Genomic DNA, 144,179 nt, shown 5'->3' on the forward strand with positions numbered 1-144,179 from the left:
GTCCACAGTAGTTTCTTGGTCATTTGGGTTGCAGGGCAGTCCTCTGAGTTGGCAGAGGTTACCGGGCCCGCAGGATGCGTCGCTGTTGCAGGTTCTTTGAATCAGGAGACAGGCCGGTAGGGCTGGGGCCAAAGCAGTTGTCGTCTTCCTTCTTCTCTGCAAGGTTTTCAGGTCAGCAGTCCTTCTTCTTGTTAGGTCGTCAGGAATCTGTTTTCCTGGGTTCAGGGTCACCCCTAAATACTAAATTTAAGGGTGTGCTTAGGGCTGGAGGACAGTAGCCAATGGCTACTGTCCCTAAGGGTGGCTACGCCCTCCTTGTGCCTCCTCCCTTTGTTGAGGGGGGAACATTCCTAATCCTATTGGGCTAAATCCGCCAAAGCAAGATGGAGCATTTTCTGAGGAAGGGGTCACCTCAGCTCAGGACATCTTAGGGGCTGTCCTGGCTGGGGGGTGACTCCTCCTTGTTTTTCTCACTATCTCCTCCAGACTTGCTGCCAAACGTGGCAGCTGTGTCCGGGGGATGGGCATCTTCACTAGCTGGAGTGCCCTGTGGCGTTGTTGTAACACCAGGCTTGAGCCTTTAAGGCCAGGTGTTACAGTTCCTGCAGGGGGAGGTGTGAGGCACCTCCACCCAGGACAGGCTTTGTTTCTGGTCACAAAGTGCACAAAGGCACTCACCCTATGTGGCCTGAAACTAGTCTGGAAGTGGAAGGCTGGCAGAGACCGGTCAGCCTAGCACTAGCAGTTGGGCTGGCATGCAAGGGGCATCTCTAAGATGCCCTCTGAGTGCATTTCTCAGTAAATCTCACACTGATATCAGTGTGGATTTATTGTGCTGAGAAGTTTGATACCAAACTTCCCAGTACTCACTGTAGTCATTATGGAACTGTGGAGTACGTGGCTGACAAACTCCCAGACCATATACTCTTTATGGCTACCCTGCACTTTTGTAAGTCTAAGAATTGGCTTAGACACTGTAGAGGCATAGTGCTCATGCAGCCATGCCCTCAACTGTGGAATAGTGCACCCTGCTTTAGGGCTGTAAGCCGTGCTAAAGGGGTGACTTACCTATGCCACAGGCAGTGGCTTGTGGGCATGGCTCCCTGAGGGGAGTGCCATGTCGACATAGTCTTTTTCTCCCCACCAGCACACACAAGCTGTGAGGCAATGTGCATGAGCTGAGTAATGGGTCCCTAGGGTGGCATAATACATGCTGCAGCCCTTAGAGACCTTCCCTGGCCACAGGGCACTTGGTACCAGGGTGCCAGGGCTGTGCCAATTGTGGAGACAAAGGTACAGTTTTAGGGAAAGAACACTGGTGCTGGGGCCTGGTTAGCAGGGTCCCAGCACACTTACAATCATAACTAGCATCAACTAGCGGCAAAAGGTTAGGGGTAGCCATGCCAACAGTGGCATTTTCCTACACGTGGGATCTGGAGAATTTTGTAGCAGTGTTCCGTGTGCTGACAGGTGGCATTATGGGGCTCTACACTGATGTCATACCAGCTCGGAAGTGACAGAACAGAGCTGCATATAAGTGCTACCCCTGTGCAGTTTCTTTCTGCTCCTTTTTTTATGGATCTAGATCTCCAATCCCATCTTGTCAGACTTCCTACTATTCCCGAACGCCTCTTGAACAGTGTGAAGCACACCACCCTGGACTCACCCAGATGTTTGGTTTTCAGATGTGTCTAGGTCTTGTGGATTTTTCTACATGGCAGCGTCCCAAAGTCCAAAAAGTGCAGCCCTCACCATTCCAAGTGGGACGATTTTGAGAGTTAGCCAAGCTCTCATGGCCCAAATGTAAAACCAAAACCCCAAATAATCAAATGTCCTCTTGCTTGCCATGGGATAAGATGTTTGCGGGGGAGAGCTGAAAGACTGTTACCCCTTCAGTTGGGGTGGGGGCATAACTATGCCCATACTGGTTGGTAGCCACAACCACACTATTATTTTTTTAATCCCCTTCATCTAGTAGACGTTCTGCCCCCCTCCCTCCATGGTGTGAATCAGGGGTAATTGCCCATTCTGCCCACTGATGGGCAGAACAATTTTGGCCCCATTTATTTGGGGTGGGGGTATGGCCATACCCCCACCCTCTTATTTTGAAAAATAAATCTTCCCCCCTTGAGGGCAGATGGGCCTTCCAAAAATAGGCTGATCTGCCCCCAAGTGGGCAGATAAAGCCAACAGTAATGTGCCCCAATGGGGAACGACACTTGCCCAAGAGGCTGCCCCCGAAACAAAACATACACATACACCAATCCGTGGTGCCTAAGTGGTTCCTGCCTAAGGGGTCGCTCCCCATATATAAAAAAATAAAGTGAACAAAAAAAATATATATCCCTGGTCGAGGAGTTTCACAAAACAAAGAAAAAAAGATCCCTGTTGTCTAGGGGTTTCCGCCCCCCCGAGGCAAATCAGCCTAATTATATTAGGCCAATCTGCCCCCAGGGGTGGGCAGAAACAGACGTAAAATAATGTGCCTCCCTAGGGAGCGGCCATTGCCCAAGGGGCCGCTCCCCTTATCCATAAAGAAACAAAAAAACAAACTCCCTGGTGTCTGGTGGGCATTTCTGCTTCCCAATTGCGATCAGCAGAAATGCAGAGAGAGACATCAAAGGCGTTTCCTTTCCTTTGATGCCTCTCTCGGACCCTCCGCGTGATGGGAGGAGAAATGCTTTTGCATTTCTCCTCCAATCCGCGCTGAAAGCACAGGGGTAGGCCTCTGATGAGGTCAGCGCAGGATTGCGCACTGATGTCATCAGACGCCACGTGGGGGCCAGGGGGCTTTGTGGGGTGGAAGACAAAGCTTTTTCCCTTCCATCGCTGCCCAGGGGAGGGAGGTGCGAGGCCCCCGGGGGGAGCGCTAGTGCTTTCCCTGAGGGCCCCTATCTGGACGTAACGTTCACGACCTAGGCACCCGAGCGGTGCTGCCCAGGACATAACCGTTTGGTCCAGGGCACCCGAGGGGTTAAAGATAGTTGAGCTACAGCACATTCCTTGGGGCTGTTGTGCCCTGCAAATCAATGTTGCTACCAATTCTTCCAATTTATTGTCTTTTTTCAGGGGGCTGACATATAGGGGGTAACTGCCTTCCCAAACATTATGCAGCAGACAGCCCAGTCCTATCGGGTGACAGCAGATAGCGCATTTGTCAGCAGGAGCACCAATCCTCAAATCCCTCTCCGCCTGTTAAAACGGACAACAATCTGCTTTATTTTGTCCTCTGCAGCTCATGCCCAAACGTTGGCAAGCAGAATTAAACACTTCCTCCTAGTTTGGCGAACCACCACACCCAGCAGATGGGTCTTGCAGATTCTTCAGAAGGGCTACTCTGCGCTAGCCTTTTTCTCTTTACCACCTAATATACATTCCAAGGAATTCCAGAGGAACGCCTGTCCATCATTCTGTAGCAGGTACGCCCGTTGGTCTCAAAGGGTGCCATAGAGTCCTGAAAAAGGGAAGGGGCATTCTACCCCTGAACGCCTTACTGCAGATGGACAAATTCAGAAGTCACACTGGCTTAGATACTTTCTGCCATGGACCAGGAAGACAGTGACTCTTAGCTCACAACCTCTGGAAGATTGCAGATCACCTACCAGGTGTGAAAATGAAGAAGCTGATTCTATCAGAACATTCCAGGAAAAATTTAACTAGGTCCTGCATGTGGCAGAGCTGTATCATAATAAAAAATATGCCACAACTTCGACACCAGGTATTACCATCTTAGAGTGAAGGGAAATGCCCTTTTGATCACCTTGCCGGGTAGGTGCCTGTATGCATTTCCATTGCCCCTCACCCATACCTCAGAGTCATTAGATTGTCATCAAATTGACACACTCCAAAGCCTGTCTGATCTTCATAACTCTGTAAAGGCCACAGCGCTGGAGGTTCACCAACCTCTTTCACTTATTAGAACACCCACAAAAGGTTGCCATGGTGGACGCAACTCCCGCATTTTCTAACTTGCCTCCAGAACTCATACAATATGGACATCAGAATCTCCCTCAGGGCTGTATGAGCATCCTGAAGGAAGCCAGCTGTCCATTGAGCAGGGCAGCCTACACTCACATAAAAAGAGCTCTGCTTTCAATGTGTCCTTGTGACTGACTCAGTTGTTTAGCCAGAGATAGGGAAGGGGTTAGGATGTGATGCAAAAGCTACGGAGAACCCTTCAGGGAAAGACATTTCCCCCTGCTCTGATGCATGATCACTGTAGTAACATAAATTACAAGATTTCTGTGGAGTCGGGCCTCTGTGACCAGCGCAACTACAATTTCAGTGGTGCATCTGAACGTTTTATATTTCTTACTTCCAAAGGAGCACTAACAAACGGGTGCGAAAGAGAAGAAAGAGTTGCTCAAGTCCATACCCTTTTACCCATGGTAACTTCAACCTGAGGATTTGGACGTGGATAATCCCTGTTTGGCAAGCTTGATATAAGGTAAATCCATGCTACTAGACATTATGAAGCACACAAGGGAAATTACAGAAACTGTACACCAGAATTCTTCTTTAAAAGATAAGTGGATGGTAGAACTGAGAGCAAAAACTAAGGAGATGGAATATAAGTGTGGGCTGAAGAAACAGAAGTGGCCACACTGGAGATGTCATACGCCAAAGAGACCAACATGCATTATTGCCAGCTATTTGAAAACTGATGTGTCTTCCATAGTATGTGTGGAGCAGGAGGTGGATCGCCTGGAAAATGCTGTCAGTCGCACGGCAGTGGGTTCCACCAGTTCTGGAGAGGAAAGCTGGCCAAACAGTGATGCTTCAGTTGCTGCCAAAAGTGTTAGTGTGAACTCTGTCGTGCCCATAGTCGTACATAAAATATTCTGATTACCTACCGCAGTGTATAAATAAAAGTAAGGGTACTGTGATCCTGAGTGCTAGGGGGCCGGGTCAAAGGCATGACAAAAAGAGCAAATTATCTTGTAACTATTTTTGTTGGCCTTTCACCTGCAGGTAACTTCTTAAAATCATTATTGGGTCCAACTATAAAATTCACTGATATTTTATGTTATTTCTGAAGCTTAGACTGTTGATTCATAAGTACATCCACAAAATGTGAGAAGCTTGAAACCGTGATAAGAGAATGTGCACCCCTATCTTACCTACCTGTGCACACTTGTCTTAGTAGAAAAGGAACCTATGACAAGTGGGTTACACACAGATCTCAGAATTAAGTGCCTTAACCCACTGCTCCAGCTTTCTTAATATGTCACACACTTTTGGGTGAGCTTTCTTAACAAGGATCACTATCTGTAGCCTGCAAGATATACACAAACCTTTGCAAAAATCTCTTAATTGGAGAGCAGAACATGAAAACATTTCCATTGTGCTCAAACCTACTACTAACATTTTTGGATCAGACAGTGCATACCTATTTTGCTCTTGATTTAATGTCTTTCTGCCATATACCTGTGTTTTTTCCCCTTTCATGTACATTTGTGTCTAACAGAGCCCTGACTGGATACGCTGTTTCTTTCCATTACTGATTTCAGTCCCTGAAATTGGGCAATTTGCTTTTTCTAGGTATTTCACCTGTCAATAAGCAATTCTATCAAAATCACCTTCCTTAATAACAAAGAAAGAAAATGATGTTGCTTTAGAGACAGAAGGTTGCATGAATCTACAAGTATCAGCTAAGGTTGTTAGGGTAACATCACCTGTGATATTGGTCTGCTGATTACAAAAGCAGAGTAAATATTTTGCCAGTGTTTCTTTCCACTTTCAACAAGGTATAGTAGAGAATCCGCTCCATTCATAAAAGTTAGGCTCTTTAGAAGCTTGATTATTGCAGCCTTATTACAGGAAGGACATTTATCCTGCTAGAGGGACCCCTAGTAAGGATCTAATGTACTGCATCCTGATTGGATTAAGAAACTCATTTTCCCTGCTAGGCTGCATCACCTTAGCTTGTCACTAGAGTCCCTGGACTCAGAAAGCAATATTTTCAGAGACCTTGAGTAGTTACTGACGCCTGTTCTGAAAATACTTTGTGTGTGGCTCCAGGGGCAGTGTTTCAGTTGGATGATTTGCATCTTTCAATTGCTGACACTACTTAATTATTTTTCTTTCTTCACATTGGTGCATAGTTTTACTTTTATTGAATTACAATTCATTTAGATGTTGCTCCTCTCTTCTTTAGTCCCTATGTCCTGCTCTCACACTTTCTTTCCATTTCACTGCAGGTTTGTTTCTACTTACAATGCCAGGTATTAGCTAAGTATTTTAGGATGACTTCTTCAAAAATATATGCATTTAGATTAGCAGGTTTATTCAGTACGGAAAACAAACAAAAGTCTAAAGACTAGTGAAATTGAATTTGCAAAATGTGTATATATATGTTGAGACCCTCTCTGAGGTATGGCCTGCGCAAAACAAAAACTTGTGGCCATTGTTATAAAAAATAATTCAAGGGCATCAGCTCTGTTCATAATAGTCTGCTGTACTGAGAGTGGATGCGTAGTGGTGGACACTCATGACTTCTTGAGTAATTCCATAAGGCACTACAGTCTGATTACAGGAGGGGCATAAGACGTGGATCTCTGGTGTGTGGGGCAGAGCAACTGAAAGTTCAAATCTTAAGCACAAATGTCAGTGAAAGCTTTCATGTTTCTCAACAAGATTCCCACCACTTTTTTGAAAATTTTGGACATAAGCCAAATATTTGTCAGTTTTGTGTGCAAAGTTTATTCAAAGCAGCCGTCGTCACAAGTTTTGTGTAAATGACTACATCAGTGTTTATGTTTCTTTCTGATATTCCTCTGCCATCTCAGTTATGAAAGTTATGCACATCATGAGCACATCGTAAACTACATGTTGCTTTTTTTCAATTCTTCAAACATTGGATTTCAGAAGTATATGATAATACCTCGAACTCCCGTGCTGTCTTTATTTCACTTGCATTGCCACTTAAGTTGTGACAGGCAGTGGTTGAAAAGTTGAAACAGAGTTTATCTTTGATAAGAATTCTTGTAATACACCATATGGAAGTTTATGGAATCTGAAAGTGTGGGTGGCCCTAGCTGCTCTGGACAATGTCCTTCGTACTTCATTATCTCTTCTCACAATACCCTAGGACACTGCATCGTTTGAAAGAACATCTTTAAAGTGCTGCAGAAAGTGGGACGCTGAGAAGCTGTACTTAGAATGATCTTAAGGCTCTAATCCTCACTGACAGCCAGAGCACTCAGGTTATGTATTTTCTGACTCAAAGAAAATTGAAAAGGATACAGAGCAGGGCTGCCATCTGCCCCGTTTTATTTCTACATTGACCATGGATCCACTGCCCCGAACAGAGTTAGGGGTAACTGCATCTTGGTCATATTCCATGCTATCTTGGTATGTGCACGTTACTTATAGTTGGGAGATGCCTACAAGGGTCTAAGCCAAACCATTAATGTTCTGAAACAATATGGATCTGTATCAGGCTTAATTAGACTGAGTGCGGTGTTTTAGATTCTCTGATTCTCTGCACGAAAGGGCAGCCTGAAAGCCCCTGGCTATGCACTTTACTACTTGACCGCACAATTGCAATGGGTTCTCTGGTTGTTTGCAGATACACTCCACAGAAACAAGGTATATTGCTGGTCGATATTCCTTTAGATATAATAGAACTTGCACCTAAAACCCGAAGATATGTAGCAAGTGTTTCCACAATTTTTAAAAATAATAAAAATTTGTTGACAACCTTACTTGGGAAGAACATCCACTGAGATAGCATACACATTGAATGTCACACTCAGAGCAATATTGACCCAGGTACTGAACTGATGAGATAGAATGCATATGCCATTTGAACGATAGGGTACCACTATAATGTGGGAACCATCATAAACCTTTAAAACCTTTTGCATGAGTATAGGATTCCATCAGGCCAAAACGTATGCAGACTGCTCAGGACCTTGCACTTGTTTCAGTAGAGCTACCCACATTTAGTTAATAAGGGTTGTTATTATAGGAAATGGCAGAAAAGCAGTGACGTTTCTTTATAGAGAACTTATCAATAAGACTAAGGAGGCCTGGGCACTAATTCTTCAACATACACCCAATGTTTCTAGGAATATAAGGTTTAACATGCAAACACCTAAGGAAGCAATCTAAAATCTAATCTGCTACTGCTTCCAGTCCTGGGATGGGCAGCCCTGAGGCATATTTTTATTAAGTGGTCTGGTCATGGCTGCACTTTCTTCAAAGAATACATTGCATAGGTACACAATAACCAGCAACCTATCTGCTGGGCCTAATGCCTTCACCTAAGAAGAAGAAACAGGATAATACATTTCTAGAGAGGGTGCTGGTAATCGCTAAAAGATGCATTGTGCTGAAATGGAAATAATTTAGGTCCTCCCCTTGCTGAACAGAGATACAAGGTGAGGTCCTGCACTCAGAGATTTGTAAGAGGAAGGGTAGTGCAGACACTACCCCTGTATGAGGAGGAATGATACAATCGTTCAAAATTTAAACCTAATGCCCGTAATGTTGCAAGGGGTCTCAGGTGAGATGGTTAACATGTCCTTTCACTACTCAAGATGAAGCCTCCCTCCTGGGGTATTGTTCCTCCAGGCTTTCTTGCATTGCTGTGAACCATAACTTCAAATAGTGACTGCATGATGCACTCAGTATTGTTTATAATACATCTTGATAAACGCTCAGACTAAATTGCTAGGAACATAAGATGCACACCCATGAAAGACGACATTTGATATAACATTCAGAACTACTTCTTGTTTACCTTTTTCTTTTTTTTTATTGTGGTGAAACATCAGGTTACTCATCTGTACTGTTAGTCCAGCAGACCTTTCATTACCAAATTCCCATTTTCCATCTATCTGCTTAGTGCAGACCTGGCTACTTGCTGTGGTAGGTTATAACAAAGGTACAACCTACACACAAGGAGTAGTGCTAGGATATGGAAAAGAATGGGTCATATACTTCCATGTCTACAGAATTTGCTAAGTTCAGTTCCAGTCCTACCCACATGATGGCACTGTTCCAGAATTTGTTAATTGTGGTAGCATAAGCACATTGATGTAAGGCAGATGGGTTTTGTTAGACCTGGCATCCTTGCTTGGTTTCTACTAACTTTTTTGCCCTCTGACCTCCTGTTTTTCTGGCTCATTTTTGCTTTTTAGGATTCTGTGCGCTTTACTGCTGCTGACCAGTGCTAAAGTGCATGTGCTCTGTTCTCTAAACATGGTAAGATTGGCTTATTCACAATTGGCATATTTAATTTACTTGTATGTCTCTAGTAAAGTGTTTCATATGTGCTCAGGTTAAATGCTATTAGTGGACCTGCAGTACTGATTGTGCCAGCCACTACAGCAGCCCTGTAAACACACATGTCTCAGGCCTGCCACTGCAGAGCCTGTGTGTGCCATTTTACACTGCCATTTTGACCTGGCAGGTGTATCCTTTTGGTAGGCCCAAAACTTCCTTTTTATTACAAATGTCACCCTTAACATAGGCCCTGTTTAGCCCCAAGGGCAGGGTGCAGTGTATTTGCAAAGTTGAACATGTACTTTTAAGTTTAACATGTCCAGTCCAGGTAGTGAAAGACTCTTAAATTTGTATTTCACTACTGCACGGTCTATCCCTCCCATAGGTTAACATTGGGACTGTCTTAAAACATCTTTTAAGTGTAATTTCCAATTGGGACAAGATAGAAATATGGAGCTTGGGATACCTGGACTCACAATTTAAAATCACAAGTTGTGGTGAAGTCGGATTTTAAATTGCAAGTCTGATAAAGCCACTTTTAGAAAGTTGGCATGTTCTTACTTTAACCATTCTGTGCCTCTGCCTGTCTCTGAATACACGTCTGGGGTAGATGGCAGCTGAGCTTTGTGCATTCCCTCTAGACATTCACACAAAAGGAGCTGGGGTGTGACATTTGCATCCTGATGACTAAAGGGTTTTCCTGGGCTAGATGGGCAGTGAGGAGCTCGCACACCTGACTGGGGCTGTGCCTTTCCTCACACATAAGGCTGTTTAACCCCCTGTAGAGTGTCTCTAGCCAGGGAATAAAGGGCAAGGGCCTTTTGATCTTCAAAGCCCCCTTTGAAATTCCCCCCACTTCAGAAACACAATTTGGTAAAAGTACTGGACCCTGAACCCCACCAAATCTGTTTACTTGTGGGTCCTGAGAAGACTCTGCCAAGAGCCTGCTGTTGGCCTGCTGTGCTGCCAGGAGAGACTGCTACTTATAACTTGCCCTGTTGTGTTGGCATCTGCCTGCTACCTCTGCAGTGAGGGAGAAATTATAACTACTCTCTATGACCTCACCAAACCCAAGTAACTCTGGGGCTTGTTGGCTTGCCGCCTGTTGTAGAAGTCTCAGGGCCATCTAGGATTTCTGTGTGCTCAAAGGGAGCACTTCCTGCAGTTCCGTATTTGCTGCTGCGTTTGCATTTACATCGTGCATCAAGACGTACTTCCTACAGCCCAGCTGTGTCTTGCCACGAGCCGCGCTCTGCGCTGCTTGAGAGCACCTGCTGTTGCAGAGGGAAAAATACTGCAGAGTCCCAAGCAACTGCAGTGCCCCATTTTAGATCTTCCCACTTGTGCTGGAGAGAAAAACACTGCGGTGTCCCGGTGATGGCAGTGGCCCGTTTTGGGATCTCCCCGCTGGGTACTGGAGAGAAGAACACTGCAGAGTCCCAAGTGACGGCAGTGCACTGTTGTCAGACATTCCAGCTGTTTGCCCAAATGTGAACTAGTGCCTGCCCATGAGAGGATCACAGCGCCGGAGTCCACGACCGAGATCCTTACCAGCGGCCGTCTGTGTAGTTCTCAACAGTAGTCAAGTACTGTGACCGAAGGACCTGCGAGGTCCCAGCAAGTTGCCTTCTTTGGGTGCACCGGTCCCAATGAGGCATCATACTTCTACCGTTAGTCAGGATCACATAGGCCATTGTCGAGCCCCCCAACAGGACAGTATTTACCCGAGCAGAAGTGTCCTGGTGTTTCCCACATTGCACTAAGCTATACAAATTGACCCCTCGAGGACATTACAATTACGTATCTTTTTTTGTTTCTGTTTTGGTCACATTCTTGAACTAGATAAAAAGTATGCATTTTTCTAAAACTTGTGTGGAGTCGTTTTGTGGTGTTTTCACTGCGTGACTGTAATTTCTGCATTGCACAAATACTTTGCACATTGCTTTTTAGGTTAAGCCTGGCTGATCTGTGCCAAGCTACCAGAGGGTGAGCACAGGTTAATTCAGGGTGTGTTTCTGGCTTGACCTGACTAGAGTGGCGGGTTCTGCTTAGTTTAGGTGCATAACCTAGCCAGCCAGAAACCTCATTCCTGACAGGTATCTTTTCTTTTTCAGGAAAAAGCTGGAGTAGAACCAGTACACACCTTTATGAGATGTGCAATCACATAAGGCACTACAATTGCTAGATCTCCTGGTTAAATATACACAATGAGCCTTCTTTACCTAATTAGGTTAGTCTATTCTGAGTTTTTAACCATATTTAGCTACTAATTGGAAAGCAATTAAGCAGGCCTCTTAACAAAAACCACTCTGTTAAATTAAATGAACGTTCATTGACGAGAGCATAGCGTCTGTGTTAGGTTCCCACTTGAACCAATTGTTGGGTCAAAGTGCTTTGATACTGCAATTGGCCTCTTTCCATCACATTGCCATTGCAGTGAGTGGCAGTATCAGTTGCAGTATTTTGGAGTGTTTTTGATAGATTGTTTGCTCACATTCTTCTCATTCTTCTTTCTTAGGGTGTAGATGCTATCCTGCACAGGTAAGGATCGCCTTTTACTTTGAAACTGTTAAAAGATGAAAATGGGTTTACATAGGATTGCACTATTTGCATACAATTCTGCTGTAGTAGCAAGGCTCAAAGGGAAGGTCAAAGAAGTACAATATTTTAAATCCTGCATGAGTAGATTGTGGCAATCCCAATGATGACTGGACAAGTCTGACTGAAACCTCTTAAGCACTTTATAAAGTTGAATAGCTTACTATGCATAATATAGGCATGATGCCTCACATCTGCAAATTGGAAGCATAGAATCTGAGATTTAAGTTGATGCAGGCAGTACCTTTGTGAATACACTGTGAGGTTGCACTTTATATGATGAACAAGTGAAATTTGTTAAGTGTATTCTTTCCTGCAAACTGTGGTAGGACAACCAAAGGACAATTGCATGAGCTGCAAAGATTTCACCAGTGCAATTTGTGTATCTTATGACTAGCAGAAAATCTAGGTGGGCCAGGTCTGTCCAACATCTTTTTTAAGTTTAACTGTTTTCAGTACGAACAACTTATACAAGCACAAAAGGAACACATTTCCAACAAAAACACATCACTCTTGGGAGAATGAGCACAATCAAAGACACTTGGTATTATATTTTGTAGAAACCACAGGGTGTACACACTCAGAAACTACCAAAGGGCCTCAAGAACCAGCCCCATGTCCCTAGCGGTGTGCTGAGAGGAGTGGGGGTAAGCACGAGTAGTACATGGGATATTCCAATAAAGATTAGTCCCTCAAATGATTACATAGAAAAGCAGTGTAAGCACCTCATGTGCCTTCAGAAGGAGGACAACAACCAAACAGGCTCACAGAAGAAGAATGCAAGTTCCATAGAGGACAGGGCTGGCTTTAGGGCAGTGCGAGCGGTGCGGCCGCACCGGCAGCTGACCTCAGGGGGACGCTGTGTTTATCAATGACTTTTGAAACGTGCGATTTAAAAGCACCTGCTGAAAAGTTCCTTGAGTTGTCAGCCGTCAGGAAGCAATTAAAATGTCAAGATACCTCTTGTGATGTATGTTCCTGCTAGGGAGAGACATATGAGTTTTGTCTAGTGGCAGCTTTGACTCGCTATAAAGTAGCTTAGAGGGTTTATATGCCTGCTGCAAAGAACATAACTATATTTTATGTAGATAGCTGGGTGGACAAGTAAAGCCAGCCTTTACAAGCACTTTAACACAAAGTAATGTACGTCAAAGGGGGCTATGGAGAGTGAATCCGAAGAGGTGGTCATGTGGTGCGGGGAGGCCAAAAAAGTCTGTCGCACAGGGCGCCAGCAGCACTAAAGCTAGCCGTGATAGAGGACATTTCGTTCAATGGTTTTGCAAGATGGTTGACATTCCCGAAGAAGAGCTTTCATTCTCTGTTTACTCTGTGATTAAATTGCAGCATTAGGCACATGTCCTCACAGTTTGTCACTATACATTGTTATTTATAATGCGCATAAAGGCTTATTGCCACTAAAATCGGTCATCAGTAAACAAAATGATGGAGAGGTTACAAATTGCATAGCCAGTAAACTGTTTCCTAAAAATGGGAAGTGTATGTTGAGAGCATAAACGTATCAGAAACGTATTTCAAATTTTGGCTGCTGCAATGAAGAAAGTTCTTCCTTGGTACGAATGCTTGCAGTGCTGAATATAAACTACAACAAAATAGACCTAGAGTAAAGTTGAGATCAAAGTATCGACAACTTAAAAACTGTAAACCCTATACTTTTAATCAAAATAACATAAATACTGTACCAAAATATTGAAAGTTTTCATACCTAAAACCAGAAATACTAAACATAGATGACAATAAAATTAACTTTTAAAACTAGCAGTAGGTTTCACAAAAATATTGACAACCACGATATAGTGCAAAAATATTGATAATATGATGTAAAAGTATTACATTTAGTTAATTTAAATGCATGTTTATCATTTTAATAAATTGTAATCAGTTTTTTAAATGTATTTCCCTTAATTAAAATTATTTTTGTAATTACTTAATAGAACATGTAGATTATATTTTACAAATATTCATAAATTAATTTATGTACATTACATATTTAATTAAAAAATCTGATTTATTTTAAAACTAATTTTGTAAGTGATTATCTAAAAATTTAATTAAAACATCTTCGCTAACAAATAGATAATAGTTATTTTTCAATAAAAGTATTTTTTAGAAACCAACAAAAATGTAGAACAATATATTGTAATTTCTAAAATCATAAATGTATATACTTATTTAAAAAAAATACAAAACAATATCGAATAAATGATAATTTTCTAAAATTACTAAAAAAATATAAAAAATAAACTTTAACGAACAACATATACAAAAGGATCTCATTCCAAGGAGGTGTCAAGCCAAATAATATTAGAGAAGGTACAATAAGGGGGGCAGATTTACTATTCTAACTTTAAACTAGCGAAAATATGGGAAAGGGCATATGTTCAGGGGAATCAGTTTTACCACTTGGCCCCAGTTTAACTGATATCGGTGAAATCTCTCTCTCTATACTGACTTCACTCAGCAGGTCCAGTAGAGGAGGCGAGTTTATCCCGGCGAAGTGCCAACTACGGGACGTACAATTGGACTAATGTATGCTTTATATTACCAAGTTTTGGATTATGGTGGATGGCAAGCCTATGCTATTCACGGACCATAAACTGTTATCACAGTTTCTGAAACGGAGACTGGCCTTTTGGTGGTTGGGGGGTGGGCTGGATGGGGGGTGGGGGGCAGCAGGGCAGCAGGACATAACTGCTTCATCTCCCTAAAGATGAGGAAAAAACCGTCAGCAGGAGAACATTATTGTTTTTAATATCTGCATGACCAATCAAGCTACAGATCCTGGCGATGAGAGGCCTGCATAGGTGATGAACCAGAGTCAAGAAAACTAGATGTGTTAATTGTTTTTCTTCGTGGCTAATGAGGTTACTCAGACAAGTTAAAACTGCACTGTTGAAATGTATTTGGGTGATACAGGAGATTCTGCATGTGCTTGAGTGTTCAGCCACCGATATGCAATGTCTATTTTTCGACACTGTCTTGCTGGGGAGGCTGTGGTGGCGAATCATTGTTCCTGGGTGCATGAAACTTAATTCGAGTGGGTGAGGGGGCAATTTGCACATGTAAATAGGCCTTTTATTTTGGAAAGGGTGGCCGGACAGATCTGGGAAATGGCGACGGCCGGGCAAAATCCACCCCTCGTATATTCCACTTATTGTAGGAAAGTACCATCTTGCCTGGCATGTTACCCCCATTTTTCACTGTATATATGTTGTTTTAGTTGTATGTGTCACTGGGACCCTGTCAGCCAGGGCCCCAGTGCTCATAAGTGTGCCCTGTATGTGTTACCTGTGTAGTGACTAACTGTCTCACTGAGGCTCTGCTAACCAGAACCTCAGTGGTTATGCTCTCTCATTTCTTTCCAAATTGTCACTAACAGGCTAGTGACCAATTTTACCAATTTACATTGGCTTACTGGAACACCCTTATAATTCCCTAGTATATGGTACTGAGGTACCCAGGGTATTGGGGTTCCAGGAGATCCCTATGGGCTGCAGCATTTCTTTTGCCACCCATAGGGAGCTCTGACAATTCTTACACAGGCCTGCCACTGCAGCCTGAGTGAAAAAACGTCCACGTTATTTCACAGCCATTTTACACTGCACTTAAGTAACTTATAAGTCACCTATATATCTAACCTTTACCTGGTAAAGGTTAAGTGCAAAGTTACTTAGTGTGAGGGCACCCTGGCACTAGCCAAGGTGCCCCCACATTGTTCAGGGCCAATTCCCCGGACTTTGTGAGTGCGGGGACACCATTACACGCGTGCACTACATATAGGTCACTACCTATATGTAGCTTCACAATGGTAACTCCGAATATGGCCATGTAACATGTCTATGATCATGGAATTGCCCCCTCTATGCCATCCTGGCATAGTTGGCACAATCCCATGATCCCAGTGGTCTGTAGCACAGACCCTGGTACTGCCAAACTGCCTTTCCTGGGGTTTCACTGCAGCTGCTGCTGCTGCCAACCCCTCAGACAGGTTTCTGCCCTCCTTGGGTCAAGCCAGGCTTGTCCCAGGATGGCAGAACAAAAGACTTCCTCTGAGAGAGGGTGTTACACCCTCTCCCTTTGGAAAATGGTGTGAAGGCAGGGGAGGAGTAGCCTCCCCCAGCCTCTGGAAATGCTTTCATGGGCACTTTTGGTGCCCATTTCTGCATAAGCCAGTCTACACCGGTTCAGGGACCCCTTAGCCCTGCTTTGTCGCGAAACTGGACAAAGGAAAGGGGAGTGACCACTCCCCTGACCTGCACCTCCCCTGGGAGGTGTCCAGAGCTCCTCCAGTGTGCTCCAGACCTCTGCCATCTTGGAAACAGAGGTGCTGCTGGCACACTGGACTGCTCTGAGTGGCCAGTGCCACCAGGTGACGTCAGAGACTCCTTCTGATAGGCTCCTTCAGGTGTTGCTAGCCTATCCTCTCTCCTAGGTAGCCAAACCCTCTTTTCTGGCTATTTAGGGTCTCTGTCTCTGGGGAAACTTTAGATAACGAATGCAAGAGCTCATCCGAGTTCCTCTGCATCTCTCTCTTCACCTTCTGCCAAAGAATCGACTGCTGACCGCGCTGGAAGCCTGCAAACCTGCAACATAGTAGCTAAGACGACTACTGCAACTCTAACGCTGATCCTGCCGCTTTCTCGACTGTTTTCCTGGTGGTGCATGCTGTGGGGGTAGTCTGCCTCCTCTCTGCACTAGAAGTTCCGAAGAAATCTCCTGTGGGTCGACGGAATCGTCCCCCTGCAACCGCAGGCACCAAAGAACTGCATCACCGGTCCCTTGGGTCTCCTCTCAGCACGACGAGCGAGGTCCCTCGAATCCAGCAACTGTGTCCAAGTGACCCCCACAGTCCAGTGACTCTTCAGTCCAAGTTTGGTGGAGGTAAGTCCTTGCCTCCCCACGCCAGACTGCATTGCTGGGAACCGCGACTTTTGCAGCTACTCCGGCCCCTGTGCACTTCCGGCGGAAATCTTCTGTGCACAGCCAAGCCTGGGTCCACGGCACTCTAACCTGCATTGCACAACTTTCTAAGTTGGTCTCCGGCGACGTGGGACTCCTTTGTGTAACTTCGGGTGAGCACCGTTTCACGCATCCTCGTAGTGCCTGTTTCTGGCACTTCTCCGGGTGCTACCTGCTGCTGAGAGGGCTCCTTGTCTTGCTCGACGTCCCCTCTGTCTCCTGGCGCAATTTGCGACATCCTGGTCCCTCCTGGGCCACAGCAGCGTCCAAAAACACTAACCGCACGATTTGCAGCTAGCAAGGCTTGTTGGCGGTCTTTCGGCGGGAAAACACTTCTGTACGACTCTCCACGGCGTGAGGGATCCGTCCTCCTAAGGGGAAGCCTCTAGCCCTTGTCGTTCCTGCAGAAACCTTAGCTTCTCCTGTCCAGTAGAAGCTTCTTTGCACCCACAGCTGGCATTTCCTGGGCATCTGCCCATCTCCGACTTGCTTGTGACTTTTGGACTTGGTCCCCTTGTTCCACAGGTACCCTCGACTGGAAATCCATCGTTGTTGCATTGCTGGTTTGTGTCTTTCCTGCAGTATTCCCCTATCACGACTTCTTTGTCCTTTGGGGAACTTTAGTGCACTTTGCACTCACTTTTCAGGGTCTTGGGGTGGGCTATTTTTCTAACCCTCACTATTTTCTAATAGTCCCAGCGACCCTCTACAAGGTCACATAGGTTTGGGGTCCATTCGTGGTTCGCATTCCACTTTTGGAGTATATGGCTTGTGTTGCCCCTATCCCTATGTGTCCCCATTGCATCCTATTGTAATTATACGTTGTTTGCACTGTTTTCTAAGACTATACTGCATATTTTTGGCATTGTATATATATATCTTGTGTATATTCCCTATCCTCTCACTGAGGGTACACTCTGAGATACTTTGGCATATTGTCATAAAAATAAAGTACCTTTATTTTTAGTATAACTGTGTATTGTGTTTTCTTATGATATTGTGCATATGACACAAAGTGGTACTGTAGGAGCTTCACTCGTCTCCTAGTTCAGCCTAAGCTGCTCTGCTAAGCTACCATTATCTATCAGCCTATGCTGCTAGACACCCTATACACTAATAAGAGATAACTAGGCCTGGTGCAAGGTGCAAGTACCCCTTGGTACTCACTACAAGCCAGTCCAGACTCCTACACTTATTCCGAGGGTTGATCTCATAAAAAGAATGATGGGAGGGAGGGGAGAGTATATGCATATAAAGACGGGCCGTTGAGCATTCGCCTGTTGTGGGTGGGGGAGGTGGCATACTCAGCAAGTTTCCAGCTGGGTTTGTTTGGTTACTGCAGCAGCGGTTGACACACTGTAAGAACAAAATGGTTGCAGACAATTGTGCACTTTACAACACATAATCGGCTATACACCTGAGACCACTGGCCCTTACTCTGAAGTTATTGACATGAAACGTTATAGGATTGAATGATTACAGGAAAGTGCGGAAGGTAGTAGCCTACCTTCAGCGCCATGGCGTCGACTTGGTTATACTTCAAGAAACACGTCTGGCCCCAGACAGCTCTGTTCTTACCTCAAAGAGATTGCAGGGTCAGTTTGTGGCAGCTGGGTTAACCTCTCATGCAAGGGAATCATGATTTAGGCAGCTAAATATTCAGGCGTATACCTACAAGAACCCACAAAAGACCCAAACGGTATATATATCGTAGCCTGCCGTAGATCTCTCTTTTCTGCTAGTGGGGCTTTATGGCCCCAGATATGATGACCCCCAGTTCCACCTTGACTTAGCCACGAGAGTGTCAGTGTGGAGGAACCTGCCTCAGATTTGGGAAGTGAACTTCAGTTGCACATTAGATCCAGTGATTAATCGATCAGGGGGCTCACACAGAAGGCCAGCTGCGGTGGCAAGGACGTTGATTGCTATTGCAGCAAACACTGATTTGGTGGACATTTGGAGACACTAAAACACTGATGGGGGGTACACTCACTATTCGACAGTGTACGATCTGCATACATGCACTGACTACTGGATGGTGTCCAGGAGCTTTGTCCCTAGGACTCATACGCAAGAACCCTGGCCCAGTACTTACTCTGATCACTCGCCGGTATCCCTGACCATAGAGGTTGGGCCTCGACGCATCGCCCTGTTCATGCGGTGGTTTCCACCATTCTCTGTTAAATGCGGCGTTCCGCGATGACCTGGCCAGGGCCATCAAAGAATTCTTCCATCTGAATATTGGTTTGGTCTCTAGCTTTAGCATGGTGTGGGAAACGTTCAAAGTTTATATCTGCAGGATAACAATTGCTAAGCAGGCGGGGGTCCTAAAATACCTGTGTGATTGTCTGGCTCTGTTAGAAAAGGAGATAGCGCAGCTGGAGAGGGAACACTTAATAATGCCAGACAAGCAGCTGTCGGGCCGCATTCATGAGAGGATAACGTAATTTCACGAAACAGCGCATAATGAGATCCAACACATGGGGAAGTATGCGGCGGGCCGTGTGTACGGGGAGGGGGAACGCCCTGGTGCAACACTGGCAGGCACGATGCGTCCCAATAGGGAGAGGGATGCAATACTAGCGGTACAGGACGAAAATGGTCGTCTTATCAACAACCCGGTAGAGGTTGTAAACTGCTTCCGCAATTATTACACAGCACTCTATGCAACTAAGATTACCCCAGATATAGATGCAATATCTGACTACTTGACACATATTGCCCATGCCCTGGTTGACGAATATCTAATGGCACCGCTGCAACCAGCGGAGGTACGCAGGAACCTCAAAAATATGGCCGAAGGAAATGCCCTGGGCCTGGATGGGCTCACATTGACTTTCTATAAAACCTATCAAGATTTGCTAATCTCACACCTGATGGCACTATAGGAGGTAATGGCAGGAGCCAAGGAGATGCCACTCTCTATGAGAGAAACACTAATTATGACATTGATTAAACCAGGTAAATACCCATTACAGTGCTCCTCTTATATCTTATATCTTATCAACATGGATACTAAAATTTATGCTAAAATCCTCGCTGATAGATTAGCCGCTGCTGCCTAGCGTAGTAAAGCTGGAGCAATTGGGATTTGTCCTGGGTCACAGCCTAAAGCCGAACCTTAGAATGGTGTTTGGTGCCATACAACACATAGATACAGGGGTGCGCGCTGTTGCAGTTTTTCTTGATGCCGTTCATGTTGGCAGTACTATGCCGCATGGGGCTGGGCAAAGTTTTTCTACAATTAGTGCAAACTCTTTACACAGCACCCTCAGCGAGAGTTAGAATTAATGGAACCATCTCTGAATTGATATCTATCACTAGAGGCACTAGACAGGGGTGTCCACTATCGCCCTTGATATATGCGATGGTCGTAGAGCCGCTGGTGTGTGCCCTGCGTGAATATCACAGGGGCATCCATTCCTCAGGATATAAATTAATAGTCTCTGCATATGCAGATGATTCTTTATTGTATATTCGCAACCCCATCTTGCGCCTGCGCTCCGGGAGATCACGAGATTTGGTGCTCCCTCCGGCTTGCAGATTAATTGGGATAAATCTATGGTGTTCCCCCCTAACACCGATCATGACTCCATTAGAAATGTATTTCCCTCCCAAATGGGAAACAGGCTCAGTTGGCTACCTAGAGATCCAAATTCACAAAGACCCTAAGATAGTGATGTCAGATAATTTTGGTAAAGCCATACAAAAATTGACAGAAAATGTGAAGGTTGCCAGTGTCTCTAACATGACGTATAGCTCTCATGAAAATGGTGATACTCCCGCGGTTTCTATTCCTTTCTCAGAATATTCCTACCTTGCTGTCAAAATCAATCTTCTCCACTTTGTCTCTTCTAATCAAGCTTGAATGGCCGGGAAAACAACCCAGAGTACAGTGGCAGGTTCTAACACTGCCCTACGATATGGGTGGAGTCAACACCCCCAACTTATAGACATATTATGGAGTGATACACTCCATGTTTGCACACTGCTGGGTGCACGGTCCCCCTGACTTGCTTAACCTGTGTATAGAGGGGGATATGTTGGCTCCGCACCCCCTGCCATATCAGTTATTTGAGCCTCCTGCCTGTCGTCACGGGGCTTTCGATTCTCTAAATACGACTACCCATGCATGCATGGACAGCCTTGTGATCAAGCAGGCAATCTGTCAGATATATGGTTCCTGTTGGGGCGGGATAAGAATGCAGTTGCTACACTTCGAAAACTGGACATCAAGACAATGGGAGACCTTCTTTCGCGAAGGTGCAATGCGCACCTGGTAATCAATCATTGAACCCCAATCATGCAATATCAGTATTACAGGGCCCGTCACGCTATGCGTTCCCCACTGGGGGACAACCTCTTAGAACTGCCTGATATGCAGGTTCTCTCTATGGTTATTGAGGATGCTTAGCCTTGAAAACTGGTGACCAGACTTTACACCCATGCTCAGGAGACAGTTGGGAAAGGGCTGATGAAAGCCAGGCCCCACAGATCTCTCTATGATAGCCGTCACCGTCATCCCGCCTCGTAGAGCTGCCAAATATGGAACAGCCTGGCCGAAGCGCCCTCTGAGACCCCGCGCTCTAGCTCCTGGTGGGCTCAGGTCCATTCAGTCACCACCGACGCGATGGTGCCCCGACATCAGGGCTGCTGCGGTCGTAGGATGTCCTAAGATGCTCTGCTTTGCCGATTTATAAATCCCTGGTATGCAGAAATGCTCGAGGGTGCACAATGTGAGGGTCTTAATTTATTGGGGCATCAGGATTGTTAGCGGATCTTTGGTGGCCAGCGGAGCTCTGTCAGTATACGACCATCTTGCTGCCGGGCAAGATCCTCCTCCTCCGTACACAAAAATATTCAGATAATTATTCAAAGTAATAGTTGTACAAAATACATTTAAAAATGTAACTATTACAATTATTTACAAAATATGAAATATTTTTATAAAACATATTTAAACAAAAACATAAGTATCAATATTTAATATAATGTATTATGTATAATAATATTGTAAAAACACTGCCCACTCTATTCCCCAATAACATCAACAATCTTGTTGAAAAAAATCCCAAAACTAAGAAATTAATACAATAATTATACATATTAATAAAACATTAATTATATTAATCAATTAAGCATACATAAAATATCAAACAGAGATATATTTTTAAAGCACTAAACAACCATTCCTCCAAAAAACAGCCCCAAAAAATAAACAGTAAGTTAACATATTTATAATATATTTTACAATATTCCTAGCAATCTAACTTGAATACAAAATAAGTAAATTCTATTAAAAAAATGATAATAAATATCACCATATTTAAGGGCCTCATAACAACATTGACGTTTGGAAAGACCCGACCGCCAAAGCCGCGGGGAGGAGGCTGCCATCATACTGGCAGCATCCCCCCAGTCGTATTACGATGTTTGCATCAGGCTGACTGACGGAAACATTGTATTACAACATTTCCGCAGGTCTGACCGGCAGAAACAGTGCCACTGCATTGGCCTCCGCTCCCTTAAGGGAGCGGTGGCCAATGCCGTGACACAACAGCACCCTCTTGTAATTACCACCGATCTACTCCCCTGGGGAAGGAGGGGGGGGGAGGTCCACTAGACACCAGAGATTGTTTTTTTTTTCATAAAAGAGGGGTGGGGACTGCCCATAATGGGCATGGCCATGCCCTCACTCAAAATAAATGGGGCTCCAGTCTTGCTGCCCCCCCCGAGGGACAAAAAGCCTACTAGGTACAAGTTTTTTTTTGTTTAAAAAAAAAAGAAAAGTCTAGGAGTGGGGCTGCCCAGATTGGGCCTGGCTATACCATCACCCCGCACAAATGAGCTCAGTTTTTCTGCCCGCACCAGGGGCAGGTGAGGCACTTATCCCCGATCTGCCCTCACGGCTGCAGAAAGCCCCCTTTTTTTCATAAACGAGGAGTGGGGCTGCCAGGCCCCCACCCAGAATAAATGGGGCTCAAGTGTTTTTGCTCCCCTGGGGGGTGGATAGGGACAATAGCCCCCGATCTGCCTCCCAGAGGGGCAGAAAGCCTACTCAGCACAAGGGTTTAAAAAAAAAAGAAAAGTCTAGGGGTGGGGCTGCCCAGATTGGGTTTGGCAGGGCCCTCACTCCCCAAAAATGGGCAGTCTTTCTGTCTTCTGAAATTCACAAAATTCCTACCACCCAGCATTGCCACACCTCTGCAGATAAAAATTCTGCCCCACTTATGCGACTGGGTCTAGTGCCAGCGACAGCAATGGATCCCATCAAGGTCAATAGGAGACTCCATGCAAATTCAGAGATGTACAAATTACCACTTCTGCTAAACTCTATATCTTGTGCCCATTTAGGAAATACATAAGTTTCCTTGATACCCATTTTTCACTCTGCCTATTTTGCTATAAGAATTGGTCTGTACTTGGTACTCCAAAAACCATTGTACGGTGCAGCTCAGTTGCTGGCTTTGGGTACTTTGGGTTTCTGGAGAACCTACAAACCCAACGCAACCAGAAGGGCTTACCGGATGTAATGGTATATTGCAGTGGTTCCCAACCTTTTGATTTCTGTGGACCCCCACTTTAACATTAATGGAACCCAGGAACCCCCAATGAATCATCATTAGAATCCGGGGACCCCCGCCTGAGTCATTACTGGAAGCTGGGGACCTAATTTGTCAATATTTGTTAATATTTTTTAATTTTCTAGGCTCTCGCGGACCCCCTGAGAAAGCTTCGCGGACCCCCAGGGGTCCCCGGACCACAGGTTGGGAACCACTGGTATATTGCTTTTGTCAATCGGCCATTGTGACAAAACTTTACAGGTGAAAGTGTTGTCACAAATGCCCATGTTTTACTACTCCTTTTGAATATTTCTTTATTTCAACAGTTATTTTCCTTGGAAAGTCCTTGAGGGATCTACAAATATGACCCATTGCTGAATTCTCAATTTTGCCTACTTTTCAGAAATATATGGCTTTTCTGAATCGCCCCTGGTATTCCCACTGTTTTCCACCACAAACTGGAAGTAGGTTGAAAGCACAAAAAATAGGGCAAATAGGCTACCTCTTAGAAAATTGCTAAAAACTGTGGTACACATTTTAGATATTTGATTTAGCTCTGCATGTTCCTGAAAGCTGGGCCGATGGTGACTTTAGTACAGCAAACCGTTTATGGATGCTATTTTTAGGGAAAAAACACACTTTTATTTGGAGCACTTTTTGCCTTTTTTTTTTTTTTTAACTCAACATTTTGCTATATTTGGCCTATTGTCTCAGTCCCCTCAAGGAGGATCCACAAACCCTTTGCGCCTTTAGAATCCCCAGTATTTTGGAGAAAAAGGACACAAATTTATGGAGGCCTAAGCGCAAACTACCCCAAATAGCTTTGGCTCAGCACTGGGTGGGGGCGAGGTTAACTGTCGGCCAGAGATCGCTTCAGAGCGTTTCCTCCAACAATAAAGAAACTGAGGCCAGTGGAAACACTCCATTGTCACAGCTATGTTTGTTTATACCCCACACTGTGCTGAAAGGCCACGTGATATACTGTGATGAGAGGCATGGCTTGATTGGTGCCAAGGGTCAATACCTCTGTGCCAGTCACTATCCACTGCATTGGCCGGTGGGCTGTAAATTAAGACCACTTTGCATATGAGACAGCAGATTGACAGACAGTACAGTGCGCACTGTAAAAATGAATTGCTGTGAGTAGGAACCAACATTACTGGACTGATCTTTGGTGTCCAACTGAATTGGCTCTAACCCCTTCCTCAGTAGAAGTGGTCAGAAATCTCTGTGTAAACTTTGACGCACAACTCTTGTTTAAACACCAACTTTTAGCAGTAACCTCACCCTGATTCGAAAATTCGATGCACAATCTTGTTCTTGCCTCTATTTTCAAACAAAACTGTGATCCATGCTCTTAGACCCAGGCTGTATTACTCAAGCTCAGTCTGCCTAGGCTTGATAGATAAGTTAATTAAGAAACTCCAGTTGGTCCACAATTCGTAGGCCTGGCTGCTTCTTAATTTCCTGAGACATTGTTCTATATCTTTCATTTAAGGGAACCTCCATTGGCTGCCTATACGCGACAGAATCCAATTTAAAACCCTGATGCGTATTTACAGAGCTGCCCACAATTCTGGCCCTCACAGTTTACGGAAACTGTTTTCTTTTTACTCTCCTGCCAGTTATCTGAGATCATCTAACTCCTTTAACATACTTCCTCCCAAATGTTGCTAATTGAGGAGAGGTGGAAACTCCGCTGCAGTTGCTGGAACCAAGCTGTGGAATAAACTTCTGCGAGAACTCGCTGGAATACCTGATCATTTGCGATTCCTAAAAACTCTAAAGCCTGGTTCTTTAATCAAAGTTAGAAAGGGCCTAAAATTATTCTTGTGTTGTCTGTTACTAGTGTCTTCCTTTCCATTCTCCTGTTCTCCTGATTTGTGCTGGCCATTTAGAACCTGGGGTCTTACCACTTATCCTATTGCTTCCGAAATTTCCGTCAATGTGATCTCTTGCTCCAGAATCTCTCTGCTGTCCGCATTGAGGCAGGGCATTCTCAACTCCACCAGTAAGTCCCTAATATCCTCCTTGCTGCTAGATGTCCTATTTCTCCATAGTGAACTGAAGCATTATCCAAACGTGTGCTGTGGTTTGGTTGTTCCTTCCTCCTGAATGTGTCCCCCCACGCCTCTGCCTGCACCATTCCTCTTACTCAACCAGGTCAAGAGGTGATCTGCATTATCCCCAACTTCATATATTACATTTTGTTGCAAGAAAATGTTGTTTCGAAGTGCCACTTCGTCTGTCAAACGTGTTAGTTTCCCTGCATGGTTCCCAGACGTCTGGCCTGTGACCCAGGTTCAGTATGTGAGTTCCTGTGTCAGTATTTCCCTCTCAGAAGTTGTACTGTGCCGTGTGACCAGCACTCTTAAACCAGACAGGGCGCTCTGGTCACCTGGGCACCTTCTGGCATCTCATGCCAGCAGTGTCACTAATTGTATTCATAGCTACGTTAAATTGCCTCTGATATTATTTTTAAATTTACAAGATTTATTTAGTAATAACATAGTAATACAAAACTCCAGAAGACATCTACAAGAGCATGCACATAAAACTGAATTAACAACTTTAGATGTAATGCACTAATAAATCATTGTGAATAAATATAGGAACTTGGAAAATAATGAATTGAAAGAATCCAAAAACTGAAGTTATTTATAAATGTAAAGGCTTTTTAACTGTTTGTAGAAAGCCCCCAACAATAATGAGCAGAAATTGAACACACAATGCAACGCTATGTACATTGATTTTACTGCGCTTTTGAACATTAAAGTACTACTTGTATATTTTATATGACAGTCATAACACTACTTGGACCTTGTAATTATTGCACACCCACCATTCATGTGTTACGTGTGTGTGTCTGAATCTGTAAACCCACTTTACTTTCCAAAAGCAGCAATGGCCTACATGAGGGAACTGGCTTTAGCAGCTTTGCAGTAATTTCTCGTTCCTAAAGATCACAGGGCACCAGGGAATACCTCTTACAAGGTTTGCCTAGTTGCCCCCAGCCCCTAGGTGAAGGAGAGATGACCTAACAAGTATTTGCAGTAATGTTGCATGCCTGTCCACCCCTGTCACATTCCCACATTTTGCTTCACTCCACCCTGCTTCCACGCTGCTATGGAGAAGGGTCCTGAACACCTTTGCACTGAATACAAACAGATTTAAGAAGCCCAGAGTGCAATTTCAGCCAGTACTTGGTTGCTAAAGACCTCATGCCTCCTAGATTTCCTTCAGTTCAATTACTTGGTGGTTGGTAATTGATGTAGGCTCAAGTTTTGATGGCAGCTGAAGAGCACATTGAAGCATTCAGGCTGTCTGAAGATCAGAGGAAGAATACTGAAACTAAGTACAATAATGCATTAACCTCCAAGAGTTTTAGAAGGGGAGTGGACATTAACATTTCTTCCCTTGGAAGCACGAAGTGCATTTGACGTTTTTTCTCTCTTTCTTGGTGTTTATTATTCAGATGCCACTTTGCTTTCTTTTTTAGGTGTGAAAACTTCAAATATGAGAAGCCAGACGTAATTTCCCCCGATATCAAAAAGTATATCTCTCATTTCCCCACTCGGGCTCCGGTTGTTCAGGAGTTGTTGGATGACTCGCCCAGCATAAGTAAGTACCAATAAGTAAGTCCTTCCCTCTATCTTGTCAGTAGGCCCAAGAAAAGTATTAAATCTAACAGGAACTTTTGATTTGATGTATAACTCCTGGGAGTCAAACAAGAGATGAGGTTATGAAGTTAATAGGTGGGGAAAACAGGAAACTTCTCCAAAGGGAGGGCATTGATGGGTGCAGTACAGTTCTGCAAAGGCCAGTGTCACTGCATGGTGCATAATAAACCCCTAAGCCATACTCTTTGTGCTTTGGGTTTTTCATTGAAATTGTAGAGAAGCCAGACGTAATTTCCCCCGATATCAAAAAGTATATCTCTCATTTCCCCAATCGGGCTCCGGTTGTTCAGGAGTTGTTGGATGACTCGCCCAGCATAAGTAAGTACCAATAAGTAAGTCCTTCCCTCTATCTTGTCAGTAGGCCCAAGAAAAGTATTAAATCTAACAGGAACTTTTGATTTGATGTATAACTCCTGGGAGTCAAACAAGAGATGAGGTTATGAAGTTAATAGGTGAGGAAAACAGGAAACTTCTCCAAAGGGAGGGCATTGATGGGTGCAGTACAGTTCTGCAAAGGCCAGTGTCACTGCATGGTGCATAATAAACCCCTAAGCCATACTCTTTGTGCTTTGGGTTTTTCATTGAAATTGTAGAATGTTCCACTCAACTCCAAGTAGTGGGTTTCATCTTCTTCTAGGCAGGGCCCAACACAGGGCCTTCTCTTTTGGATCTGGGCTTCTTCTCAGTCTTGGAAGTAACAGCATCTTGAAGTTGAGGGGCTGATGCAAGAGGAAGACCCTGTAGGAAAGTACCATCTTGCCTGGCATGTTACCCCCATTTTTCACTGTATATATGTTGTTTTAGTTGTATGTGTCACTGGGACCCTGGTAACCCAGGGCCCCAGTGCTCATAAGTGTGCCTGAATGTGTTACCTGTGTAGTGACTAACTGTCTCACTGAGGCTCTGCTAACCAGAACCTCAGTGGTTATGCTCTCTCATTTCTTTCCAAATTGTCACTGACAGGCTAGTGACCATTTTTACCAATTTACATTGGCTTACTGGAACACCCTTATAATTCCCTAGTATATGGTACTGAGGTACCCAGGGTATTGGGGTTCCAGGAGATCCCTATGGGCTGCAGCATTTCTTTTGCCACCCATAGGGAGCTCTGACAATTCTTACACAGGCCTGCCACTGCAGCCTGAGTGAAATAACGTCCACGTTATTTCACAGCCATTTTACACTGCACTTAAGTAACTTATAAGTCACCTATATGTCTAACCTTTACCTGGTAAAGGTTAGGTGCAAAGTTACTTAGTGTGAGGGCACCCTGGCACTAGCCAAGGTGCCCCCACATTGTTCAGAGCCAATTCCCTGAACTTTGTGAGTGCGGGGACACCATTACACGTGCACTACATATAGGTCACTACCTATATGTAGCTTCACCATGGTAACTCCGAATATGGCCATGTAACATGTCTATGATCATGGAATTGCCCCCTCTATGCCATCCTGGCATAGTTGGCACACTCCCATGATCCCAGTGGTCTGTAGCACAGACCCTGGTACTGCCAGACTGCCCTTCCTGGGGTTTCACTGCAGCTGCTGCTGCTGCCAACCCCTCAGACAGGCAGCTGCCCTCCTGGGGTCCAGCCAGGCCTGGCCCAGGATGGCAGAACAAAGAACTTCCTCTGAGAGAGGGTGTGACACCCTCTCCCTTTGGAAAATGGTGTGAAGGCAGGGGAGGAGTAGCCTCCCCCAGCCTCTGGAAATGCTTTGTTGGGCACAGAGGTGCCCAATTCTGCATAAGCCAGTCTACACCGGTTCAGGGACCCCTTAGCCCCTGCTCTGGCGCGAAAATGGACAAAGGAAAGGGGAGTGACCACTCCCCTGACCTGCACCTCCCCTGGGAGGTGTCCAGAGCTCCTCCAGTGTGCTCCAGACCTCTGCCATCTTGGAAACAGAGGTGCTGCTGGCACACTGGACTGCTCTGAGTGGCCAGTGCCACCAGGTGACGTCAGAGACTCCTGCTGATAGGCTCCTTCAGGTGTTAGTAGCCTATCCTCTCTCCTAGGTAGCCAAACCCTCTTTTCTGGCTATTTAGGGTCTCTGTCTCTGGGGAAATTTTAGATAACGAATGCATGAGCTCAGCCGAGTTCCTCTGCATCTCCCTCTTCACCTTCTGATAAGGAAACGACCGCTGACCGCGCTGGAAGCCTGCAAACCTGCAACATAGTAGCAAAGACGACTACTGCAACTCTGTAACGCTGATCCTGCCGCCTTCTCGACTGTTTTCCTGCTTGTGCATGCTGTGGGGGTAGCCTGCCTCCTCTCTGCACCAGAAGCTCCGAAGAAATCTCCCGTGGGTCGACGGAATCTTCCCCCTGCAACCGCAGGCACCAAAAAGCTGCATTACCGGTCCCTTGGGTCTCCTCTCAGCACGACGAGCGAGGTCCCTCGAATCCAGCGACGCTGTCCAAGTGACCCCCACAGTCCAGTGACTCTTCAGCCCAAGTTTGGTGGAGGTAAGTCCTTGCCTCACCTCGCTGGGCTGCATTGCTGGGAACCGCGACTTTGCAGCTACTCCGGCCCCTGTGCACTTCCGGCGGAAATCCTTTGTGCACAGCCAAGCCTGGGTCCATGGCACTCTAACCTGCATTGCACGACTTTCTAAGTTGGTCTCCGGCGACGTGGGACTCCTTTGTGCAACTTCGGCGAGCACCGTTTCACGCATCCTCGTAGTGCCTGTTTCTGGCACTTCTCCGGGTGCTACCTGCTTCAGTGAGGGCTCTTTGTCTTGCTCGACGTCCCCTCTCTCTTCAGGTCCAATTTGCGACCTCCTGGTCCCTCCTGGGCCCCAGCAGCGTCCAAAAACGCCAAACGCACGATTTGCGTGTAGCAAGGCTTGTTGGCGTCCTTCCGGCGGGAAAACACTTCTGCACGACTCTCCAAGGCGAGAGGGATCCGTCCACCAAAGGGGAAGTCTCTAGCCCTTTTCGTTCCTGCAGAAACCTCAGCTTCTTCTGTCCAGTCGAAGCTTCTTTGCACCCCCAGCTGGCATTTCCTGGGCATCTGCCCATCTCCGACTTGCTTGTGACTTTTGGACTTGGTCCCCTTGTTCCACAGGTACCCTAGATTGGAAATCCACAGTTGTTGCATTGCTGGTTTGTGTCTTTCCTGCATTATTCCTCTAACACGACTATTTTGTCCTTAGGGGAACTTTAGTGCCCTTTGCACTCACTTTTCAGGGTCTTGGGGAGGGTTATTTTTCTAACTCTCACTATTTTCTAATAGTCCCAGCGACCCTCTACAAGGTCACATAGGTTTGGGGTCCATTCGTGGTTCGCATTCCACTTTTGGAGTATATGGTTTGTGTTGCCCCTATCCCTATGTTTCCCCATTGCATCCTATTGTAACTATACATTGTTTGCACTGTTTTCTAAGACTATACTGCATATTTTTGCTATTGTGTATATATATCTTGTGTATATTTCCTATCCTCTCACTGAGGGTACACTGTAAGATACTTTGGCATATTGTCATAAAAATAAAGTACCTTTATTTTTAGTATAACTGTGTATTGTGTTTTCTTATGATATTGTGCATATGACACTAAGTGGTACTGTGGTAGCTTCACACGTCTCCTAGTTCAGCCTAAGCTGCTCTGCTAAGCTACCATTATCTATCAGCCTAAGCTGCTAGACACCCTATACACTAATAAGGGATAACTGGGCCTGGTGCAAGGGGCAAGTACCCCTTGGTACTCACTACAAGCCAGTCCAGCCTCCTACATTGGTTGTGCAGTGGTGGGATAAGTGCTTGAGACTACTTACCACTCTTGTCATTGTACTTTTCATAAGAGAAAAATATACAAAACAAGGTCAGTGTATATACACATAGCCAAAAAGTTTTGCATTTTCTCTTTTCACTCTTTTCTAAGTGCTGAAAAGTACTCCTAAACTTTCAAAAAGTTCTTAAAAGTTTAATAAGTTTTTTTCTGTCTTTCCAAAAAGTTCTGAAAACTTTTGTCTCTTTCTCTATCACTTTAACTCTCTCTAAAAAATGTCTGGCACAGGCCAAAGTGTTGATCTGTCCAAACTTGCATATGACAACCTTAGCTGGAAAAGAGCAAGGAGTCTCTGTATAGAGAGAGGTTTGAGTGTAGGGAAGAATCCTGCCTTGGAACTGTTAATTAACATGCTTAGAGAACAGGATAAGGCCAGAGGTGGCCCATCTGTTGAAAAAGTACCTAATAGTTCCCAATCTGATTCAGGGACTCCCCCAGGAAAAGATTCAGGAAAGAAACTTCCTAGCCTGCCCATTACTAGACAATCTAGCATAGATGGTAATGATGATGAGCCACACCAAAGAAATAGTGTTATCTCACATCATAGCAAAAGCATTTATTCTCACCATACTGGTAGTAATGTTTCTGTAAACCAAGCTGTTAAGTTGCCTTCTGTAAGGGACAGGTCTCCTTCTGTTCATTCCCATCATAGCTCTGTTTCTAGAAATGTCCCTCCCACCAACCCTGATGACAGAATGTTAGAGAGGGAACTCAATAAGTTGAGGGTGGAACAAACCAGACTGAAGCTTAAAAAGCAACAGCTGGATTTGGATAGACAGTCTTTTGAATTAGAGAAGGAAAGACAGAAGTTGGGTTTAGATACCCATGGTGGCAGCAGCAGTATTCCCCATAGTCATCCTGCAAAAGAGCATGATTCCAGGAATCTGCACAAGATAGTTCCCCCTTATAAGGAGGGGGATGACATTAACAAGTGGTTTGCTGCACTTGAGAGGGCCTGTGTTGTACAGGATGTCCCTCAAAGGCAGTGGGCTGCTATCCTATGGCTATCATTTAGTGGAAAAGGTAGGGATAGGCTCCTTACTGTGAAAGAAAATGATGCCAATAATTTCCAAGTTCTTAAGAATGCACTCCTGGATGGTTATGGCTTAACCACTGAACAGTACTTGGTGGACTCTGATCTGACCTCTCCCCAAGAATTGGGAAAGAAGGCAGACAAATGGGTCAGAACAAGAGTGAACAGAAAAGTTCATACATGGGGTGACAAAGATGGCAACAAAAAGAAGGATGGTAAGTCTTCTGACAAGGGTGGGGACAAATCTAAAAATGAGTCTTCATCAGGCCCACAAAAACACTCTGGTGGGGGTGGTGGGTCAAAATCCTCCTTTAATCAGAACAAGGAAAAGAAACCATGGTGCTATTTATGTAAAATAAAAGGCCATTGGACAACAGATCCCAGTTGTCCAAAGAAAGGCACCACAGCTCCTACCACTACAACCCCTACTGCTACACCTAGTGTCCCTACTAATAGCAGTGGTGGTGGGAGCAAACCTACTAATAGCCAATCCAAGGGAGTAGCTGGGCTCACTTTTGGTAATTTAGTTGGGGTTGGTCTGATTAGGGAGACCACAGAGGCTACTTTAGTCTCTGAAGGGGCTATTGATTTAGCCACTTTGGTTGCTTGCCCCCATAACTTGGAGAAGTACAAGCAACTAACCCTAATAAATGGTGTTGAGGTCCAGGTCTACAGGGACACAGGTGCCAGTGTCACAATGGTGATTGAGAAACTGGTGCACCCTGAACAACACATACTTGGACACCAGTACCAAGTAACCGATGCTCACAACATAACACAAAGCCACCCCATGGCTGTTGTAAATCTCAACTGGGGGGGGGTAACTGGTCCAAAGAAAGTTGTGGTAGCTTCAGATTTACCTGTAGACTGTCTATTAGGGAATGATTTGGAGACATCAGCTTGGTCAGATGTGGAGTTGGAGGCCCATGCAGCAATGCTGGGCATTCCAGGGCATATTTTTGCTTTGACAAGGGCTCAGGCCAAAAAGCAAAAAGGACAGGGAAGCTTGGATCCTGGAACAATGGACCAAGTGCTCCCTAAAGCTAGGGCTAGTAGAAGCAAACCACTTCCTACTATCCCTCCCTCTACAGTGGATTCAACTTCTGAGGAAGAAGAATTCCCTCCCTGTGCAGAACCTACACCAGAGGAGCTGGAAGCAGATACTGCTGAGCTTTTGGGTGAAGGGGGGCCTGCCAGAGAGGAGCTGAGTGTGGCACAGCAAACCTGTTCCACATTAGAGGGTCTCAGACAGCAAGCTGTCAAACAGGCTAATGGGGATGTCAGTGACTCTCACAGAGTTTACTGGGAGGACAACCTCTTGTACACTGAGCATAGGGATCCTTAACCTGGAGCTGCCAGGAGATTAGTGATTCCTCAGGAGTACAGAAAGTTCCTCCTAACACTGGCACATGACATTCCCCTAGCTGGGCACCTGGGTCAAATGAAAACTTGGGACAGATTGGTTCCATTGTTTCATTGGCCTAGGATGTCTGAGGACACAAAGGAATTTTGTAAGTCCTGTGAAACCTGTCAAGCCAGTGGCAAGACAGGTGGCACACCAAAGGCACCCCTTATTCCACTGCCTGTGGTTGGGGTTCCCTTTGAAAGGGTAGGGGTTGACATAGTTGGCCCCCTTGACCCTCCTACTGCTTCAGGCAATAGGTTTATCTTAGTGGTAGTGGACCATGCCACAAGATATCCTGAAGCTATTCCTTTAAGGACCACTACAGCACCTGCAGTGGCAAAGGCCCTCCTGGGAATATTTTCCAGGGTGGGCTTCCCAAAGGAAGTAGTATCAGACAGAGGAAGCAATTTCATGTCTGCATACTTAAAGGCCATGTGGAAGGAGTGTGGTGTAACGTACAAGTTCACAACACCCTATCATCCACAAACAAATGGACTGGTGGAGAGATTTAATAAAACTCTCAAAGGCATGATTATGGGACTCCCTGAAAAACTCCGCAGGAGATGGGATATCCTTCTACCATGCCTCCTTTTTGCCTACAGGGAGGTACCCCAGAAAGGAGTGGGCTTCAGCCCCTTTGAACTTCTTTTTGGACACCCTGTTAGGGGTCCACTCACACTTGTAAAGGAGGGTTGGGAACAACCTTTAAAAGCTCCTAAGCAGGATATTGTGGATTATGTACTTGGCCTCAGATCAAGGATGGCTGAGTACATGAAAAAGGCCAGTAAAAACCTTCAGGCCAGCCAAGAGCTCCAGAAGCAATGGCATGATCAGAAGGCTGTTTTGGTTCAGTACCAACCAGGGCAGAAAGTGTGGGTCTTGGAGCCTGTGGCCCCAAGAGCACTCCAAGATAAATGGAGTGGACCCCACACAATTGTTGAAAAGAAGGGTGAAGTCACCTACTTGGTTGACTTAGGCACTGCCAGGAGTCCCCTTAGGGTGCTCCATGTCAACCGCCTGAAACCCTACTATGACAGGGCTGATCTCACCCTGCTCATGGCAACAGATGAGGGACAGGAAGAAGACAGTGATCCTCTACCTGATCTCTTCTCTTCCACAGATCAAGATGCTCTTGTGGAAGGTGTAGTTTTGGCTGATTGTCTTAGTGCTGAGCAGAAAGACAATTGCATAAATCTCCTAGGACAATTTTCAGAACTCTTCTCTACTGTGCCAGGCACCACTTCTTGGTGTGAGCACACTATAGATACTGGAGACAGTTTACCTGTCAAAAGTAAGATCTATAGGCAGCCTGACCATGTCAGGGACTGCATAAAGCAAGAAGTTCAGAAAATGTTGGAACTAGGAGTGGTTGAGCACTCTGACAGTCCATGGGCTTCTCCTGTGGTACTGGTACCAAAACCCAATTCTAAAGATGGAAAGAAAGAAATGCGGTTTTGTGTAGACTATAGAGGTCTCAACTTGGTAACCAAAACTGATGCTCACCCTATACCCAGGGCAGATGAGCTCATAGATACACTGGCATCTGCCAAGTATCTAAGCACTTTTGATTTGACTGCAGGGTATTGGCAGATCAAATTGTCAGAAGATGCTAAACCTAAGACTGCATTTTCTACCATTGGAGGACATTACCAGTTTACTGTAATGCCTTTTGGTTTGAAAAATGCACCTGCCACTTTTCAGAGGTTGGTGAACACAGTCCTGCAAGGGCTGGAAGCTTTCAGTGCAGCATATTTGGACGATATAGCTGTCTTTAGCTCCAGCTGGGATGATCACCTGGTCCACCTATGGAAAGTTTTGGAGGCCCTGCAAAAGGCAGGCCTCACTATCAAGGCTTCAAAGTGCCAGATAGGGCAGGGTAAGGTGGTTTATCTGGGACACCTTGTTGGTGGGGAACAGATTGCACCACTTCAGGGGAAAATCCAAACTATTATTGATTGGGTTCCCCCTACCACTCAGACTCAGGTGAGAGCCTTCCTAGGCCTCACTGGGTATTATAGGAGGTTCATTAAGAACTATGGCTCCATTGCAGCCCCTCTTAATGACCTCACATCCAAGAAAATGCCTAAAAAGGTATTATGGACAGCAAGCTGTCAGAAAGCTTTTGAGGAGCTGAAGCAGGCCATGTGCTCTGCACCTGTCCTGAAAAGCCCTTGTTACTCTAAAAAATTCTATGTCCAAACTGATGCATCTGAATTAGGAGTAGGGGCAGTCCTATCACAACTTAATTCTGAGGGCCAGGATCAATCTGTTGCTTTTATTAGTAGAAGGTTGACCCCTAGAGAAAAGCGTTGGTCTGCCATTGAGAGGGAGGCCTTTGCTGTGGTCTGGGCTCTGAAGAAGTTGAGGCCATACCTGTTTGGCACTCACTTCATTGTTCAGACAGACCACAAACCTCTACTTTGGCTAAAACAAATGAAAGGTGAAAATCCTAAATTGTTGAGGTGGTCCATATCCCTACAGGGAATGGACTATACAGTGGAACATAGACCTGGGAGTAGCCACTCCAATGCAGATGGACTCTCCAGATATTTCCACTTAGACAATGAAGACTCATCAGGTCATGGCTAGTCTTATTGTCCTTCGTTTGGGGGGGGGGTTGTGTAGGAAAGTACCATCTTGCCTGGCATGTTACCCCCATTTTTCACTGTATATATGTTGTTTTAGTTGTATGTGTCACTGGGACCCTGGTAACCCAGGGCCCCAGTGCTCATAAGTGTGCCTGAATGTGTTACCTGTGTAGTGACTAACTGTCTCACTGAGGCTCTGCTAACCAGAACCTCAGTGGTTATGCTCTCTCATTTCTTTCCAAATTGTCACTGACAGGCTAGTGACCATTTTTACCAATTTACATTGGCTTACTGGAACACCCTTATAATTCCCTAGTATATGGTACTGAGGTACCCAGGGTATTGGGGTTCCAGGAGATCTCTATGGGCTGCAGCATTTCTTTTGCCACCCATAGGGAGCTCTGACAATTCTTACACAGGCCTGCCACTGCAGCCTGAGTGAAATAACGTCCACGTTATTTCACAGCCATTTTACACTGCACTTAAGTAACTTATAAGTCACCTATATGTCTAACCTTTACCTGGTAAAGGTTAGGTGCAAAGTTACTTAGTGTGAGGGCACCCTGGCACTAGCCAAGGTGCCCCCACATTGTTCAGAGCCAATTCCCTGAACTTTGTGAGTGCGGGGACACCATTACACGCGTGCACTACATATAGGTCACTACCTATATGTAGCTTCACCATGGTAACTCCGAATATGGCCATGTAACATGTCTATGATCATGGAATTGCCCCCTCTATGCCATCCTGGCATAGTTGGCACACTCCCATGATCCCAGTGGTCTGTAGCACAGACCCTGGTACTGCCAAACTGCCCTTCCTGGGGTTTCACTGCAGCTGCTGCTGCTGCCAACCCCTCAGACAGGCAGCTGCCCTCCTGGGGTCCAGCCAGGCCTGGCCCAGGATGGCAGAACAAAGAACTTCCTCTGAGAGAGGGTGTGACACCCTCTCCCTTTGGAAAATGGTGTGAAGGCAGGGGAGGAGTAGCCTCCCCCAGCCTCTGGAAATGCTTTGTTGGGCACAGAGGTGCCCAATTCTGCATAAGCCAGTCTACACCGGTTCAGGGACCCCTTAGCCCCTGCTCTGGCGCGAAACTGGACAAAGGAAAGGGGAGTGACCACTCCCCTGACCTGCACCTCCCCTGGGAGGTGTCCAGAGCTCCTCCAGTGTGCTCCAGACCTCTGCCATCTTGGAAACAGAGGTGCTGCTGGCACACTGGACTGCTCTGAGTGGCCAGTGCCACCAGGTGACGTCAGAGACTCCTGCTGATAGGCTCCTTCAGGTGTTAGTAGCCTATCCTCTCTCCTAGGTAGCCAAACCCTCTTTTCTGGCTATTTAGGGTCTCTGTCTCTGGGGAAATTTTAGATAACGAATGCATGAGCTCAGCCGAGTTCCTCTGCATCTCCCTCTTCACCTTCTGATAAGGAAACGACCGCTGACCGCGCTGGAAGCCTGCAAACCTGCAACATAGTAGCAAAGACGACTACTGCAACTCTGTAACGCTGATCCTGCCGCCTTCTCGACTGTTTTCCTGCTTGTGCATGCTGTGGGGGTAGCCTGCCTCCTCTCTGCACCAGAAGCTCCGAAGAAATCTCCCGTGGGTCGACGGAATCTTCCCCCTGCAACCGCAGGCACCAAAAAGCTGCATTACCGGTCCCTTGGGTCTCCTCTCAGCACGACGAGCGAGGTCCCTCGAATCCAGCGACGCTGTCCAAGTGACCCCCACAGTCCAGTGACTCTTCAGCCCAAGTTTGGTGGAGGTAAGTCCTTGCCTCACCTCGCTGGGCTGCATTGCTGGGAACCGCGACTTTGCAGCTACTCCGGCCCCTGTGCACTTCCGGCGGAAATCCTTTGTGCACAGCCAAGCCTGGGTCCACGGCACTCTAACCTGCATTGCACGACTTTCTAAGTTGGTCTCCGGCGACGTGGGACTCCTTTGTGCAACTTCGGCGAGCACCGTTTCACGCATCCTCGTAGTGCCTGTTTCTGGCACTTCTCCGGGTGCTACCTGCTTCAGTGAGGGCTCTTTGTCTTGCTCGACGTCCCCTCTCTCTTCAGGTCCAATTTGCGACCTCCTGGTCCCTCCTGGGCCCCAGCAGCGTCCAAAAACGCCAAACGCACGATTTGCGTGTAGCAAGGCTTGTTGGCGTCCTTCCGGCGGGAAAACACTTCTGCACGACTCTCCAAGGCGAGAGGGATCCATCCACCAAAGGGGAAGTCTCTAGCCCTTTTCGTTCCTGCAGAAACCTCAGCTTCTTCTGTCCAGTCGAAGCTTCTTTGCACCCGCAGCTGGCATTTCCTGGGCATCTGCCCATCTCCGACTTGCTTGTGACTTTTGGACTTGGTCCCCTTGTTCCACAGGTACCCTAGATTGGAAATCCACAGTTGTTGCATTGCTGGTTTGTGTCTTTCCTGCATTATTCCTCTAACACGACTATTTTGTCCTTAGGGGAACTTTAGTGCCCTTTGCACTCACTTTTCAGGGTCTTGGGGAGGGTTATTTTTCTAACTCTCACTATTTTCTAATAGTCCCAGCGACCCTCTACAAGGTCACATAGGTTTGGGGTCCATTCGTGGTTCGCATTCCACTTTTGGAGTATATGGTTTGTGTTGCCCCTATCCCTATGTTTCCCCATTGCATCCTATTGTAACTATACATTGTTTGCACTGTTTTCTAAGACTATACTGCATATTTTTGCTATTGTGTATATATATCTTGTGTATATTTCCTATCCTCTCACTGAGGGTACACTGTAAGATACTTTGGCATATTGTCATAAAAATAAAGTACCTTTATTTTTAGTATAACTGTGTATTGTGTTTTCTTATGATATTGTGCATATGACACTAAGTGGTACTGTGGTAGCTTCACACGTCTCCTAGTTCAGCCTAAGCTGCTCTGCTAAGCTACCATTATCTATCAGCCTAAGCTGCTAGATACCCTATACACTAATAAGGGATAACTGGGCCTGGTGCAAGGTGCAAGTACCCCTTGGTACTCACTACAAGCCAGTCCAGCCTCCTACAGACCCCCAGACTGAACAAGACATTAAGGGGGTCATGGTGGCGGTCGGACAGCCGCAGTCATGGTGATCCGACCACCCACATTATGACCGTGGAGGAGCCGCCATGGTCCAACCGCCAGACTGCCGCCAGCCTGCAGCCTGGCGGCCCCAGCAGTTGTACTCCACCAGGGCACCGCTGCAAACAGTGCTGCCCTGGGGGTTACGAGTCCCGATCTGCCAGCCTGTCCATGGTGGTACGCCCAACCATGGAAAGGTTGGCAGAATGAGGGACAAGGGGTCCCTGCTCTGCCCATGCAATGGGCATGGGCAGTGCAGGGGCCCCCATGCACAGCCCCATCGCGCATTCCACTGCCCGAATAACAAGAGAGATTTCGGGAGAGATTTCTAAAGCCTGTATCTGATGAGCAGCATTAGGTTTTGTCAGCACCTCTCACCGACTGGCACATGATGTAGTTTTGTAGGACTTTCTCTTAGGCTCAGTTACTGAGATAGTTTAAGTATTAATTATTGTAATTCATAAAACCAAACCCCTAAATAACGTCATCATGTAAAAGAGCTACGCCAACAGGTCTCATGCTTGTATAATGCATGTAGGTACACCCAGTGCAGATGCATAATAAATAACTAGGGTAGCACATAATGACATGCGGTAACTCTTAGTAACATAACATTTATATGTATTCAGTTACACACATGCCATCACATATATTGGCACCCATTTACTTAGAAGTACCACACAGGTCACATGCAAACAGACATCACAAGTACAATAACAATACAGAGGCACTCTTTAATGGGTGACTAATTCATCAGTGTGATTGATGGCAGTTGTTTAATGGATGCATGAGTTAGTAGATACATGGACAACAAGCTGAATTGATATTTCGTTGTGGTAGGGCAATTTCTGTATGGGAGAAAGGATCGGTGAATGAGTATTGGTTGATGGAGGATGACTCTGGGTATTTAGACTGATTTGGAAATTAATGCATAGGCGTGCATGACTTAATAGACAATTCATCTCTGCACGTATGAATGCACATATTCATCCTCTACCCGTCACCCATTTATCAGCCATGAATCCATGCACTATTGTATCTGTTTACACATATCTGCATTTAGTCACTCATCAGTTCATCCAGTCATGTGCTCACTCAGTCATTTGTTTGCCCATTTACTCATTCACACAATCACCTGTTCATCCACGTACACAAACACGCCAATAAGTGAAGAAGCACTTTCAGGTATAAAAGGAACCCATGCCTCTTGACTTTGTCACTGCTATTTTTTTTCTGTTCGTTGTAGAGACTTATTGAGGTCACCAGGGTGATTTCTTTCAAATATGTAGAAGATGTTTTGTAATATTTTGTATATATTGTTATGGGGTAACAAAGTTATTAACCAATTATAATCTTTTCTTTGGAAACCGTGTTGCAGCCTTAACTACCAGGATGTGAATGCCCAGTGTGTATGTTTCATGTAGTGGACATACCTTTTAACCTATGGTTCTATTGCCAGATGTGTTTTAGCTTAATGTCATAATTCAACAGACTCTTCATGTTTTTTTTAATAAGTCTCTTAAGTGCATGCTTGTCACTGCTCACTGACATTTCTGCAGGGTATGCATCCAGTGCCAGTAGCGATGAAAGTGTTGTCCCAGATCTTGCACTGAAGCTGCCGGAGGAGACGGACAGTAAGTGGCATTAGTTTGTCTCAGTATGTACTCTGCTGTCCAGTATGTTCCCCATACTTCTGACCAATAGGTAGGTCATTTGACATAAGGTATATCAGTATTACATGGTTTGGTCAAAATATGGCACTGTGTTGAGCATTGTAGACTTCTCTACTAGACTTCTCTACCGCTCTGCACACATCTGTATCAAGACCACCTTATCACTAGCAGACCTGCTTGCACTTGTTACGTGCCAATTTGGCACATGTGGCCATCATGCATGTCTTTGAGAGCATCATTGTCATGGTGTGTGGCAATGGTGATGGGATGAATTTGTTTGTGCTTAATTTTTCAGATGCCACACATGGAGAGGATCTATCTGGAGACGAGGGCCAGCACAACATGCCCATTTGGTCACATGGGGACATGTGGGGAAACGAGAGTGCGGTATATTTTGAGAATACGCCTGTAGCATTCGAAACGTCAGCTCCTGTGGATAGAGGTGTGCCACACAGTCATGAATCCAGAGCTGTGAGTGGTAAGTCATGGCTTCAGCGTTCTTGTCCATCCCCACTCCTGCAAGTCCAACAGCTCTGTATCAAAGTGTATGAGACCTAAATGGGTTCTCATGTCCCTGTTGACAGATTAGGAGTGCACAAGAATTGAGGAGAAGTTGTAGCTTGGCTTTGAGAGGTGAAGGAGGGGTTGAAGTTGTAGAAGGTGATATGGAGACCATGTTCCACTTCTATTCAAATCAAATCAGGGTTTATAAAGCGCAGCTACTCACCTGTAAGGGTCTCAAGACTCTAAGGGGGTTTGTCCTCTGAGTTTCAGTCGAAGAGCCAGGTTTTAAGGTCCTTCCTGAATTGGGGTAGCGATGGTGACTGCCTCAGGTGCATGGGCAGGGTGTTCCAGCTCTTTGCGGCAAGATAGGCGAAGGATCTCCCACCAGCCGAAGTCTTCCCAATGCGGGGTACGGTGGTTAGTGCTTGTTGAGTGGTGAGGTCTGGTGGGGAGAAGAAAGTGATGCGGTGGTTGAGGTAGGTGGGTCCTAAGTCGTGGAGGGCCGTGTATGCGTGGACAAGGAAGTTATTCTGATTAAACACAACTGGATGCCTCCACTACAGTCATGAACCTGTGTTTTAACATCTGGCAGCTGGCATGAGCCGCTAAGCGCTGTTGCAGACACTTATGTTGTCAAAGATGTTGAACAGCCTATTGTAGCTGAATATAGATACAACATTCAAGGAAGAAATGCCAAACAGCCAGGAGCCGAGGACCTTCTATTACCAAATAGTAACAGGGGCAGCAAGAGTCACCAGTCTGTTCTAAAGCTGTACTTTGGGGCAAACAGCAGGCAAAGTGGTATTGAAAGGTCACTCCAATATGATAACAACAGTATACCCAGATTACAAGATACCAATCTCCACGCTTCAATTTGAAGTCTTAAAAGACAAGGACTCTGGTACTTTACTAAGCTTTGGCTGTTCCTCAACACTAATGGCAGCTGTGGTCGCTTTCAGGATGACTCCATCTCCTTAGAGCTCCACTATGGCTACTTCCTTAACATGGAAGGTGTACTCCATGGTGACACCAGACATAGCTGTATCTTGTGATGATTCAGCCTTCAAACCCAAGACTCTGTTTAGCAAGGCATTTCTGCAAAACCTGTTTAGGCAAGGTTTGATTCCCCACATGCCCTTATGTGGCCAGCTTCTGATCTATCACCACACGTTCTTCTGTGACTGCTGAGAGGTACTAGCCCACCTGTGTACAGAAATGAGTGTCATGGGACAATCTGAACGGGTGTGCAGCAACGTCTCTCTCCAACCACAGCCCTGCAGACACCTATCATTCACTGCCTTCCCCTTCTAAAACAGCCTGGTTCTGATGTAGTGTGTGCGATGAAGTACCAACCTAAGCCCTGCTTTGATGGCAACCTCTTTTGGGTGGCAACATGCCTCTCCCCAGTCTTCAACTTCCCAAACCCCCAGTGACCTTCCCCTTTTACCACACAGTGTGTCGAGGGTCGACTGGCAGTTGTTTAACAATGTGTTGTATATTTGTGAAATTACATGTTTATGTAAAGAAGCTGCTAGTAGTAATCCCCTGTACCCTTAAGGGTGTGTTGAACTTGCATCTAACGAAATAGGTGATTGGCTGCCAGTTGGTACCGTTCTTGCATTTTTGTAAAGGAAATGGCACACTTATTTACCGTTAAATGGGCCTTTTGTAATAGTGTTACGTCTGAGCCGTGTCTAAATAGTTTACTCCCAAATCCATTCACCTTTCAGGAGAAGAGCGTGATTCCCTGCCTCCGGGTGTCAGGTTTCATTCCCATATGTGTGCTTAAAGGTAAATGTGTAGCTACTTTATGGGGCATGCTGACTTCTTTAAATCCTGAAAGTGACATCCAGTTCCCAACTCGTTTCTCAGCTGCAGTCGTTGTGGCCCTTGATCCTTATGCCAGTTGCCATCAGCCTTCCCTTCCCTTCTCTTTGAGTTTTTTCTGGGCTTCCATGATGACTCTCATTGATCCACTGCAGCCGGGGATGTCCGAGGGCTCCCCTGTCTCGGTTTCTTTGCAGGACGCAGCCCTCCAACAGTCCCAGGCCTCCTCTGGAGAAGAACAGAACCAGGATTTCCCATCATCTAGGATTCACGGTTTCACCGGAAATTCTATTGAGTATTCCAGATTGCATTTCCTGAGTTATTGTTTGACGTTATCAAATGATCGCCTTTTAGCCTGAACCCCTTGTGTGAAATGCGGTTACACGATGACCGCTCGATTTTCAAAGTGCAGTGGGCCTTGTTGCCTTGGCGGCCAGCGAATTGCATCACAGATCTTGAAGTTCAGAAATTGGGCTATTATCTTTGTTGATCTTGTGCCCGGCCTAGACTGTACCCCGGGCACTTAGTGTGCTCTTTCTAACGTGGAGTATGGGTCACAGTTCACAGGTACTCATCTTATTGGTCATAAAGTCCTCAATGCATTTTTCCATGTACATTCTTTCTGGTTGTTTGGGTATCCCTACAAATCTCACTTTATTGCAGCAGGACTTGCCCTTCACATCCTTCACCCTAACATGTAGCTAATGGATAGTTTGTTTAAGCTGGCGATTTTCTGCACTGAGTGTCTTGATGGAGGCAGCCTAGTCTCGCAGGGATGCTTCAGCAGTAGTTACCTGCCCTGCAATCTTTTCCATATCGTACTGGATCAGGATGACATCCACTGCCACAGTGTATATTTTGGTTTCAAAGCTGCACTGGTTTCTTTATTAGCCTGAAGCAATTCTTTGCATTGGGCCCTGGGCGCCCTCCTTTTCTGGTGGATGGTTCTTGCCACTAGCCCCTGCGATGTTCCTAAAGGCGTATTAATCCAGGAGGTTTGTGTGCACCATTTTGTAATGCTTAACTCGAACCATGGCAGCACACTACATGAAAGTATATCCACTTCCTTGGTTTCTTTGCAGGCTACCACAAACTGAGACTTAAGTTCTCAGGCAGCCCACACAGTCCAGGTAAGTGCTTGATTCGCTGTAGTGCAGGGTGGATTCTTCACAGACGCCAACCAACAACAGTCTGCACACCCTCAGCACTACCCAAGTGCCCACTGATGTGCCCACTTTGTCAGTGTCTGGAAGGGGGAGCTATAGGGCACACTCCCATGCAGGTTCTCCGTGGCTGCCTGTATTGGCCTGTGGTCCAGCATCTCCCAGTACCAAAATGGCCCTTCTCTGCACCTGCCGAATCCTCAAGAAGCCCTGTGATGATCTTGTGAGATTGGGAGCAGATGGGTACATCTTTCAGCAGGATCTGGCTGCTCTGGAAGGCTCCCCTGTCGTCTGCTAGAGCTCCTACCGGAGCCTCTGGTAATGTCCAGCTGCCATCTGGAGCATTCGGCCCCAAGACTCATGCAGCAAACAAGATAATTAAGCTGCTCTCTGGGCCATCCCCCTCGTTGATTGCCTCTCATCACCTTCTGCGACTGACTGGCCCTTACATCGGTCTTCAACTGCACAAGCTCACAAGCTGGGAACCATATTTCTCCAGTATTGGGGTATCTTTCATAGATTCACATGCTTGAATCATTCCCCGTCGTCAAAGTGGGAGCCCACGATATATAGAAAGCAGTAAAAAAGAAGCCTCTGTGCTGAGGGTTCTAAAGCGGTGGTCTCGCCTGATTGGCTGAACTTTGGGCCTTTCCTAATGAAGCAAGAAAGCTAGGAAAGTGGATGTATTTTTGCAATTGACTACAATGAAAAAAAGAGAAAAAATACAATTTCTTTTTTACTGCTTTCTATGTACCGTGGGACTCCCACTTCGACGACGGGGAATGATTCAAGCATGTGAATCTATGAAAGATACCAATACAGAGAACCACAGTTACTTAAGTTAAGTAACTTATTTTCTTCCTTGGTGTCCTGGACATGCCCCAAGCAGTTTAGTTTTCTCTTGATTGTCCATAATGTTGTCATATAATGTTTAAATTGAGCTGAATTACAGCATCTGTTATATAAAATCTCCTTTAGACATTGGGTACATGAGGATACAAATGCAGGTGGATAGGCTTACATTACAGGTCAAGGAATAAAAAAGGTCTGTACCTTTAGGAACCTGGGAGGCTTCTCTTTTCATGGTGCTTTGTACTGGCAGCTGCCTCCTAGAGCCAGTTCATTTTCTCCGGCTTGTTAGAGCAGGATCTCTGAGCACCTTTGAAGATATTAATATTTTCTGTTATTTTTAACATTTTCACTTGACATCTTTAAACATCTGTTGAGTGAAGTGATATTTACCTGACTCTGACCAATATTTCTAATCAGAATGCCATCTCTTTTTTTTCCAAATGCCCTTCATGTGGAAGGAAGAAGGCAGTTACAGATGCTCACAAGGTCTGGATGGTACTCCTCCCTGTATCTCACTCTGTCAAGGAGTGTCACATTTGTAAACTAAAATGTCTAAAGAACACTCAAAGACAGGAAAGGCATCTGACAGAGGGACATGATGTAGGGCATGATAGCTGAAGAAGAGAGGAAAAAGAAGATACTAGAAATATGAGCCGCTCAACCAGCTCTAGGAAAACAAGCCTAATGACTAGACAAACATCAACACTTTTTGACGTCTTAGGACTTCAATCTACGAGACCTATGATGTCACCATCAAAGGATGGCTCAGTGGCAACTCACCCTCGACGTAGATGGAACGTCAAATCATCTACATGAAAGTACTCAGTATCGATGATAATAAGATCACCTTTGATGTTGACTTCAGCACACCATGGCAGATCAACTTTGAGTGCCCAGCAGAGATCGAAAATCAATGTCGACACAGTCACAGTTGACTTGACGTCTAAGAGACCTAAATTGAAGTCAGATGTCAACATCAGAGAGGTCACAATTATATTTATCATTTTCCCCAGCATGGTGTCCATCTATCCAGTCTGGGCAGTTTTCTCCTGCAGTATCCTCTCCTATTCAAAAGTGAAGAGAAGGAACCACTGTTACTTTATTGGGGCATCATAGAATGGTTGCTAATCTGGACCCAACCCCTCTGCTATGTCATTCACCGAGGCCAATAATACCATTTGAAGATTCGGTCCAGACACCTCTGACATGTCGCCACCAAAGAAGACCTCTAAAGGATCCTCCATATCTCCATTGAGGAAGTAGAAACCCTCTTTTCCTACCACATCTCCGCTAAGCAAATCAGTCTCAAGAAGACGACGATCGCATTCACAATCATAATCTCCTTATTCTAACTTTTACACTGGGTTTTTATCATCTGTCCAACAGATGACTTTGACATTACAGGATATTCTTCCCAGATGAACTTTGAAACTAACATTCTTGCATTCCTTTAAAGAGACCTGCAGTGTCAGTAATTTTAGAGACACTCCAGCCAAGGGCAGCATCTAAACCTTTTTGCCTCTTGCCCCGTCTGCTGGACATTGATGAGGAAATATTCATGACTCCAACAGCTGTCCAGGTGGAGACAGCTTGCTCTATAAAGAAATATAAGCCACCTCAACAAGACTGAATTCCTCAAGGCTTATCCTAGATTGGATTGAGTCAAAGTCAGGACAGTCAGATGAAAACATGCATCTACGCTGTACTCTGCTGACCCACCTGAGAGAGAGAGAGAGAGAGAGAGCAAAAGGTTGGATGCCACCACTCATTTTAAAAATGTCAGTTCTAAAGTAGGTACCATAAGGAAATTTGGAACGGCATGAAATCCGTTGTCTCTGATTTGCCAAAACATCCACAATAAGACTTTTATGGAAATGCTGTAGGAGGGATCTCTAGTTTCCAACCAAGTAATAAGTGCAGTGGTAGTCTCCTCCGAACTTGCCACAACTAACTATCATCACAGAATCACTCTAGGGAGATCCTTGTGGCTGCGCTTGTGGTTCTTAAAGCCCAAGTCACAACTGAAAATTGCTGAGTTCCCTTTTCGGGGTCAGCACTTTTGAACAACACACTGAAGAAGAGATACTTAGAACAAAAAAGTGAAGTTAAGCCCTTAAAGGCTGTTGCTATAGAAGAACAAAGAAAGTACTGGAGGCAACGGTACAGACCAAAAGAAAGGCACATTTTTTTTCATAAGAGTGTTCAATCCCAGAGATGGTCTTACTAACTTCAGCAATGTCTGATATTTTTGATCATCCACTGCACAGGCAGTGACATCAATGAATTTTTCCATCATACATCTGCACAGGAAGGGGCATCACTAGATTTGCCAGCATCCATCTGCACAGGAAGTGACATCACTGGACTTCCAATTATCCATCAGCACAGCAATTGTAAACTGGTTTCCCTGCCAAGACTGTCTTTAAAAGAAGAAACCAAGCAAGGGTCTCATTTCCAATCATCCATCTGCACACAAAGTGACATCATTGGATTTTTCATCATCCATCTGCAGTGAAAGTGACATCACTGGTTTCTCACCAAAACTGTCTGTAAAAGAAGAAGCAAAGAAAGAGGACTCATTTCCTATTATCCATCGGTACAGGAAATGACATCACTGGTTTTCCCATCATCCATCTGCAGAGGAGGTGACATCACTGGATTTCCCATCATCCAGCTGCACAGAAAGTGACATGACTGGTTTGCCACCAAAGCTGTCTTTTAAATAAGAAGCCAAGCTAGAGAACTATTTTCTGATCACCCATCTGCACAACAAGTGGCACAATAGGATTTTTTATCATCCATCTGCATAGAAAGTGACATCACTAGAATTTCCCACCAAAACTGTCTTTCAAAGAAGAAGCCAAGCTAGAGGACTCATTTCCGATCATCCACCTGGTCAGCATTATTGTATTTCCCAGCATCCATCTGCATAGGAAGTGACATCACTGAATTTCCCATCAGCCATCTTCACAAAGCTGACATCACCGGTTTCCCACCAAAACTGTCTTTAAAAGAAGAAGCCAAGCAAGAGGACTCATTTCTGATCCTCCAACAGCACAGAAAGTGACATCCTTGGATTTCTTACTATCCATCTGAACAGGAAGTGATACCACTGGATTTCCTATCATCCATCTGCACAGGAAGTGACATCACTGGTTTCCTGCCAAAACTGTCTTTACACAATAAAATACTGCTAGCGGAATAAAATAGACAGACCCATATGCAGTGTGTCAGACACATGAAGACGATGCTAGCAGTAAAAAAGCGGTAGTAATAAAATACATGGTCCACAATCAACTCACACACTACACAAACATCCAAAGCAGTCCCAGGCCTACCTCCACAATTTCAATGGTTTCAAATAATTATGTAATCAAAAAGTAAATCTGTAATAAAGTGTGGAGCTGGTTTTGAACCGAGTGGCTTTTGGAGACAAAGATACAGTTCCTAGCTCATGGCGATTCCCAGAATGGGGCACTCCATATTTAGACCTATTTGCCATGACAAAAAAAAAAAATACCATGGCTTTGTGTCGAGGGCACCAGAGCACAACTCATTAGGCAATGCCCTTTTGACCAATTGGTCAACGCCATTTGTCTACACTGTTCCACCGATCCCACTTGCATCAGGAGTGATAGTAAAACTAAAAATATCAAAGACAAAGATGACCTTAATAATACCAAATTGGCAGAGGCAGTGGTGGTGCCCGGGCCTTCTTCAACTCTTTTTACTACACCACAGAAGATTGCCATGCAGACCAGAAATGTTGACCAGACTCGAGGGCCAGATCCAGCATTTGAGCCGCGAGTCACTGAATTTGGCTGTGTGGCTCCTGAGGTAAGACAGTACATCCATTTGAAAGGTCAAAGGGTCAAAATGTCTATCCACAGGATCCCTTTATGCATTAAAATGGAAACTGTTCTGTATCTTTTGTCAAAACAAGGGACATTGCAGGAAGATGTAATTCTTCAGTACTTACTGCACCTAGCCAAGTTGCAGATTTCTTCCATAAGAGTACATCTGGCAGCCACGACTGCTTAAAGAAAATCTCTACTGAAGTTGTTCTTCTTTAAGATGCCAGTAGTTAAAGACTTTCTAGAAGATCTCAAGAAGATAGATTTGTTAACCAGTATAAAGTGCACCATGAGGTGCTGTGAAAACTAATGAGCCCACCCTTTGAGCCTATACACAGAGCTACCTTGAGGTATCTGTCATGGAAAACAACCTTTTTATCACGAAAACATCAATAAGAAGAGTTTGCAAATTAAATGTTTTTCAGTAGTAGAATCTTTACCATTTTAAATGCCAATAGGGTAGGATTGAGGACTCACACATCTTTGTTACCTAAAGCGTTGTCTGATTTTCATATCACACTATTACTCTTCCGAACGTCTACTCAAATCCTTCATCACCAGAAGAGAGGACTCTTCACTCACTAGATATTAGGAGGGGCTTTTGGCTTTAAGATACGCATTTCACAGTATATAAGTGAAGCCGACTGATATTTCATAAATCTTCAAACTAAACAGATTAGACCTATGGCATCTGACATAACTGTCGTCAATGACCGAGACCTGCCACCATCAAGCATAAAGTGATAGAATTCTAAATATTCAAAATAGAATTTTGATAAAAACAATATTGCTAGACCTGAGAGCCTTAGGGTGGTCATCCCCCAACTTTTTGCCTGCCTCCCTCTGCTTTTCCGACACTGTTTTTGCTGGTTTTAGTACTCTGCACACTTTACCACTGCTAACCAGTGCTAAAGTGCATATACTTTCTCCCTTAAACATGGTAACATTGGTTCATATCCAATTGGCATATTTGATTTACTTTTAAGTCCCTAGTAAAGTGCACTACATGTGCCCAGGACCTGTAAATTGAATGTTACTGTGCCACCCACATAAGTAGCCCTTAACCATGCCTTAGGCCTGCCACTTCGAATTGGCAATTAAAAGTACTTGCCAAGCCTTAAACTCCCCTTTTTGTACATATAGGTCATCCCTAAGGTAGGCCCTAGGTAACCCATAGGGCAGGGTGCCATGTAGGTAAAAGGCAGGACATATACATGTGTGTTTTATATGTCCATGTAGTGGAAAACTCCTAAATTCGTTTTCCACTAGTGTGAGGCCTGCTCCCTTCATAGGTTAGCATCTGGGCTACCCTCATATACTGTTTGAGTGGTAGATTCTGATCAGAACTGGGTAATAAGGTCATATTTAGTATGGCCAGAATGGTAATACAAAACCCTGCTTTTTGGTGAGGTTGGATTTTATATTACTATTTTAGAAATATTACTTTTAGAAAGTGAGCATTTCTCTGCACTTAAAATCCATCTGTGCCTTACAGCCTGTCTCCAATCCACGTTTGGCTGGGCTGGCTGACAGCTCCTTGTGCATTTCACCCAGACAACCACAAACACAAGATACTCAGTCACACCTGCATTCATCTGCATACAGAATGGGTCTTCCTGGTTTGGGAGGGCGGAGGGCCTGACACATTTCAAACGCTAGTAGCCTGCCTTCACACAATGGACTACCAAACTCCCTACTGGGACCCTGGCAGACAGACCTGTACTGAAAGGGGAACTTGTGCCCTTCAAAACCACTCTTTGAAGTCTCCCTCACTTCAAAGAAATTTTTGGGTACATAAACTGGGTCTCTGACCTCACCAACTCAGACACTTCTGGACCTGAACCTGCAACCTGTCAAGAGGAACTGTCTGGCTGCCCAAAGAACTCATCTGGACTGCATTGATGTGAAGGACTGCTGCCCTCCGAGTTTTCTCTCTAAGGGCCTGGATTGAACGTGCTTTCTGAACTCTCAGGGCCAGAAAGACTTCCTCTCTTTAAGGAACTCCTTGTGCACTGAAAATCAGCGCACAGCTCACCTTACGATGAGAAAATTGCTGCGCCGCTGAACCGGAACGACGCAGCCCAACTTCCGAGTGAAGAATCTACGCAGCTCCTGCCTTGCGGCCAGAAATTCAACACACAGCCCTCCCGGATCACCGCACAGTCGAACCGTAAGGAAGCAGCCTGACTTCCGAGTAAAGAATCGATGCAGCGCCTGCTGTGCGACAGAAAATTCAACGCATCGCCATACCAGATCGATGCAAGGCCTGTGACTTCATCCTGCATGCCAAGGATTTCCACACATTGTTCCCATGCGTCAAAAAGATCCCCGCATCACAGTGAGGAACCAAGACTGTGCGCCGGAAATCGACACAAGGCACCTTTCAGCATGGAAAGAAACAATTCATCATCTATGCTGCACCAGAAATTCTGGTGCACACCCTATTTTCCATGCATCTCCTCCTCTGCGGACTCCGTGCATGTTTTGACGCAAACCAGGTACTTTGTGCAAACAAGAGACTACTGTTGATTTCTAAGATTTAAGATTCTTTTTAATCTTGCAAAAGTGATATCTCAACTTGTGCTTATTGAATCTTTATCGTTTTGACCTTAATTTAACCAGATAAATAACTTATATTTTTCTAAACCTGTGTGGCGTATTTTTGTGGTGTTTTCACTGTGTTACTGTACGATTTATTGCACAACTATTTTACACATTGCCTTCTAAGTTAAGCCTGACTGCTCAGTGTCAAGCTACCAGAGGGTGGGCACAGGATAATTTGGATTCTTTATGACTAGAATTGTGGCCCCTATTTGGACAAAGGTGAATACTTCTGCCAACTAGAGACCGCATTTCTAATATATATGTTCCCCTAACAGGAGTGGATCTGGCTGCTCTTTTCAAAGGTCTATAACATGGCCCCACTGCATCGACTGCTGTTTCCCTTTCGATGGAACGGAGAGAACTGTGGTGCCAGCCTCCACCGGGATCACTACAGCCCAGTCCGGGACCGACCTGTCTGCTGCTTGCACTAAGGTGGTGCACTACTATCCTCTCCTGCCCAAAGTAGTCAAGATGGCGCCAGGAGGAAATCTGCATGATGTGGGAGTTCTGGGAAGGTTGCAGTGACACGCTTCAGAGAAGCTATCCGACCCACAGACGTGGTAGAAGACAGCAATCATGGTGAGTAAGGAGGGAAACATCAGGATGCCATTTGCAGGAGATAAACCCGAGTCTAGAGGGCTGGAGGTATAGAGGTCTGGAGGCACCTCTGGATTGAAGGCTTTTGGCAGGAGCAAACATTGCTGAGTCCCTGAGCCCAGCATAAAAGGTAGAAACAAAAGCAACATTAGGCCCAGAACGACAGAAACAACTTTGCACACTGAATTCACTACAGGACGGATCAGGAGAACACCATTGCTTACAGAAGAATAAGGGTGCAGGAGTAGACTCCTTTTTTGCATCTTGACTACTCGCTTCACATCAGCCTGTGGTAAATTGTACCAACAGACACCTTCCAAAAGAGGTACACATATTACTGAGATCACTTAAATCTGTTTGCTCTGACCTGTATACCACAACCAGAGAGTTTAAAAAGAAACAATGGAAACTAAGATGGAGGCACTTTCAAATAAAGATCTGGTGGAGCAAGCCACTCATAAAGTGGAGGAGCAAGTTGAATTGTTAGAGTTTGCCTGATCTAGAATTAAAGATGAACTGAGCACCATTACCCAATAGCATGACTTAATGATGTGCACGCTAATAAACATGGAAGGACAATTTGTGTATTTGGAGGCTTTTCAGAATGCCACAGTTATGTGTAGTGAGGTCACCCCGACTCAGACATGTCAAAATTTACAGTTCTGTTCTCTGCGCTGGTGACGGATGTGTTGAGTACACAGGAAGATACTAGGATGTTGTCTCTAATGAATATACCCTTTGATGGTTCTCACCTTTTCACATAGAAGTCAGACTCTGCTTTGCAACTCTTTAAAGTCAACAGAGCTACACACCTTAGGGCTGGTGCCCCCTGCAAGCAATTTACTCACCAGTTTTTCAAAGTGAGAGACTATTCCATGAGGGTTGGCATATGGACAGAGACAGTCTTTTCAGCCAGTGATGCAGCAGATAGCCCAGTTCTTTAGGGAACGCAGATGTGACAGCAGCAAACAGCATGCTGTCCAGCAGGGGCACCAGTTCTCCAACTCCTCTTTGCTTGCTACACTGGCAAACAAAACAATTTTGTTTGCCCTCAGCAGCACATGCCCAGGTAGTAGCGGAGGGGGCAGAATTCAGCACTTCCTCCCTGGTTGGGGATCCGATAGATGGGTCTTTCTGCGATGGACCCAGGAAACTGGATGGCATCCTTGTCTTGCAGGACACAAATTTCCACATACTCAGACTGCAGTTCCACAGTACAAAATTGATAATAGTAGTCACAATAATCTTTTGAAGTTGTAAGTACAGATAATCCCATATCTTGACAACTGGCTACTGAAATGGGCTTGGTGGTGGTTTCTGCCCCTCTTTAGAGATCAGGAGTTCCTATACCTCAATGACTGACTGCTGAAGGCAGGCTCACCGCAGTCAGTCTGGGCTCACCTCTGGGTGACAGCAGAACTCCTAACATTGTTGCAGTTTACCGTAAATGAGCTGAAGTCCCTCCTGATTCCATTAATCGTGGCAATTCTAGAAAGTGAAGTTCAAGGATTTTTCTCCACTGCGACAAGTCTGGGACATTTGGACTACAGTGCAGAAGCTTCGGGCTTAATCCTGGATCCAGGTGAGGGTCGGTCTGATGATTCTTGCCCTCTTAACCTCTTAACTTTGTGCATCCTCCTTGTCAGCTATGCTCGGTGGCACATGCAAGGCCTGCATTGGAACCTGAAATCTCAGTGGGACCATCATCCTGGCTATCTTTCTGACATTATACTGGTCTCAGAGGAGATGGCTCATGATTTGCATTGGTTCCCTATTTGCCATAGTCTGTCCTGCATTAGGCTACTCGTCCATCCCTTCACAGACCTGACAGTAGTGATGGACGCATTGCTGCTGTGTTAGTGGGGGTATTCATCTAGGGTAGTTGGCAATCAAATGCCTCTTATCTTGAGTGGATGGCCAACTCCACATCAGCATTTTAAAGCTACAGCTCATTCATCGGGCCCTGAAAGCTTTTGCAATCCATCAGAGAGAGGCTGTTGTGGGCTCTCGCAAACCACACCAATGCCATGTGGTGCTGCCACAAGCAGGGTAGTGCAGTGTTGGGTGCTGTTTCCTATGGCAAAAGACTTTGCATCTCCGGGGGGCGCCTAAAGTGCTAGGACATCTTCCTTATTGCCAGCCACCTGTCTGGATCAGTGAAAGTCAGGACCAACATCATCTGTCAGATTAGAAGTCTACATCCCAAGTTTGCGCTGGGTCTCTTGCACCAGAGGGAGAGGTCTGTCTAGATCTTTTTGCCACTGGTGAAAACATGCGGTGTCAAAAATTTGGCACACTGATGTTTCCATGAGAACACTGGAATGTAACAAGGACTTCCAGTTTATTTTCCCGCCACTACCTCTGAAGATTAATTCTGATTGGGCCCAAGTCATCCTAGTGGCTTCAGATTGGGCCAGGACAGTGTGGCACTTGGAAATCCTGATCATGAGCATCTCTCCTTAGAATAGTCCACTACTTAGGTAAGACCTGCTGTCTCAGCAGGAGGGCAGGGTCCTCCACCCGGATGTACGCAACTTACACCCCCATACGTGGATATTGAACTGAAGCAATTGGCAGCTTCCAGTTTGCAGCATGAAGTTATTGATGTCATTCTCACCACTGGATGCCCTTCCCATAAATGCATCTGTGCTGGGGGCTGGGGCTCATTTGCAACCTGGTGTGACTGACCCCTTACATGCAACTCTGTCAGACACCCCTTAGTTCCAGTTTTTTTTTTTTTTTTTTTCAAATAATTTTTCATTTTTTTAAAATGCAAAAAAGAAGTAGAATATTCAGAGAAAGCATTATACATAGAAAAACTTCATCATAAATCAAAATGTACATAAGAAAATGTACCAGACTTTCACAATTGTTGTGAGCATACACCCTTATCCATGTTCAATGCCCTTACTACTCCAAAAGCTTTATCGGAGTGTTATATGGCACTGACATGGGTTGGAACAGGACATGACACGTTGGAACAGGACTTGACGTATCACGAGTAGCTGGACTGCTGAGCTTGGAGCAGGAGGAGGGTTGGTAGGGGTCCCGGCTGTGGGCCCCCATCATTGACCCCTCTGAGGCCCTCTGAGAAGGGGTGGGGGTGTCTGGACGAGCCTGCTGCCCCTTCAAATGCTGCGAGTCCCGTGGGCGCCACAAGGGTGCAATTTGGTGCGGCCTGATTTTTGTGCAGCTGTCGGGCTGACCTGGACTGGAGGTCTCAAGAGCCCATGCTGCTGTGGTGGTTCAGCAAGAGCCCAGTGACTGATATTGAGGCTCAGGCACAGTCTGAATCCTGAGGCCAAACCTGAACCAGAAGCCGGAGGAAAGCCAGGAGGAGAGCTCAGGGACAGCTTGGACAGCGTGTTGTCGGCTTCCTGTAGCAACCAGCAGCAACCTGGGACCATCTACCAATGAACTCCCTGTGTAGAAAGTCACAGTGAGCAAAGACTAAGCTAAATGAAAAGGGGGGTGAGCTGTGAGCGTGTGGGAGTAGCATGGGGGAGTTGTGGTTAATGGCACAGCCCTAGGTGGCCCCCAGAGTCAAGGAGGCTGACCGACTTAGGATCGGGTGTGGTTTGTGGCTGTGGGAGAGTGCCCCCGCCTTCTCCCATTCCCCCTGAGCAGGTCAGAAAAAGAAGTAAAGTTGGCATTGGAGGCATTGAAGTAAACAGAGAAGACCCCCCCACACACACACACCTTCCATCTCATCTTGGACATTGAGGGAATAGTGGGGGATAGAAGAGGGACAGTCCAGGGACCATGCAGTCAAGAAGAATCAGGACAAGCACCCAGCCCAACCAGAGGAAGAGAAAGCCCCACTGGAGACCCCTCGACTGAATGGTATTAACAGGATGATGTCAGCAGAAATCAACGCAGAGACTAATGCGGAGGCTGTGTTAGCCCTATGTCAGCCACGTTTGATATGCCAGCCTTGACAGCCACGATGGTCATCGATGGGGCTGGTGAGATAAGTGGGTGGAGTGAGATGAGTAAGGAGTGTAAAGGAACAAGGGACTCAGATACAGATAAAAGTAGGAAGTATCTGAATTTTTTGCTGCCGTTGGCCAGAAAGGAAAAGAAGGGCTCGTGGAAGGGCAAGGATCACCCTCCTAGATCAGGGTTCATAACTCACAATCGATAGCCCTTCAGACATGGACTGGGGGCAGTTACCCCCAGTACTAACACCAGTAATTACCATCCTGAAAATGGCCAATCTAACAGTAGCAGAATCACAGGTACTGGCGACGAGTCCAACAATAACATCTCCAGGGGAGGGGTCGTTGTACGGTCTTTTTGGACTGCAGAGAACAGAGCACCCTAGAGTGGAAGTAATCCGTGTAAACACCATCCCCCCAGACACCATAAATGCCGCCAGACAACTGGATAACAGAGGCCTTTCATGCATTTTTAATTCAATTTTTAGTGCCTTTCCGGCATTTAAGGCCTTGAAGGTGGAAGCAGACGCGCATCAGCTGAATTAGTTGAATTTGCTTGTGGAAAGAGAGGCAGTGTGCCAGCTCCAGCACCATCGCACAAGTGAGGTAGCGCTCAGCTCTCCTGTCATAAGGGGAGCAGAGCCCCTGGCCGCCCCATATGCAGAAGACCAAAATTCAGAGCACTCAAGGAGGGCCATGAGTTAAAATGGGGTCGCAACTGATATTAACAGCTTTTGGTAGTCAGTATTGAACACAATGCAAGCGACGGTGGTAGCACTGAATGATCATGCTAACAAAATGGGTATACAAGTGGACCTGTTAAACATGCTGGCAGTTTTTGTGTTGGATATAGATGGGAAGCTGGAGAATTTAAATAATCTGAGTTAAAGAGTTCAATCAAGGAAGGATAATGAATTCACAATGTGTACGTGCAAGAATGTTATTGATAGGCTAGTACAACTACCAGTGCTTTTGGAGAAAATATGTAGAGAAGTAAGGAAAGTGTTGTATGCAACCATACGGACAGCATCACACATAGATGATGCAGTTAATATAGACGATGCAGTTGATGCAAGGAAAGAGATCCATGCTGGGGAGAAGTGCACTGCAGAAGCAGAGCAGACAGCAATGTCAGTTTCTCAAATCACCCCAAACATTTCATCCAACAAAAGTAACCAACAAATTAAGATAAACAGGCAAGGTGATAGGATGACTCCTATTGAGAGGAGAGCACACAAACAAAAGTAAGCACAAGTGCAAGAGCCTGAGCCAGTGAACATTGAGCTATTCACCACCAAATAATCCTGCACCGCCGCGTATGATGAAGCGGGAAAGAAAACCAACTAGGAAAAGCAGACATCAAGCCCATCTAGTGAGATCCTGCACGGGACAACATGAGCAAGGCATTGAGATTGCAGACCTCTCTGCAATGGAGGTCAGGCAAGGAGACCCGAGATCAGAGCACCAAGAGATTGGAGACCATCAGGAGACAGGGCCGTCCCCAAAGCCCCAATAACTCTTCCGGCCTGTTCAGAGTAAAGGTGGACAGCAAGAGGTAAAGAATACCCTTAACCGAAAGACAAAAGTTGGTACCGTAAAGAAGAAGGAAGAGTTAGAACCAACTTCCTCAAATAAGAGGCTGGCACAGAATAGTAACACCTTTGCCAGATCAGTAGGCTCGATGAATGAAACTTATAAAATCTGCAGCCCAGACAGGAGGGAGGTCAGCACCGAGCAGGACTGTGTCCCAGGCTCTGGTCAAGTTCAAGGGAAGAATGGCACCAGACCACCAACCATGGAGGATTTGAGAATAAACAATGGTTTAAAATCGATCTGCAGTAATTGGGGTATACACCCAGAATCGAGGACAGTGCATTATGAGGCGATGTCAAATACTCATGGGATGGAACACACGATCAGGATACAAGTCCACCTAGAAATTCTTCAGAGAACATTAAGACTCCTCCTGTATATACAGGATTAAAGGGAAGCATACTGTGGCTCCCTGAATATAAATCTAGAGGACCCCATGATATCCTAAATCGTTCAAACATATTAAAACTGATGAAGGTTGAATCCCAAGACATCCTTTCCATTAATTTCCTGGCACCTTGCAGAAAGCAAGTATCTGAACCTACACTTGCTGCATTCAACTGCCCGAAGATTCTAGTCGAAGTCATGGCCTGGTAGGAGTTGCTAAAGAGGTGGGTCATAAAAATAGTGTACTTTCAGGAGGGGCGCTATCCGCAACTGAACACAAGTGGCCATACCTTTAAGAAATCTGTGTACACATTCATACAGCAGAAAAGCAGGTTGGAAGATAAAGCTGCACTGATAAAACAAACACATGAGTGGTTAGTAATAAATTCCTTTGACTTCAAGCAAGGAACAGCCCTATTTTGAGGTAGCTCTCTCATTGACCATCAAGAGGGAACTGATTAGGATGCGATTTGGACACCTCCCCACCCTAGATTTTGTTCCCAGGTGGCAAAAGGAGGCTCATCCAGAAGATGCATCGTGCCGCTTGTGTCGTCAGGCAAAAGAAACGTTTATACAGGTACTCTGAAAGGCCATACATGCTAGGATATTGGAGGTTATTGCTACGCAAGGAGTGTTTTAGCCTTGATGTTAGAACCTGCAGGCCGGTGGCCATAGAGGCTGTGAATCCAAAGTATTTTATCTTGAACATTCATTTGGGGAAGTTTCTAGCAAGTTTTAAGAAACACTTTGACATTTTATCTTGAATGCCACTCACAGCGTAGAAAGGAATATACACAATACTTTAAACTAGATATTTGTACAGTAAAGGTTTCCCTTGCACAGCTGTTTTAAATAGTTGCATTCAGGACTTAGGCCTCCTTGGAAGATAGGTGCACGATAATGAGTATGTATTAATGCTATCCTGTCACTGCTTCATCAAGCAGGTTGAAATTGCCCTCTTGCTCATCTGCATAAAGTATGTTGTTTAATTGCATAAAGCTCATTACACTAGGCACCTTGGTAAAGCATTGTGCATACAAACTCTTACTAGGCTGGTAGGAGTATTATTAATAGGTTTAAAATGCCTAGGCTTTTTTTCGCACAAATTGCGTTAATGTATTGTCAAGCCTTGATAATGCCTCTTTTGCACAACAGTGTCAAGTTTGCAATAAGCATCATAAATAATTATGTCATGCACCTGACTCTAGCAGCAGCAGCTGTTTTGTCCTAAAAATCTTTACACTATCTTTGCACAGTACCTTGTGGATTTTTGTACGCTCCACAGGTTGCACAATCCTTGTTCGTTCAGGATCATTTATCGATTTTATATGTAATGTATGGTGATTACGTTTTGGATTTTATGTATGTTTATGTTTTTTATTAACTAATAAACTATATTTTGAATTGAATTGAATTGATAGGCACTGATTACGACCAAGAATGTATGCTGTTTGAAAAGAGTTGGAGAGGGACTATATTGTGTATCCAGGTGCTGGAGCAGGGATGTAGGCTAAACAGAGCTTCTAGCTGAACAGCCATATCTTCAGTTTCTTGCAGAAGTTGAGAAGTGAAGGAGCTGTCCTAATGTGTTGAGGAAGTATATTCCAGTTCTTGGCGGTGAGGAAGGAGACAATGTGCCTTCCTGACTTGCTTTTGTGGATGCATGGAACCCATGCAAGTGTGAGAAAGGAAGAGTGTAGCTGTCTGGGTGGTTGTTAGAGTTGAATTCGTTCATTGAGGTATGCTGGTCCTGTATTATGGAGGGCTTTGTAGGTGTGGATGAGCAGTTTGAATTGACAAAGTTTGTGGATGAGTAGCCAGTGTAGTTCAGTGAGGTGGGGAGTAATGTGAGCTCTTCTATGAACGTCCAGGATGAGTCTGGTGATGGTATTTTGGATGGTTTGGAGTCTTTTCATGAGCTGGTTGGAGATGCTTACGAAGAGCGTGTTGCCATAGTTAAGTCTGCTGATTGTGAGGGTATGTGTGGCTGCGTATTGTGTGGGGTGCCATTTGAAAATCTTGCAAAGCATTCTGAAAATGAGACAGCAGTGAGACAGCAGGATGCTGTCACAGCATTAACCTGTTTATTCATCATGAGTTTGTCATCTAGGATGATGCAGAGGTTTCTGGCATGGTCTGTGGGTGTGGGGGCGGGACCTTGCTCAGATGGCCACCATGAGGAGTCTCATGGGAAGCTCGTTTCTGAAAATCAGAATCTCCGTTTTGTCCTTGTTCGATTTAAGTCAGTTCTCTTGCATCCAGTTGGCCACATTGGCTTGCAGGAGGTGAAGTTAGCCCTGGTGGTGGTGTTTTTGTCGGTGAGGGAGAGGGCGAGCTGTGTGTTGTTGGCGTAAAAGGCAATGTTTATGCCATGGGTTTTTATGATGTTGGCAAGGGGTGCCATGTACTCGTTGAACAAGGTTCACAGATGAGCTTCTTGGGTTCGGAGATGAATGGAGGGGGTAGTCTGACTTGTTCAGTTCAGTTGGAGAGGAAGGAGGCGATCCAACGCAGGGCAGACCCTTGAATTCCTAAGTCCTGGAGTCTGGCGGTGAGGTTGACATGAGCAACGGTGTCAAGGGCCGCCGAGAAGTCAAGCCAAATGAGAGCAACAGTTATCCCTCTGTCCATGATGGACCGGATGTCGTTTGTTGCTGCCAGGATGGCGGATCTGTGCTGTAGTTGCTGCTGAACCCTAACTGGGTGGAGTCCAAGAGGTGGTGCTGTTCTATATGGGCGGAGAGTTGTCTGTTGAACTCTTTCTCTAGGACTTTGGATAGGAAGGAGTGAGATGGGTCTGAGCGCACTCCACAGACCCTCCACTTTTGGGAGGTACTTCTTTGGTGTCTATTCCAGGGTCGGAATCTGCGGTTTGAGGTATCCATCATAATTCTCCTTCTGGTGGATACTGTATCTAACCTCGCGTACCTCACTGCCCCCACCCCTCCATCCACCTCTGCGTTCTGCGGAATGGGCTGTTTTTCACATCTAAAAAGGTCCAAAGTTACTACTCAGCACACTGTTGCCACCAATTGTTCAGTGTCTGAGGGTGTGGAAAGGGAAAATCGAAGAACCTGACATGGGTGCACAGGTGCATTGCTCATATGCACCTCCGCTTTGTCACTTTCACGTCAGTATAGAGTTATGTGGAGCTGAACTGCACCACCTGTCGTACTCAGGAGCACTGCAACACAATTCTCCACCTCGAGATTGGTGTCTGGGGGATAGTCTAAGGCTAGGAATCTGGAGTTAGACTATCCACCAGAAACAGTATTAACAATTATAGGTCACTTTTTCACCAGGCCTACTTTCCTTGACGTAACTTTTCTTAACATACAGGTCAGGCCTATTGTTTTGATCATTGACTTGTCATAATAACCAACTAAATCTTGTATTGGGCATAAGCTTTTCATACAAAAAAACTACAATACAGTCACTGTTTTTTAGTAGAAGCACACAGCTGCTGCACAGTCAAACGCTGCATTCAAGGGAATCAACATGTGGGTGAACTAAAGCCCCACTCTCAATAGTACTTAAGCTCTCATTCTGTTGATCACATAAGGTCAGGTGACAGACCTCTTGTGTGAGCTCCTCTGCTGTAATTAGGGTTCAGTGGGCTACTAAGCCTGTTACAATAATGATGGCTATGATACACGCACCATACCCACCTAAAGACCTGGATATACATCACCATAAAGCTGGCGTCAATCACTTTTTTGATTGTGAGTATCTTATATGTGTTATGTTATGATATGTTATGGTCTGTTATGTTATGCAGATTTGTAGAGAGCACTATTACCCAGGAAGGTATCCTGGTGCTCAGCAGGTGTGAGTCTAGGCACACCTAGGGTGTAGTGACTCCACTTGAAAAGTCAGGTCTTCAGCTTCTTGCTGAATTCAAAAAAGTGAAGAGAAGGCTCTTATGTGTGGTGGCAGGTTATTCTATGCTTCAACAGTGATGTAGGAGAAGGCTCAACCCCCAGATCAATTTTCTGATTTTGGAGGTATGCTTTGCCAGCATTATGTAGTGCCATGAAAGTGTGGGTGAGGAGTTTGAATTGTGGCTGTTTGTGAATGGGGAGCTCCTTCAGATGTGATGTGAATGAGGCCTTGGAGATTGAGAGTGATTCTGACTTCCAAGTTATTAATGGTCTGCAGCTTCTGGTGAGTTTTGTGTTGATCCCAGCATAGAGAGTGTTCTCATAGTCAAGCTAGCTGTTGACCAGGATGTGTGTTACGGTTATCTGCATGCTGATTGGGAGCCATTCGAAAATGAACCTTAGCATCTTTAGGGTATGAAAGCATGCAGCAGTGACTACTTTCACTTGGGCAGTCATTTCGAGTTTGCTACTGATGATGATCCTGAGGTTCTTGGCATGATTTTTGGGTGTCAGTCCTGGCTCTGTTGGCCACCAGGTGGAGTCCCCACTGTGATGTGCAGTTTCTGAAGATTACCATTCAGTCTCGTCAGTGTTCAGCTTTAGACAGTTGTTCTTCATCCAGTGGGTGATTTCAGTCATGCAAGCATTGAACTTGATCTGGGCACTAGGGGCCTGATTACAACTTTAGAGGAGGTGTTAATCCGTCCCAAATGTGACGGATATACCACCAGACGTATTACGAGTTCCATAGGATATAATGGACTCGTAATACGGCTGGTGGTATATCTCTCACTTTACCGTCACTTTTGGGACAGATTAACACCTCCTCTAAAGTTGTAATCAGGCCCTAGGTGTCTTGTCTGTGAGAGAGAGCGAGAGAGGGAGAATGAATTGTACGTCATCAGCATAGGCGAGGACTTTCATATTGTGAGAGTGCATGATGCTGGCTAGAGGGATATTGAATGCGTTGAAGAGAGTCGAGCTAAGGGAGAAACCTTGCAAAACTCCGCAGATGAGGTGCCGGGTATCCGAGATGTATGGTCCCAAGCTGACTGACTGGATCATTGCAGTCAGGAAGGATCACAGCCATTGGAGTACGTGTCCGATGTCATGTGGATGCGGGATGATGATGGGGAGACTGTTCCAAACGCTACTGAGAGGTCCATGAGGTTGTCTTCTCTGTCCAGAGTAGTGCAGATGTCATCCATGGCAGCGATGAAGGGGGTTTCCATGCTGTGGTTTTGGTCTGAAACCAGACTGACTGGTGGTAAGGAGTTTGTGGTTGTTGAGGTATTCAGCGAGGTGTCTGTTTATGATTTTCTTTAACACCCCGGCTGGGAATGATAGAAGAGAGATCGTCTGTAGATGGCGAGTATTGAAGAGTCTGCAGAGAGTTTCTTCAGCAATAGGAGGACATTTGTGTCTTTCCAACCATCTGGGAAGATTGTAGCCTAAGGGAAGGCATTCACAAAGGGTGGGATCATGGTGCTGATGAGCTACAATCCTCTGGAATGGATGGACTTCATGCTGGCGGCTGTTTCTTCTGGAGTGATAATGGGCCATGTGGTTAGCAATGGTTCTTTGGATGAGATCAAGAGAAGTTTTGTGAGGTCTGTCGGGTCCGGTTCTGGACTGCAGTTGCTGTCAATAGTGATTTTGTTGCTAAAGAACTGCGATACGTTTTTGCAGAGGTCCTGTGAGGGGGTGATCAAGTCAGAGGAGACAGATGGTGAGGTGAAATATTTTACAATGGTGAAGATTTATTTGCTTATGTTAGTACTTGCATCAATGCAATCCACCAGAACAGTGCATTTTGTTGTCTGGATCATTTAGTGTTAGCGTCGTAGGGTGGATTTCAATGTGCTCCGGTCTGCATTGTCCTCACTCATTCTCCCTTTGTGCTCCAGTTGTTAGCAGTGGCGTTTCATCTGTTTTGCTTCATCCATGTATCAACTTGGCTGGGGTTCTGATCTTGTTGTATTGCTGTGTTTGAGCGGGCCAGGAAGTTGGCGCAGGAGGTGATCCAGTTGTTAAAATTCATGATGGCTTTGAGGGGCTGTTGCTGTGTTCGGGTAGGTAGGTGTTGAAAGTGGTGTTCCAGTCCTTATCAATGATGCTATTGCAGTTTTGTCAGGCTAGTCTGGCAGTGGTGCATGTGCATTGGACGGTGATGTTGAACTTGACAAGGCCATGGTCTGTCCAGGGGAGTGGTGTGGGTTTGTCGACTCAGATGTTGCCGAAGTTTGTGCAAATAGGGTCCAGGAGGTGTCCGGGACGTAGGTAGGTCCCTTTACTCATTGAGGGAGGCAGAGGTTTCTGAGGCCATCAATTAGTGCTCTTGAGTTGGGGTTAGAGTGGTCTTCAAGGTAGAATTTCAGGTCTCCGAGTAGGATGTAATTACTAGCATTGAGGGGTAGTGGTGTGACAGTCTGGATGGTGTCAGTGAAGTTGGTGCGCAGTCCCGGTGGTCTGTAGATGAGAGTACCACTGAGGGTGAAGTAGGCTGTGAAGTGCATCTTGAACTACAGGTGTGCATCTAAAGCATGCATGTCCAGCATAGTTCCAGGAGAGCTAGGTTTGTGCTACATTTTGAGGATTCTTTTATTTCAGAAACCCCATCACAAAAATTGTTTTTAGTAACCTCTGTCTTCTCATTTCACTTTGTCTCCTATCTCAGAGTGCATTACCATGGACCCGAATACAGCTCACCCCTCTATCACCCTGGCAGAGGACCTCAGAAGTGCGACAAGGTTGTCTACAGAAAGGCACATATATCAGGATTGGATGCACTTTGACACTTCTGCCTGTGTGCTCGGCAGCAGGGGCTTTACTGAGGGTAAACACTGCTGGAATGTGGAAGTTAATGCCCCCTTGAGCAGCTGGGCCATTGGAGTAGCCCTGGAATCTGTGAAAAGGAAAGATTCTTTTGGTCTGTTTCCTAGTGACGGGGTGTGGGTGCTGCAGATGGAGCAAGGCTACTTGCAAGCCAACACTGTGCCTGAATCTTACCTCCCCAGCCACAGCGGCCTGACCCGTTTCACTGTCTGCCTCAACTGTGAGGATGGAAAAGTTGTTTTCAGTAACACTGACACAGAGACGCTTATCCACACCTTCAATACGCCCTCCTTCAAGGAAGCTGTCTTCCCCTTCTTCTGCCTGAGCACAGAAGGTGTACATGTTAAAGTTTCTCCTTAAAAAGATTGCATCTGTACTAACAATTGTGTCTGTATTTTTATAATTAGTGTAAAAGTAGGCCTTTTGCTAGAATGGGATGATGTGTTATACTTGAGGGTCGGGAGACCATTTGGAGGTTTTGTAAACTGATTGGTCTGGAAGAAGGGGGGTCAAGATATTTTTTCATGGTGAAGATTTGCTGTCAGTCACTCATTTAGTTGATATTCGTGTCTGCTTTGTAGACTAGTTGGGAACCTAAGTTTGCATGTAGGAAGAAATGCATCTCAGTTTTAAGGCTGTGTTTAGAATCTGACATCCTGGCTCTGCCTGGAGCCCTCCATGACGAGGAGAGATTTTGTGGAGTGTGTACCTTTCCAGCCTTTCTTGGTGTTGAAGTAGGTATTGAATTATAATTTCAGCCTGGAAATATCTTTCTGGTTATAAACACAGCTCAAAAGCGGAGATAGTGATTCTTTTCCAGTATGAACTCAAAGTTGTGTCTGACATTTGTCTTCCTTATCCTAATAACACATAATCAGAACTTAATCCCTCTGAGATTCTTTGGCTTTAAAACTTCCCAGCAGCAGACTGGGACCCGAGAAACAATGTTAACAAGCTGTTGAGGAACCCGGTGATGCCAGTGATGTCACAGGATGTCCAAAAAGCATCCGCAGTGACATCACAGAGCACATAACTGGAGGTCCCTCTGCCTGGTCAGTGGTGTTGGAACTCCGAAACACGCTTAGAAGGGAAGTTAATGGCTCCAAAAGTAACACACATTTCTTGAATTTATACCCATCGTGTTATATTTTAAACAGTAAGCTGTCTTTGTCAGAAACAGAAGCGTATGGTGCTAGAAGTCATGGGTGACTGGGACTGGTCTACCTTTTAACACCTGTTACTGGTGGTGTCCTCTACATTTATCGCAAATCCTTCTGTACCTTGGGATTCTCTTTAAATTCGTAAAAGGTAGAATGTTTTACTTAAAACTGAAATAACTAGAAAATAAGGATAAGATTGTGTCTGCTTGGATGAGTTGAATCCCTCCACTAGTTCCTAGAGAGGCCTGCATGCGCAATCCTGTTGGGCACTGCACTGCTTACGGACATGAAGAAGAAGGTGCACTGATTCCTCATAAAGAGCAAAGAAATGGGAGTCACCATAGCATCTCAGTAATATGCATACAGCATAACAGTTTCCGATGGATGTTTCTAACTGCAGATTCTTCACGTTGCGAATATCCCAAGGCATCAGACTGGATACAAAGAACTTCAGCAGTAGTGCCTCAGTACGCTGGCAGGTGGTGTTGTGCAACTCAGCATTGGAGCTGTACGACCTAGGAGGTGACTAAGCAGAGATGCTGCACATACACTCCACCCCTGCATGCAGATGTCAGTTCCTTTCTGTACGTCTTCCAATGTGGATCCGAAGCTCCACTTGCAATTTGTGCAGATTTACTAAACTATTAGATAAACTTGAGTTGCGTCGAAGACCAAGCACAAATGCAAAAAGATGAAGCATGACTCAACCCCATCCTGCCACTTTAGCTTAGAGAGTTGTTGTGAAGGTATCAAGATGAACAATGCACTCCTTCAAAGTCCCTCATTATAAAACTTATCCCTCAGCTGATTCATATGTCACAAGATTTTTAGGCCCTCACCAACCCATAGCAGATGGCAGCTTTCAAGGGGGCCATGCTACAAATATTTGATGCTATTCCAGCTTCCTCTAGAATCTTCGGGCCCCAAGTGGCCTCAGGTCACCAAACTGCAGACGGGTCCTCCTACTACACCACTTGTCTCCTCATACCCGGTCCTGGGCACATACTACTTCTGGTACAGTTTTCCACTCACCAATGACAAATCCGGTGCTGATGCTCATGTTTGACCCCACACTGATATTGGCCGAAATCGACCGACTGCAACTACTTGTTTTAGGCTTTGACTCTCACCCAATGCCTCTCCCGTGACACAATTAGTAGCAGTAGTTCTGCTCTCTTTTTGTCTCTGATTCTGACCCAGTTAAACAAATAGGTCCACTCAAGTAATTGATGATGAGTTTAAAGGTGGTGGACTACTCCCCTTACTAGATAGACGATGCACTATACTTAGATGTACAAAATGCCCATGGGCAAGACACCTCCCCTGGAATGGATATTAGCTCACCACATGCTTCACCAATGCAGGAAGGCGCCTTGTTTGCAGTGGTAGTGGAGAGTGCATCGGAAGTCCTACATATGCATTTGACCACCATTGAGAGCATGATCAAGCACCCTACACATGAGAGCCTCATTGTGCAGGCTTCACAAACAATCCTAGCGATATGGGATACAAAACAAGCAAACCATTTAGTAAAAGAATGTTTTCTTTGGCGAGCTTGGCTCTTACGTCTATTAATACTGTTCATCAGGAAGGCACACTCGGGTACACTTGCTGTTGTTAGTTTTCACCATCAGCAGATGCTCCTTAAAGTTTTTGACTCCGAAAATGGTCTTCCTTATCGTATCATATCAGCATACCACGTGACTGAGCTTTTGACACTGCAAGAACAACCATCCTGTACCACTTTTTTCTGGGACAAGTTGGTGCTTAGGACCAGGCGCATGCCCTCTCTAAGGTTGTGACGCCCTTTCATGCTGCCAAATCACTTTGCCTGCATTCTTTACTTTGCCTCATCCCTCAAAAGAGGAGGGGCGGCTCCTTTGCCTTGATCCAAAAAGAGTGTTATGATTTTACATCGACTATGCAAAAGATCATAGGGTAGACAATCATCCCTTTGTCTGCTTCTCAGATGCACAGAAACATAGGGTGGTGCAAACGAAGACCTTGTCAAGGGGGATAGTCCTCTGTAGCACGAGTGGCCTATATGGCCTTTTCACCATGGGCTTGAGGTTCACCTCAGGCAGGGGTAGTGCAGCCTGATGTTCAGCTTTTCATGAGAACTATTTACAGCACCATGTAGCATGCAGCCCTGACACATGCTTCCAACTTTGGTCAAATTCTACACTTAACTTTCTCCAAATCATGCGGACATATGCATATTGCGCTGCTTGCACTGCAACTTAGTGCAAGTTGCACAAGCAGCTGTGAAAAATCAGTGCGAACTGCGTGGGTGGAGGTAAGGGTGATTTTAGGGTTGAGATATGTAGAGTTGAAAAGTGGTGAGGTGTATTTAGGGTTCAGTGTTGGTAGAATTAAAATGAGGTAAAAACGAATTTAGGGTTCAAAGTTGGGTATACGTAAAGGGAGGTAAGGGTGATTTTAGACTTTAAGGGTGGGTAAAGGGAGTTACGAAGGAAGGGTGACTTGAAGGTTTGTGGTGGGATAGAGATAAAGAAAGTAAGGGTGATTATAGTGGTTGGGTAGATAGAGATAGCGGGAGGTAAGATGATTTTAGGGATTGGTAGAGGTAAAGGCAGTTCAGGGTGAATTTTGGGCTCAAGGTTGGGTGGTGCTAAAGGGAGGTAAGGGTAATTTTAGGGATTAGGGGTGGGTAGAGGTAAAGGAGAAACATAAACCTTTTGAAATCACTGCATGTTTGATGATGAATGAACATCTAAATTCTAAGGGCCGCAAGCACGGAGATTCTGCATCCTAATTTGACTACACGTTACCTCCTTGAACCAGCCCTTTAAGAGGTAACCAACAAATGAGCACATGTGATGCAGTGGGAAATGTTAATTCAGAAAAATACAATACTGTATGGCAGGATGTCTTTAAGGAAGGGAGTATGTTTTCAACTTCATCATCAATAAAAGTGACAGTCAGCCAAAATGTATGTTTCAGAGAATGGTCACATGTGGCAAAGCTTCTTTATTGCTAGTTGTTGGTGATCAGCCCTTTGAAATGCTGGCAGGCATCAGCTTCAGCTCTAAAGGTTTCAAGTTATCTTGCAAAGAAGAAAAAAAGGACCACAATCTGAGCGCAAGCAGAGGGGAAGAACGCTAATCAAGAAACCAATCAGCACTTGGTCCATGCTTAAGGGAAGAAGAAAAACACTCAGAGACAAAGGCCCTCATTACAACCTTGGCGGTCGGTGAAAAAGCGGCAGTAATACAGCCAACAGGCCGGCGAAAAAAATATGGAATTACGTCCATGGCGGAAACTGCCAACACAGACAGCCACTTTAACACTCCGACCACCACGGCGGTAGAAACAAACACTGCGGCGGTAACCGCCAACAGACAGGCGGAAGACAATGTTCTGCCCACACTATTACAAGGCACCAATCCGCCAGATTTTCCGGGGCGGTACCAACGCCGTCAAAAGCACGGCGGAAACAGTACACAGAAGGGAAACAACTCACCTCTCGACACTGAACGAAGAACCACGACGCCATGGAGCCCGAGTTACAGGTCCTTCCGATGCTGGTCTACCACCTCATCTACCAGGAACATCAAAGACGGCGACAACGACGGTGAGTACTGCACCTAGCACACCGGGGAGGTGAGGAGGGAAAAGAGAGTGACACACACACGCAACACCCGCACCCCCCACATCCCACCCACAACAACACACACACATATGCAATCACACATATGCAAGGACCAAATGAAATGAGCTTAAGTAGTGTAATTTCCGAAAAATCAGATAGCCCAAAATAACTTGAAATCATCAGTATATACAAATATTAACAGCAAGTACACAAGTCCGTACACTGTCACATTAAATGTCTGTGGACCATTGGTCCCAAAAAGCATGGGCCAAGCCTACACATGACACCTGCCTCAAAATGGAGAGAACACTGCAGGGGCATCTGGTTGAAAAAAGCAGGCACCTCAGGGGGAAAGGGAGGGGGGCACCGCAGCCGGATGATGGGACGACGCCACTGCTCCTCGAGGGGGCTCCATTCCCACTGCCTGGTCCTGGGGAGTGCAAAGCCACAGTCTCTCAAGTGGGTGGGTTGCCCACTGCTTGGTCCTGGGGAGTGCAAAGCCAGTCTCTCAAGTGGGTGGCGTCTTCCACTGGTTCTGGAGGGGGCTTTGTGCCCAGAGTGCCTCATCCTGCCAAGGACTGGGTTAATAGATGCTGTTCTCCACTGGTTCTGGAGCTGGCTTTCTGCCCAGAGTGCTTCATCCTGCCAAGGACTGGGTTAGTGGATGCTGTTCTCCACTGGTTCTGGAGGGGTCTTTGTGCCCAGAGTGCTTCATCCTGCCAAGGACTGGGTTAGTGGATGCTGTTCTCCACTGGTTCTGGAGGGGGCTTTGTGCCCAGAGTGCTTCATCCTACCAAGGACTGGGTTAGTGGATGCTGTTCTCCACTGGTTCTGGAGGGGGCTTGGTGCCCAGAGTGCTTCATCCTGCCAAGGACTGGGATAGTGGATGCTGTTCTCCACTAGTTCTGGAAGGGGCTTGGTGCCCAGTGTTGCAGCACCAGGGGTGTGGCAGTTCCCATTCCATCACCTGGGTGTCTGAGCCTCGAGAGTTTCCGGTAACAGGTAGCATGATACTCCACGGAGGCAGAGCTACACTCCACCTTGCAATGATTTAGGCTACAAACTGCTGGTAGTGCCAGTGCTGGTGCCTCATGTAGTGTGTGCAGGGTCCAGGACATCTCCTGCAGCCTCTGACGGCTGCCCACTGGGGATGATGCTGATGTCCGCTGTAGTGGCACTGGCTTGACACGTCGCGGGGCAGGTGGCGGTGGCTGCGGCGGTGTCTGCGGCAGCGATGCTGCCAGTGGTGCAGGTGTCTGTAGTAGTGGAGGGAGACACCAGGCCGTCTCCTGCAGCTTCGGAAGGCTGCCCACTGGGGATGATGCTGGTGACTGTAGTCGTGGCAGCTGCTGTGCAGGTGGCGGTGCAGATGGAGGTGCAGGTGGCGGTGCAGGTTGCGGTGGTGCTCACCGCGGTACAGGTTGCTGGCCTGTCTTGAGAAATGGGGGTCACCAGTCCCTCACCCGGAGGCTCCATGCCCTGAGGTGACTTTCCTTTTCTCTTGTGTCCCTTCCCCACCTTGGAAGTCGCTGCTGGGACCTTGGCACTGTCCTCTTTGGTTCTGGATGAGGCCTTGCTGGGTGGGGGGTGCGGCTTTTCTCTTCTGCATGCTGGCCCCTTCTTTACCTTGGCAGGTGGCGGAATAGGGTGGTCCTTGGCTTCAGTAGGTGGCACACTGTCAGCCCTGATGGGTGCCCCCTTTGATCCTCCCGGACCTGCACGGACCACAGTGGATGACGATTTGGTGGCTGAGGTGCTGGTCTGGGCTCTAGACAACCTGGGCCTAGGGGAAGGACGGGGGGGAGGTGCAGGGAAGAGGTCAATGTTAGCCAGGAAAAGTTTTTTAGACACACTGGGACCGGAAGATGGAGGGGGTTTGGGAGTGGAGGAAGAGGTAGTGGATGTTGGAGGTGTACGTCTGCTGAGCTTGGGTGAAGGTGCATGGGTTGGAGGCTGTTGTGAGGTGGATGGCTGTTGAGTGTGTGTGTGTTGGCGTTTGTATACTTTGGGAGGAGGGGTCATAGACACACTGGGAGAGGACACAGGAGACGTGTGAATGGTAGTGGGGGTGGTGGTTGCACGTGAGCGGTGTGTAGTGATGGGCATGCTGGTGATGGAGGTAGTGGCTGAGGATGTAGTGCATGCAGGTGTGAGTGGAGACGAGACTGGGAGGGAGGTGGAGGATGTGGAGGAGGGGGACACGGTGGAGGAAGTGGATGTTGGTGTGTCTGCATGGGTATGGTGCTTGTGTGAGTGCCTGTGGGATGTGTGGTGCTTATGTTTGCCTGAGCCACTTTTGTCTGTTGATGTGTGTGCATGCTGGTCTGATGGTGTGCTTGGGATAGGCTGAGGTAGAGGGGATTGGGTCTGGGTAGTGGATGTTGGAGAGGGGAGGCTGGACACAGGGACAATGGCTGCCATCAGTGCTGAGGCCAGAGCCTGAAATGCCCTCTGTTGGGCTGCTATGCCAGAATGAATGCCCTCCAGGTATGCATTTGTTTGCTGCAAATGCCTCTCGGCACCCTGGATGGCATTCATAATGGTTGACTGCCCAACAGTGAGGGATCTCAGGAGGTCAATAGCCTCCTCACTGAAGGCAGCATGGCTGACTGGGGCAGGGCCTGAGGTGCCTGGGGTGAAGGAGATGCCCACCCTCCTGGGTGAGCGGGCATGGGAAACACGCTGAGGGGCTGCTGGGAGGGCGGCTGGCGGCTGTACCTGTACAGAGGTGCCCGCCACCGCAAAGGAGCTCCCATCAGAGGAGTTGCTGTCGCTGGTGTCCCCTCCTGTCCCCGTCGTGGAGATCCCCTCAGACTCCGTCCCACTGGTGCCTTCAGACTCTGTACATTCACCCTCCTGGGCCATGTGGGTTGCAGCTCCCTCCTGCTCCGGTGCCACTGCTCCTCCGCCAGATGATGCTAATGCACATAAGGATAGGGTGACAAAACATAAAGGGGGGAAAGACAGAGGAGACACATGGTCAATGCCAGCAACACCACTACAGTAGGCGGACACAACACAGCAGCCCTATGCACTAGGCCATGCACTAACAGTTTGTAGGAAAATCACCTGCCCATAGGGGTCTATGCCTAACCCCATTTGCTGCACACCTGGAACCCACAGGAGCCTGACTGGTAGTAGATGGCCACTACCACTATTGGAGTTGGAGTGCCACAGAGCCAGCCTAACAAGGGACCTACCCTAGCACGTTCGCCCTGGCCTAGGGAAACCCACAGCCCACATCCCCCACCCAGACACCTCGTAAAGCGCGCAGAGTCAGCTGAATAAGGCTGTACTCACCACCTTGTGGCTGCTGTGATGCCCTCAAGCGCCCATCCAACTCCGGATATGCCACCGCCAGGATCCGGAACATCAAGGGGGTCATGATGCGATGGGCACCCCTTCCACATTGGGAGGCCAGCCCCAGCTTGGCCTCTGCTGTCTTCTTGCTCCAGCGGTGCAGGTTCTCCCATCGCTTGCAGCAGTGGGTGCTCCGTCTATGATAGACCCCCAGGGTCCGCACTTCCTTGGCGATGGCACGCCTAATACCCTTCTTCTGGTGGGCGCTGACCTAGAGGAAAGGTACAGGAGGAAAGGAAATCACTCCCCGTCCGGTTCTTCATACCCATTGCCCACCACTTCCCACCTATGCCCTGACACACATACACTCACCATCCTCACATGCAGGCCTGAGCCCCCCCCAACATGTCTCTTACATCCACACCACTCCATACATTCATGTCCCACACATCATGCTCACAGTTTACTCACCTGTTTGTTTGGAGGACCGTAGAGTAGCGTGTACTGTGGAGGACCCCGTCCACTAGTCTCTCCAACTCCTCCACAGTGAAGGCAGGGGCCCTTTCCCCAGACACTCGAGCCATTGTCGCTTCCAGACTGAGGTCACCGCAGCACTTGCAGTGTAGGTCCTCTCCTGTAGAAGGTCAGGTATCAAGTGAGTGAATAGATAGAAAATGGCGGTCACGTCCGCGGCGGTGCGTACCGTCACCGCCGGCGTACATCGTCATTGGCTCCTGGAACCCATAGGGCCCAATGATAACCAATGCTGAATTGCGCGGCGGTCTTCGACCGCCTACCGCAACACAGCACAACGCCAGCACAGTTACCTCATTTACCCTTGTCCCTCCTGACAGGTCAGGCAGCCGCCATGTCAGGGTGGCACATGGCAGGGCACCTAACTGCGTCACAGCACATTTGGGCACAAATACGGACAGACAACGCCACACACCGATTTAATCACATTAGTGCAAAAACCCTTGTGCAACCTATGTGGTATATGACCCTCTGCTCACCATTCTCCTCTATAGGGCCCATCCGCTGGGGCAGATGATGAGATGGCATCATCCTCCAGTGTACAGACCCCTGGTGGACCTGTCGACAATGGAAGACAGACACATCATTATCACCTACAGACTTGATTGTGCCACAATCCAAGAACTGTGTGCCCAATTCGAGCCAGACCTGATGTCAGCTATCCGCCATCCCACAGGTATCCCCCCACTAGTGCAGGTCCTGTCAGTGCTCCATTTCCTGGCCAGTGGTTCCTTTCAAACAACAGTGGCCATGGCAATAGAGATGTCTCAGACAATGTTCTCTAACATGTTGTCCAGAGTATTATCTGCCCTGCTGAAACACATGAGCAGCTACATCGTGTTTCCCCAGGTGGAGGATTTGCCCACAGTGAAAGCTGACTTCTATGCCCTGGGACATATCCCCAACATCATTGGTGCCATTGATGGTACACATGCAGCATTTGTCCCCGCCCCGCAGGAATGAGCAGGTGTACATAAATCATAAAAGCTACCATTCAATGAATGTGCAGATGGTGTGTTTGGCAGACCAGTACATCTCTCATGTGAATGCCAAGTATCCTGGCTCTGTGCATGACGCTTACATTTTGAGGAATAGCAGCATCCCATATGTGATGGGCCAACTCCAGAAGCACCGTGTGTGGCTAATAGGTGAGACCAAGGTCCCCACACAGTATGAATAGGTGTCTGGGTATGGGGTAGTCCCTAAGGGTTGGTGTATGTCTAACAGATATCCCTCGACATTTACAGGTGACTCTGGTTACCCCAACCTCTCATGGCTACTGACCCCAGTGAGGAATGCCAGGACAAGGGCAGAGGAACGCTGCAGTGAGGCACATGGCGAACTAGGAGGATTATTGAGTGCACCTTCGTCCTCATGAAGGCCAGTTTCCGGTGCCTCACTCTAACAGGTTGATCCCTATACTACTCACCCAAGAAGGTGTGCCAGATAATCGTGGCATGCTGCATGTTGCACAACCTGGCATTGCGACGCCAGGTGCCTTTTCTGCAGGAGGATAGCCCTGATGTTGGTCTTGTGGCAGCTGTTGAGCCTGTGGACAGTGAGGAAGAGGAGGCTGAGGAAGAAGATAATGACAACCGAAACAACATCATCATGCAGTACTTCCAGTGAGACACAGGTAGGAGACTGGCACAGCTCATCTCATATCTGACTACTGTAGGACATTGTATATGTCTGCCTTCTTACCTCTGTGTATGGACCCTGACAGTTCACTTTGGCTTTCCTTTTCACAGATCTGGGTACCGCATTCTGCCTTCTGCTATGTTTACTGCTGCCCAACAACTGTCATACTTTGGTATGTGCAAATGAACATATACATTGATATTTGTCCAAGAGGTTGTAATAATACATTGGTGAAAGTACAGACTCACTCCAGATTGTTTTGTGATTCAAGGGTGTTTATTTAAGTGCTAATAAGTAGACAGGGATGTGCAATGGGCTGGGGTGATGGTGGAGGAATATCCATGGTAGAGTCCAGCCTCTTTGTATCACAGGTGCATTGTCCAATGGGGCATAGGAAGGGGAGTAATGGCAGTTCAATGTGGACAGGGTGACAAAGTGGGACAGAAGGGTGACAATCAGGAGAGTCTTATTTCCTGGCGGAGGTCTTGGCAATGTTCTCTGTCTTGTGCCTGGATCTCAGGGACCGTTTGCGGGGTGGTTCTCCTTCTGCAGGGGGTGGGGTGCTGGTGGTCTGTTGGTCCTTTGGCGGGGCCTCCTGTCCACTAGCGCAGGCGGAGGTGGAAGGCTGTTCCTCGGTTTGGCTAGTGTAAGAGGCCCTTTGTTGTGCCACTGCCTCCCTCATGGTGTTGGCCATGTCTGCCAGCACCCCTGCAATGGTGACTAGGGTGGTGTTAATGAACTTCAAGTCCTCCCTGATCCCCAGGTACTGTTCCTCCTGCAGCCGCTGGGTCTCCTGAAACTTGGCCAGTACCGTGCCCAGGGTCTCCTGGGAATGGTGGTATGCTCCCATGATGTTGGAGAGTGCCTCGTGAAGAGTGGGTTCCCTGGGCCTGTTCTCCCCCTGTCTCACAGCAGTCATCCCAGTTTCCCTGTGCCTCTGTCCCCTGAACCGTGTGCCCACTACCACTGACCCCAGGTCCCTGATCGTCCTGTGTTAGTGGGTTTGCCCGGGGTCCCTGTAGTGGTGGGCACACTGCTGATTGACGTATCCTGGGGACAGTGGCATGGGCCCACTGGGGGGTGCTGTGCTGTGTTTCCTGAGGGGGGAGGTTATGTGGTGGTTTGGGACTGTGGCAGGGGAACCGTCTGTCCAGAGGTCCCTGATGGGCTGGCCTGTTCAGCTTGATCCAGGCGTGCAGAGCTGCTGTCGTCACTGTGGGCCTCTTCTGTGAGGGGACTGGATATGGCTAGCACCTCCTGTCCGGTGACGTTGGGTAGGGGTCCTGTTGGGGTGTAAATGCATTGTTATTGTATCTGTGTGTGCCATCTTGTGCAATGGGTGTGTTTCCCTCTACTACTGTGCTTGAATTATCACCTTGGCCCTTGTGTGAGTGGTGATTGTGTGCCCTGGGTGAGTCTCTCCCTTGGACATGCTGTGGTGATGAGTGTCCATGGAGGTCTGTGATGGGTGTCCATGCATAGTTGTCACATGCAGGGCTTGGTATTGTGATGTGTGAGTTGTAATAGTGGGGTATCTGTGAGGTGTTGGGGTGATGGGTGTGAGGGTAGGAGTAGAGGTTTGTGATGGCATGCAGGTAGGGTGGGGGATATAGTAGTAAAGATTTGACTTACCAGAGTCCAGTCCTCCTGCTACTCAGGATCCTACTGAGGCCCTCAGGATGCGTGATCGGCAAGACTTGCTCCTCCCATGTTGTTAGTTGTGGGGGAGGAGGTGGGGGTCTACCGCCAGTCCTCTTTACTGCTACCTGGTGTCTGGATACCACAGAACGCACCTTCCCCCGTAGGTCATTCCACCTCTTCCTGATGTCATCCAGTGTTCTTGGATGCTGTCCCACTGCGTTGACCCTGTTGACAATTCTCTGCCATAGCTCCATCTTCCTTGCAATGGACGTCTGCTGCACCTGTGATCCGAATAGCTTTGGCTCTACCCGGATAATTTCTTCCACCATGACCCTGAGCTCCTCCTCGGAAAACCTGGGGTGTCTTTGAAGTGCCATGATATGGTGTGGGTGATGTGTTAGGTGATGGTTGATGTGATGTATGGGGTGAAGTGTTGGGGTGTGTTCTTTTTTTTTTTTTTTTTTTTTTTTTTATTAAACATTTTGCGATACAGAAAAATACAACCAACAAACCTGCCAGTCAACATCATTAGTGTGTTACATACAGTATGCTATTAGGTGTCATATAGAAAGGAACATATTGCAATAGTCATCATGTCCATATCAATAGGAATTACAAGCCACTAGACTGGATACAGGAGCTCAGAGGGCCACAACATTCTGCCTTAGTGCATAGAGAGGGCAGCCGTGGAGGAAGAGAGGGGCAGCGATCAGTGTCATGTCAGTATTACAGGCATTGCCTCTGTGATGTGAGAGGAAAAGAGTGCGACGTACCCCTACCGTCACCCACCTCCCAGGGATCATTCACTCAAAATATCTCCTTCTGATTCCCTGCTCTGATGTTCCCGAGCCCAACTCACAAACGGATCCCAGATGTCTCGGGGCCTGGATGCAGCTGGCAGTAACTCCCAGAACGTGGTTAGCTGCGTGTGCCCATAAGTTACATCCGCCAGCCAGTCCCTCACCGCGGGCACTCTCCGTCTACCCCAGTGGATCGCCACCCATCGCTTAGCAAACAGTAGAAGCAATGCATGCAGCCTGCGCGATGGTGGCGGAGTGTCTCTGACATATCCTAGTAGCCCAAGCAGAGGGGAAGGGACGTCCGAGCGGCCCACAATCTGGTTTACCAGTACAAAAACCTGAGACCAATAACCCTCCAACCTCGGTAAGGACCATGCTATATGTATAAAAGAGGCCGAGGCCGATCCACATCGCCAACATTCATCCGTCTCTCTAAGCCCCATTCTTTTCAGGCTGATGGGGGTTCTGTAGAACCTATGCAGGTATTTAAAATGTACTAAACGCAACTTGTAGTTTGGCGAAAGCTCAGTAAGCTGCCCACAGCAAAACTCCCACTGTTCCTCAGATATCTCAGGCTGGAGCTCCTCGTTCCAATATAGCATAGATTTAGGCGCCACCCCCGGTGCCATGTTTTGCATATGGCGATAAATACGAGTTACCAGCTTACGGGGAGACGGGGAGCCCACCCGGGAACTCCCTGGATAGTACCCGGCACGCCGCACGTAGTTTATGGTACAAAAATAATTCGGAAAAAGGCACCGTACCCTCCTCTTCCGGCGCCGGGGGAGGCATGAACTTGCCATTGGGAAAGAGGTCCGCAAAGGTGCGAAGATGCAGCTTGTCAATTAGGTGACCAGCTATCCCATCAGCCACACAAGGCAGCATCGGGTTATGCAACAGAGGGAGCGATGGAGCATACAACAATGGGACCCCCGCCCTCCTGCGCAACTCCTCCCACACCCATTGCAGTGTCCCTGCTGTGTCTACATCTGCTCTAGGGCGCCGTGCCTTGGCGCATATCGCCACACCAAGTGGAAGGGGCGCCACCACATCTCGTTCCACTGCCACGTGAGGCTGAAAGGGGACAGGGTGGGTCCAAAAATGCAGGAACTGAGCCTGAGCACAGAGGGCATACAGTTTCATATCTGGGGCACCTAGACCTCCCTGTTGCAGTGGTAGTGCCAGCGTTTCCCACGCTACCCTGGCCTGTCCACCTGCCCACACCAGCGCCACCAGGCAGAACCGCAGAGTGGCAAAGAAGTGCGACGTAAGCGGTATAGGTATATTGACGAATAAATAAAGGAATTTGGGTAGCACTATCATTTTTGTCAACGCAATCCTCCCAGTTAGCGACAGGGGCAGGGAAGCCCATAATTTCACTTTCTCGCTCAGCCACATCATAGCCCTGCCAAAGTTAAGGCTCCAGATCTCCTGAAGGTTCTGGCTAATCCAAATCCCCAAATATTTGACTTCCTCCGCCTCCCAGCGTAGGGGGTATTCGGAGGACACCTCAGCAGTGCTGTCCGTGAGGGGAAAGATTACCGATTTAGCCCAGTTGATGGAGATGCCCGCAAAGCCCTCAAAGCGGACAAATTCCCGCAAGATGGGATCCAAGTTGTCCTCAGGATTGATAAGATAAAGGGTCACATCGTCCGCGTATAGTGATATGAGAAGGTTTCTAGAACTGAAGCCTATACCTCTTGCAGTATGATGTTGTCTAATCCTAGCTGCTAACGGCTCCATAGCTATGGCAAATAGCAGTGGGGAGAGAGGACACCCCTGCCTAGTACCACGCAAGACAGGGAACGGTTCAGACACCAGGCCATTTACCCTCACTCTGGCTGTAGGCAAAGTGTAAAGCAGGCGAATTTTCCTAAGCAGCAACGCACTGAAACCCATCCTTACCAATATATGGAATAAATAGGGCCATTCAAGAGTATCAAAGGCCTTAGTGGCATCTAAAAACACCACGGCAGCCCTGACCTCAGGGTGTAGGTAATGCAATGCGGCGAAGATCGTTCGCAGGTTGTGGGAGGTCGCTCTTCCCGGTATAAAACCGGATTGGTCTGGGAGTGCGATCATCGGCAACATTGGCTGCACCCGGTTCGCGAGCAGCTTGGCCAGGATTTTCACATCTACATTAATCAGAGATAAGGGCCGATAGGAGTTTAGGTCGTCAGCAGGTTTATCCGGCTTCAGCAACGCGATGATCAACGCCTCACGCATGGTGGCAGGCAACACCCCCTTTTCTAAGGCCTCCTCGTACACTGCCAACAACCGGGCCGACAGCTCATCCACGTACGCCTTATAGAAAGCTGTTGTCAGACCATCAGGTCCCGGCGCCTTGTCAGGCGGCAAGCTCTTGATAACTTGTGCCACATCTCCGGCGTCTATCGGGAGGTCCATATATTCTCTGTGGTTATTATTGAACCACGCCAACGCAATGGAATCCAGGAAGGATGTAAGCCCCTCCGGACACTAATCCTGGGTGTTGGTATATAAACGAGAGTAAAACTCGGAGAATGCTCCTACAATGTCCCCTTTGTCATGAAGCAGCTCGCCAGTGGTCGTGCGCAGTTCATGAATATACGTCGCGGGATGCGGCGGCCTAATCATATTTGCCAGGACCTTCCCCGGTCTCCCACCCTCGCCGTAACGCCTTGCCTCCGCATATTTCCCTAGAAATTTAACCTCCCGCATCGCCTCCTCGTCGTACTCCAATAATTTGGTTTTCAGCAGCCCGCCACCCCTGACTCTCCAGCCTCTAAGAAAGTGCGTTCGAGTCGTTTTATATCGGCTTCCAGCACTACCAGGGTGCCCCGTATCGCCCTCAGTACACCCGCCTGTCGGGCTATACACTGGCCCCTGATGACGACCTTGAAGGCCTCCCACAAAGTCGCCTCCGTGTCCACCGATCCCACATTGCGCTCAAAGTAGTCAGTGATATCAGTCCGTATCTCCTCTTTGAACGCATCATCAAGTAATGCGTGAGGCGGAAGCCGCCACGAGAACCCCGGAAAAGGACCACCAGGGAGTAGTAACCTCAACATACAGGGTGCATTGTCCGACAACGAGCGGGGCATGTGCTCTACCTGCGCCGTCCACAGTGCGACGTCCCGCGACACCAGCCAGAAGTCAAGACGGGACCACGTGCCGCTATAAGCCTTCTAATTTACTGTTATAAAGTGGCTGTCCACCATGATAGAACAGTTAATCAAAAATGACAAACTGATCAAATGTGTGTCACAATGCTTGTGTGCACTTCAGCGGCTGCCTTGGAATGGCTTTTCTTGCATAGAAAACCTGTTCCAAAATTGCCAGCCCTCTGTCCTGATGCATGTTCATGCATCCTAATGCATGAGCTTGTATGTGTTGTGAATCACTGGTGCCCATTTAGGCATGGGGTTTGCCCGTGTTTTAAATTATACAAGAAGAGATGGATGGAATGTTTGAATTAATCTCAGCTACTGGTAATAAGTTGTGGCCTCTTGCCAGTACATCCTTATTTTGCACTCCATTCCACCTCAGTTTGGACCCACCTATATGCAAGCCAGTCCTTTTTGTAATGTTTTTGTTTTATGCAATATCAAACATCATTAGCAAATACAGTCCTCTCCTCCCCCACCATGGTATATATCCATTTAGTGCAAATAAATGAAGTTCAGTTTATTACATTATTAGAGCCTTTACCAAACTTTTTCAAAGTTCCAGCTCCCAATTAGTCCAACCCACGTCACTGTTTATGAATTTGAGCTTCACCTCATGCACCAGTTGTTCCACCTATGGATATCCATTTTCAACTAAGCCCTGAGATCCAACCACCCCAAATTTTCTGGATTTGTGTTCACACCCCCTACCTCAAAAGACTTCAGTTTCCATTATTCTACAGTGTTCCATACCATCTAGCCATTCTTGGTGTTGAGGAACAGCCCCGGAGCCCCATTTCCTAACAATATCCCGTTTCGCCACTATGAACCCTAATATGACTAATAATTTGTGGTGTCGAATATGATCCGTCTGCCCCCATACACCCTGTAGTGCCAGCTCAGGCCGCAGCCCCAATGGTAACTCTGTTGTGCCCTCCAGTGTTTCACTAACCACTTCCCAAAAGCTCCTGACCATAGAGAAATGCTATTGTATGGGATAAAAGGTGCCCTCTAAGCCACATCTCATGGCACAGTCAGCATTTGACACCCCACCCAGTCGGTAATGTAATGTATGTGTGTGATGGATTCTATGTAGGATTTTAAATTGAATAAGGTCAAGAGGCTCTGGAATGGCCACCTCCACTGGGAGCATGAGTGCCTCACTCCAATCATTCTCATCCATTTCTCCAAAATCTCATACCCATTTATCCTGCAGTCCAGGCGGAGGGGGCTGTGTCTTTCTCATCAATGCCCCATATGTTCAGGAAATCAGTTTTTCCTTTACTGGCCCATCCATTGAGCGGACACTCCTCCTGCGTCTCCACATCTGTGAAGTGTTGTGCTGAAGAGATGCCCTCATTTAGACGTATTTCAGCAATTGCCTGGCAGGCATCTGGTATTCCTTTTGCAAATGTGTTGAATCCAGTTCACCCCCATACAGCCAATGTAGATAGCTTCTAATACCCATAGCTTGGTGGTCAATTCAGAACACTGGGTCTCTCCATTGGACGTATGCCCAATGGTTAATTACACAAACCTGTGCAACTTATGAATGTTTGGCAGCGCTATCCCTCTTTCATATTTAGACCCCTAAAGGGTACACAGGGGCACTCTCGGCTGCCCATCCACCCACCAGTAGCAGGGTGCACACCAGTGCCTCAACGTGTACAGAGAGTGTGTCTGGGTTTCTATAGAGTGTGTACTGGAGAATATAGAGAAAACACAAAAGGGCCATCATCTTAAACATTACTGCCCTTTCCAACAGGGAAATCAGCAGACTGCCTTTGTCTTATATGCTGGTCAAAGCGTGCCAGCAGAGGGGCCATATTGGTGTTGTAATACGAAACCGGACTTCTAGTAATCCAGATCCCCAAATATTTTAGTTTAGTCCTCTCCACTCTAAGGGGTAAAGGCAATGGTTGGTCACAATCCCTGATCTCTATTGGAAACAATACAGATTTGTCCCAGTTTATAGCAACCCCAAAGATCCCCCCAAATACCTGAAAGATCTCCTGCAACCTCTGGAATGTCATAGGCACTTGAGTCAAGTATAACAAAATGTCGGCATTCTTTCCTCTCCAAGTGAGCCTCCATGCCTCCTGTAGATCTGCGCATCCACCCATGTCCATTCCGTATGACCCTCTATCGCCAGTGCCAACAGCATCAGCGACAAAGGGCAGCCCTGTCTTGTGCCCCTGTACAGCCAGAACTCAAAGACAGCACACACAGTGGGGGCCATCCATTTATTAAGTTGTGGAAGAACTCCACTGTTAGGGCCTGGAGCGTTCCCTGCTACAGATGTGATCCAAGTGATTACCAGTTACTGAGATTAATTCAAGCATTCCATCCACCCCTGTTTTGTATATTTATGTGTCGCCTCAAGTGGAACGGGTATGCTCAATAATGGGTCCTGTGCACACTGTGTCACTGGAACCAAGCTGTACCCAAAGGATGAACCCATAACTAGTCAAAACTGGTCCTGGGTTGCTTGTGTTCCAGTTAAGGGATTACCTAGCTTGCCAGTTCGGGCTGGACTGTTCCTATTGCAGCCTTGTCAAGACTGATTTGCATATAGATGGGCTAAAACGGAGGTGGCATGGTGTGCAATATAATGATGGATTGGGATGCGTCCTGAGTGATTATCAATGGCTGAGATTAATTCAAGTACTAAATCCATCACTGTTTTGAATATTTATGTGCTGCCCTAAGTGGGACGGGAATGCCCAGATGTGGGTCCCTTGCACAGCTGTACCCAGCTGATGAGCCCATAACTAGGGTGAAATTGGTCCTGGGTTGCTTGAAATCTGGTTCAGGGAGGACCTGACTTGGCAGTTCTGGCTGGACGATTCCTATTGGAGCTGGGTCAAGACTGATTTGCAGATAGGTGGATCAAAAGTGAGGTGTTATGGTGTGCAAAATAACTATGGATTGGAATGCGGCCAGAGTGATTAACAGTGGCAGAGTTTGATTCAAACTTTCCATCCATCATTGTTTTATATGTTTGTGTCACCCTAAGTAGGAAGGGTATGCCCAGACGTGGATCCCGCACACATTTTGTCACTGGAACCAAGCTGATGAGCCCATAACTAGGGCGAAACCAGTCCTGGGATGCTTGTGTTCTGGTTTGGAAGGACCTGGCTTGGCAGCTAGAGCTGCCTGCTCCCATTGGAGCAGGGTCAAGACTGGCTTGTTTATAGCTGGATTAAAACTGAAGTGGCATGGTGTGCAAAATAGCAATGGATTGGGATGCACCTAAGTGATTACCAATGGCTGAGATTAATTAAAGCATTCCAGTCATCACTGTTTTGTATATTTGTATCGCTCTAAGAAGGAAGAGTATGGCCGGACGTGGGTCCCGTGTACACTGTGTCACTGGAACTAAGCTATACCTGGCTGATGAGCCCATAGCTATGGTGAAACCAGTACTGGGTTGCTTGTGTTCCTGTTCATAGAGGACCTGGCTTGGCAGTTCAGGCTGGACTGTTCAGGCAGGGTCATGACTGATTTGCATATAGCTGGGTTCAAACAGAGGTGGCATGGTAGGCAAAATAACAGTGGATTGGAATAGGGACCTGGCTGAGAATAATTGAAGCATTTCATCTATTACTGTTTTGTCTATTTATGTGCCACCCTAAGTGGGACTGGTATGCCCAGAAGTGGGTCCTGTGCACACTGACACTGGAACCAAGCTGTACCTTGCTGACGAGCCTATAACTAGGACAAAACTGGTCCTGGGTTGGTTTGTGTTCCTGTACAGGGAGGACCTGGCTTGACAGTTCAGGCTGGACTGTTCCTGCTGAATGATTACTAGTGGCTGAGATTAATTCAAGTGTTATTCCCTCACTTTTGTATATTTATGTCGGCGCCTCAGCAGGTGTCTTAAAATGGATTTTCTTTATTCAAGATCTGTCTTCATAATGGCTGGCCATGTGCTTAAATGCATGTGCTTGCATCATAATACATGCCCTTGCATGTGTTGTGAATCACTGGTGCCCATTTAGGCATGTTAATGCCAATGAAAGAAGAATTGGCAGAGTTAACAACTCGGTCTGTTAGAGACCCATTGACTTTTCCAGTGCTTGTTTCTACAATTGACACCCTTTGCAGGATAGATAAACTACAGTTGAAACTACCTAAATTGGAGCTTGCTTTCCTCTGATTTAATAAACATGTAAAAATAGATGGTTACACAGCTGTTGGGAAAATTGGGCAGCAAAGGGGAGCAATGAATCAAAGACCAAGCTAGTTACCCAATCTTATTTTCTATCATTTACAGAAATGCAAGTTGAACATAGATGAGCATATTTATGAGAGCTTTGCGTCATGCTTGCACCACTCAGCGTGGTACATGCATGACATAAACCTCTGAGTCAGATTTTTGAAGCCATACAAAGCCATTTTGCGTGGCTTTGGATGGATTCAAAAATCTGAAGTAATCCAACGAAGCAGAAATCACTGTGATGCATTACTCTGTGCAAGGGAGGTGTTTTTGACACAATCCCAGATTTACCAATCCTAGTAAACTCGGGATTGCACCAAAAAAATACGCCTCCCAGTAGAGGTGTACCGAGTACTTCCTCTTTGTATGTGTGCTGTATTCTGCAGCACACATAGTGGAATATGCCTCTAAGGATTGTTTTTGTGCAGGAATGTGCCAGTTTCTGCACAAAAACAATCCTGCATGCAACGCAGGCACCCATGCACCATGGTGCAAATGAGCCTGCGTTGGCGCTAGGCAGCCCATTGTGCACCAGCACAGGGGGAAAGGACAGGAATGCAGTGTATGCCTTAAGTACAGCACACTCCTGCCTTTTCCCAGAGCACTGCTCACTCCACTTTGCCATTAATATGGCCCAAACTCTCTCATTTGGATTTTTATATGTTAATGGAAAAATAAAGTTGTGATCTGAAAATTGGGCATCTTACACTTTCCAGGTCTCCCACCCTATTAGGAAATTTCATAAAATTAGGATATCTTGCATTAGGACTGTATAATTTCCTTTCAATATCCAAGCCGCGTCTGACACGGATAGCTGTTAACACAAGGAGCTCTGTTAACAGAACACACTTGGGTTGATATACTCTCAACTGCGTGGCCACATTTCTGGGATTACCCCTTTAAAGGGAAAGTTACACTTGCCCCATCATAAATGATACTGTGGATCTTGCACAACGTCTGTTGAACTCCTATACAACTTCACAGATTGGACCTCTCTCAATCAAATATTTGTTGGAACTGTAATCTTGAACCAGAGGACATTATACATATATTATTTAGTTGTCAACATGTTCGTCCCTTGTGGCATCAGATACTAAGCCCCGAGGGACATATTTATGGCCTAGTTTGCGTCGCAATGCAACCTTAAGTGAGATTTATGGAGCCATGCAAGGTCACCTTGCGTGGCCGTACGCGGCTTCATACATCTCGAGAAATGTAATGCAGCGCAAATCGCTGTGTTACATTACTTTGCACCAGTAAGGCATTTCCGTGGGCGTTCCTGTGCAACATCCAGGGATTTTGACACATTCCCAGATTTACAGAAACCTGTAAACCTGGGAATGCACCAACAAAATATGTCTTCCCAGGAGAAGCGTAACAGGGAGAAATAAGTTTATTTCTCTTTGTTTTTTCCTCTTCCTCTAGAGCACAGATAGAAAGAGGAAAAAAGTCTCTCAGGATTGTTTTTGTGCAAGAAGGTGTCCCTTCCTGCATAAAAACCATACACCATGCAACACAGGCACCCTTGCACCGTGGTTCATGGGTACCAGCGTTGGTGCTAAGCGGCCAAAAGGGCGCCAGCACAGGGGGAAAGGATAGAACAGGAATGCACCATATTGGATAAATACTGTGCATTCCTACCCTTTCCCTGTGAAGCAGGCCTGCGCTGTCCTGCACCACAAAGCCCATAAATATAGGCCCAGTGCAGCAGCCATAAATGCTGTGTTGCATGAGCAGAAAGCAGGAGGCGCCATATTTACATAATTCCTCTCTCCCTAGCGCTGATGCAGAAATTGACTGCCGTGCACCATGCACACACCTTTGCACCATAGTGCACTTAACTGCATGAGTCTAGCATAGGTTTTGTACTTGAAGGATAGACTTCCAGTACAAAATACCATGCTTAGATGAACTTTAAAACGTTTCTCACTTTGTCTGTGTTGGTACAGTGCAGCACACATACAAAGTAGTAAAAAATAGAAGTAATAAAAACATTTCTACGTGATAGCCCTATTTGGAATTGGTGCTATTTCTTGACACAAAATCCTCTCTACTTTTTTTTTAGTGAATAGGATTTTGCATCAAAACCCTGGGTGGTTGCATGGGAATGCCCAGGCACCACCCATGAAAAGCCCCTTTGAAGCTAAGTAATGCAAATGCAAAACGAGTTTTGTGCTGGAAAGTAAATAGATAAAAATAGATTTTGTGTCCATTTTCATCACTTTTGTGATGCAACCATGGTGCAAAATCTTTGTAAATTTACCCCAAAATGTGCTACAAAAGATTCTAAAGACCCCTTATCATTGACGCTACTACTACAGCTCTCTTGGGGGTTTATGCTGCTCCAGATATACATACACTTTCCACCACAGACTTTCAGTTGATTGATCTTATGTTGGCTATAGCAGTGGTTCCCAACCTGTGGGCCGGGGACCCCTGGGGGTCCGCGGCTGCTTAAAACATTTAATAATAATAGGTCCCAGCTATCAGTAATGACTCCTCGGGGGTCCCCGTGTTCCAATAATGATTCAGTGGGGGTCCCCGGGCTCCAGTATTGATAAAATGGGGGTCCACAGAAGTCAAAAGGTTGGGAACCACTGGGCTATAGGATCTAAACTTATCCTCTCTGAATGGAAGAGTTCCTTAAAATACCCTCTTCCATTCTAGGTGGACTTGGATATCTTTCATCAGAAGCACTGATAAGACGTGCTTTCAGAAGTCGCACTCTATCTTGTCTAGAAAATTGTGGGGCACGCCTGACGTCTCTCTTCAGAAAGACAAACCTCAATAGTTAACCTAGAATTGTTAGCTTCTACAGTGCTTGCCTTGCGGTACAAGAATGTCTTTATTACAGTAGCATTATTTGGTCTGTGGGTGCATATTAACACTCTTGCATTACTTATATAGGTTCATGTACTCAATCAGTTACGTTGAACCTACATCTCACCCAATTTTAGGTCGAGTGTGCAAGCGTTTTGACATGTTGTGTGGTTTTAACCACGCCCACCTCACGCCCATCACTTTCACTCGTTCGTAGGCTTGCCTTTCAAAAATCACTTGGGGGCAGATTTATGAAAAGTAGCGTTGCACCTAGTGCAGCGCCACTTTTCTTGCACCCCTTAGCTCCCCCTAACGCCACCATGTGCGCATTGTATTTAAAATACGGCGCACCTTGGTGGTAATCAGGGGTACTAGTGCCATAATATTTTATGCTAGTCCGGTGCTTTGCAGGATTAGCATAAAAAATGGGAGCGCTAATCCTGCAAAGTACCCAGAGGCCCATTGAAAAGAATGGGAGCCTCCCTTTTTAACGCCTGCTCCTTCTTTATTTGGAGAAGAGCTGATCAAATCTTTAGTTATTGGTCCTGATGAAGCGTCATTGGATCCATTAGGACCACACGAAGCGAAACATGTCGACCATATTTTTAGAGGTACTGTAATAGTTATAGTCCTCTGGAATTTGTTGCTCTTTGAGAGTAATTGAGCATCATAACTCAATTTGTTACTTTCCTTTTGTTTTTCATCTTGGTCTTCATCCTAGTGTATTGATTAAAAGTATGAGATATTTTGCGATGAATAACCAATTTTAACATTCACTTTCTGTTCTCTCCTATGTGCACTGGTGCCTGAATACAGGCATTTCTGTCTGGATAGTTTGAACCCTCCAGTCACTATCAGAACAGTACGGCTTAGAGCATCCCCTTCGGGGAGCCCGTCAGGCGTTGCAACGCCGGCCTGGTGAGGAGAAATTCCCGATGATGATACTAGTCATCCATTGTGATGCTTGAGGGCTCTTGCTCCTGAGATTCCAGGTCCCCTAGGCCATTATAGAACACGTGGAACAGTGTACCTGTATATGCATTACTATTGTTGGGAGACTGTACACTGGACCAGATAACCTCCCGGTCCCTCCCCCCTTGGATTTAGAAGAAAATCACTTGCGTGAATCCATGGTTCAATACTGGAACTGTGGCTTTTGGGGACATAGCACTCTCACCTGCAAGAAAGTGGTCAATGACGTGCATAAATAAACTCTGCCAGTTCCCCTCTCTAGTTTGGCCCTCCGTCCTCAATCAAGCGCCTGATTCCTGGGTCTAGATCTTCTTCCATTGCTCCAGTATTCCGCCTCTCCTTCTTCATATGAAAGAGGAAGCAGAAAGAAGGTGCGTCGAGGTGGAGGAGGAATGGCCAAGCGGGAGAAGTGTGGTGGAAGAGAGGCAGAAGACCGGAGCAATTGAAGGAGATGTGGACCAAGGAATTGGGAGCCAGTTCTCGAAAGGAGAAAGTCCAAACATGGTGGCACAAACCCTGGGAGAAGATAGAAAAGATTAAATCAAAAGATTTATAAATAAGACACTCTGCTGTGCAAAGATGTTCCTAATGACCGAATGGTTTGTTATAATAAATTATAATTGAACAAAATTAGAATTTATACATTATAATTGAGCAAATACTTACCATATGCCAATAGATCACATTGCTTTGGTCACCCATATTTGTGGAACATGTTGTGAGTCAAAATCTGTTACAGGAGATGTTATCTAGCCCACTGGCACTCCTGCAGGTCTGGATACAGTGCATCATCAGTGTAGTGAGGTGGGAAAAATCCATCACCACCTTCATTTACATCCTCAATGTTCTGGGGTGCCATATGTGTCTCCTGTGCTAGGTCAAAGTCAAAACGAAAAAGATAAGGAGTCTCTGCTGGGAGTGGCATTGAGGTAGAGATGCCAGGTTAAAGTCACGCTGTGTGACAACGGGTTGCACTTTAGTAATTTTATGTTTAATGAATTGTAAAGCTCCAGTCTACTTCATATGAAATGTCCCAGCACTAGGATTCTGTTGTAGGAGGGTTACCCTAGTTGAAAAGACTACAAAAATGTAGCAGATTAATTATATAAAACATTATTTCAGTTTTATAAAAATTGTTTCAGAAGCACTTTTTTTAACAAACTAAGCTATTTGGGGTAATATATCTAAAGGAGTGACCCCCAATTATTCCTTTGTGAGGCTGGGGAAACTCTGCCAACAGAGAATCATAATACTGCAGGAGCCTAGGGGAAAAATAGGGTAATTTTGCGTAGGTTTTTTGTGCAACATTGGTCTAGCTTGGGCAATTGTCTGCTTAGGGTCCAAGATCGTCGTCAGCACCTGGCCTTCTACTGGAGCCACGCCAGTGCTGATGTGGCAGGAACGGGTGTGGACTGGCATAGGCCTGGTTGCGGGTCCAGAGGGGGGAGATGGCACTAAGGACAGACCCACTGGCAGTCTTTAGACTGGAAACTGCTGCTGCTCCATGGGGACCCAAAGGCACGCCTGAAGGAAATAGAAGCGCACCATATTTCTGAAGCATGGCCTCCCTGAAGGGCACTACCTGCTGCAGAGTCGAAGATGGCTCCGGAAACTCAGGGCACAAAGGGACCAATGATCAAATGGGTTTGGATTCTGAGGGCTTCCACTGGGTGCATTTTTTAGCTTAACACTCTCATGGCTACTTCTGGGATTTCGGGTGGCTTGATGAGGATCAGTCCAACATCGCCTTGTTAAGCTGCGTTTGGACTTTGATTTACATTTACTGTAAGAATTTGAGCGTGGATTAGACCTCTGGGGAGAACTGGAGCAGGACTTTTGCTCCCACCACAATACTTCTTGTGTTTGGTGATAGAATTTTGCCTCCGAATCTGTGATCGCCTTGAAGTGCCTGAAGGCCCACTTGTCTCATGTCATGGAGTTGTGCTTAGAGCCTAGGCAGAGAGGCATAATTGATGGAGGTCTGTGACTGACATCTGCTTCTTGCATTCTCTGCAATGGTTGTAACTGGTCATATTCGGTAGGGACATTGTTCCCTAGCACACTGTTTGAGAATTTTCAAATTGTCAGAGAAGCAACAAAGTTGGGAGCAAAGCTTCAGATAAGTGTCAGAAAGAAAGGAACTGATGTCAGACTGCAACAATGGCACATATATGGGACTGCTCCATCACTTCCTGCCAAGTGGTATAATGAGTGAGCACTTACCTGTTAGGGTGTGCACTCCCATTGGGGTGAAACTGATCCACAGACGCTGGCTTCCTGCACCTCTGCCAGATCTCCAAAACAGAATCAGTGCTTCAGCCACTCCCACCAGAGAAAAGGCAATGGGACATGATTAAAAATGAGATGATGGCTTCAGTGTGTGTTTGTCCTCAAATATTGGTCTTAACCCCAATGCAATACTTCCATCTTCTAGTGAAGATGATGACTGTGTGTGCCTAAAGGCAAACCAACTAACCATTGAAATGTGACTACAATATAACACTACACTATACTTCCAAGTAAGGTTCTAACTTCTCTTAGCCTTCCATCGCTCCCACTTTCACTAGATGGAATGCAAAGCCCGGGTCGTCTGGTCTCTGCTTTTCTAAGAAAAGGTAAGCTTATCAGTAATTAGGAAAAAGGAAAGAAAGTAATGATATAATCATTTCTGGTTTCCTCTATTGTTCTTCCCCCGCATATAATCAAAAAAGCCCCGGACAGGTGGTGGTCCCCAGGGGGTCCACAGGATCCCCCCTAAATTAGTTAAGGCTTTTTGCCCCAGGGAGGTGGTGGTCCCTGGGACGCATGCTATATGAACAAAGCACCAGGGAGGTGGCTGTCCCCGGGGCAAATATAAGCCCTGGAGGGGGGCTGTGTGACTCCCCTTTATAATTTCCATACCCCCAGGGCCTGGCCCACCAGGGGCCTTATTAAAAACAAATGTGGGAGACCTCGCTTGTTATTTAAAAATGATTACAGTGAATTTGCAACAACATCTCAAATTTGCAGTAAAACATTTTTTTTCAAGTGTTTTTATGCTCTGCTGGGGTACCTCTGGGACCCCAGCAACAGAGCTAAGGAGCCTGGCCCCTTTTCCTATTTTTTTGCTGTTTTTTTTGTTGGGACTTGGCTGAAGCCAAGTCCCAAGATGGCAGCCAACACTTCCTGGTTGAAGTGTTGGCAGCCAATCAGAGCTCTGCATTTCCCTGCACAAGCTCGTCATTATTCACGAAGTCGTCACGACCAGAGATATCCAAATTTATTTTCCCTTCAATTTCTCAAAAACTACTGAACAAACTTACACCAAATAAGCGAAAGCTCAATCTGTATACCAAAAAGCTAGTTGCTGCCAAATTTGGTGTATTTCCGTCTAGTGGTTCGGGCTGTCGTGTTCAAAGGTCCTATGGGAGTTAACCTGGGAAATGAAACTTTTTTGACTCACTGTTTTTCTATGCTCTCGCTTGAATAATCACCCCCAAACTTTTCATGTGCAACAAGAATCACCATGGCACTTTTTTTGGAAACTTTCGTGAAGATTCGTCAAACGGTGCCAATGGTATAGGCATGTCAAAAAACGCCTATTGTAGGAAAACATGGTCCTAACTATATCTACTTACTGGTGTGTGTGTGTGTGTATATATATATATATATATATATATATATATATAGAGAGAGAGAGAGAGAGAGAGAGAGAATTATATATAAATATATATATAGTTATTTAGCTATATATCTATATCTATATTTATATATATATATATATATATATATATATATATATATATCCCAACCCCCCTATATTTTTTATAAGAATTCCTGGTGTGAAGTGGGCTTTTTGCCACCTACAGTGGGAGATTGGGGGTAATCGCCACCATCCACCCCCTGGGACGACAAAACAACTGTCTTATTGTTGGGGTGGGGACATGGCCATGCCCGTGGTGGGCAACCCCTCCCCATATTTGTTTTTATAATATGCCCTGGTGTGTACTGGTGTGTAGTGGGCGTTCTGTCCCCCCGGGAGGGCACAAAGACTGATATAGTATGGGGGTGGAGGGAACACAAGCTCTAGCCCAAAGGACCACTCCCCCAAAATCCCTGATGTCTAGTGGGTAGGTACCTGCCTGGGGGTTCCTTCTCTATATTTTTGTTAATGTACTTGATGTCTACTGGGTTTTCTGCCCCCTGGGGTGTAGACCAGGGGTAATCACCTCCATCCACCACGGAGGAGGGGGGCAGAAACCCACAACCCTACATTTTGTATATGCCCTTGGGAATGGGAGCAGGAAAATCAGTCAGTAGTCATTGAGTTCACTGAGTTCTGCCAATGGTTTCTTTAGTGGAGCGTTGACTTCTGTGTGTTCCCAGTCCTTGAGGAAGGTGGTTGTGGCAATTGCGGTATTGAACAAGGTGGCTATTATGTGGCTGAATCTGGCTTGACCTAGGTTGAGGATGTGGTGAGTGGAGAGGGTGTCCTCCTCTTCTGCAAATTGTGTTAGTGTCTAGCAGATCTTCATATATTTTATGCTGGCAGGAACTGTTTATTCCTGAAATCACAGGAACTAGACCCGTCCTTACTCACAGGTGCCATCTTAATGTCAGGTGCCCTCCTACTCTCAGGGGCAGTATACTCTCAGTGGATATCCTACTCCTAAGTGACATTCTACTCTTGAGGAGTTATTCATTAGGGATTAATTGCATGTTTTGTCTTTAATCCATTCTAATTAAATTTGGGCATACTACTGGCAATGTGCATGGGAATGTTTTGATCCACCTCCCTCAAAACTGAGCCAGATGATTCATTTGGGGTGGCTGCTAGTATTTTTAATTGCTGAATACTTTCTCTAACTTCAGTCTCCATTGCAGAAGCAGAGTGGTTATGCTCTGCCGTCACCAAGAGTAACCGCTCTGCCTTTGCAGTCACATGAAAAATACTCAACAAACCTCCAACGACTCCTGGGATCAGTCAACCTCTTCTTACTAAAATGTAGCCACCATACTTTGCAAGACTATTGCCACATATAGGTTGGGTGTAGCTCGCTTTTATTGAACTTTCCATTTTTTAATGATTTGGAGAAAACAAAAGAGAAAAAAACATGAGTGTTAAGTAATAATATTGTGATTTATTTTTATTTTGTAAGTTCTGCCTGCTAATAAAAATAAAAATTGTGTGGTTAATTTATGCAGTCTGCTGATAAAAATGTTCAGATGTCTTGTTGATAGAAAGAAAATTAAATCTTTGTTAGATTTGTGTTCTGGGAAATGAAAGGTGTTAGCATTCTCAAATTATATGTACTGTAGAAACTTTAACCTGGAGATTTGTTTTTTTCCTGTGTGGTCCAAAAAATTCTGGATGGTAGTTTTTTAAATGAACAGGTATTCAGACCTGCTGGCATTCTTGTTTGTCGGATATATTTATTTGAGATTAGAAATAAAATGTTAAAATATATTCTGTTTTGCAATTCTGATTTCCTTGTATTTACTATGTTTTGTTTTAATTCAAATTTTAATTAATTACTTTTGCATTGCTGAATTTCTTTCTTTTAAGGTTGTTGAATTGCTCAGTTCACTGTAATTGTTCCCTCTTTAGGTTTGTAGTTTTTCTTTTTTATGCTCTAAGGGAAAGAAAAAGAGGTAAGTAATTGGTGGTGTTAGAATATTAATTTTGCCCTCCCGCCACTGTCCAGCACCCTCCCTGAGGTAAGCACTTGGTGGCATTAGAATAGTAATTTTGCTCCCCAGCCGCTCCCCAGCACCACCACAGGAATTAAGTACTTGATGGAGTTAGAATGGTAATTTTGCCTCCCAGTCGCTGTCCACAGGCTTCGCTGAGGTAAGTACTTGGCGGAGTTAGAATAGTAATTTTGCTCCCCAGCCAATGTCCATCACCTTCCCTGAGATAAGTACTTGGTGGAGTTAGAGTACTAATTTTGCCCCCAGCCACTGTCCAGCGCCTTTCGTTAGGTAAGTACTTGGCAGAGTTAGAATTGTAATTTGGCATCCTAGTCGCTGTCCAGCACCTTCCCTGAGGTAAGTACTTGGTGGAGTTAGAATAATAATTTTGCCCTCCAGATACTGTTCAGTACCTTCCCTGAAGTAAGTACTTGAGGGAGTTAGAATGGTCCAGCACCCTTCCCGGGTAGTTCATATGTTTGCATTTAATTGAATATTACTATCATTTTTTGTGAAAAAATGGCTGAATTGTAAAATGTGTACATCTACCAAAACTGTGTATGGAGATAAATAACCTTAACAATGTCTGAAAAAGTAAAAGCATTTATGTCAAATTATTTGCTTCTTTGATATTGTTAGTAATTTTAGAGTGCTTTAAATGTTATGGTTATGGTTATATACGTACTTGATTACAAAGATGGCAGTGTTTGGAAATGGCTGTGGTTCACTCTCCTCGTCTTTGTGGCACATGTGGGCATGCTAGAAGGCACTGTGCCACTGAATAGAAAATGGTGAATGCCTGTTTTTTATGTTTTTAATGGGGATTCTATAGTTAGAAATAAAATAAGCATTGGAAAGTATTTTGTTTCCCTGAAATTAAATCGTGACTAAAGGTATAATTATTTTATTGCACTGTGATGTTTTTGACCTTTTTCACAATATGTGACAGTCATCTTGGTTGAGGAAAAGTGTCTTTGCATATGTAGAAATTAAATAAATTCAGATGTTTATATGCTTAAACTGTCAAAGTACTCTATAAAATGTCTGTACCCTGTTGACATGTTTTTTTTCGTTTTTTGGGGGGAATATTAAAAACAATTCTTTAAAGGATTGCCATACTTTGTATTGTGTTGCATCAATTTTTCAAGCATGTATATGCATTTTGGCTACTAGTGTGTAGTTTTCTTTTGCGTTGTGTGGCAATATCATGAAGAATGCGTAGAGCTGGGACGTGTTGCATTGTCTTCTGCTGTGTTGCTTTGTGTTCTGCTGTGTTGGGTGATTATGAGCTGTATATTTTTTGGGGATAAAAACTGTGGCCAAAAAATACATTTCAATGTATGTGGTTTGCTAATGTACATATTTTGTAACATATTTATACCCATACAAACTCTTTTTTTAAAATACAAAAATGCATTGTAAATGTTTGCATGGTGAAAGTATACATGGTAATGGTATGTATGGTAATGATTACTATAATGTAACCCTGTCTTTGTTTGTGGTAATGACGTGTGGTAAAGACGTGCGTGGTAAGGATGTGTGCGTTGTAAAGACTGTGTGGTACAGGCATGCATGGTAAAGGCATGCGTTGTAACGTCATGCATCCTAGAAAAATGATTTTTATTATCAGCTAGTTCTAATATCAGTTCCTCATGCCGGCTCCCATCCGCGCCAGGTCCTCGTGCCGGCTCCCCCTGTGACAATTCTCTGGCCCAGCCTGCCCTGCAGTCTGCTAACGTCTGCTGCCTTCTGTTTGTGCCCCCTCTGCTTGCTTCTGTTCCTTTTCTGATCGTTTTTCTGCCTTTTTTTTAAACTTGTTTTCGTATAGTTTTTCTGCCTTTTCTGCAAGTCTATTTCTTTCTTCCCTCTTCCCGCTGTCTCCCTCCTACCACCATCCAGTGCCCCACTCCGCCCTCAGGATCTGGTTAATGGAAGTTACAGCGTTGCCACGCAGTGGACGTGCACAGCGGGCGTGCTGCCAGTGCACCGTGCCAAAGGCAAGCCCATCTGCACCCCTCTGCGCCTGGACTGTGCCTAGCGCTCGGAACCCTGGCCCCCTACACCACTACACCACAAAGGAGATCCTGGCCCTGGACCCAGGACACCGTAACAACATCTCTTGCACTTCCTCTGCAATATCAACCAAAGGACCTTTCACCTGCCACTATTGCGGCTTCTCCTGCAACACAGGGCTGCCAGCCCACACTGGATCCCTCACCACTTCCCTTCAGACGACCATAAACAACCCAGAACTGCTCCAATTCATACTGCTCAATGCCAGATCCCTCTGCAAGCACGCATTACCACCCTTTCCCCTAGCATTGCCTTCAACTCCACAACTTGGCTCAACCCCTCCTCGAACCCGACATCACCACCACAACACCTGATGGCTACAGATGATACACCAGGATCGCACAAACAAGCACTGTGGAGGCACAGGAAACCATCCAATGCATCGCTACCAATGATGAACCAACACCTCTCATGGAACACCTTAACTTCCAACTACAGACTGATGCCAAGACCACAATAAGAGGCACCCTCATATACAGACTTCTGGGACTCGTTCCGACTTTCTGGGACACCATCTCCAACCTTATTGTTGCCCTAGCCATCAACTCCTACCACTACGTCCTACTTCCCCATCGACAACCCCAACAAGGACAACTCCACCTCCCTCCTGGAGAACGTGAACAACATCTGCCTCACCCAACTGGTTAATGAACCCAGGTACAAGGCCGGACACACACTCAACCCCATTTTCACCTCTAGCAACAGAATCAGATTCAGCCACGTCATAGAACTCACCTGGACCGACCACACTATCATTGACTTCTCCATCTCCAACGCTCAGCACACCATTCCCAAGCATCCTCCCACCACAGCTGGGGCAAAGTAACAGAGACACAGTGGACACAGGCCTTCAGCACCACCTAACTCAAAGCTTCATCAGACCTCAACCAAGCTGTCCAGAACGTCTCCTTATGGATCACCAAATGCGCCAACAGAGGTCCTCTGGTGAAACCAGCAAAAACCAAGAAAACCTCAAAACAAGGCAGCTATTACGCCCCAGAGCTCAGAACCACCAAGCAAAGCGTTGCTGACTTGAAAAACAATGGCCCGCAAAACAAGGAACCCATCTGACAGAGCCCATCACAAAGCATCTCTCAGCAACTACCACCGACACATCAAGGAAGTCAAGAGAACAGCCATCACAGCCCACATCAATACAGCAGCCAACCACATCAAAAACTCTTCAAAATAGCTGAGGAATTTTGAACCCAACAGCCAGGGAGAACACAAACCACCCCTCTTAAGAACTGTGAAACACCCTCTCAAACTACTTCCACAACATGATTGCCACCATCTACAACGTCAGCCCCCAAACCCATGGCTCTCAACCTCAACAACCTTGACCAACTAGCACTCACCAGCAGAATGATCAACACTTGGTCCCCCTTCACCTCTCAGACCACCGCTGCCATCATGTCATCCATTCACTCAGGGCCACCCAGTGACCCTTGCTTCCACTGGCTTTTCAACCTCTGAACCGACCCTATCAGCATGGAACTCGCCACCATCATCAACACCTCCATCACCACAGCAGCCTCCCTGGACAGTTGGAAACACGCAGAGGTCAGACCCCTCCTAAAGAAACCCTCTGCCAACCCCAGCTAATTCAAAAGTTTTTGACCGACCTCCCTGCTCCCCTACCTGGCCAAAGTACTTGAGAAGGCCATCAGCGAACACCTTACTGAATACCTGGAAAAGAAACCACCTACTTGATGCCTCCGAATCAGGATTCTGTGCCAACCACAGCACTGAGACTGCCATGATCACTGCCACAGACGACATCAGAACCCTCCTCGACCATGGGGAGACAGTGGCCTTGATTCTCCTCAACCTCTCTGCTGCTTTAAACACTGTTTCCCACTACACTCATCAACACACTCTTCAACATCGGCATTCAGCAAAATGCCCTCAAGTGGATTGCCTCTTTCCTCTCAGGGTGCACACAGAGCATCCAGCTGACTTCTTTCACCACCGAACCAAGGACCTCTTATGGCGTACCCCAAGGGTCATCCCTCAGCCCCACCTTTTTCAGCACCTACATAACCCGCTCCCAGACATCGTCAGATCCCATGGCCTCAACACAATTACCTACACAGATGACACTCAGCTCAAGCTCTTGCTCACCAAAGACCCCTTATACCACCAGAATCTATTTCTGTGACACCATGACCAATGTAGCCAACTGGATGAGAGGCATCTGCCTTAAAAAACTCAACTCTGACAAGACAGAAGTACTGAACTTTGGGAACAATTTCTCCACATGGGACCAGAGCTGCTGGCCAGCAAAACTCAGACAAACACCATCACCCACAGACCATGCAGGCAACCTAGGCATCATCCTCAGCAGTGAACTGACCATGAAATGACAAATCAACACAGTAGCCTCCTACTACATCCACAACCTTTGCATGCTCCACAGATGGATCCCAGTCAACACCATAAAGACAATCACTCAGGCTCTTGTCACCAGCTGCCTCAACTACGGCAACACTCTCTACGCCAGCATCCCCACCGAGGTCCTCAAAAGACTCAAGACCATACAGAATGCTTCAACCAGACTCATCCTGGACCTCCCCAAATGGACCCACATGACCCGCCACCTCAGAAACCTCCACTGGCTCCCCATCCAGAAGAGATGCCAGTTCAAGATCCTCATGCATGCCTACAAAGCTCTGCATGATCAAGGACTGGCCTACATCAACCATCGCCTGAACTTCCACCTACCCACAAAACCCCTGCGCTCCTCCTCAATAGTCCTTGCTCACACCCCCCACATATGCCGCAGTGGGGGTCCCTCATTCTCCTACATCACCTCCAAGACCTGGAACGACCTACCCCTCCATCTTAGAATAGCACCCTCCCTGGTGGATTTCAGGAAGAAACTCAAGACCTGGCTCTTCGAAAGAGACGTTGCACCCACATCAACCACAAACGCCTAGAGGTGACAGTGCCATGCTATACAAATACTGATTGATTGAATGGTGGCATAGCACCACTTTCAGTGACCTCCTAAATGCAGCCCTCTGGAGGGATGAAAGGGGGTCCCATGGACTGTAGTAAAGTACCATCTTGCCTGGCATGTTACCCCCATTTTTACTGTATGTATGTTTGTTTTTGCTTATGTGTCACTGGGATCCTGCTAGCCAGGACCCCAATGCTCATAAAGTATGCCCTGTATGTGTTCCCTGTGTGGTGCCTAACTGTATCACTGAGGCTCTGCTAATCAGAACCTCAGTGTTTATGCTCGCTCTGCTTTAAAATTGTCACTGCAGGCTAGTGACTAATTTTACCAATTCTGATTGGCACACTGGAACACCCTGATAATTCCCTAGTATATGGTACCTAGGTACCCAGGGTATTGGGGTTCCAGGAGATCCCTATGGGCTGCAGCATTTCTTTTGCCACCCATAGGGAGCTCAGACAATTCTTACACAGGACTGCCACTGCAGCCTGAGTGAAATAACGTCCATTTTACACTGCACTTAAGTAACTTATAAGTCACCTATATGTCTAACCCTCACTTAGTGAAGGTTAGGTGCAAAGTTACTTAGTGTGAGGGCACCCTGGCACTAGCCAAGGTGCCCCTCACTTTGTTCAGGGCAATATCCCCGGACTTTGTGAGTGCGGGGACACCATTACACGTGTGCACTACATATAGGTCAATACCTATATGTAGCGTCACCATGGTAACTCCAAACATGGCCATGTAACATGTCTAGGATCATGGAATTGTCACCTAATAGCATTCTGGTATTGGGGGGACAATTCCATGCATCCCCGGGTCTCCAGCATAGAGCCCAGGTACTGCCAAACTAGCTTTCCAGGGTTTTCTCTGCAGCTACTGCTGCTGCCAACCCTCAGACAGGTTTCTGCCCCCCTGGGGCCTGGGCAGCCCAGTCCCAGGAAGGCAGAACAAAGGATTTCCTCTGAGAGAGGGTGTTACACCCTCTCCCTTTGGAAATAGGTGTGAAGGGCCTGAGAGGAGTAGCCTCTCCTGGCCTCTGGAAATGCTTTGAAGGGCACAGATGGTGCCCTCCTTGCATAAGCCAGTCTACACCGGTTCAGGGATCCCCCAGCCCTGCTCTGGCGCGAAACTGGACAAAGGAAAGGGGAGTGACCACTCCCCTGACCAGCACCTCCCAGGGGAGGTGCCCAGAGCTCCTCCAGCGTGTCCCAGACCTCTGCCATCTTGGATGCAGAGGTGTGAGGGCACAATGGACACCTCTGAGTGACCAGTGCCAGCAGGTGACATCAGAGACCCCTCCTGATAGGTGCTTACCTTTCTCTGTAGCCAATCCTCCTCTGAGGGATATTTAGGGTCTCTCCTGTGGGTATCTCACCCGATAACGAATGCAAGAGCTCACCAGAGTTACTCTGCACTTCCCTCTTCGACTTCTGCCAAGGATCAACCGCTGACTGCTCCAGGACACCTGCAAAACTGCAACAAAGTAGCAAGAAAACTACCAGCAACATCGTAGCGCCTCATCCTGCCGGCTTTCTCGATTGTTTCCTGGTGGTGCATTCTCTGAGGGCTGTCTGCCTTCACCCTGCACTGGAAGCCAAGAAGAAATCTCCTGTGGGTTGACGGAATCTTCCCCCTGCCAACGCAGGCACCAAACTTCTGCATCACCGGTCCTCTGGGTCCCCTCTCATCCTGACGAGCGTGGTCCCTGGAACACAGGAGCTGGGTCCAAGTGTCTTCGACAGTCCAGTGGCCCTTCTGTCCAAATTTGGTGGAGGTAAGTCCTTGCCTCCCCACGCCAGACAGTAATCCTGTGTACTGCGTGAACTGCAGCTGCTCGGCCTTATGTGCACTCTTGCAAGACTTCCTTCGTGCACAGTCTAGCCCAGGTCCCCAGCACTCCGGCCTGCATTGCCCAACTCGCTGAGTTGGACTCCGACTTCGTGGGACTCCCTTTTGTTGTGCTGAGTTGACCGCCATCCTCAGATCTTCTGAGGGCCTGTTCAGGTGCTTCTGCAGGTGCTGCCTGCTTCTGCGTGGGCTCTCTGTGTTCCTGAGTGCCCTCTCTGTCTCCTCCTCCAAGGGGTGACATCCTGGTTCTTCCTGGGCCCTGGCAGCACCCAAAATCCTAAACTGTGATTCTTGCAGCTAGCAAGGCTTGTTTGCGGGCTTTCTGCAAGGAAACAACTCTGCATCCTCCAGCACGCTGTGGGACATCTTCTGACCAAAGGAAAAGTTCCTGGCACCTACTGTTGTTGCAGAATCTTTGGCTTCTTCCACCCGGAGGCAGCCCTTTTGTACCTTCATCTGGGGTTTAGTGGGCTCCTGCGCCCCCTGGACACTTGCGTGACTCTTGGACTTAGTCCCCTTCCTTTACAGGTCCTCAGGTCCAGGAATCCGTCTTCAGTGCTTTGCACTCAGTTGTTGTCCTTGCAGAATCCCATATCTCGACTTTACTGTCTTTCAGGGGTAGTAGGGTAAATTTACTCCTACTTTTCAGGGTCTTGAGGTGGGGTATCTTGGACACCCTTAGTGTTTTCTTACACTCCCAGCAACCCTCTACACACTACACTAGGCCTGGGGTCCATTCGTGGTTCGCATTCCACTTTTGGGGTATATGGTTTGTGTTGCCCCTAGGCCTATTTCTCCCTATTGCATTCTATTGTGTTCTACAGTGTTTGCACTACTTTTATAACTGTTTACTTACCTGATTTGGTTTGTGTGTGTATATTTTGTGTATATTACTTACCTCCTAAGGGAGTATATCCTCTGAGATACTTTTGGCATATTGTTACTAAAATAAAGTACCTTCATTTTTAGTAACTCAGAGTATTGTGTTTTCTCATGATATAGTGCTAAGTGATATAAGTGGTATAGTAGGAGCTTTGCATTTCTCCTAGCTCAGCCTAAGCTGCTCTGCTATAGCTACCTCTATCAGCCTAAGCTGCTAGAACACCTCTAATCTACTAATAAGGGATAACTGGACCTGGCACAAGGTGTACGTACCACAAGGTACCCACTATAAGACAGGCCAGCCTCCTACATGGACACCCCCAGACATCCCCATGCAGGCAGGTGCAGTGACACACTGCACCCCCTTGCAAGGGGATCTCTAATCCCTCTTAAAAGTGCCACCTGCACAGAGAAACATGGAGCAGCTTTTAAACAGGTGCTCCAGGTTTTTTGAATGCACTGTCCAGGAGGCATTGCAAGTTTGTGTCTGGCATAGGGGCAGCACATTCAGCATAATAAGGCACACTTTCCCTGTTTGCACAAGCGTACCTGCTGATCCATGGAGAAAACAGGAAAAGTGTGCCCTAACTGTAATAGGGCCCCAGAATCATGACAATACTAGGCATTATCCCCCAGAGAAGATAACTGAATTGCCCACATCACGCTGGTAAGTCAGTTTCAGCGTTATGGCGCATGCGTGCTTTGTTGCACATCCATTACACGTCAGCCTGCAGTTGCAAAAACTTGTGACTAGGATGGGTGTCTTCGTTATCTTTTGTTGGGTGCCTTGCCAAGTGGGGAGAGTCTTGTGTTTTGCACACCTGCCTGCCTTTGGTCGTCTTTGTAAATTTATTGCACCCTGGTTCCTTCTCAGTATGAGCCGTTCGGTTTCCCACAGGTTTATGGCTTAAGCAGATGTAGATATTTTAGGGGGATTGTTTTATAAGCAAGGGTCTGCAACAGGGAAGCACCTGCTTCCTCTTGATTTGCATTTTGTTTCGGGAATCCTCTCTCTCCAACACCTAGCTAGGTGCTGGGTCGGAGGTTCAGAATGGGTGCGATGGTTTGTAGTTCATTACTTTTTTTCATTTAGGTGGCCAGGTACCAAGACTTCAAGTCATTTGTAAGTGGGACAGTGCTTAAAAGTTGTTCAAGCGTTTATAGGCAGCCAGTGAAGCTTACGAGGAATGGGAGGGAGGTGGATACTTCTTGGATCCCAACAAATATGTTGTCCAGCTGTGTTTGGGTTTTTGAAGTATTTTTGTATTGGTATAAGGACACATGAACAAACAGGGAAGTGCCAAGTTATGCATGGGTAATAAAGAGGCCCTTCTACCAAAGGGCAGCATATTATTCAGAAGTTTTAGTGGCTGGACAATAAATTTGTCGACTGCTGCTATTTGTGAATTGAGGTTCAGCATCCTATGTTCTTTCTAATTTTTCGCCGTTGTTTTCACTAGGATGTTGTAATCAAATCTAAGGATGATGTCACCAAACAGAACTGGATGCCATGGGGCATACTTATCAATGTTTGGCATCACCCTTTCGCCACGCAAGAGGTGCAAGGGTGACGCAAAACCTAGATGAGATTTACCAAGCTACACAAGGCCACCTTGCATGATCCTGCGTGGCTTGGTGTAGGAGACTGTCTCTCTATATAATGTACGAAAATGATGTGCACTGTGCAGAGAGTCCAAACAACCCCACTTTGGTACCCAGAGGTAAAAAGTAGACCACATAATGCTCTGTTTTTGTGCTGGTGTGGGGGAGCAGTTAGGCTTATTTTGGAGATGTGCTCAGCATTTGTTGTTCTCACAGTATCAATAAATGTGGACGAACACTTAGAAGAATAACTTGAGACCAATTTACAAATATACTGGGCTTTGGAGAGTCCGGAGTGGACTTTGCTTCTGGGTATCCAACATTGGGGGTCGGGTACCCCGGGAAATGGGACTTCTCAGAACCTAAAACTTGCAGTGCCCGCAAACTTAGCACACTGGTATGTTTTGTCTTTCAGGGCTGTAGTGTGGAGTTTGGTCAGGTAGCTGGGTCCATTTCATTGGTCAACAGCCGTTCAGTGAACTGGACTTCACTGTTTCCTTGCTTGCAGGTTGTAGGAGAGTAATGCTTTCACTCTGAGAGAGGTTCTTGGTGATTTGCAGAAGGTTGGAGGTTATCTGGTTATATATCCACTAATTGACAACTTCCTGTGGGAAGAGGTCACACTCCTAACCCTGATTGGCTATTTTCCTACCAACCAAGATGGAGGGAAATGAAATGAAATGCTCACCTCGCCTGCCACACCTCAGGGGGGGTTTGGGGCACTCCTCCTACTCTGGCTAAGTTTTTCAGCCACCTTTCCCGCTCAAAGTGGGAGGGAAAACTGTTGGGCAGCCATCTGCTGCTAGCAGCAGATGCGTGGGTTGGATTTCAAAGGCTGTAAAGCCTTTGAAGCTGACTGCTGGTGCAGGATGCCTGCCGGAGGGAGGAAGTGTAACACCTCCACTCAGGAAAGGCTATGCTTTCGGGCTCCTGAGAGCTGAGGCTCTCACCCTAGGAGTCCAGACTTCTGTCTGGTGGTGGCAGGCTGGCTATGACCTGTCAGCAACCATGCCAGGACTGTTATGTTTTGCAGGGGGGCACCTCTAAGGTGCCTCTGGGTCCATTTTATAATAACTCCAACACTGGTATCAGTGTGGGTTTATTATTCTGAGTTGTTGGATACCAAACAACCCAGGGTTCAGAGAGGCCATCACGTACTGGGGAACTCATAATGACCAGTTTGCAGCACATCCATTTGCTATGGCTTCCCTGTACACTTACCTTTTTTAAGAGTTAGCAAAGACACAGTAGGAGCATATTTGCATGCACACTTAGGCCCTCACATGTATTATAGTGCTCCCTGCCTTAGGGCTGTAAGGCCTGCCAGAAGGGTGACTTACCTATATTGCATGCATTGTGGACAGGGCACTCTTGATGAGTGCCATGTCGAATTTGCAACTTTGGATACACTTTCTCATGCACTTGCAACGGCAGTCTGCATCAGGCTGGTGTGGGACGTCTCAGAGTGGCACAATTTGCAGTGCCCGCAAACTTAGCACACTGGTATGTTTTGTCTTTCAGGGCTGTAGTGTGGAGTTTGGTCAGGTAGCTGGGTCCATTTCATTGGTCAACAGCCGTTCAGTGAACTGGACTTCACTGTTTCCTTGCTTGCAGGTTGTAGGAGAGTAATGCTTTCACTCTGAGAGAGGTTCTTGGTGATTTGCAGAAGGTTGGAGGTTATCTGGTTATATATCCACTAATTGACAACTTCCTGTGGGAAGAGGTCACACTCCTAACCCTGATTGGCTATTTTCCTACCAACCAAGATGGAGGGAAATGAAATGAAATGCTCACCTCGCCTGCCACACCTCAGGGGTGGTGCAGGCTGAGGGGGGGGGGGGGGGGTTTGGGGCACTCCTCCTACTCTGGCTAAGTTTTTCAGCCACCTTTCCCGCTCAAAGTGGGAGGGAAAACTGTTGGGCAGCCATCTGCTGCTAGCAGCAGATGCGTGGGTTGGATTTCAAAGGCTGTAAAGCCTTTGAAGCTGACTGCTGGTGCAAGATGCCTGCCGGAGGGAGGAAGTGTAACACCTCCACTCAGGAAAGGCTATGCTTTCGGGCTCCTGAGAGCTGAGGCTCTCACCCTAGGAGTCCAGACTTCTGTCTGGTGGTGGCAGGCTGGCTATGACCTGTCAGCAACCATGCCAGGACTGTTATGTTTTGCAGGGGGGCACCTCTAAGGTGCCTCTGGGTCCATTTTATAATAACTCCAACACTGGTATCAGTGTGGGTTTATTATTCTGAGTTGTTGGATACCAAACAACCCAGGGTTCAGAGAGGCCATCACGTACTGGGGAACTCATAATGACCAGTTTGCAGCACATCCATTTGCTATGGCTTCCCTGTACACTTACCTTTTTTAAGAGTTAGCAAAGACACAGTAGGAGCATATTTGCATGCACACTTAGGCCCTCACATGTATTATAGTGCTCCCTGCCTTAGGGCTGTAAGGCCTGCCAGAAGGGTGACTTACCTATATTGCATGCATTGTGGACAGGGCACTCTTGATGAGTGCCATGTCGAATTTGCAACTTTGGATACACTTTCTCATGCACTTGCAACGGCAGTCTGCATCAGGCTGGTGTGGGACGTCTCAGAGTGGCACAATTTGTCCTGCAGCTCTGGGGGGGCCCTCTTCAGTAGCCATGCCCTAGGTACCAGGGGTATCATTTACTAGGGACTTACAAAGGTGGCTGAACTGCAGAATATAGTATAGTTTTGGGGAAAGAGATTATGGCCCTGGGAAACTGTTTAGCAGGGTCCCATGGCACTTATAGTTTGAAATTACATAATTTTCCAGGCAAAGAGTGGGGGCTCCAATGTCAAAAGATGCCCTTTCTCATACTACACCCCCCACCCAAATGAAAGGGGATGAAACTACCCTTCCCCTGGGGAGTCTTCATCCTCTAAGTGGAAGAACCTGGAAAGGTCATCTGCATTGGCATGGGAAGTCCCATGTCTGTGTTCCACATTAAAGTCCATTCCAGGTAGAAATATGGACCACCTATGCAGTGTGAGGTTTTCACCTTTCATCAGTTGAAGTCACCTGAGAGGCCTGCGGTCTGTCTGAACTATGAAGTGAGAGCCAAACAAGTATGGTCTCAGCTTCTTCAAGACCCAGACCACAGCAAAGGCTTCTCACTCTATGGCTCTCCATTTTTGTTCCCTAAATTGTAAAAAAAAAAAATTTAAATTAGCACTTGTTAGGGTCTCAAGGCGCTGTACTCATACCGCTATGGAACCCCTCCTGGCTTTTCCCTGTGAGGTGCCCACTCCTGAGCACCCCCAGGGTGAAGCCAGGTATCCAAGCGCTGTTGGGGCCGTTGTGGAGATTAAGCAAGCTATTGCCCAGAGTTGCAGAGTGGGACCCATGAATTAGATTAGGCACCGAGGCAAGAATTATCTGGTCAAGGGGAATTGAGCCCAAGACCTGCCGAAGCAGGACTTGAACCCTGGTCTTGAGCCAGATCTCTGCTTCAGGGTCTGCCGCTCTAACCATTGAGCCACACTTCCCTAGGGGGTAGTCTTCTGCTTATAAAAGCAACAAGCTGGCCATGTCCCTCATCATTGGTCTGGGCTACGACTGCTTCTATCCCAAGTTCTGAGGCATCTGTTTGGACATTAAACTGCCTGATTTATTCTGGAACTTTCAGGACTGGGGCAGAGAACATTGCATCCTTCAGAGTGTCAAAAGCCTTTTGACAACCCACTGTCCAGTTGACCTTTGTGGGCATTTTCTGAGAGTTAAGTTCTGTGAGGTGGGTAGACACTATGGTTCCATAATCCTTCACAAACATTCTATAGTACCTAGTCAAGCCATGGAATGCTCTGACATGGGTCTGGGTGATTGGAGCTCCCAAGCCAGAATTGTCTGATTATTGGGCTGCAGTTGCTAAACTTGGCCTCAACCTACCAAGTGGCCAAAGCACATAACCGTTCCCTGCCCTATCTGGTGCTTACTGGCCTTGATAGTGAGGCCTGCCTTTTTCAGGGCCTCAAGGACCTTTCCAAGGTAGATCGGGTGATCCTGCCAGGTGGAGCTGTAGACAGCAAAATAATCTAGATAAACTGCACTAAAGGATTCGAGCCCAGCCAGGAATTGGTTCACCAACCTGTGGAAGGTGGCAGGGGCATTCTTTAATCCAAAGAGCATGGCAGTAAACTGATAGTGCCCACTTGGGGTGGAGAGTGCTGATCTCTCTTTGGCTCCAGGGTCAGGCCAATCTGCCAAGGTAAGATCAAAGGCACTCAGGTATTTGGTGGCCCCTAATCTGCCCTAATCTGTCTATGAGCTCATCATCTCTTGGAATTTGGTGTGCATCTGTTGGTTACTGAGTTGAGGCCCCTATAGTCCACACATAACCTCATTTCCTTTTTATCACCCTTGTAGTAAGGCTTGGGGACTAAAACTACTGCGATAGCCCAGGGGCTCTCAGAGGGTTAAATGACACCCAGATCCAGCATTTTGTTGATTTCGACTTGGATGCGTTCTCTGACAGCAAGACAAGCTGTCACCAGTATCCACATCATGGGTACACCTGTTAGTCCTACCAGGGGTCAGAGAGAATAGTTCAAAATACTGGTTGAGGGCTTGCCTGCAATCAGCCTGCTTTTGTCCTGTGATGGTGTCTGACAAGACCACTCCATCCACAGAACCATCTTGTGGGTTGCTGTAGAGGAGATCAGGGTGATGTTCACTCTCTTCCTCCTGTCCCTCATCTGTAACCATGAGCATGGTCACATTAACTCTGTCAAAATAGGGCTTCAGGTGGTTGACATGTACAATCCTTTTGGGATTTTTGCAACTACCAAGATCAACCAGGTAGGTGACCTCCTCTTTTCTTTCAGGTATGGAGTAGGACCCAGAACACTTGTCTTGGAAAGCCCTAGGAGCCACAAGCTCCATTACCCAAACTTTCTGCCCTGGTTGGAACTCCACCAGTGCAGCTTTTTAGTCATACCAGTGCTTCTGGAGCTCCTGGCTGGCCTGAAGGTTTTTGCTTGCTTTCTCCATATATTCAGCCATTCTGGAATGAAGTAGATAGTCCACAATGTCTTGCTTAGACTCTTTGAGAGACCTCTCCCAGCCTTCCTCACAAGACTCAATGGACCCCTAAGACGATGCCCAAACAAATGTTCAAAGGGGGAAACCCTACTCCCTTTTGTGGCACTTCCCTGTAGGCAAAAAGCAGACATGGAATGAAGACATCTCATCTACTTATGCCTTTGGCATACTTTGCATATTGCATTTTAGTGAACATAACTGTTGCCTTTTGTTCGGATATTGCACACTGCTTTCAAATTTCAAGCCTGCTCAAGTATGCAGTAAACGGCTCGGGTCTAATCATGTCTTTTGCACATTTTGCCTGCAGCCCTTTGGTGACTAAAGATGTTGCCAATCGATTAGTCATAAATGCGTATTGCGCACTGTTTTTCAATGCTGAAAGTCCTCTGTTTCATATTTTGCCTCCGGGCGCTGTTTAGGGTTTCCACATCCTGTTTCGGTCTAAAATTATTTTGTGCACTGCTACTTTTAACTGCACTGATTGGTCTTGCAATGGGTTAGTTCAGAAGCAAGACAATCATGTAATATGTCTTTTTCATGTGCTGACTGCGGATCTTCCGGCCCCATAATGGGGCCTGGCCTGGTATATTTTGCACATTGTGCTATTTATTTGAGACGAAGGTCAGTTTTGCTTTAGGTGGTCTTGACCAAAAAATGCACTTTGCTTTTTTTATCTTTATTAACCGCTTACTTGAATAATTTCTTGACTGAATTTCAGAATTTACATTTTTAAAATGTGTTTTTTTTTAATCCTATTTACTGTATATTCCGCATCGTTTTGTTGTTTGTAAAGGTTTTAAATAACTGTACAATATTTCATTTTGTTCTGAGTTTTTCAGGGAGCCCCCTTCAATCATGCTTTTCCATGTCTGGGTAAATCTTTCAACCAGCCCATTGGTCTGAAGATGGTATGGGGTAGTGAACTTATAAGTCACTCCACATTCTTGCCACGTGTTTTAAGTATGCAGATATGAAGTTTTAACCCCCGCCTGATACTACCTCCTTAGGAAAGACAACCGTGGTAAAAATACCCAGAAGGGCCTTGGCCACTGCAGGGGCAGTGATGGTCCTCGGAGGAATAGATTCAGGATACCTAGTGACATGATCCACTACCACTAAAGTGTATCTATTTCCTGAAACAGTTTCGGGTCAAGGGGGCCAACAATGTCAACCCCTACCCTTTCAAAGGGCACCTCAACCACAGGTAGTGGGATTAAGGGGGCCTTCTGGTGGCCTTCTGCCTTGCCACTGGCTTGGCAGGTGACACAGGACTGACAAAAGTCCTTCACCTTCTGGGACATTCCAGGTCAGTGAAAAGTGATTAACTAGCCTGCTCCAGATTTTGCTTTGGCCCAGATGCTCAGCAAGGGAACGTCATGGGCTAGAGAGAGAATAAATTATCTGTGCTGCTGGGCACTACCTCACATTTGCAAAAACCTTAAGCTAAACCCTTGGTAGCTGTGGCTTTGAGCAGCAAGGCTAGACAAACCAACTTAGCGTAAAGCATTTAAGAGCACCAAACAGTGAAATAAGACAGTCAAACAACATGAAAGAGAGACAACAATGTATAAAAAAAATAAAGTCCTTTATCATCAAAATCCACTGGAGGGTTCCGGAGATATGAATTCCTAAAGCATTTAAAAATGTTTAATGCAACAGCAAACAAGCATTGGTTAACTAAAAGTTTGTAAACTTTAGTAAAGTTTGAAAGATTTCGTTTCGCAACTTTGACCCAAGTTGAGCGACCAGTTCCAACAAGGAAGATGTCTAGGAGGCTAGTAAGGATATTTTAACAGTTACCTGGCCACCAGATCCTTTTGTAGTCCAGTTCCAGCTGTTAGGAAACAACTGACATAGACAACAATGGAGCAGTCTGATGCTGAAGATGTAGGATGAAAAGATGCTCAAAGATGCTTCTTATGCTCTGCGGTCAATGAAGGTGAGTTGCAGGTGACTCTCCACAGGGGAGGTGGGGCAACTTCGGCCATGGAACCTGTGGTCCCACAAAGTCATCTTTGCAACAGTAAAAGGCCAGCTGCGGCTGGGCTTCAGTTCTTGTGACCCAGCGGTAAGGGTGCAATCCTTTAGTGAGGGCTAGTGTCCCTCTTGGGTGACACATCCTCGGTACAGCAGAAATGGGTGCAGGTTTGGCTATCTTGGATTAATCTCTTGGGGATGCCCAGCAGCGGCCAGCAGCGATTACTCAGAAGTGGCTACTGCTTTGTAGATTCAGGCTTTTACAGCTTTAACGTCCCTGGTGCTGCTCCAAGGGGCCAGCGAGTTACCCTTGGAGTCACTGCTTTGACCTGAGGTTGGGAATCAACTTTTCCAGAGTCAAGAGTCAAAAGCCACAGACACAGTCCAAACTGTACTAGCCCAAAGTGCAGCAGGTCCATTCTCTCTGATGGTGCAGCCTCTCTTCATGTGCGTTCAATTGCAGCATGATGGCCCTCCTTTGGTCTAGTCTCCAAATCCCAAATGTTCTAAAGTGCAAGTTGCCAGGGGTGCCCATTATATCCTGAGAAAGTGCACCAAGGGGTCTACGGGACTACTATCCAATGGACTAGTAGACCCCCTCCTCTTTGGTGCCAAAATTCCAGTGATGTGTGGCATTTCGCAACCCCAGTGCACAATATTCTTGCCACTCTCAAGATGTCTGGGTCTTCTCTTGACTGTGAGGAGAGAGATAGTCCACCTCAGAGGTGTGGCTACCTAAGGGCTACATGCTATGGAGAAACCAGTTTGTGAACGGATTTCCCTTTTCTGACCTTGTCTTCAACTAGTCTGTGTGAACAAAAGGCAGCCTCTCTGGATTGTTGTGTTTATTTTCCCTTCACTGGAGGCTTCCCCTGTGAAGCTCGCCTTTTAAACCAACTAGCCGAGTGGCTTCCTGAGAGGGAAGGTAACACCTCACCCTTGCGGCAACTACCTTTGTTCTTATGCCTGTCTGCCCAGGTAGACAGAAACCTGTCTCTTAGCCAGGGCCTTTGTGAGCCCACTGGACCAGCTGGGTCACAGAGTGGAAACTTAATAAAAGTTGCTTAGCTTTAAAAGTGACATCAATTTCAACTTGGCAATCAAGTCTCAATTAATGCCAAAATTAATTTGATACTTTACACTACCCTGTTAGGTAGTTCCATTCAGACGTTAGCCAGGCTGGGATGTCAGCTGGTAACCCTGTGTTAGCCAATGGGGCTACTAACATTTCCCCGGCAAAACAACAATTTGAGGGGTTTGCTGTTAAGACATATAAAAATACATGTCCTACATAACAATATGTAGCTCCCTGCCTTAGGGCTATATAGGGCTTCCTTAGGGGAGACCTACACATAGGCTTTGGGAAGGGACTGCTCTTCCATTCTGCAGTGGCAGGTTGGGAGCCATTTTGTTCTGTCAGACACAGAGTGACACAGTGCTGCAGCCCTGGGTGGACACTCTGCCTTACATGCCCTGGGTACCATATACAAGGGGCAGCTCCTCCATTACGGTGTAGGAGCATTGCCCCCCTCCACACCACCTGCGAGCAGCTGCTGCAAACCTTTTACCAAAAAACAATAATAAACTGTGTTTATTATCTTTTTTTGGTAAAAGGGGTGGGCCACGGGGGTGACGAGCAGTGAGGGGGAGTGCACAGCACTCCCCTTCAGAGCGCATGTGTGTTTGGACGGCCATCTCGGGCTGCCAAACACACATGCGCAGTAGGGTCTCTCCAGCCCAGCACTGAGTTGCCTGGCTGGAGAGAGCCTGCACAGGCTCCCAGTCTGCCTGGGAACCCCCTGGCTGGGCCAATGCTTTGAGCAGCATGAGGATTGGCCACAGGGCAGGCTGGTAGCCTGCGCCTGCAGCCTGGGGCTACAAGGGATAGAGGAGCAGCTTGACAGCAATGGAGGAGGTAGGTGTATTTTTAAAATTATGTTTCATTTTTATTTATCCACCACCCGACCTCCCCGTGTGCCACCCGCCTCTTCTGGTTGCCGCGAGCCGCGACTGCTATATACAAGGGACTTATAAGTAAGTCAGTACTTGCCAATTGGGGACATCCAGTTTGTGACTGTCTTAGTGCACTCTCAAAGTTGAAAAAGGCCTATTTCCTTACACGTAAAAAGAGGAAAAAGCCTCAGGGAACTGTTTTTGTGCAGGAAAGTGTCCCTTCCTGCACAAAACCATCCTTCCTATAATGCACTTTGGTGCAAGGGTGCCTGCATTGGCACTAGGCAGTAGTTTGTGCACCAGCGCACGCAGAGAGCAGGTATACGCCGTATAATGTAAAATATGGAGCATTCATGCTGTCTCCCTTATATGCAGCGCAGCAAGGTGGGTTGCTGCATTGCATTGTGTGAAATGTTGATAAATATGGTCCCTAGAGGGGTCAAGCTTCGCACCTAGGCCCATATTTATACTTTTTTAGTGCTGCATTTGAGCCACTTTTTGACGCAAAAACGGCACAAGCTTACAAAATACATTTGTATTTTGTAAGTTTATGCCATTTTTGCGTCAAAAAGCGGCACAAATGTGGCACAAAAAAAAGTATAAATATGGGCCCTAGTGCGTCAGCATTGAACTACAAATCTGCAGACCTTGCACTCTTCAAGCTATAAATATATCAGACATACTTCCTGATGCTATTTGGGAAGGAAAATGACTTCATCATGAAAAGTGTAGCAGAAAATTAAGTATGTTCAGGAGAAAAAGGGCAGAAGACAGAAAAACTTCCAAACATGTCGGGTGAGATGTAGCCTAATGGCGAGAGCTGCTAACGGTGAAACTGGGGAACCAGGTTCCAGTCCTGACGTCAACTCAACATCCTGTGATTCTGGACAAATGACTTGGTCTTCCCTGGGCCTTAAAAACATAAGAATCTAACCCTAACATTAGATCAGAAATGATTTGTAATAAAGCGAAGCATCCACCCTAGTTATATGTATACCTCTGTGTGAAAACACAAATAGAAAAGTGTACTGAATAAAAAAGTTTCTAGCTTATGCGTCAAAAATTTTCAATTCTATTAAGGACACGTGGGCGAGGATTATGCTATCTCTTTCTTTACTGTCTTAAAATAGCAGCCAAGCAAATACAAGTAAACAGAAAAACCACACATCCCATGATGCTTAACATAATGTCACATGGTCCAATCACCAAGCATGACCTCTGTCCATAATACTCTTGACCCTCGGCGTCACTTCCTCTTTCTTTGATCAAATCAGATACAGTTCAAATTGAAAATGAAACTTCTTACATCAGATTAGAATTTCAGGAGTCAGGAAACATCCACTCCCACCGGATAACGGAAACTCGAAGACTCCAATTTGAAGGGAAAACAGTCCCTGAAGAAACTTATGTACGAAACTTGTCATTAAGTCGTAGGAATTCAGCAGTTCTTCTGATCAGAACCTATAAATAATAAAACAGATAGGTAATATCCAAAATAATTCGGATACATTTCTATAAATTGACATCCATATAAAAAACGGGAGGGTAAGATTAATGATAATTCAACAACTTTAATAGTTAAGTATTTATTCAATAACAAATGTTCTATGGGTGGGATATTCCTCGCCTCTGTGTCCTTAATAGAATTGAAAATTCTTGACGCGTAAACTAGAATTTTTTTTATTCTATGTCAGGACCGGAGGCTCCGATTATGCTAGTTTAAAACTGTTCTATTACTACAGAGGCTACATCCAACACAGGTTTGTGGTAAAACTTACGAAATGTATTCTCAGAAGACCAATCTGCAGCCTTCATAATGTCTTTCAAACGGGAACCTAGAGCATATGATTTAGAGGCCATAGCTCCTCTAGCAGAATGGGCTCCAAATATATTGGTATCAATACCCACTTCATTCATTAACCATCTCATCCATCTAGCTATAGTAGCTGAAGTGACTGGTTTAAAAGGTTTTTACAAATAAATTAATAATTGCCTTTTAACAACATGTCTAAACTCTTCCGTAACAACTTCATATTCTTTTAAACATTGAACAACACATAACTTAGAATTGTCAGGATATATTGGATATGATACTGACCTGTAATTTGTTTTAGTCCTTCTTGTCACCGTAAAGGTAACTCCCTCTGGGGAATATACTCTACCAGCTAAATCTAGTGCTCTGACATCTGAAACTCTCTTACAAGAAATGAGACATAAAAGCATGGTCAACTTTGCTGAAAGCTGTTTGCAAGACAAATACCTATTTGCAGGCCAAGGATCAAAACATTTTAAAATAACGTTTACATCCCATAACGCTGAATATTTTGCTTGAGGAGGTTTAGAGAGACGTATACCCCTCAGTAATTTACAAATTAAAGGATGTTCTCCTACTGGTTTACCTTCCAAATGAATATGTCCCGCTGAAAAGGCTGATCTAAAATTATTGATCGTCCGGTATGCTATACCAGAACTTGCTAATTCCGCTAGGAAATTAATGATCAACTCAATATTTGCTTCCACCATATTGGCACCTCTTCCATCACACCAACTATTCCATCTGCGCCAGGCTGATTCATATCTTTTATGGGTACTACCGGCCCAGGACTGTTTGATGAAATCCGCAGCTTGTTGCGAAATACCTGGGGTACTCCATCTTGACCTGAATCAACCAAGCTAGCAGAGTCAACTTCCCTGACAAGATCATTGGATGTTGAAGGCCCTCTGGGTTCAGAAGATTCCGACGAGGAGGAATGAGAAGAGGAGAGGCACAAGTTAAATGCAGAGCTATAGGGAACCAAGGTTGTGCTCTCCAGAAAGGTGTCACCAGAATAATCTCTGTTTTCTGTCTCCGAACCTGATACAACACCCTGGCAATCATCAGAAATGGTGGAAAAGCATAACCCCGAAACTGAGACCAGTCCTGGAGAAATGCATCTGTCATCAATGCACAAGGATCTGGGCGCCAACTGTAAAGTTTTGGAATCTGGCAGTTGAGAAGAGAGGCAAATAGGTCCACCTCGCAACTGCCCCATTCCTTGATTATCTGAGAGAAAATCATTGGATCTAGTTTCCAGTCGCTGGAATCTGTCAGGTATCTGGAATTCCAGTCCGCTTTAGTGTTCTGATCTCCCGGTAGGTATTCCGCTATAACCACTAATCGTTGTGTCAGACAATAATGCCAAAAATCCTTGGCAATCTCCGCCAAAATTCTGGATTTTGTCCCCCCCAGTTTGTTGACATATCTCACTGCTGAGACATTGTCCATCCGTAAAAGTATGCAACAATCTGTCTTCTGAGGGGAAAGATTCTTTATTGCAAAGGAACCCGCAAGAAGTTCCAGACAATTGATATGTAAGGTTTGTTCCCATTCCGACCATCTGCCTCCTGTCACCAGGGAGTTGCAACGGGCTCCCCACCCCCAACGACTGGCATCGGATTCGATCACTACTTCCGGGTGAGATCTGAAAATTGCTCTGCCGTTCCAAGCTTCCATATGATGGAGCCACCATTGAATTTCCGATCTTACCTCTAGTGTCAAAGGAATCTGCTCTGAATAACTCAGACCCTGTTGAAGATGTCTGATTTTGAGTCTCTGTAAAGCTCGGTAGTGTAACGGGGCTGGGAAGATTGCCTGAATAGACGAGGCTAACAATCCCACTACCCTGGCTATGATTCTCAGAGAAATAGTCGGACTGACCAATATCGATCTCAACTCTCTCTTGATATTGTGAATCTTCTGAGAAGGCAGAATAAGCTGACAAAGGATTGAGTTTATCTGAAAACCCAGGAAGTCTATCACCTGAGTCGGTTTCAATAATGACTTCTGCACATTGATAAGGAAACCTAAATCTTGCAGAAGACTGATGGTCCAGTTCAAATGAGACAGAAGTACTTGGGGGTACTCAGCCCTCAGAAGAATATCGTTTAGATAAATTATCAGACGGACTCCTTTGGATCTCAGCCATTCCATCACAGGCCTCAGTAACTTCGTGAAGCACCAAGGGACTGATGACAGGCCGAACGGGAGAGCAAGAAACTCCAGACACTGGCCTTTCCACTGAAATTGCAGAAATCTCCTGTGAGGGGAGAAAATTGGAACCGACAGATAAGCATCCTTTAGGTCCAAGCAAACCATCCAGTCTCCTTCTAACAGAATATCTCTCAGCATGTGGATGCCCTCCATCTTGAAATGTCTGTACAGCATCCAATGGTTGGATTCCTTTACATTTAGGACAAGACGGTGTCCTCCTCCTTTTTTGTCTACCACAAAAATACGACTGAGAAAACCATAAGGGTGAGGGAAGGAAAATTGAACTGCACCTTTGTCTAATAGCGCCTGCACCTCTTTGTCTATAAAAACTTGATTTTCTAGGGAAAGACACATCTGGGGAGGTGGTTTGTGCTGTATGGGAGTACTGATGAACTCTAGGCAAAAATCCATGACTGTTTGGAGGATCCAAGGATCCCCTGTGATCTTTTTCCAGATTTCTAGAAACAAAGCCACTCTGCCCCCAAGTGTAACCTGAGAAAATTGAACAATGCTCACCTGTGAAATTTGAATGGCTCCTTGTTGTCCTCTCCGAGAGCCTCTGCGGTAGCGGGGATGTCCACCTCTGTGACGAGTGAGATAGAAGGTGGAATCTTGTTCACCATACCATCCTCCCCTGCCTCTGGGGTAGTAGTTCTGGGGACTATTGGATGTTCCTCGGCCGGCCATACGTCCTCCGTAACGACCGGCCCTGACAAAAAGGCCTTGTCTAAAACCTTTTTTGAGAGACATCTGGGCTTTGTCTGGAGAGGAAAAAGTGGAGCAAAACTTGGCCAGATCCTTAATAAAGGAGGAGCCAAATAGGAGTCCCTCGGCAGAAGGGCCTGCTTCCGAAGTTGCTAGATCTGACAGTTTAGGATCGATGCGCATCAAGATAGATTTTCTACGCTCCAAAGAAATAGCGCAATTAGTGTTTCCTAGTTGACAAATGGCTTGTTGAGCCCAACCAATAAGGACATCAGTGTTAACAGGAGACCCTGACTCTTTAGCCATAAAAGCCATCTCGAGGATCTTAGTCAGGGGACCGGACAGGTCTAAAAGTTTGTCCTGGCAAGTACGCCATGACCTATCTATACCTTTTTTAGGATCTTTAGCGAATTTCCTAATGAAAGTAACCATAGTGGGGTCTATATCTGGGGTATCAGCAACTTTACCCTCAAGATCAGGTCTGGGGCATTCCGCTCTCAACCGAGATCGTACTTCTTTATCGAAGCTCTTCCTAAGGTTAGATTGAACATATTGGGCTACTTCAGGGGGTGGGAACCAATTGGAAGCTCTTGGGTGCATAATTTCCGTGGGGTCAAAGTCCAAAACCTGACAAGGAGGAACAGTCTTTTTTGCTTTCTTACCAGGAATCACAGTATCTAAGTCATCCGAATCTTCGGAGGAAGAATCTTTATCAGAGGAAGAAGGGGAAAAGGATACATCCTTAGAACTATAATTATGCTCCCCACTACGCTTCTTGTGAAGTTTCTCGAAGGTATCAGCGTGAAGATCACTAACGTCAGCATGAGACTCCTCTATATTTTTTCCCTTAGCTTTTTCCTTTTTTCCCTCAGGTTGAGGTTGTTGGCCTTGCACCCAACCTTGGGAGCGAACATAATCAAATAGCTGTCCTGAGAAAGGTCCCAAAGCTCTCACTAGGGCGTCATTCACTGTCTGCTGAACTCTAGTATCAAGGGCTTCTACTAAGTTAACCTCCAGCTGCTTACCCAGCTCTTCTGTGTAGTATGGGATAGAGTAAATAACCAAGTATTGAAGAAAAATTATATATATACCTTTTTGACAGTCTTTAATAACTTAATACTCAAGGGGGAGTGCAAAAAACCCTAATCAGGCAAAATAATCAGAGCCCAATTAAAGTATGGAGGGAGCTGCCTGAAAAAGCACTCTAGGCAGAAGCCTCGTAAGGATTTTACAACCCTCACTATTTTGTATATAGTGGGGCGTTCAGAGGCACAAACGAAGGAATGAGGACTCAGAAAGGGCACACACACGCGTCGCACTCCAAACGAGCTGGCTTTCAAGAAGTTCAGCTCGTTACAGGACGTGCATGCGAGCGCGCGCGCCCTTAAAAGAAAAGGAAAAGAGACTGCCCAAAGCACACGCAGCTCTGCCTCGGCTCCCACTCCACTCGAAAAAACAGGCTTAAATTTGGATAAAGATCCGAAAAACAGATAACACGGAACGCGTTATAAACACAGAGCGCTCACAATCGCGACGCTAATAAGCACAATAAAAAGCATATCAAGCACAATAATAGGCACACAATACTAAGAGAATAAATGTGGGTTACTTATCTGCTGCGAAGCAGCAAAGAAAGAGGAAGTAACGTTGAGGGTCAAGAGTATTATGGACAGAGGTCATGCTTGGTGATTGGACCATGTGACATTATGTTAAGCATCATGGGATGTGTAGTTTTTTTGTTTACTTGTATTTGATTGGCTGCTATTTTAAGACAGTAAAGAAAGAGCATAATCGGAGCCTCCGGTCCTGACATAGAATTACTACAACTGTGGCAACCCAACATCTAAGGCCACTAAGATTTGTATGATTTCAACTCGGGTTTTTCCTTTGCTAAATGAGTCCCCACTCCCCCCTTTGCTCCCCTCTTCCCACTCCACTTTACATTTTCAGTGCATAGGTTAGAGTACGCCATCACCTAATAGAAGTTGTCCAATGCACTCCATTTGCAAGCATGTAAGCTACAAAGATGTCACTTCTCTACAACCCTTCTCACTCCTGTATAAACGTCACCTGCACTTATAGGCTACACAGTTCTACCACCAGATGGCACTGCGGTATCATCTGTAACTTCATTTGCAGCGAACACAGTTCCACTATCAGATGGCAAACTGCATTTCATATGAAATGTAGTTAGCGCATCTTTAGGTCTGGCGTTAGCCAAGACCTTTTCATTTTACTAAAAACATTTATTATATGCTTACTTAAAGGGGCTTTCAACCACCCCTCGACCATTGGTCTGTTGTGTCAGTCACATTTTTCTTTTGCCCACTACAGCAGGGGGTAATGGAAGAGTCTGCTTCAGCCACTGATAAACTTCACTTTGAGTGACTGCACTTCTGCAGTGTCCTTTGTTTATCCGACTGCTAATATTCAGCAGAATAATAGACTGTGTCCGTTTCAAACTGTTTAATAGTAAGATATCCCTTTTTACTGGGTACACAAACCTAAAGCTTCAATATTCTACAAGTGAAGTCGTAAGCGAACAATTCTTCAGAACATGTTTATTCTAGACTCCATGTTATCAGTGTTTCTTCATTAAACTTTGCCCAGGAGGGAAACTGGCCTTTATCGTGTTCAATTTGCAGCACTTGTAACACTTTCTTTTATTTCCTTTTTTCCTTCCTCCTCTGTTTCTTTTTTCTCTCTTTCCTTCTATTGTTCCTTCTTTCTTTCTTACTCCCTTTCTTTGTTTCCATCTTTCTTTCTTTGACTTTTTCTTTTGTCTTCCTAGCCTTCGTTTTATTCTTTCTTTCCTTCCATCTTTCTATCCTTTATTTTTCTTCCTTCTTTCTTTTCTGTTTCCTTTTTCCTTCTTTCATTCCTATCCTTTCTTCCTTCTTGCCTTCCTTCTCTTTTTCCTTTTTCTTCTTTTTCTCTTTTCCTTCTTTCTTTCTTTTTTATTTTATGCCTTCTTTCTTACCTTTATTTCCCTTCTGTTTTCTTCCTTTCCGTTTTGTTTTCTTTCTTTCTTTCCTGCTATAATTAATTGTTTCCTTCTTTCTTTCAATTTTCTTTATTCCTTTTTTCTGTTTCCTTTCATTCTTGCCTTCATTCTTGCATTTCTTCTTTTTTTCCTGCTTTCTTTTCATCTTTCCTTCCTGCTTTCTTTCTTCTTTCCATCTTCTTTTCTTGCCTTCTTTCTTTCTTGCCTTCCTTTTTTTTTTCTTCTTTCTGTCTTTCTATCCTTCTTCCATTCATTCTGGTTATCCTTCTTTCATTCTTTCTTTGTTCCTTCTTTCTTTGCGTCTTCCCTTCTTTTTAGCTTTCTTTGCTTCCTTCTTCATTTGCTTTTTCTTCTTTCCTTCTTTCTTTAGTTTTTTCCTTCCTTCTTTCTTTTCTTTCCCTCTTTCGCAAAAGGAAGAGGCTGGCAGCCAATGGCAGAACAATTGTCTTTTTTTTTTTAAGCTCTGTGTTAGCCAAGACCTTTTGATATTACTAAAATTATGTGTATGACACGGTTAATTGTAAGGGTTTTTAGTCACACTTCATTCATTTGTCTCCAAGCCACTTGATCATAGAATAAGGAGCAATGAGTTTCCAAACTTCAGCCATTGGCTGACTTCACTATGAATTACGGCATGCTGCCCTTTCACAAGGGGCACATCCACATACAAAGTAGTTACCTTCAGTGTCAGGTAGTACTATGGTAATGTGTGCTTTTTTGAATGAATGAATGAATGAATGATCTGGTTTTTAAAGTGCAAACAGCTGCCTCTGGTGCTAGCCAAATAATTCATAGCACTTTAAGAGCACACAAGTACACTGCGGTGAACAGCCAGGTCTTCAGGCGCTTCCTAAAACGATTTTCTGACTTGATGGAATGAACAGGAGGGAGTTCATTCCAAGCTTTAGCCGCTAGGAAGGAGAATGACTTTTGCCCCTTCATTGCTGTCTAAACTTTGGGATTTTAAATAATAAGGCTTAGCTTGGGCTAAACAATCTGCTAGGAGAACAAGGAGAAAGCCTATGCTGAAGGTAAACTGGACCAATACCACAGAAGGCTCTTTGAGCCAACTAAAGAGCCTTAAACTGAATGCATGTTGCCATTATCAACCAGTGCAGGTGTCTGAGATGATGCCGTATGGAGCAGCACCAGGGTAGTCCAAGAACCAGATGCACTCCCGCATTTTGATCCACCTGTTATCGATTTAGCAGAACTTTATGGAGACCGAAATACAGGCTGTTGGCATGATCAAGTCTGTATGTAATTAGGGCATGTACTCAAGGTAGTCCCAGATAACTGGACATTAACCAGTTTTTCAGAGTTTTTAGCAAGAGCGGGAAGAAAAGAAATGGGACGATAATTTGATAGAATTTCTGGATTGGCAGAAGGCTTTTTCAAGAGGAGCATTACCATCCCCGGTGTCCAAACAGTTGGAACAGAGGCTGATTCTGGTGCGGTCAATAATTTATCTATCACTGGGATAATGATATTGTGCACTTTAGCCAGCACACTCAGAGGGCATGGATTTAAAGTTATATTACTGTTTTATTGCTATTATGGTCTATTTATTGTTGTCTATGTGATCTAAGGGTTCAATTATTTCATACCGAATTAAGTCTACTATTAATCGGGAACCTGAGTGCAACTAACTATAGTAGGTTTTGATTGCTGAAGAGTGGTGGTTTTAAACTCATGGCTGAATATATCAGGGACCAAGGGAGTGATCAGAAAAAGTGGCCTTACTGATAGGGTAAATTTCGCTTGTTTTTTTTCCCATTTTACTCTCAAAGAAATGTGAGAGATTGTAGCAGAGTTCGACTCAGGGTGTAATAGCTGAATTATAGGCTTGAGCTGTAGCAAAAGTTTGAGTACTTTGAAAATGTCATGTATCGTTTTGCAAGCTAAATCAATTTGTAGGGCAAAAAAATAAGATTGAGTAAATTTAATGGTTTCCGATAACCTTTAAAAGCTTCCTTATAATTTTCTTTATCCACAGGCAGATAGTTTTGGTGCCACTTGTGTTCAAGGTTTTTACACTTTCTTTTCTTCTCAGCTAGAAGTGAGCTTACGGGCGGGCTTGGAGGGATTCTGGTGCTAATTTAACCATAGCCTAATGAAACCGCTGAGTCACTGAGTTTACATCTATCTCACTGTCACCTGTTAGTACAGAGATCGAGTTGGACAGAGGGGAATCTAGCTTGTATTTCTTGATCTGGCCCCATTTGCAGAATGGTATGGGTGATAGGAGAAAACTGGAATCTGCCCAAGCAAAAATATAGCAAAATGGACAGTCCATGCCAGAGGAATTGGTTGTTGAACATGCATTGGTAAATTATTTGTTGCAACTAAGTCAAGTGTGTGAGCGGTCTCATGTGTACCATGATGAACTGTGTTAAGTTAGGTGCTGAAAAATTGTCTAAAAGAGCTTGCGTCTGAAAATCAGCCACCATGTCAACATGGAGGATGAAGTCTCCAAGGACTGTGAAGCTGGAATAGTGAGTACAGTGAGAAGCAGGAGCTCTGCCAAGGGAATTAATAAAGTAGCTGGACCCGAGGGCCTGCAAAAAATAAGGCTCCAGCGAATGAGGTATTGGGTGAGCGTTTAATACAAAAACCAAGACCTGCCGCATCTACAAACTCATTGAGACCAAAAAACATTTCTGCCTTTAGTCCATGTTCATTTTTTAGATTGACAAAGCTTCCCAAACAATAACGTTTTGCACAAACCATGACAAAACAAGAAGTGCCAAAAGGCTGGCAGACAACATCAGACCTACTGGCTTTGCCAATGCTGAATGTGGACTGAAAGTAGGAGAGAGCAGAAATGTCTGGAGTTGTGAACTATCAGTAACATTCATCCCCTATTGCACAAATGGCCAGTTATCTCTCTCCACTGCTGTGGTATGAACCACTGCAAGCCACATGCAGGGGGAAATACTCCGCCCCCTGAAGTTCCCTTGTCTGTGCAAAAAGTATTGGTATTGTGAGTGAGCAAGTGGCTTTCTTTGGCTGTGGAAGTAGCTCTTTGTTTCCTGTAAATTGGTATTTCTAAATTGTATTTAAAATAAGCAACACAAAAGGATGTTGGACGGAGTGTTGATACTTTTCAAACACTCACCCCCAGTTACAGATCTGGGTTTAATCCATCGTTCTTTTGCTCACCATGTCACCCCACTTTGGACCCAGCCATATGCAAATCAGTTGTGACCCTGCTCCCCATGAGAACAGTCCAGCCCGAACTGCCAAGCCAGGTCCTCACTGGACCGGAAACAAGCATCCTGGGACCAGTTTCAGGGTATCCCCCTTCATCAGCCAGGCTAGCTTGAATCCAGTGGCACAGTGAGCAAGGTACCCACGTCTGGGCACACCCTTCCCACTTAGGGCAACTTTAGCAACACAAAAGGATGATGGACAGAGTGTTGAAACTTTTCAAAGGTGCCCCTTCCTCCACAAAAACAATCCTGCCAACAACACAAACCTTTACACCATAGTGCAAAGGTGCCTGCGTTGGCACTAGGCAGACGAAATTGTGCTAGTGCAGGGGGAAAGGACAGGAATGCACAGTATTGCATAAATACAGTGTATTCCTGCCCTTTCACTTTGGCGTAGGGCAGTGCACCAAGGTGACTTGATGCGCTGCCCTACGCCTAAACCCCATAAATGAGGGCCTATGGTACAACATGGTGATCTCTAGAAAACAAATAACTGGACTTTGGGTATTTATCTGATGTGACACACCTTTCAACCCTGAGAGGTTGATGAACGTAGCATTAAAATGGCAACAATAAAACCTATGTATGAAAGACAATTTAGGTTGCCACGTGTATCATAAGTGATCGGTCAACGTATTGGTTTCTGATGTATGTGATTTAATGGAAAAACAAAAACTGAGAAACCACATTAGAGGAAACCAAAACATGGAGATCCAATTTTAAGGAAAGACAATTGGAAGGAAATGCAAATAAATTTAAAATTAAAGGAAATATTTGAAAGGACAGATAGCTGTAAGGAAAAATCCAAAATGACATTAAGCTTTGGTGAAGTGATGGGGTAGAGAGGGGTTTTGCATACAGGAATATGGTGATGTTTAGAGGTGATGAGGGTTTGTATGGGTCAGGTATGAGTAGAGATCAGGTGTAGATAGGAGTTTTTAGAGTTCAGAGATGGATGGAGTATAGGGGTGTTGAGGGTTTTTTTGATGATCAAGAATGGATAAAGTTTGGTTTGGTGAGGGGTTTTTAGGATTCAGGAATGGGAGGAGTGTTGGGATGCTGAGGCAAGATGGCTACTTGAGACCGGAGCTTTCGGCAGGGGGGAGAAACTATCAAGATTTCTTAGCAGAATCCTCGAATCGTTGACCAAAAATGAGGGATGCCTATGCATCGGAACACAGTTTAATCCCAGAGTTGAACTCGCTTTTTGTACCAGAATGTTTCAGAGCAGGAGGTGCTGGAGAGACATGAGGCTACCCTAATGCTCCAGCTCTGCTATTTTTCATCTATTGTGATGCCCTTAAAATAGGCGTAGCTTCATTCTTCCTCACAGAGGTATCTAAGAAGGATTGGGAAATGGATCATGAGACCTACCATTAAGGCACCTGAGTAGCCCATTGCCACCTGGACTTCCAGGCAGCGCTTATCCGACCGTACTATTGGCTACCAACGTTGTGCAATAGGGATACTATATGCGTAAATTATACCTCTTGCTCTTCTGGAGAGATGACTTTCTACTAAACGTACTCGAGGTTTATTGCTTACTACATTTCATTATTGCTTTAAATCTACAACACCAAAATAATGAGAAACAATCCTTATCATTTCCAAACCTGCACAAATTCGATAGGCTGCTCCTCTAAAGGTACACCACAGGAAATAAGGTCATGGTGTTGTGGCTCTAGTAGTTACTCCCTGGACCCTTCCTTTTGTGTGTAGCCACAAGTTGACTTTGAAATAAAGGGCTGCATGTCAAATGGTGGGACGCTGATTACCCTGATCAAATCGCCCTAGCTCGCGCAACGTCACCCACCAGATAAGAGGGAATCCTCTTTTTCTCCCTACTCGGCTGCCAAGCCCATAAACCTTATTTCTTTCTGCCAGTGTACACATATTGTGATGAAATGGTTGACACCAAGGACTTGAAAACTGCAAAAGACACAAAAGTACAGACATCTGGGATAAAAAGGACCAGACAGTTCCGCCACGACCACGTGATTCGCCTAAAAAGGGGAAGCACGATGTGGCCACCGATAGTGAAATAATTCTTCAATGCCTAAATACACTTCATGACCTCACGCTGAGCACTAAAACAAATACTGACACACTAAAGAGCGAGTTGGTTGGCCTCATAGATGACATTAAAACATTAGCCAATTGCACTGAAGATGTGGAATCTAGGATAAAACTGGAGATTTTTAATCTGAGCAGGAACAGCAAACCTCCCTATTATGTCAGAAAATTGAGATTCTAGAAAGAGATATTGCAGAATTGGAAGACAGAAGTAGGTGAGGAAACCTAAGAATTTTTGGCCTGCTGGAAAACTCAGAAGCTAATGCCAAAAGCTGTGTTTGTTTCTAGACGTTTTGATTCCTCACTTAGCGTCTTAGCAATCGAGCAAGCACATAGGATACCTTCTTGACATATGCTTAATCACCGTTCACAGACACCACTAATCTTTCACCCACTTCAATTTCAACACTCGGAAGCAATTCTTAACTGCATGGGGCTAAAATAGTCTATTCCCAGGACTATGTAAAGCCACCATTATGAGACAAAAAGGTTTTCTCCCCTTAAGAGCAACTCTAAAATCAAATAACATAACTTTCTCTTTTGCAGGACCATCTAAAATGAGGATTTTTCACAATGAGAAAAACATGGTCCTCAGCTAACTGTAGACCTCGAAAATTACACTGAGAGATTACACCACTCGCTCATTGACACCTAAAGTGTCAGTGTCTCCTTTTTGTCAGGTCTACTATTACACCCGGATGAACTCTACTACAAGTGAAGACACAACCAAGGAAGGCATGATTCAAAAACTATGATTCTATCCCATGTGTCATATTTCTGTGCTGGTTACTGTATAGTTGTTAATCATATAGATAATCAGGCAGCTACCTTAAATACAAAAAAATTAAATAGACTATTGCAGCCATTAGAGACAAACAGGGGAAAATCCATCTCAAAAGGGACAATATCTTCAAAACTTTCCAATCATACTGTGCTACTTTTCATAATCCAGAGAAACCGGTGGAACCGGGATTATGCAGAGGCCACCTTGCTAATATGAATCTACTCACACTGAATGAGGAAGAAATTATTGACTTAAACAACCAGATTCTGAACAAGGAAATTACTAATGAATGATCTGGGCCTAGATGGCTACCCTGCTTCCTTTTATGAAAGGTACCAAGACTCACTTCTCCCATACCTGGAAGTCGTATTTACCCACTTTTTTTTTAGACTGGGCAAATGAAGAGCACGTCCACAGAAGCCACTTGACATAAAGAAAGTAAAGACCCACTAAAACCCAAAAATTGTAGACCAAATCATTGCTAAATGTGGAATGTAAAATCTATGCCAAAATTCTAGCACTGTGCCTAGAAAAAGCTGCTCCTAAACTTATCCACAACACCCAAACTGGCTTTGTTAAAAGGCCCCTTGTGTTAGATATTAGAAGAGTTTGTGTCCATGAAGCGAGCACTTCCCACCCCAACTATGGCAGATGCAGATGCAGAAAAAAGCCTTTGATAAAGTTTCTTGGACCTTTCTGCGTGTGGTAATGGGAACATTTGCACTTGACCCAAATTACAAGTGTATAGTGATGAACTCTTACTATACCGATGATGATCCACTGCTCAAATAAAAGGCATACCATTCGACTCAGGCCACCAAAAAACGGGAACATATGTGGATGGTGTTCTAATGCTCACAGGAGAAGCTGATCAAGCCTTCCCAGTAATACTAGACATTATTAACAAATATGCTACAGCTTCAGGCTACTCTCATGATTGTGACAAAACAGAAATCTTTCCACTAAATAAACTTTGTCATCCAAGAACTATAGGTTCAACTGGAGTTAAATGATAAATAATCTAAATAGCTTAAATATGAAGATATAGAATGTAAGCGTATCCCTGTGGATGCAAGACTCCATATAGAAAATACTCCTACTGTGAAAATCAAAAATCTCTTGGAAACATTGTCTCCTAAATTCATTACATGGTGGGGCAGAGTGGCAGAGTGGAATTCATAAAAATTATGATATCTCCCCAAATTAACTTTTTTTAAAGTATGTTTCCCCTTTTCCTCCCCAACATTTCTATAAAGGAATTGATCAATTATTGTCAGACTACCTCTGGAAAAATAAGGCAGCTAGAATTGCACTCAAACAGCTGCAAATGTAATAAAACCAATGGAGGATAAAATATGTCAAATTTCCATAATTACCAAATGGCCTCTCTACTGTGACAGGCTAGCTGGTCCATCTTCATCCCCATTATGGATAGAAATTGAAATAGGCATAATTAAAATGCTGTCTTTTCTCAGTTTACTCTCTATAACTAACCTGAATGTTTCTGTCTTGGCAAGTATCCTATCTGACACAATTAAAGCTATCAAGATCCAGGAGCATAGTTTTCAAAATAAAATATGAGGCTCAGACAAAACTTCACTTTGGCTAAATAAGAGAATCCAATTAGATGGGAAATAATATGTTTGGTAGAACTGGGTAAATAAAGGCATAAAAACAATTAATAATTAATGAGCTAGCCAAGGTGATAAAACCCCAATATCTTATGCAATGCTACAATCCATGTATGACTTACCTAATATTAATTTCTATAAATGCTTTGACTTAGATCTGCTAACAGGAAATTTAGTATCTAACACTATGCTGACTGTATTACATATTGGAGCAATATCTCTAAGAAAAGCCATTTAGCTAGCACCATCTATAAATTACAGGCGAAAAAAATAACAAAATAACCACAAACCTTAATGTGAAATGGAGTGGCTCTGACTTAGCGATGAACATTATGCCTCCCTCCAAATAGACATGGAGCTCATATGGTCTAAATAATTGAAACACAACATATCACCATTGCTATACCAATGCAAATATTGGGTTATCCATCAATGTTACTGGATACCAACAAAAATGCATAAACAAGGCCTACTGAACTCCCTGGCATGTTGGAGCTGTAATCATAAACAAGCACAAGTGTTAGGAAATTATGATACAAGATAGCACCAATAATTAACACTGTTCCAAACAAACATCAGTCTAAATTGTTTGCACCTTAATCTACTATACATACTACTTGATAATGAACCATCACTTCTTGCTCTATTATTAACAGTATGCCTCAAGGAACTTCAGAGCTCCTGTGCCCGGCCCTCAAAACCATACATTGCTATGCACCATTATTTCCCCTTGTCGCCAGAATGTGCCCCGTACGCCCTCCAGACGGCAGACTGAATGGATTTAGGGGCTGCCCCTTCTCCTGTAGTTGCCACCACTGGCGTCGGACCAGGCCTTGCATGCTGCAGCCACCACTCTAACCCGGCGGACGTGTACCTACTGTTCTCACCACGCCTTGAGTTCCTGTGTGCCGTGAGGGTCAAGGCGAAGACTTGGGCTGGGGGCATAGCTCTGGGACACAAAGTGGAGCCCTGGCAGGGCCCCCTCCCCCCTTTCTGCACATCCAACACAGGGGTGAGCACTGTGGACGTGCCTCGTAATGTCTCTGGTGGATCGCGTGGCCTAAACACCTATTGGAGGGCGGCAGCAGCAGCCTACGGGGTGAACGGGGCCTCTGTTTTTCTTTCACTAACGACCAAGCTGACAAAAATCTCTGGAATGCACTTCTCAGTTCAAAGAAGACATTATTATTTCACCACAAGGTTCCTAAAAAGGAGGTTAGCATGTTAAAAGCACATGTTTAAAAATAGTCACAGCAATGAAAGGAAAATATACCAAAATGATTCTCAACTGCAATGTGCACAGCAAATATATGTAGTTACATTATATTATGGAAAGCAAATAATGAAGGAAAAATTCAACACCGTAGGGCCTGCCACGCTCTTCATCTTTCTCATACCAGCAAGACGATGACCCTTTTGACTGCAAAAGAGAAAGAGATAACCACCCTCACGGGACAGATATCAGGCAACCGACGTCAAGAATCCCGATTGAGGTCACTCTCCCTCTCGCTGTCACACTGGGTCTTTTATACTTTAAAAAACCAGAAGGAGCTTTCTGGGGAAAAAAACCCTCATTTTACAATTCAAACATGCTGGCTAATTTAGGTCAGAGTTGAAAGAAACAGGTTGGAACTGGCCAGTTTCCCAAGTTGTCTCTCCCAAGCCTAAGCCATTCCCTGCTGTCCTTATCATGCTGACTGACTAACTCCCCCATAATATGTCGTACGTCTTCGGTGAGAAAGAGCACGAAAACAACCACAGTTTACAATGTGGAAAAGTACGAACACATTTAACATGGCAGTGCCTAACGCTACGATAAAGTCAATAGGCAGCTAAATTGAATACAAAATATAGTCTGCAACGGGTGAACACTAGACAGCTAATCCAGGTGCAAAGTGGTGCAACACAAAGTCAGTGGTCAATAACACATATTTCACTACAGCCTCCCACACATCAGATGCCCTCTTCCAAGACAATGCACAATGTCTTTTGCTGTTTTTCCTAACCTTCTGCCCAGGGCAAGTACTTTCTTACCACTAAGTAAAACCTTGTGGGACCCAGGTGCTTATATTATATACCTTGTCTTTGATTGCATGCTCCTGGGCACGTTTATCTCAGCTTGTTGGGGACTTGGGGATGGGGAGAGGCCTCTTTCCTAGCTGCCTGGACTGGTGTGGCCCTGCAGGGTGTAGCATTGGACCTTGTAGCATTGGACCTTAGAGGGCTTATTGCATATGGATACCTGTCCTGCCACTGCCTCACCCTATGATAAGATTCAAATTCCCAAAAGGAGACCTGTCGGACTTCCAGCACACATCTTCTGGGCTCATAACCCCCTGCTTCTCATCCCCCCTACCAAATAAGACTGTTCCTACTTCAGGCATTCTATTATCCGTCTCGAGTGTGCCCCCTGGTCTAGGGTACACCACTCCTTGGATCACTCCCCCAGTCAATACAAGAAAGGGGTCGACCGGGAGTCGAAGACGCTGTGAAGGGGGGGACATCATTTACGCTCAGTCGGTGTGCTCAGACGGGAGACAGCCTTCTTCCCCATCCTGAGGCATAGAATTGTTGCGTTCCTGCACCATCAATCCCCCTCAACTCCACGATGGGCTGTACTAAGATAGCAGACACATCAGTGCATTCCTGAGTGCAAACAACAAAACCTAAGTTTCCTCCTCAGACACCATGGGAAGAATGCATACCTCCAACAATGTCTGACGCATCTCTGGATAAATTGGACATTATATTACAAGAAATTAGGGACTCTGGTCAAGCTATCGAACAACAACTAGATGCCCTCACCATGGACCTCAACCTGCTCAAAGATGATCATACAAAGCTGAATGACAGAGTTAAATCCAATGAACAGACCCTCGTCTAGTTCACTCCTGTACACGGGGAGCAGACGGAGGCCTTGGCACTTCCCCAGCGACAGTTTGCAACCCTGCAGCAACATGCAGAGGATGCGGAGGGGCAGACACTCTGAAATAACATAAAGATAATTGGAATGGCAGAGGAGCTGAGGGCTCTAAACCTATGGACTATATAGAGAATCCCCTGCGTACCCACGTGCCCCCCACAGGCCTATCCAAATTCTTTACAGTGCAAAGAGCTTACCTTGTTCTCATTAGGAGACCAGCCCTGGGGTGCCTCCACGACCATTCGTGGCTCACAGTCTAGACTACAGAGACAGGGATGTGCTTCTCCAGAGTGTGTGAGACCATGCCCCAATCCTAATGGACAACACTCAGATTTCTATCTTCCTGGACTATACGGTGGCTGTCCAACGACAAAGATCCTCTTTTCAGGCAGTCAAGCAGCAACTTCGCTCTGTAGGTCTTACATTTGCCTTACTATTCCCGGCCAGGCTCAGAGTGATCCATAAGCAGAAAACTCACTTCTTTGACTACCCCGAACTGGTATGAGACTGAATAGAACAACCTCCCTGAATGCCCAGAGAGCCATTGAGGCACAATCCGGGAACCCCAAAGCGGGGGCGACTGCTCCGCAACAGTCAGGAGAGGAGGGGGCAGCTCCGTCTCTGCAACAAGCCCAAGAGGGTCAAAAGGCTACTCTTCTACTGGCCTCCACTATTGGGCTGGGCTGCCCAATAGCTAGCCCTAACTCAACATCAGACAGTTCACCAGACTCTGAATCCGGGGGCAGCTCTGTGCTGTTCCCTTCGATCACACCGCAACTGGCTAATGACCTGTTTGGCTGATACTCCTGTAAGCAGTTTACATGCTGAGTGCACCTCTGGCTGTTGTGCTGGAGGCCTGACACCTTACCATTTCAGAGATGACAGTCCTCCCCTGTTCTTTTATACTTTAACATTATATACATGATTACGGGGCGCATACCTGGGGGCTTACTGACTTTATGATCACTCTCTTTCTCCTTGTGCTTTATATGATTATACACATTGCCCGGAACCGGGCTGGGATGCTCAAGCCTTCATATTCCACCGGATAGGCATCTGTGGGCCTTCTGCCATGTACCCCAAAGGCAACTGCACTATATTTGTTGTTGTTTATGTTCTGTTACAGGTCTGGTCGAACAAGCTTTCATCGCTGGACCTTGTTTTGGGGTTTGTTGTTATCTATGTTTCTCTTTACAGATATTTGACATCTTCACACATATCTGCTATGTATCTGGAAATTATTGGTCAGATAATTTTTAACATTCTTGACTTGTTGTTGATTGCTAATGGCTGTTCCACACAAATATAAAAATGATTACCTGGAATGTCAGGGGCATGGGGTCAGTAGAAAAAAACACCTTAGGCTACTGGCCCAATTACATTGATGTAAGGCGCATACAGTATGCTTGCAGGAAACCCATTTGACTACCGCTGAGGGATCAAAATTGCATAGGAAATGGAGGGGCTAATTATTCTATACCTCCTACTATGCTTACACCCATGGTACAGCAGTGTGGGTTCATGCCAGGATCCCCTTTACAGATTTGGAAACTAGGATAGATGCGCATGGACGCTACGTGCTGGAGTGTGGCACGCTAGATGGAACACCTGTAGTGTTGGATAGCATATACGCCCCTCGCTCGTAACAAAACAGCTTTTTCACACATTTGTCCACAGTTCTAGTGGAATGGATACAAGATCCCTGGCATTTAGGAGATGATTTTAACATGGTCTTAGATATGAAGCTAGATAGCTCACCCCCTACCCCCTTTGCCCCACGCTGGCTTGATACAACAGGTTAAAGCTCTACAGCAGTGGGTGGCCGAATGGTCCATCTTAGATGCTTGGTGTAAATGTAATGTAGGAATGCACAAATATTCATTTTATTATCCACCTCAAATGGTACATAACTGATAGATTGAATTCTGTGTTCAACCTCGATGTTACCTACTGTCACTCATGCAACATATTTGAGAAAAACTTTATCTTATCACATTCCATTAGAAATTACCTGCACATGGGGCAGGATCCCATTTCCCATTTTTACTTGCCACCTGCAGCCACTTGTATTAAAAGATGGAGTATTCCAAGACATGCTAGCCACCACAATATATAATTACTTCGTTGAGAATACCGATACATCGTCTCTACACACTGAATGGGAGGCGTTTAAGGTGGTAATAAGAGGGACATCAATCGGCACTGTGGTGGGGGCCCGACAAACAGTCCTCTGAGAGCTTCTTCAAGTAGAAAATAATCTGGGACCTCCTCAAAGCAGCGACTGCCAATGATGAGACACATGCCCCCAAACTAAAAGAGACATGGGTTGAATATGCTGAACTGCTAGAACGCCTATGCATAATCAACTTTAAAGCTTATTTAAAAAAACACTCACACTGAAGTTGATAAATTGGGTGCATTACTAGCTCGTTTGATTCGTCTGATCCCACCTCCCACTCCTATATTATCAATTACTACACCACAGAATACCCATGCCACTACCCAACTAGAAATTAATAAAGCATTTCATGAGTTTAACACAACCCTCTATGCGACCCCACACCATGTGCCCCCCGAGGACATCCAGTCCTTTTTAGATAATCTGATATTTCGCAAAGTAAGAATCGAGGAACATAGTTCCTTAGACGCGCCTATCCCTCCACTGAAATTAAAGAGGCAATTAAGGAGATGGCCAGGAATTCGACTAAAGGTACAGATGGTCTGCCAATAGAATTTTATGCTACATTTGCCACTCATTCAATCCGACAACTAGAAGGCCTATACACACATTCTCTGGAAGTGGTGGTCTACCTCCCACAACAGCACAAGCCCTAACCACCTCCCTATTGAAACCTGATAATCTCCCTCCAGACATGACCTCATATAGACCCTTACCAGTACTCAATACGGAATACAAAATTCTCAGTAAAATATTAGCCTGTAGATTACTTCCCAAGATTCCGAAACTCCTCCACATCGCCCAGTGCGACTTTGTTCCCAATTGTGTTACCTCACTATATATATGGCGACTATATATTATTATGGACACCATTGAAAACCACCTCCCATGGGCAGGTTGCCTCTCATTAGATTTAAAACAAGCTTTTGACACTCTAACCTGGGATTTTATGGTGGCGGCGCTTCAGCGTTTCTATATACATCCTACTTATATCCGCTGAGTGCAATTGCTTTACACAAACCCCACCTCAAGAGCACGACCAAGCAAACATATTTCTGACCCCTTTTTGATCCATCGCGGCACCAGACAGGGCTGCCCGCTGTCGCCACTCTTATTTGTGTTGGGTTTGGAACCCTTGACCCAATGACTGAGGTAAGACGCCCACAAATAGGGAATCCCAATAGGACCTACCACTCACGTGTTATTGTTATATGCAGACGATATGATAATATATATATAAAGGATCTCCGTATGGATATATCAGATCTGGCAGGTCTACTTACTAGCTTTGCAAGGTTCTCCAATCTACAGGTTAATGTCAACAAATCAAATGCTTTCTCCTTTAATGATGCCTATACCAGATCATCTTTCCCACTAGGAGATAGTTACTTACAGGAGACACCTCACTCTTTTTGCTACCTGGGAACCCAGGTGTATTGAGACTTAACAGACACCATGGAAGGTAACCCTAAGAAAAATATTTTAGCTCTCAAAACATACATACACTTCTGGGGTTCCCTGCAGCTATCAGTAGAGGCCATTTGACCATTGCCAAAATGATGGTATAACCACGTTTGCTCTACAGTTTTGTTAACATACCGGCTGAGGTCCCTGCGTCGACATTGAAACTACATAATAATTTGTTACTTGATGTAATAAGGGGCACCAGCCATTGTAGGGTAAGCTTGTCCAAGCTCCAGTTACCACCTGATGATGAGGGAATGGGTGCCCTCTTATTTTAAATCATATTGTTTAGCCGGACATCAGCAGTGACTTGCCTACTGGCTGGCTGGTCACAATCTGACCGAAATTGGTTATAAAACAGCAATGTTCAAAAGGGATGAACTTCATAAGATTTTCTGTCCAGGCCTTCCTTTACCATCGAATAGCCCATTGCTTTTATGAATCGTCTACTCATACTGGAAAATGGCATTGCGCTACACTTCCCCTCAGAAACCATACGCTCCAAATATACCATTGCTAGGCCTGCCCACGGCTTCTGGAACCCTCTCAGTGAGCAGACTATGTCCCTGGATACAGGGGGGAGTCACCACCATAGGGGACCTGTTTACTGATGGCCTCCTCCTGAATCATACAGATTTTACACATGCCCGGGGACTTCCAGAGACACTCTTCCTAACCCATGCTAGTGCCATCGGTTATGTGCGTCTTCTATGAGCTTCGGAAGGCGCTGAACCCCCCACGCATGAACTGGTTTGGGCACTACACGACATAGGGCGTGGGAGACATTTGGTTCACTGGCTATATCACGGCCTTTGTTCTCATCTGAGGGTCTCCTAGATGCCTCAGCGGACTAAATGGGAGGAGGGTCTAGACCGTGACCTTTGAGATAAAGAATGGGCTGTTCTTTTAGAATATCCCAGAAAAATTTCACGTAGTTCCCGTTTTAAGTTTTTATGTTTTGCATCCTACATCAAGCTTATCTCACACCATACAAGCTCCATAATATGTCTCCCACGATCCTGTGCATGTGTCTGCGATGTCCTACCACAGACGCCAAACTATTACACAAGTTATAGGACTGTCTCCTACTGGGCACACATTGGAGCGACCCTAGTAGAACTAACTGAACAGAACTTCTGGAACACCCTAGAACAGTGGTTCCCAACCTGTGGTCCGGGGACCCCTGGGGGTCCGCGAAGCCTTCTCAGGGGGTCCACGACTGCTTAAAAATAAAAAAAATATTAACAGATTAGGTCCCCAGCTTTCAATAATGGCTCGGTGGGGGGGGTCCCCGTATTCCAATAATGATTCAGTGGGGGTCCCTGGTTCCAGTTAAGATAAAATGGGGGTCCACACAAGTCAAAAGGTTGGGAACCTCTGCCCTAGAACACTGTATATCAGGCCTCTTTCCCAGACCCGGGAGCCAGAATGTAGTAATCCGATTTGTGGATTTGCCATTGTTACTGGTGAAATGTCTTTTGGCAAGGCGCTGGAAGTCTTTTACTGTCCCTTTGGTCTCTCAATGGCGGGAGGAGGTGGGGAAACGGGGACTTGCGGAAAGTAGCGCTTCAGAGAGGCATACAGGGGACTGAGGAGGAGACTCAGAGTGCTAGAGCGGAATGCGTTGCTGGAGTCCTTTAAAGCTATGGACCCCTCAGATTCTTACCTAGCGTAACAGACTTTATTACACTATCCCTACATTCAAGGTATGATAACATCTACAAGTGAGCATTAGTCTTACTCGCTAGTACTATGTGCTACGTTTTGGCCACACACCTCAGATACAGCTGTTGCATTGCTCCAACTACTGTTCATGATGACATTGTACAGTTCAGGGAGGGGGTGGGTGGGAGTTTCAAGGGATGTTATGACCCATTTATTGCATTCTTTTCATTGACAAGTAGTTTGTCTAATCCATTTAATGCTTTATTGACTACTGATGCATGAAAATGTTAAGGTATCATGTGAAGCAAACTACATTTACTTCTTCTGTACCGTGTTAGGATGTATTAAGTATTATGTACCATTGCAGCCTATTGAGCATGTCTAACAAAAAGGCAATACAGTTTAAAAAAAAAAACAGTAGGCCTCAGACAATCCTATGCAAACAGAAAAGCTAAAACAAGATCTCACTCCAGACGTGGTGGGCATGGTATGCTTTATAAGGAGTTTTGACAGTGGTATAACCAACAACATACCATTCAGACCTCTATGAAATAAACTAGATCTATATATGCAAAAGCGCAACCCTCCAAAATGAGCCAATCTCACCCTGTGCTATTAGCTACACACTCTGTTACTACAAACAGATACATTTTTTCAATTCCCTAATTCTAGGTAATATTGCTTCTATATTTCCTCCATTCTGCCATACTAGTATTTTCCCCTTTCAGTTTTTTAACATATTCTTTTTGCTTTCATTTGATACCACTTTTATTTTGATACCATTTTCGTTTGTTTTCAAGTGATGTACTGGATATTATAAATGAAATATATATAGGCTTAAGAATACGACAAAACATTTGACATCCTTGCTCAACCACCTTTATCACTAATGATCCTATAATTTGCTATTTACTTGTATTGTTATACACGAAGTCATTACTGGATTTCTCCTTTGTTGATGTGATTTTGAATAAAATCTCCTATAATATTTGAAATAAAAAACAGCTACTCTTCAGCTTTAGTGAACATACCTAGATAATCTCTCCACCATTAGTAAAAACAATCATCAGCCTTCTATAAAATCCATTCCTGACATTGCAGTCCACCAGCCCTTCACTCGTTGCATTGGCTACCTGTGGACACTCGCCACCTGTGGCTAAACGTATTACCTTTAAAGAAATGCACAGCGCATGTGAAGCCACACAAGGCACTGGGCCATTCTTCTAACATCATACATTCCATACATAACGTCAAGCTAGCTCTGATTGGCCCTGCTGTTGACCACTCCTGTCTCAAAAAGTATAATACTGGTGCCAGCTCCTTCCAATTTCAAACAGGCAAGATATGGAACTTTATTCCTGATAGAATAAGAGTGATTGACAGTTACAGAGAGCTCTTTCCAGACATTTAATTTTACATAGATCACTCCTATAGATAACAAGCATTTGCAATGCAATGGGTCTCGCATTTGCTTGAGTTAGAGCGATTGGCATTGCAAATGCATAAGTGTACTTTTCTTGCCACATAAATTGGTCAACCCTGCCTCATAATTTAGTCTTTTCCTGCCATATAATTCCAGTGGCCCTGCATATACCTAAAGCACTTCCATTTGCCTTCTTCCTCATATCTGCAGCAAAAAAATCAAAATGTATCCATCGACAGTAATAAAACAACAGCCTCAAGGCAGGGAAAAAACGTTAACCATTTACCAATGACATCAAGTGATTTTTGAAAGGAAAGCCCACAAACGAGTGAAAGTGATGAGCATGACATGGGTGTGGTTAAAAGCCCACAATACTTGCAACAGGTCAAAGCGCTTGCGCGCTCCAACCAAAAACGCGATCAGATGACGCTCCGGTCAGTTTTCAAACTCACACGCATTCGCGCACAGATATTGGCATTTTTAGTTTACCAACGCATGGCATTATCTTCAGATCATAAAGCAGATGATGAATTATTATTTGGCAAATTCTGCAAATACATATTTATGCAGAAACTACTGTGGTCGCAAAACAGTATAATTCCAGCGTTCCTGCCTACCGATGCGCTCTTTTGTTCATCTTCGGAATAGAAACATAAAGGATGGCTCTTATTGAAAAGTGAATATATATGAAACAGTCTCTGGCGCCATCTACTGACAGCAGATTATTTGGCAGTTGATAGAAAGAGGAAGTCGATGTGATTTATGGTGATACACTAGAAGAAAGCACCTGGAAGCAGCGCTGGTGGCGTAGACCACTATGTAAAACAAGCATTTGCAGTGCAAGGGATCATACATTACATCGAGTTACGGCTAGCATTGTAAACTCCTAGCCGGACTTTTCTTGCCACATTAAATGAAAAAAAAAAACGAGTGCAATAGCCCGATCGCGCTGCGAAATAAAGAGAAAAAGTAGTCCAGAAATCATACGGAAAATACAGAGCATCGCATGTTTCCAGTAGTTTACCGGTGCGCTCTAGGACGGCTAAACACTGGCAAAGGCATGACGTATGTATGCCTTTCACGAATGAAAACAAGCGGATTTTAAAAGACAAGCCCACGAACCAATGAAAGTGACTGATGTAACATGAGTGAGGTTAAAATCCCCCTAAAGAGGGATTAGAAGAGGGACGCAGCGCTTTGCGCTTGCCCCTAACAAAAGCAGTATTACACAAACATTTACATAACCCTCAGGTTCCTTTAACCGGTACGGTGCCTTGGACGAGATCACCTCGTCCTGCACCCGGCCCACGGGGGGAGCGCTAGCATTCCCCCTGTGTGCCCCCCACCCACACCCCCTGGTCATGGATGGAAGGGGAATCCCTTCCCCTTCCACCCCCGACCCCCCCCTTGCCAATCCGATGACGTCAGCGCGCTTAAAGTGCACCGACGTCATCAAGTATTGCCGAGGGATGCACTGGAAGCCTTTTGCTTCCAGCGCGTCGGCAAGAGAGGACTCGCAGGTGAGTCCTGCCCTCTTTGGGGGTTTGGGGGATGGGAAACAGACAAGGGGGGGAAGGAAAGGGTTTTTCCTTTCCCCCGTGCCTGTTTTCAGTGGATTCCTGCTCCACGATCGTGGACGGGGCCCGCGATCGTGGAGCAGGAATCCACGCTTGGCACCAGGGATTTCTTTTTAGTGTTAGTTTTGGGAGTGACACCTTGGGCAAGGGTCGCTCCCATTGGGGGCTATTATTTTCCTATTTCGGCCCCCCCGGGGGCAGATTGGCCGATTTTTCGACTAGACACCAGGGATATTATTTTCGGCATGTTTTTTTGGGAGCGACCCCTTGGGCAAGGGACGCTCCCATTGGGGGCTAATTATGTTCCCTATTTTGGCTCACCCTGGGGGCAGATCGGCCGACTTTTCGACTAGACACCAGGGATATTATTTTCGGCATGTTTTTTTGGGAGCGACCCCTTGGGCAAGGGTCGCTCCCATTGGGGGCTCATTTTTTGTCCTATTTCGGCCCCCTCTGGGGGCAGATCGGCCGATTTTTCAGCCGATCTGCCCCCAGGAGGGGCCGAAAACCACTAGACACCAGGGAAATTATTTTCTTTGTTTTTGGGCAGCGACCCCTTAGGCAAGGGTCACTGCACCGGGGGCAATACATTTTTTATATGTTTCGGCCCCCCCGGGGCTAGATCGGCCATGTTTTTGACCGATCTGGCCCCTGGGGGGGTCGAAACCCACCAGGCGCCAGGGATTGTGTGGTGTGTGTGTGTGTTTTGTGTGTTTGGGGGCACCCCTTGGGCAAGGGTCGCCCCTCCAAAGAGGGGAAATTTTGTATCGGCCATCTCTGCCCCCAAGGAGGGCAGAAACCACCAATACGGCAGGGATTATTTTTTTGGTTCCCCTTTTTTTGTTTAGTGCTGGGGGCTGTTGGCCATTTTTTTTATGCCCATCTGCCCCCAAGTGGGGCAGAATCCACTTAGGCACCAGGGATCCTGTGTGTGTGTGTTTTGTGTGGGGGAGCGGCACCTTTGGCAAGGGTCGCCCACCATAGGGGGCACGTTAGTGATAGACATTTCTGCCCACCTTGGAGGCAGATCAGCCTATTTTGTTTAGGCCCATCTAAGGCACCAAGATGTCAGAGATTTTTTGGTTCCCTTTGTTTTCTTTTGTGCTGGGGGCACCCCCATTCACCCCCTTTGGCAAGGGCTGCCCCCCCTCCCAAACAGGGCGCAGAGCTGTTGGCCATTTCTGCCCCTCTTGGAGGCAGATCTGTCTAATTTGTTTTAGGCCAATCTGCCTCCTAGTGAGGCAGAAGCCACTTAGGCACTAGGGACAATTTCCAAGTTCTTGGTGGCGGGGTGTTTCTCAACTGGTGAAGTATTTGTATTTGTGATTATAACAGTTTATTTCTTCTTTTTGTTCTAGTTCAAAGCTTTTGCTTCCTTTGCTGTGGATCCTTGCGGTTTTGGGAGTAGTTGTCCTGCGGTTTGCATAGTTGCATGTTTCAGGTAAGTGAAAGCAATTTACTCCAAATGAGTATTGTTGACATGCATGAATGACATGTTTGTAGGTGGTGTACTAAATGCAGTATTGTGTGTGAAATTGTCCTTAGGTTTGAGCACAATGATATTTGTGTTGTTATATGTCTAATTTGCTTTTTGCTTTTTAGTGGGCTATCATTGGTGATTGCTGTGTCTGTGCAGAGTAGTTGCTGGTGAGTAGCTTTTTCAGGCAAGTGAGTGGTATAGTTTTTTAGTACATAACTCTTTGTGATAAAGCTACACTTTGTTTATTACTTATTTTAGTGCTAGTTGTTGTTGGCTATCCATTTGTTGTTAGTGAGGATCATGGCTAGCCGTAGAGTGACCCCTCAGCAGGTTGTTGGCATGCTCTTTGAGTTGTCTTCAGACCATGATTACGAGACTGACTCTGCATCTGAGGCAGAAGAGGAAGTGAGAGATTATGGCAGTGAGTGTTCTGTCCGAGAGTATTCTTCTGATGAGGAAGCTACTCTCAGTGCAGATGAAGGGCCTGTTTTAGAGGAGGACATTGATGTGCCAAGAGTGCAGCAGCCTGGGGCTGAATGATTTCCCATTAGAAGACCTGACACCTGGATTGCCCCAAACATGGAGCAGCCACAGTTACCTGCATTTACTGGTCTCCCAGGGTGTAGAGTCAATACAGAAAACTTTTTGCCTGTCCATTTCTTTCACTTGTTTATGGACGATGTATTTTTGGAAGAGATTGTGTAGCAGACTAATTTGTGTGCAGAACAATATTTGAGGGACAACGCTGCCAGACTTAGGCCTCAGTCTAGAGCTACTCAGTGGGTTCCCACATATCTGGAAGAGATAAAAAAGATTTTAGGTTTGACTTTTTTGATGGGGTTGATCAGGAAGCCGTCACTGGCTTCTTATTGGTCTACTAGTCCCTTGAGGGCAACAGCTATATTTCCTGCAACTATGACACGTAATCGCTATTTGCTTCTTCTTCGTATGCTGCATTTTGTAGACAATGCTTTAGCCTTGCCACAAGATCACCCTGATTGTGACTGTCTTTTTAAGATTAGGCCTGTCCTTGATCATTTTGTAGAATGGTTTTCAGAGGTCTATGTTCCAGGCAAAGAGATAAGTGTGGACGAGTCTTTGGTCCTTTTCAAGGGGTGTTTAGTTTTTAAGCAGCACATCCCTAGTAAGAGGGCACGGTATGGGATTAAATTGTATATGCTGTCAGAAAGCAGTACAGGATATGTGTATAATTTCCAGGTCTACGCTGGAAGGGATTCCAGTATTGACCCTCCTGGTTGTCCGGCCACTTTTGGAGTTAGCGAAAAAATTGTGTGGGATCTTGGTAGACGACTATTTAACAAAGGTCACCATTTGTACGTAGAAAATTTCTACACTGGAGTGCAGTTGTTCAAGGAGTTGTTTAGAGTGGACACTGTTGCTTGTGGCACAATCCGTTCTAACCGGAACGGCTATCCAAGGGAGCTTGTCTGTAAAAAACTTGAGAGGGAACAGTGCAGTGCCTTGCGGAATAATGAGCTGCTAGCTCTGACATTTTCAGACAGGAGGGATGTGTACATGCTATCTACCATCCATGATGAGAGTACTTCCCCTGTGACTGTTTGGGGTCAGGTTGTGGAAGTGCGCAAACCTGCATGCCTTTTGGACTACAATGGGCACATGGGTCATGTTGATAGAGTAGATCAGAGGTTGGAACCTTACACTGCTCTTCGTAAGTCTTACGTGTGGTATAAAAAGTTGGCCCTACATTAATTTCATTTGGCAACTTTTAATGCTTTTATTGTGTTCAAGGATTGTTCACCTGAGTCAAGGATGACATTTGTTAAATTTCAGGAGTCAGTGATAGAGAGCCTAATTGTGGTGGAACGGGCAAGAGTTCCTAGAGTAGAAGTGGTGGAGAAAGTGGCTAGATTGAAAGATCGCCACTTTCCAGATCACATTCCTCCCACTCCCAAAAAAGACTTGCCCACAAAGAAATGTAGAGTATGTGCCCGGAGAGCAATCCGGAGGGAGAGCCGGATGTACTGCCCCAAATGCCTTTCGAAGCCTGGGCTGTGTGTGCCCGGCTGTTTTAGAAGTTACCACACTAGGAAATGTTTTTGGGAAATACCGTGAGCGTAAACTGCCTGTTTTATATTTTCATATGTTCAGTTTCACGGTTGGCATTACTGTCATGTATTTAGTTAGAGCTTTTGTGTTTGTAGTTTTGTACTTATTTTATAATAATTAGTTAGTGGTTTCTTTGTTGTTTATAAACAAAACAAAAGTGATGGCGGTGTGCGTGGGGTGGCGCTTGGCTGGCGGTGTGCGTGGGGTGGCGTTTGGCTGGTGGTATGGGTGGTGTGGTGCTTGGCTGGCGGTGTGCTTGTGGTGGTGCTTGGCTGGCGGTGAGCGTGGGGTGGCGCTTGGCTGGCGGTATGGGTGGTGTGGCGCTTGGCTGGCGGTGTGCGTGGGGTGGCGCTTGGCTGGCAGTATGGGTGGGGTGGTGCTTGGCTAGCGGTGCCAACCAAACGCCAGTCCACACACTCATCAGCTGGTGTGATTGCTGTATCAGGCATGTGGGCGTATGAAAGTGATGGGCCCTTGACTGGCGCGGTCTGTCGATGCAAGAGTGTGTTAATGTGCTGGGCTCGTGGCTGGCGGCATGAATGGTCTTGTGCATGTCATGTATGAAATGTGTGTGAATGGACTGTAAAGCGGTTGGTGCCTTGCCGTGGCTTTACAGCTCACGAGTTGTGAGTCATTGGTTCAGTTTTTTGGCCTTTCAGTTATTACCATTGCATTTCACTTTTGTAAAATCTCTTGTTAATAAAATTTGATCCACTGAACCATCACTCACCCTCGTGCCAAATCCAACCAGTATGTGTGGTAAAAATTTAAAAACCTGCTTCGCTGTAATCAGGCGTCGCAGCACACTTGTGACACGCTAGGTGTCTCAGGTGGGACCCCGATGATGAAGCATGCCACCAACTTGGTTGGTGGGTGAGGGGTGTTTTTCACATAACCTAAGTGCGTTTCTTTTCACAATTTTAGTGTTTGGCACATCACAGACTATGTGGACACATCAAAATGATATATTACAAAACTACCTGTGTTTGGGGGGGAAGGGGCACCTATGTTTTTGGTCCTGGGTGAGGCCTTCATCTAGGGAAACCTACCAAACCGAGACATTTTTTAAAACTAGACACCCAGAGGAGTCCAGGGAGGTGTGGCTTGCGTGGATCCCCCAACATTTTCTTACCCAGACTCCTCTGCAAACCTCAAAATTTGCTTAAAAAATCATATTTTCCTGACTTTCGTTTGTAGGATCACCGCTCCAGCACAAAATTCCTACTCCCCAGCGTTCCCCTCAGTCTCCCAAGTAAAATGACACCTCACTTGTGTGGGGGCCCAAAGCAGAGTCAGCCTAAAGATGTATAAAAGAAGAATATGTGCTTATCAACTAGCTGTGCTATCCCCATAATCTCTACAAGTTTGTAGCCTTTTTCTGTTGCAGGCACCTGGCCCACCCACACAAG

The 144,179-nt window shown here is 45.8% G+C and overlaps 1 protein-coding gene across 1 annotated transcript; it reads left to right on the forward strand.

Moving 5' to 3' along the window:
- Positions 1-19,070: 19,070 nt before the first annotated feature.
- Positions 19,071-65,012, forward strand: LOC138301483 (uncharacterized). Its single transcript, XM_069241995.1, has 6 exons — positions 19,071-19,249; positions 26,869-26,990; positions 27,266-27,367; positions 40,504-40,578; positions 40,913-41,095; positions 64,495-65,012. Exons 1-6 carry the CDS (start codon positions 19,071-19,073, stop codon positions 65,010-65,012), a joined length of 1,179 nt encoding a protein of 392 aa, XP_069098096.1.
- The last annotated feature ends 79,167 nt before the right edge of the window (positions 65,013-144,179 follow it).

This window comes from Pleurodeles waltl, chromosome 6 (assembly GCF_031143425.1).
Source record: "Pleurodeles waltl isolate 20211129_DDA chromosome 6, aPleWal1.hap1.20221129, whole genome shotgun sequence".
Taxonomy (NCBI): domain Eukaryota; kingdom Metazoa; phylum Chordata; class Amphibia; order Caudata; family Salamandridae; genus Pleurodeles; species Pleurodeles waltl.

Excerpts from the sequence above, each read along its gene's own strand:
- LOC138301483 (XM_069241995.1), top strand. The coding sequence starts at position 19,071 with ATGGTGTGGGAAACGTTCAAAGTTTATATCTGCAGGATAACAATTGCT. Across the intron at positions 27,368-40,503 it reads GGATGACTCGCCCAGCATAA|GGTATGCATCCAGTGCCAGT; the intron begins GTAAGTACCAAT and ends ACATTTCTGCAG. Across the intron at positions 41,096-64,494 it reads TGAATCCAGAGCTGTGAGTG|AGTGCATTACCATGGACCCG; the intron begins GTAAGTCATGGC and ends CTCCTATCTCAG.